The sequence below is a fragment of the Oryx dammah genome, unplaced genomic scaffold, assembly GCF_014754425.2.
Source record: "Oryx dammah isolate SB20612 unplaced genomic scaffold, SCBI_Odam_1.1 HiC_scaffold_29, whole genome shotgun sequence".
Taxonomy (NCBI): domain Eukaryota; kingdom Metazoa; phylum Chordata; class Mammalia; order Artiodactyla; family Bovidae; genus Oryx; species Oryx dammah.
Window position 1 is genome coordinate 102,340,675 of NW_024070213.1, and position 144,179 is coordinate 102,484,853.

General features: G+C 38.2%; 1 protein-coding gene and 1 non-coding gene across 4 annotated transcripts; both read left to right on the plus strand.

Moving 5' to 3' along the window:
- Positions 1-14,891: 14,891 nt before the first annotated feature.
- On the plus strand, positions 14,892-71,985 carry SLC6A15 (solute carrier family 6 member 15). 3 transcript variants are annotated; one of them, XM_040234481.1, is made up of 12 exons: positions 14,892-15,184; positions 37,733-38,206; positions 43,439-43,596; positions 43,961-44,087; positions 45,344-45,525; positions 53,298-53,408; positions 56,349-56,590; positions 56,693-56,885; positions 57,728-57,920; positions 60,786-60,945; positions 66,188-66,350; positions 69,831-71,207. In XM_040234481.1, exons 2-12 carry the CDS (start codon positions 37,918-37,920, stop codon positions 70,200-70,202), a joined length of 2,190 nt encoding a protein of 729 aa, XP_040090415.1. In that variant the 5' UTR covers positions 14,892-15,184; positions 37,733-37,917; the 3' UTR covers positions 70,203-71,207. The 3 variants fall into 3 exon arrangements, with proteins under 3 accessions (XP_040090415.1, XP_040090416.1, XP_040090414.1); XM_040234480.1 differs by lacking the exon at positions 14,892-15,184 and adding an exon at positions 15,643-15,852 and having other exon boundaries at positions 69,831-71,985; XM_040234482.1 differs by lacking the exons at positions 14,892-15,184; positions 53,298-53,408; positions 56,349-56,590; ... (3 more) ...; positions 66,188-66,350; positions 69,831-71,207 and adding an exon at positions 15,434-15,852 and having other exon boundaries at positions 45,344-46,633.
- Positions 71,986-113,042: 41,057 nt separating this feature from the next.
- TRNAS-GGA lies at positions 113,043-113,115 on the plus strand. Its single transcript has one exon. It is a non-coding gene; the product is annotated as a tRNA-Ser (tRNA).
- The last annotated feature ends 31,064 nt before the right edge of the window (positions 113,116-144,179 follow it).

Below are 144,179 nucleotides of genomic sequence, written 5' to 3' on the forward strand. Positions count from 1 at the left end.
GCTGGTAGAGTGCTTCTAAGATTACAGATTCTCTTCTGACTCTGAATTCTCATGTGTTACACACAACCTTAAATGCTTCACTGGCATAACATTAAAGTAATTTATATTATTAAATATGATTGTACCCTGCCTTTCTGTGAAAGATATGCTATTATATTTCTCTCTACCTTTAAGTTCTGCAAATTAGTTTGGCTTAAATCCAAAAAAGCACCAATATTTATACATTATTAAATTTAAAAAGCCCTGAAATCAGTGTTAAAAATCATTAATTTTCATTAGTTTCAAAGGAAATATAAACTTCTTGGCTATATTTCCTACAACAAACAAAGCTACTGTAAGAAATTATTTGACAGAATGTATAAAAATAATTGGAATATGGTATACCAGCTTAGAATTAAAATAGTTCTATGCTTATTACAGAGCAGTTTAAGTTAGTTTTTTTTTTCTATATAAAAGTCAAGAACACTTAAATTCTGTTACATTTAGAATGCTATACTTGGTATTATGAACATCACAGAAGTACTGTATTCCCTAAAAGGTATGGCTTAGAAATCATTCTGCTTTCAGCTTTGTAGCACTAACTTGACTGTCTTTTACCTTCTCTATTGTGGTTAGAAGCAACAGAAATTTTCCAATTATTCAGGCTTTGACTGCTGTTAAGCTCTTACTCTCTTTCAGGAAGCTAAGTTCAGTTAACTAAAAAGTCCATTGGAATTGTCTTTTCAGTGTTTTTTGAAGATGTTCTTCTCTTTCCTGACATTGTGCTATCTAAACCTTTAGTACATCTTCTTAAAATACTGCAAAGACCACTGAGGTGCTTGTGAATGCTTAGTATTCAGCAAACATTTATTGTGGAGAATGAATCAATGAGTGAATGAATGATTACTACCCCCACAAAAAAAAAAAAAACAACTCCTATGAGTTTCCATCTTTTATGGCATTAATTCATAAATCCTTATTACTGTGATCAAGCAGATCTCTAGGACATGACTTAATTACCTTTCCAATTTCATCACTTAACATATCAAACACATACATCAATTCCCTCTCATGAGTAAAATTCACTTCACAGGTGTACGGTTTGATCTCTTAATCAGAAATATATTCCCTCAATTTTCTATTTGGAAAAGTCCTATTTTTCCAGCAAGGCCCATTTCAACTCTTCAGCATAGTAGTTAAGAACACAGACTTTGATGCCAGATCACTTTGGAAATTTTTATTGTTTCCTATAAAACTAAGCATATGCCTACTATGTGGCACAGGAATTCTATTCCTAAAAATTTACCCAAGAGAAATGAAAAGACATGTCAATAAAAATCAGTGTGAAAAATGATTATAGAAAATGTATTCATAATAGTCAGGACTTCCCTGGTGGCTCAGAGGTTAAAGTGTCTGTCTACAATGCAGGAGACCTAGCTTCAATCCCTGGGTTGGGAAGATCCCCTGGAGAAGGAAACGGCAATCCATTCCAGTACTATTGCCTGGAAAATCCCATGGACAGAGGAGCCTGGAAGGTATAGTTCATGGGGTTGCAAAGAGTCGGACACGACTGAGTGACTTCACATTCATAATAGTCAAAACTAGAAATAGCCCAAGTCCATCAGTAGGAGTATGGATCATCATTAGACACTTATATTCATATAATAGAATACTATTCAGTAATAAAAAGAAATAAACTACTCCAATAACATGGATGGATTTTAAAAGTATTATTCTAAGTGAAAAAAAGTCTTAGTGAAAAGAGTACTACTGTGTGACCTGGGCTTCCCAGGTGGCTCTGTGGTAAAGAATCTGCATGCCAGTACAGGAGACTCAGGAGATAGGGCTTTGATCCCTGGCTCTGGAAAATCCCTTGCAGGTGGAAATGGCAAGCCACTCCAGTATTCGTGCCTGGGCAATCCCACGGACAGAGGAGCCTGCAGGCCCCCGTCCATGGGGTCACAGAGAATTGGACACAACTGAGCAGACATGCACAATACGGTTTAATTTATATAAAGTTTTAGAGGAGTAAAAATGGATGTATGTTGGAAAAAATAAGAACAACTATTGCTTGGAGGGGTGATGTAGATATTATCTGAGAAGATGTAATTTTCTGGAGTGACGTTTTCTGCAGTGTTTTATGTCTTGGCAAGTGGTTGTGTTATAACTCATCAAATGATATATCTAATTCTTGATAATTTTCTTTTATGTAAGTTTTACGTCAAAAGAACAAAAAAGAACTATAAATGTATATTGAATCCCAATGAATTACATCTATGCTGAAGTGCTTAGGGGGAAAATGTACTGATGTATACAATTTATATTGAAATGTTTCAATAAAATAAGACAGATTTATGGACAAGTAGAATGGTAGAAATATAAATTGATCTGTGATAAAACAACTATAGTAAAATGTTAATGGTTGAATCTAAATGATGAGTATATGAACATTCACTAGAAGTTTCCTCAGACTTTTTGTATATTTGCAAGTTTTTATAACAAGTACTGGAAAAAATTTAACTACTTCTAAGTTTTAGAAATCATCTTACTCTAATTAATTATTACTCTGCTGTTTGCAGATGGTAATTTTCCAAGTCCCTATTCCATGTACATTCAGTATTTGGCCTTTTACTGTAAGAAAGAACTGTTTTTTCTTTCATATTATTGCTTTATTATAAGTATGCATTCATATATTCTTATTATACCACACATGACTGTCATTATTAATTTTCAAGTTTGAAATTCCTCATATTGAACAAGTTGGAAGTCTTTTAAGATAGCTATTTCCTTTTGCTAGGTCCCCATCTCTTTTTGATCACTTATGACACAACATACTTCCAAGCTCATCTTGTATTTTCTTTGTCTCAGACTTAGATTTAGCCATTTCAGAAACACTGATTCTTTTGAGTGCAGAATGATGCTTAGAAACTGAGACCTGTGTCTTTGCTTCTAGGCCCTTTTAGTAGAATTGCATGAATGTACTATATTTAAATTATGTACTTAAAGATGAGTTAATTCTGATACTACCAATTTCACTGCAACATTAGGGTGCTGTCTTTGCATTTTTTGGTGTTCTTTGACTTCCAACACTGCATATTTGTATCACCTTCCTTCACCAGTGAAGACTGTGCCTCGAAAAAACATTAATATATTACGCATAGCTCAAGCCTGCCACATACTATACATGTATAATATCTTCAAGGAAGGATTCCTGGGTAGACAATGATGTTGTCAACTGCAAATTGGCACTTGCCTGTCAACTATAAATTGGTGGGTGCCTGTCAACTACTAATTGGCATTTGCCTGTCAACTGCTAATTGGCACTTGCCAAGAGCATTTGCCAGCGTCTGAACAACAACAAGGGCATGTGCCACCTGCCTCTGCTGCCACAGCTGCTGACCTCCGACGCTCCTGGAAGGAATTCGGGGTGGAGAGTGAGGCACTCTGTGCCCCAGGGAAACTGGTAGAGTAGGTCTTTAGATAGTTAGGTATTTTCAGAAACTGACTTAAAGATCCCAATCCTTGTGTCTCTTCATATCTAGAAAAGCACTAAATCCCTTCCTGGTGACATCAGCTCCTCAGGACTGGCAAGAAACTTTGTAAAATGAGTGCTTGATTGCATTGAACTCTCCGTTCACCAAAATCTTATATATTGACCTTCCATAACTGACTCTTTGGAGCAGTCTCTCAGAGCTACCTGAGGTGCTATCTCCCAGGCTGCAGTCCTCATTTTACTCCATATAAAACCTCACTCGCAGTTCTCACATTGTGCATCTTTTTGGTCAACAATGTGAACACAGGTAACTATTCCTTTTTGAATCTGACTGCAATTATCAAAGGGAATCTCAAAGAAGGAGTTTCTGAATATGAGTTGAAAACTAAAGAAAGACACTTTTTAAAAACTCAAGAATTTTAACTGGAGGAAGATACAAATGATACTCTTTTTCTCCTTAAAAATGTTGCATCACTTCAAAATAATAAAGCTATACCCTTCAGAACTTCCTAAACACACACTAATTTGCAGAGCAAGGAGTGAAGTCCTCAATGAACAGAGATAGAGCTTATCACTTTCTTTTTTTTTTTAACACTGTGAAACAGTATAAATGTGAAAACAGCTGGATTGGAAGTCATACAGAAAACAGCAACTTCAGAAAGCAGAAGAGCAACTGGGAAAAATCTCTAACACTGAGGAGCAACACTAAGAAAGAGGTTGAAGACAGCATCACTTTGTAACTAGTGAGATCCTTTTCTTATTCAAAAAAGGGAAGAATATTAATTGGGCATTAATTTAAAAATGAGAAATAGAAAAACAAAACAGATCAATAAATACAAGAAAATATAATGAAAGTATTAAAGCCAAAATTAGCAAGTTAAGAAATTGAAAAAAAAATCAATAGAATCTGTCAATGAAAAACACCACCACCAACAAAAAACTTGTTAACATACTGGTTTGGTTGGGATCAGATGGTGGATGAACAGTAGAACATTAGTAGAGATTGGAAAATGGCAACTGACAGTCTACAGTGGTGAAAAATTTAACAAAACTGTCACATGCCATCATTTAATAAAGAAATAATATGGTGAACCTGGTTTCTGGGGAAGGGTTTCTAAAAATAGAATGTTATTGGTATGAGTTTGTTGGTTTAGTTGCATTTTATAAGTTGTCTGCCAAAGAAGAGTTGAGTTAGGAGAGAACTGGCTTATTTTCAAGAAGAGACAAAAAAAAAAAAAAAAAAGAAAGAAAGAAAAGCTCAGGAATTCCAGAACTTGCAGGGCTGAGAGATATAGCACAATTGCACTTTCCCTTCTCTAACTGGTAAATGGAATAACAAAACAAAGAACGTTTTGAGCAACTTCAGTGAAAAAGGTGAGAGAATGGTCACCATACCTTTTGTTTTAAACTAGCGCATGCTGGGTTGCTCAGTCATGTCCGATTCTTCATGACCCTTTGGACTGTAGCCTGCCAGGCTCCTCTGTCCATGGGATTTTTTAGGTAAGAATATTGGAGACGGTTGCCATTTTCCTCCTCCAGGGGATCTTCCCGACCCAGGGATGGAACCCATCTCCTGAGTCTCCCACACTGCAGGTGGATTCTTTACCTGCTGAGCCAACTCGGATATACTTAATTTGCCTTTCACCCATCAGATCCTCTAAGTTGGACAAAATATCTCTGGGAGAAGAGCCCAAAGGCTTAATCCAACAGGTATCCGATAAACTCAAAGTACCTATGATTAAATCTAAAGAGAAAGGTATGTCTTGAAAAGAACTGTGTGTTTGACTATTTATACACAGAGTGGCTTAGAAGCAAATAATTTTTAAACTGTTTTGAGAACTATACTTCTAGAAGTACCACCAGTCTGATTAAGTTGACAGACTTTTTCAGGCACCAAAATTTCCATTTCATATGTGACGAGGGATGATATTGAAAAAGGAAACTTTAATTAAAGAGCGGGGCCCTCAGAAGCCATGGAGCACCAAAGGCAAGGACATTCCTTTTAAGCAGGAGAACCATGACCTCTAACTAACATTTCCTCACTGAGCCCAGGAACACCACAAAGCTATCCCAGTGAGATTTCAGAACTTCTCCGGACTACTGACTGCGCTGAAGGGCAGTGTTTATCATAGTTGTCTTGTTCCTGTTTCACCGTTATATGTTGGATTTGTGTTGAGTCACAGGGGGAAGGCTGGATTACCACTTCCCCTCCTCCGCATCTCCAGAGCAAGAAGAGCCCCACCTGATTTGTTTCAGACAATGAAAAGTGATGTGACACACACCACATCTAAACAGAAGTTCTATTTGCAATTGCACTGGCTTCTTGTCTTCCCTTTTTCTAAGAGAACAGGTGTATTCCATATAAGGTTTGCTTCTTCGGGCAAGGTCCTAGAATGAAAAGACATATGGAGCAAAACTAAACAGAGTCAAGTAGACTGGAGCAAGTTGCAATTGCTGAAGTGTAATACGAGTGAGAAATAAACACATGTTGTGTCATTACTGAATGACTGGTTGTGCAGCAGACTCTTTATCACAAACATAGCTAGAAGACAGATTTTTAAGTACTCCATAAATACTGTTTTAGTATGCACAGCTCTTGTTTAAAATTTAGTTAAAATAAAGAATAGTCTCTATTTTTTTTCCTCAAAGTAAATAAAGATGAAGAAGAAAACCTACATAAGAAGATTTTTTTAGAAGCTCTAGGAAATAATGTGAAAGAATTACCTCTAAAACATAATTGGGCCCAGATGGCTTTACAAGCTGATTCATTTCAACCTTTCAAAGAAGAGATACATTCAAGGAGATATATTCATACTAGTCAACAATTTAGCAAAACATAAAATCTTCCCAATTCATTTTGTAAAATCAGCATAGCCATAATAATAATACCTAACAAAAATATCACACATAGAGACAGAAACTCATAAAAAATTCAATTTGGATAGGAATGCTATGTGCTGGATTGGCTGTTTTCAATATGATACTACTATTGCTTCCACAAAAGGGTGAGCACTGCATTTGTAAGAATCACCTTCCTTGTACTGATAAGATTGTTATGGTTTGCCAATAATACAGAGTAAGGTGAAGTCACCACACTCAGTTCACACAGCCAATGCAGTGGCTTCTTGAAATTCTCTGTGAATTTGGGAATCTGCATGTGCTATACTGCTTGAGATGCAAGTTATTAGTAGCTTGCAACTAAAGCTGTACTTACAGAGTAAATTATAATCTTGAAGCAATCTACAAACTAAAATATAACCATAGTTGTTGAAATCCAAAAGCAAGAAAGAGACACACATAAGAAATATGTAAATAATGTGGGAAAAGAAAAATCAAAAAAAAGCAACAACAACAAAAAATACACTGCCAACAATATCAAAAGTTGACTTTTTGAAAGGACTAGCAGACAAATCTTTAGAAAAATTGATTAGAAAAAAAGAAAAAGTTGAAACAAACAATACTAAGGAGAAGTATATATATCTACAAGTATAATCTAGAATTTAAAATTAAAAAATGCTAACAAACTTATCACAACACACTAAAAATTTAAAAAAAAGAACAACTTAAAAGAAATAAGTCACCAAAGTGTACTCAGTAAGAAATAGATAACTTAGGAAAATGATGACAATGAGATGGTAACATAAGTCATTCCTGACTTCATTCACCCTAAGAAAAACAGCTAACACCTATTCAAGAATAAGACACCAATGAGAGAATCCTAGAACAAGAAGCTGAGGCAGAAGTAACCAATTATAGTGGATTACTCACAGAAAATTAAATATTTTAATATCACCATTATTTAAGTCAAAGATGAAAGAAAATATAGGCGAGTGAAATCATCCAGTGAGAGCATGGAAAGAAAAAAGATATAAGGACCAAGGACAGAGCCCTAACCATTAACATTTATAAAGAAAAAACAGTAAAGAAAATGGATAAGGGGTTGCTAAAAAGAAAACTGTAAGCATTTACTTTTTTTTTTTTATAAAAGAGAACCACTGATTTCAGCATAGGTGACCTAAGTACTTAACTGTCATCTTGCTAAGTCGTTTTCAGTCGTGTCCAACTCTTCGCAACCCTATGGGCTGTAGCCCACCAGGCTCCTCTGTGCATGGGATTCTCCAGGCAAGAATACTGGAGTGTGTTGCCATGCCCTTCTCCAGGGGATCTTCCCGACCCGGGGATCGAACCCAGGTCTCTTATGTCTCCTGCACTGGCAGGCGGGTTCTTTACCACTACAGCCACCTGGGAAGCCCTAAGTGTCATCTTAATTTAATAGAATTCCAGCACCAATCTAGTCTTCTTGAGTTTTTCTGGCTACGTTTCAATGAGAAAAGCAGTCATTTGTCAAATTTTATAAAACAACAACACTAATAAAAATAAACAAAACTATATATTTTCATATCATATGTATATATAGACATGTGTATAGGCAGAGAGAAAGAGAGGAAGAGACAGGAGAGGAGGAAAGGAAATTTTGTAAGAACACATATCAGATAGTTAACAATATTTACTACTAGCTTATAGAAATGACAGAAGGGAAAAGAAACCTAAACACAGGAGCTTTAACTTTTTAACTTCTTACCATTTACGTGTTCATATTTTGACACGTATTCAATGAGCAGGTATTGTTATTGTATTAACATAATAATATAGAATTTAGATTAGATGAGATTTGAATAAATCTGTAGTGAGATTTTGAAATGAATCAAAGAAAAAGCAGAAAAGATATGACATGCAAAATGAATACTATAAAATATTTTGTTTTTTGATCACTACATAGCTGTCAACCCAAATTAATGCCTGGGTACAGTACCCGACATATATGTCAACTGAAGAAAAATGTACAACCTAAAATTGTCAGTTATGTTTTTCCAGGGACTTCACAGAGCACTATAGACTGGGAGACAACCTTTCAGATATTGTGAAGAACTGTTTCAAAAGGATAAAATGCCAGCATATATAGGAGTTTTTGCTGAAAAAAATCTTGTAGTCAAACATCAAAAGATTACTGCTAATCACAAAAGACATACTTCTCAAGTTACTGATTTTTAGTGCTTTTCCATGTATGTGAAAGGGAGCTTCCTGGTGGTTCAGAGGGTAAAGAATCTCCCTGCAATGCAGGAGACCTGGTTTTGTTCTCTGAGTCAGAAGATTTCCTGGAAAAAGAATGGTCTTTCCAGGAGTCATGTACGTGGCCCATAAAGAACTCTGAGTGCCAAAGAATTGATGATTTTGAATTGTGATGCAGGAGACGACTCTTGAGAGTCTCCTGGGACAACAAGGAGATCAAATCAGTCCATCCTAAAGGATAAATCAACCTTGAATATTTATTGGAAGAACTGATGCTGAAGCTGAAGCTCCAATACTTTGGCCACCAGATGCGAAGAGCTGACTCATTGGAAAAGACTCTAAAGCTGGGAAAGATTGAAGGCAGGAGGAGAAGGGGACAACAGAGGATGAGATGGTTGAACAGCATCACCAACTCAATGGACATGAATTTGAGCAAACTCTGGGAGATAGTGAAGGACGGGAAAAGCCTTGTGTGTTGCAGTCCATGGAGCTACAGAAAGTCAGACAGGACCTATAGACTGAAAAACAGCAATATATAAGAAGAGTCCAGGGTCTTTGGAATTATTCCTTAGATATTCATCTCAACTATACAGAGACACGATCAAGCATAGAATGTTTCCTGATTTTCCTCCATCCTGAATTGCCCCTGGGGGCACCACTGAAGGCCTGCTGCAAAGACTGATGGATCGATGGTGGACAACATATATTGTTTATTGGATTAGCAGGTGGTATTCTCTGTTTTGGGGCTTCCTAGGTGGCATAGTGGTAAAGAATCCATCTGCCAAGCAGGAGATGTGGGTTTGATTCCTGGCTTAGGAAGATCTCCTGGAGAAGAAAATGGCAACCCACTTCAATATTCTTGCCTGGAGAATCCCTTGGATTCTGAGGAGCCTGGTGGGCTAGAGTCCATGGGATCTCAAAGAAGCAGTCATGATTTATTGACTGAGCAGGCACACATTCTTTGTTTACTAAAATGGCAGGTGACATTCTTTGTCCATACATATATATATATATATATATATATATGTATATATTATTTTAAAAGTATAATATTATGTAAAAGAAATTTATGATTAAAAAGTAACTTAAGAGACTTTCCTGGTGGTTTAGTGGTTAAGGCTCCATACTTCCACTGATATGGGATAAACCCTTGCTGGAGGAACTAAGATTCCACATTCCATAGGAAAAAAAAAATTATAAAATGACAATGTTTGTTGGTATTTTCAGGTGTCAGAGTTATTATGGCTTTATCTACAAAATGTAGAAATATTAGTAATTTGATCCTTGTCTACTGTTTAAGCAATTGTTTAAAAAATTTGATTTGTTTTCTTTTTTTAATTTTTATTTTATTTTAATTTATTTATTTTTTATTTTACTTTACAATTCTGTATTGGTTTTGCCATACATTGACATGAATCCAACACGGGTGTACATGCGTTCCCAAACATGAACCCCCCTCCCACCCAAAAAATTTGATTTGATTGCTTTGACATTTATGAATTCAGTTAGCCCCTCCTTTTCTCATACAGAGATTAGATAACCTGGTTAATTGCCTTGCTTTTTACCTCTCAGTCCCTCATCAGTCATGAATACTTAGGATCAACAGAATTTTCAATAGGCATTTTGGGATTGTGCAGACTTTATTTTATAAATATTTTGAGACTATAGACTATATATCAAATAACATTTGGTATGGAAGGTAAAGAATAAAATTTTTTATTAGAATGAAGAATAGAATTTCCACAAAATGCTAAAGAACCTAGAAAGGTAGAAAAATTTCTTCGTCCCCCAAAACAGGAGATGGATTAATATAATCTCATGATGTGAATTAATTTCAATATTTTCCTTTGAATTGTTGTTTCCTCTTATAAAGTGAAAACCTTTAATTTCTCAGACTGTCCTTGGGAATGAATGGATGAATCTTGTGAGAACTGTATCCTCTGCACTGTCTTGTGGGACACCATTTACATCCTTAGTTAAGCCATTAAAAGGCTTATTGGTTTGAGTTGCTATTAAGATTCTTCTCTTCAATGGCCCTACGGTGCATGGATCTTTGAATTACAAAAAATTTTAAATTATTAAAATTTTAATTAAACAATTGTTCCTACGGTAATTGGCATTGTGTCCTGCCAAAGGGCAGAATTTCGAAAATGAATATACTCCCATGATGTGAAATGATTTCAATATTTTCCTTTAGGATTGAGCTTTTAAAACTTCTAAAAATAATCTTTGAATTGTTTTTCTGAACTCAGGAGTTTTTGCATAATATTGTCATTTTGAGATTTGGTTTTAAAAATACTATGGTAGAAAGTTGTGGCAAGTCAAGATTCCTCTCCCCACATATACTCCACACTTTAGAGAATACTCATTTATTTTCTCTTTCAGACTGCTTATTACTTTTTAAAAGGAGAAGTATCATATTAATTGCTTAAAAGTAGGTGTCAAATTCAGAAGGTGATTTGGGTACAGGCAGGTATTTATTTACTGTATCTAGCAGATGCCTCCAGACTATGTGAATCCAGACAACCTAAGTCGCAGGTTTTCCTTCTGCAGTGTATCTATATCATAAGGTTGGTTGTAAGGGTTTAAAAAAAATAGGCATATTAATTATTCCACACCTTCCAAAGGCGCATACTCAACATCAAATCAATACTAACCAATATACAAGAATACAGAATGGTGGGCTTCCCTGGTGGTTCGGGGGTAAAGAATCCGCCTGCCAGTGCAGTGGTGTGAGTTTGATTCCCAGTCTGGGAAGATCCTACATGCCTGGGAGCAAGTTAGCCTGGGCACCACAATTCTTGAGTCTGTGTTCTAGAACCTGGGAGCCAAAACTCCTGGGCCCACGTACTGCAGCCACAGAAGCCTGCGTGCCCTAGAGCCTGTGCTCCACAGCAAGAAAAGCCAGGGCCATGAGTAGTCCAGGTTCCACAGCTAGAGAGCAGCCTCTGCTCGCTGCAGCTAGAGAAAAGCCCTTGGAGCATCAAGGACCCAGGACAGCCAGCAATAAATAAATAAATAAATAGAATGACTAAAAGCACACAGTGTGGCCGTAAAAACGAGTCTCCCTTTACCTGTAGGTTGAAATCTTCTTCCATATTCTGCTCATCCCCGTTTGTGTGCTGCCTCTTCCTCTCACACCAATCCTATGGGGGAGTCATATTCCTACTGTATGACAAGAGAAAGCACTCAGTAACTGTTAGTGAAAAGATATTAGCAATCGAACAGCAAATTTTTGAAGGTTTTTGTTGTTAAAAATTTTTTTAATGATACTGTTCACCTCCATGACTGCAGTTCCCAGGATCTCCTTCTGGAATCTTTACACCCCTGCTCCACTTGTTCTTACTAAGGTGCCTAACCCTGTGGTAATTCTACACTTTCCTTCTCTTAAAATCTGTACATTCACTAAAGGCTTACATAAATGAATGAAAAAAAAAGAAGCGCTACCTCAGTTCAGTTCAGTCGCTCAGTCGTGTCCCACTCTTTGCCACCCCATGGACTGCAGAATGCCAGGCCTCCCTGTTCATCACCAACTCCCAGAGTTTACCCAAACTCATGTCCATTGAGTTGGTGATGCCATCCAACCATCTCATCCTCTGTCATCCCCTTCTCCTCCCTCCTTCAGTCTTTCCCAGCATCAGGGTCTTTTCAAATGAGTCAGATTTTCGCATGAGGTGGCCAAAGTATTGGAGTTTCAGCTTCAACATCAGTACTTCCAATGTATACTCAGGACTGATTTTAAGGACTGACTGGTTGGATCTCCTTGCAGTCCAAGGGATTGTCAAGAGTCTTCTCCAACACCACAGTTCAAAAGCATCAATTCTTCAGTGCTCAGATTTCTTTATAGTCCAACTCTCACATCCATACATGACTACTGGAAAACCATAGCCTTGACTCGATGGACCTTTGCTGGCAAAGTAATGTCTCTGCTTTTTAATATGCTGTCTAGCTTGGTCATAGTTTTTCTTCCAAGGAGCAAGCTTCTTTGAATTTCACGGCTGCAGTCACCATCTGCAGTGATTTTGGAGCCCCCCAAAATAGTCTCCCACTGTTTCCACTGTTTCCCCATCTATTTGCCATGAAGTGATGGGACCAGATGCCATGATCTTAGTTTTCTGAATGTTGAGCTTTAAGCCAACTTTTTCACTCTCCTTTTTCACTTTCAAGAGGCTTTTTAGTTCCTCTTCACTTTCTGCCATAAGGGTGGTGTCATCTGCATATCTGAGGTTATTGATATTTCTCCCAGCAATCTTGATTCCAGCTTGTGCTTCATCCAGCCCAGCATTTCTCATGATGTACTCTGCATAGAAGTTAAATAAGCAGGTTGACAATACTCAGCCTTAACGTACTCCTTTTCCTATTTGGAACCATTCTGCTGTTCCATGTCCAATTCTAACTGTTGCTTCCTGACCTGCATACAGAGTTCTCAGCAGGCAGGTAGGTGGTCTGGTATTCCCATCTCTAAGAATTTTCCACAATTTATTGTGATCCACACAGTCAAAGGCTTTGGCATAGTCAATAAAGCAGAAATAGATGTTTTTCTGGAACTCTCTTGCTTTTTTGATGATCCAGCAATTTGATCTCTGGTCCCTCTGCCTTTTCTAAAACCAGCTTGAACATCTGGAAGTTCATGGTTCACGTACTGTTGAAGTCTGGCTTGGAGAATTTTGAGCCTTACTTTACTAGTGTGTGAGATGAGTGCAATTGTGTGGTAGTTTGAGCATTCTTTGGCATTACCTTTCTTAGGCATTGGAATGAAAACTGACCTTTTCCAGTCCTGTGGCCACTGCTGAGTTTTCCAAATTTGCTGGCATATTGAGTGCAGCACTTTCATAGCATCATCTTTTAGGATTTGAAATAGCTCAACTGGAATTCCATTACCTCTAGCTTTATTCTTAGTGATGCTTCCTAGGGCCCACTTGACTTCACATTCCAGGATGTCTGGCTCTAGCTGAGTGATCACACCATCATGATTACCTGGGTCATGAAGATCTTTTTTGTACAGTTCTTCTGTGTATTCTTGCCACCTCTTCTTAATATCTTCTGCTTCTGTTAGGTCCCTACCATTTCTGTCCTTTATTGAGCCCATCTTTGCAAGAAATGTTCCCTTGGTATCTCTAATTTTCTCAAAGAATTCTCTCATTTTTCCCATTCTATTGTTTGGGGGAAAAAAAAGAACAAACCCAGCTAGATCTGGGTTTAAATATCTATTCTGCCATTGAACTAACTGTGTGACTTTTTGTAATATATTTTTTTCTTTGGGCATCACCTGTGTCTAATTGATAATTTAGGAAAATCACCTCATTAATTAGTTGAGAAGATTAAATAAGCTATTTTAAAGCCCCCCAGTGCTTAGTGGGAAACTCAATACCAACTTTCTCATTGGCTTCAAGACATAAATTAGTACCAATCATTTTTTTTTGCATTTGTGATAGGTGTCACACATCAGTGTAAATGTGTGAGGAGGGGAATCCTGGTAGTATAAAAAAGGTCTTCCTGGTACTACCATAAACTATCCCTGGAATCATACAGAAAACTTTGTTTCCCATAGATACGTCTAATCCTGATTATGGAAAACATAGCTCTACTTATTTTCTTAAATTCTTCTCAGTTGTTATTGGTATTATTTGTACTACATTTCAATTTATATATCATATATATATGATATATATCAACATAAATATTTGCTTGTCATCAACATGTGAAGTAAAAGCAAATTTTGCAAGATGTTTTGTAAGATTTTTATTGTAACTCTTTTTAGCTTTTCCTGTGAGGCATCTATCAGAGTGTTTATCCATGTCAGAGAAAGGGCATGCAGAAAAGCAAATCTAATTTAGTTTTTTCTTAAAAAAAAAAAATAATAAAGGTAGGTTTGGAAGAGACTGAGAAACAGCTGTCTTGGCTGCATTAAAAGCTGAGGATTAGTAGCAATGTTCTGACTTGAAATTTAGGTCTTGTGATTTCTTTCCAGGAGATTTTTCACTGCATGAGAAACCTGTCTACAATGGCCTTATTATTTAATTAATTCTTAATTGGATATAAACCGTCAAAATCTGAGGGATTGTTGGAAGGCCTAAAAGTGCACAAAGTTTTCTTTTTTTTAAAATTGTAATATCAATCACCTAGAAGAGGGAAATGTCCTTCGCCAAAACACTAAACCTTTGCAGCATAATTAACGTTCATTTTGCATTTCTTTCAAATTTTAAAGTTTCAGGGACATAAAATTTAATCTGTAGAGTATATGCCCTGACTAGGGGAAGATTCAGCCATTTTCAAAAGTAGGCTAGGCTTTTGTGCTCAGTGATGTATATTTTAGGAATTCTCCACGTGGCTTCATTAGTATGTCTTCATTGCTAGGAGAGACGATTCAGGCTTCATCTCATAAGACCCCTTGGAAAGAAACAGGATGCTAAGGAACCTACATATGGTGAACACTGGCTCCCTTAAAAAGCCGTAATTTGGCCAGAATCCCTGAGCGCTATCAAGCCACCGTCTGATGGAGAAGCAAATGCCCGGAGTGTTTTCCTGTGCGAAAGATGTAAATGACCGGCTTGGAGAGAAAGCTAGGGCAAAGGGTTCTTTGGGTCACTCACTGCTTCCAGTCTGGTCGCCGACGTTCGGAGAACATTCAAAGGGTGTGAGGTAGGACCATTTCTATTGTTATCCCGGCTGAGACAAAGGCTGGGTGGTGGGGGTGGGGGGAAGGGGGCGGGCAAGTCGTGCCCATCCTCTCGGTTGCGTGGGTTGGGCAAGGACCGGAGGGATGGCAGGGCGGGATTTGTTTTGTTTTGCTTTGCAGCCGGCTTTCCCCGAGTCCATCCCGCCCCCGCCGGGAGCGCATCGAGGACGCGGCTAGGCAGCCGCAGCGGCCTCTGCGTCAGGAGGCGGCGGGGCGGGGAGGTGCGGCGCCCGGCCGGGCGACCTGCCTCGTGTCCCCTGGCGCCCGCAGCCTCCCCCTCCCTCTCAGCCTGTCGGCGGCCGCAGCTCGGGCGGGCCGGGCACGTGGGCGCCTCCGTCACACCCTCACTCACACACACATACACACCCGCGCGCACGCACCCGCGCGCCTGCATCCCGTGCTCTCTGCCTGGCCGCCACACAGGCGCTCACGAGTCGCTCCTGGCCGCGGCCCGCAGGGCAGCGACGCCCCTCCACCCAGACTCCGGGCCCGCCCTCGGCCAGCAGCGCCTGCTCTCCAGACGGCTCCTCGCACCCGCGGGTCACAGCCACCTGGCCCGACTCTCCGGCCACTGCTGCCACTGTCGGCACTTGGAAACAGCCCAGAGGCGCCCGGCCAAGGCACCCTGAGGGTGAGGACACACTCCTACCACTGAGGGCACGGTTTAGGGTGGGGCTCACCACTAGGCACCCTGGATCCCGGGACCCGGGAAGCAAGCGGAATTGATGCCTGGATGCTGGGAAGGATTCAGGAGGTGTCCGGGGGTGAGGGGAGGCAGGGCGGCTCCAAAGCCCCAGGAGAGCGAAGCTAGGCTCGGCGGGCGGGCGACCCTTCGGGCTCTGCGTCCTGCACCTGTGCACAGTCAGGGTGGAGAGTGGGGGCTAGGAGCGGCGCGTAACGGGGAAGCACATGGGTCGAAACGTGCCGCCATCCTTCCTTCCTTCTTGTGACCGCAGCATCCCCGAGAGACTAGTTGTTACCAAGTCAAATTAGGGCTGGCAGAAGGGTGGGGTCCGACTGGGCCAGTCGGAAAGTTGCGAGGGTCGGGCAGGAGCAGGGCGCTTCCAAGGTTCTAGGTGAGTTGGAAGCCGATCCTCGTGCGGGTGGGCGGGGGGCGGGGAGAGGAGCCAATCTCATTCCTCATTCGCTTTTGGGGGCTTTTGCAACTGCTGAAGGCGACTACCTAAGGCGGGGTGATTTCACGTGATCCCCGCTCCCTTTTGCCCGATGTATCCTGCGTTAAATGGTCCCAAAGTGGGGCCTTTCTCCCGCACCAGGCACGCGCGGCTCCCCAAGAAAAGCACAGCCTGTGGGTTTCTGCGCCTCCAGGAATTGGAGAGGGTGTTGGTGAGGGTGTCGGTGCTGGGATTTAAAGGAGAGGATGGGAAAGATTGGAAACCCAGACCGTTTATACGTTTCACGAACTCGGCGGGTTTGTGCGTGTCCTGGGCGAGAGGACCGTTTTGAGACTTTCCGTCGGAACGCGCCTTGCAAATATAAATGGATCAAAAACGTCCGACCTGTCCTGAGGACAGGTGTGACCCACCCGCTCTCAGAGGCCCCAGCGGCGGGAATCCTTTTCGGTTGAACAGAGAAGCGGCGTGCGTGGCGCGTTCACAGCGAGCGCGGAACCCGGGCTCGCGCTCTCTGGCGCTGAGCTCTCCGAGTTCCATTCTCTCACCTCGGGGAGAAACAGTGGAGTAGGACGAGGCGGGGTCCGCACTCGGCGCGGTGACGTCAGCAGTGTTTGGGTGCTTATGCAAATGAAGCTGCGACCATTCTCCGCGGACCTGCTGCTTCCCCTCCAGGTCTTAAAGGTACACCCAGGCTCTGGCTGCGCCGTTTGTTTGGTTCACTGCCCAGCAACAGGAGAGGACCGGAGGAGTTGCGTTCTGTGCTACGTTTAGGCTTTTTGTCTGACAGTTTTTAAAGCAATCTTATACCTGTCATGGCCTGGTTGTCGTCCCGGAACACAGGGAACAATGTGTTTGCTTTAAGAAATAGCATTTTCTGACGAATAACCCAATCGCCTAGTATCAGTTCTGCAAGAACCACACTCCAGCTTAAGTCTTCAACGCCTAGTATCGGGTTGGACTTGTAGTTGTTTAATAAATACTTGTTGATGGACTCGAGGGTGTGTGGATTTCTCTTACTAAATTTGGAGTATTCAACCAGCAAAATAGTCTTTTTTTGTATGTGAATATGAGTGACTTTTGCTTCTTACGTGATCAATGATCCATCTATATTGGTTAGCGTAAAATATATTATCAATATATTACTGAATTTTTTGACTTTGCCAACAAGTGAAAAGAGCACCATGCGTTCTTTTTTTTTTTTCCCCCAGAAAGACAGAAATTACGTGTTTTAAAAGGAAGACAACCTCATCGTTTGTTGACGTTTTCTTTTTCTGATTGCACGTTATATACTTGATTTGAGAATTACTTTGGTGACTCAGATGGTAAAGAATCTACCTACAATGCAGGAGACCCGGGTTCAATCCCTGGGTTGGCAGAGCCCTTGGAGAAGGGAATGAAAACACACTCCAGTATTCTTGCCTGGAGGATTCCATGGACAGAGGAGCCAGGTGGCTACAGTTGATGGGTGGCAAACAGTCTAACAGGACTGAGCGACTTTCACTTTATATTTCAATATATGTAACTCGTTACTGTATTTTAACAGTATTAAGAAAGGTATTTATGTTTCTAGGAAATAAGTGCTATGTCATCCAATAAATAAATCAGAAATACTGTCAGTCTAGTTCAAGTTGCTATAACAAATTACCATAAACTGAATGGCGTATAAATAAAAGAAATTTATTTATCACAGTTCTAGAGGCTAGTTCAAGATCAAGGTGCACCAGATTCCATATCTGGTGGGAGCCTGCTTCCTGGTACATAGAGGATGCTTTCTCACTGTGTTCTCACATGGTGAAGGGGCCAGTTAGTTCTCTAGAGGCTGTTATTAACCCCTAAAGGCTTCACCTCTTAATACCATCACATTGAGGTTAGAATTTCAACATATATGGGATGGAGGGAGGATTCAAACATTCAAACCATAGCAAATAGTAAAGAATTTTAAAATTGGATGATAGCTATTTGAGATACCAGTAATCAGGTGAGATGCCTTAGTTGTTATTGAAATTTTAAATTAAGTTAAAATAATTATTAAAACCTAAACTTCAAAAGCATTAGTTTACCCAGTGATCACAGTTCAAATTTTACTGGGTACATATTAGAAAATAGGCTTCCCCTGTCATAACATAAGACTTTTGTTTGAGATGACAATAAATTTGCATTCCTTTGAACTCTAGGGTTATCATACGGGTAATTAAAAAATCATTGACTTAGAATGATAGACCTGAGACTTTTGGTAATGAAAAGCACCACAAACTTTCACTTCTTAATTTACTTCTCAACTTCTTTTGAAGAGTTCTTTAACCCCTTTATTACTGCATACACATACATGATGGGCTGTGTTAATATATTCCTATGCAAAGTCGATTTTAAAATAGATTCTGAGCAGATGGCATTATTAACAAAATCCATGAGCGTAGTCGCATGTGTGGTTCAAGGTTACATAGCAGGAATCCTTAGGTTTATTTCCAGTTTTGCCTGTAACGTAAGTCCTAATTACTCTTGTGGATATATTGAGTAAATAATTTTTAATAAACAAATTTATCTGCTTATCCATTAACTTTGACCAGTAATACTTGTTTCATATTTCTTGCTGAACTGCAAGCCCTAGAGTATGGTGCAAGGTAGTTTTAAACGCACAGTACCAGCTGATCTACTGGGCTTTCCAAGTGACTCAGTGGTAAAGAATCCACCTGCCACTGCGGGAGACACAGGAGACGGAGGTTCAACCCCTGGGCTGGGAAGATCCCCTGGAGGAGGGCCTGGCAGCCCACTTCAGTCTTTTTGCCTGGAGAACCCCGTGGATAGAGGAGCTTGTCAGTCTGAAGTCTGTAAGGTAACAAAAAATTGGACACAACTTAGCGACTGAGCGCCCACACAGGCATGCTACTTGATATAGGATACAACTGTTTTCAGTTTTGAAGGTCAGTTTATTTACTTGGGGTATGATCAACCTAGATAGCATATTCAAAAGCAGAGACATTACTTTGGCGAATAAGGTCCATCTAGTCAAGGCTATGGTTTTTCCAGTGGTCATGTATGGTTGTGAGAGTTGGACTATGAAGAAGGCTGAGCGCCGAAGAATTGATGCTTTTGAACTGTGGCGTTGGAGAAGACTCTTGAAAGTCCCTTGGACTGCAAGGAGATCCAACCAGTCCATTCATGAAGGAGATCAGTCCTGGGATTTCTTTGGAAGGAATGATGCTAAAGCTGAAACTCCAGTACTTTGGCCACCTCATGAGAAGAGTTGACTCATTGGAAAAAACTCTGATGCTGGGAGGGACTGGGGGCAGGAGGAGAAGGGGACGACCGAGGATGAGATGGCTGGATGGCATCACCGACTCGATGGACGTGAGTCTGAGTGAACTCCGGGAGTTGGTGATGGACAGGGAGGCCTGGCTTGCTGTGGTTCACAGGGTCGCAGAGAGTTGGACACGACTGAGTGACTGAACTGAACTGAATGTGTCCTTATATCCTTTCACAGAAGATTAATTGATGGCCATCTTTGAATAGACTGTTTAACTTGGAAGCTTTTTCACTTGTCAGATTGGCAAAGATCAAAAAGATTACTCACTCTACTGAAGAAGACAGAGGGAACCAGGCTCTATGATACTTTGCTTTTGGTAGTGCAAGTTGAGACAGCTTTTATAAAGGGTAGATTGTTAATTTTTACTAAAATGATAAAAGCACATACCTTTTGATCAAGCAGTTCCACTTCTAGGAATTTATTCTACAGATACATAAATATCAGATACGTAAAGTGAGTTGCTTGACTATTTGAAGCAAACTTTCAGAAATAACCTGTATATGACATTCTCATCCCATGATCTATCATATAATCATTAAAAAACATACACAAAATACACAAAATAAGCTGTTGTATTGAGAGCAAAAGTTTTAAAAGATCTTTAAAGTGAAAAATCAAGATGCAGAATAATACATATAGCATATAGTAATAGTGATGTAAAAAGGAAAACATGGGTAGATGGAAAGTAAACACATAGTAGCTTGAATGTACATATTAACTTGATTATATGCCAAATATCTGTGGAGGAATTTGGTGACATAGAAAGATAGGGCTGGGGCTAGATGTGCTCTGAAAAAAGAGTGGGAAGACATTTTTCACTCTGCCTACCATTTGACTGTGTTCAGTCAGTTCACTTCAGTTCAGTCGCTTGGTCATGTTCAACTCTTTGCAGTCCCATGGACGCCAGGGTTCCCTGTCCGTCACCAACTCCTGGAGCTTGCTCAAACTTATGTCCATTGAGTTGGTGATGCCATCCAGCCACTCATCCTCTGTCTTCCCCTTCTCCTACAGAGTTCAATCATTCCCCCAGCATCAGGGTCTTTTGAAATGAGTCGGCTCTTCACATCAGGTGGTCAAAGTATTGGAGTTTCAGCTTCAGCATCAGTCTTTCCAGCGAATATTCAGGACTGATTTCCTTTAAGATGGACTGGCTGAACCTCCTTGTAGGCCAAGGGACCCTCAAGAGTCTTCTCCAACACCACAGTTCAGAAGCATCAATTCTTCGGTGCTCAGCTTTCTTTATAGTCCAACTCTCACATCCATACATGACTACTGGAAAAACCATGGTTTTGACTAGATGGACCTTTGTTGGCAAAGTAATGTCTCTGCTTTTTAATATGCTGTCTAGGTTGTCATAACTTTTCTTCCAAGGAGCAAGCGTCTTTTAATTTCATGGCTGTGGTCAACATCTGTGGTGATTTTCGAACCCCCCCCAAAATAAAGTCTCTCACTGTTTTCATTGTTTCCCCATCTATTTGCCATGAAGTGATGGGACTAGATGCCATGATCTTAGTTTTCTGAATGTTGAGTTTCAAGCCAACTTTTTTACTCTCCTCCGTCACTTTCATCAAAAGGCTCTTTAGTTCTTCTCTTTCTGCCATAAGGGTGGTGTCATCTGCATATCTGAGGTTATTGATATTTCTCCTGGCAATCTTGATTCCAGCTTGTGCTTCATCCAGCCCAGCATTTCTTATGATGTACTCTGCATATAAGTTAAATAAGCAGGGTGACAATATACAGCCTTGATGTACACCTTTCCCAAATTTGAACCAGTCTGTTGTCCCATGTCCAGTTCTGGTGCTTCTTGACCTGCATACAGATTTCTCAGAAGGCTGGTCAGGTGGTCTGTTATTCCCATCTCTTTACGAATTTTTCAGTTTGTTGTGATCCACACAGTCAGGCTTTGGCATAGTCAGTGGGATTATACCTTGGAAGTGACAAATAGATTCAAAGGATTAGATCTGATAGAGTGCCTGTAGAAGTATGGACGGAGGTTTGTGACATTGTACAGGAGACAGTGATCAAGACCATCCCCAAGAAAAAGAAATGCAAAAAAGCAAAATGGTTTACTGTGTTACTTATTCTAAATATAGATTTTAAAATATTCTTAAGTGAAGCCAGTAGAAAATAAAAGATCTTTTGGGAAAACAGTATCCAGGCATCAGATGCCATCACATGAGTAAGGTATAAAAGTCAATGGGTATTTTGACTCTGATGGACGTGAGTCTGAGTGAACTCCGGGAGTTGGTGATGGACAGGGAGGCCTGGCGTGCTGCGATTCATGGGGTCGCAAAGAGTCGGACACGACTGAGTGACTGAACTGAACTGAAATCTAAAGAAGTTTCCTATATTCAGTATCCTTAGTAATAAAATTGTATTAGGGCAGCACATGGGATTTAATGGATTCACTAAAATTAACCAGTTATATCAGCATGCTGCTAAGTCGCTTCAGTCGTGTCCAACTCTGTGTGATTCATATTTTAGGGAGTTGACAGGTATTTTTAAGGGAAAAATTGAGATGGTTGTTAAATAATTATATAAGATAATAGACATTTGTAAGAAATAATACAGAGAGTCCTTCTGTGCCCTTTATACAGTTCTATGCAAGTGTAACATTTTGCAAAACTATACTACAAATCATAATTAGAATATTGTCCTTGATAAAGCAGCATGCAGGATAATTCTATCACTGTAAGGATCCCTGTGTGGCCCTTTCATAAGCACAACCACGTCTTTCCTGTCCCCAACCTCTCCTTAAATTGTGGTAATCACTAATCTATTATTCATGTTTGTTGTCTTGTCTTTTCAAGAATGTTGTGTAAGTAGAATCATATAGTATGCAACCTTTTGGGATTGGCTTCTTCCATTCAGCATAATTGTCTGTAGATTTATCTAAGATGTTGTGTGTATTGGTAGTTTCTTTTTTATTTTTCTGACTAGTATTCTCTGGTATGGATTTACCAGTTTCTTTAATCATTCACTCTTTGAATGACATCTGAGTTGTTGCAGTTTAGGGCTGTTATGAATAAAGCTGCTATAGACAGTTGTTTATAGATTTTATGGAACCGAACTTTACCTTTCTGCAGGATAAATGCCCAGGAGGGCAACTGCTGGGATATATGGTAGTTGCATACATTGTTTTCTGGAAAGCTGCACCATGTTACATTCGCACTCCCCAGATATGAAGGATCCATTTGCTCTGTATCTTTGTCAGAATTTGGTTGTCACTCTATTTTACCCATCCCAATCTGGGCAGTGACATTGCATTGTAGTTTTAGTTACCATTTCCTAATGGTAACTGATAATGGCAAACCACATTCCTTGTGTTCATTTGCATCCATACATCATATTCAGTGAAATGTCCCTTCATACATCATGTTCAGTGACATGTTCCTTCATATCCCTTGTCTGTTTTCTGAATAATTTTTAATTGATGAGTTTTATGAGTTCTTATAGATCCTAAATACTGTTTTCTTTCCCCCTTGGGGTCATGGTTTGCAAATATTTTAGCTTTGCAAAATAAGTCTTTAGCTTATTTTTTCATCCAATTAATAGATTCTTTAACTGAGCAGATTAAAAAATTTTGAAGTCCATTTTACTAAAATTTTTGCTTTGATGGAGTCTGCTTTTGGTGTCATGTCTAAGAACTCTTTGCTTAGCTCTATACTTCAAACATCTTCTCTGATGATTTTTTTTTAAGTTTTATAGTTTGATGTTTTGCATTTAACTCCATGATTCACTTTGAGCTAGTTTTTGTATTCGGGTAATTAAGATCTGTCTTTCAAGGCTAATATTTAAATGGTGGTTAAAAGAAAATCACTGCATGGGTTTAAAAACCTAAACCACACCCTATTTACACAGGTATAACCCCATTGTGAATAGTTCCTTGGAAAATATTTTAAATTTAGTTAAGTATTTTTACTTTCAGTTAAATTCAGTGACTATTCAGTTTATCTCCCCCATTTGGCAGTTATCAATTGCTACATATGCTACATCTGGAAGTTCAGGGTTCATGTATTGCTGAAGCCTGGCTTGGAGAATTTTGAGCATTACTCTACTAGCATGTGAGATGAGTGCAATTGCGCAGTAGTTTGAGCATTCTTTGGCATTGCCTTTCTTTGGGATTGGAATGAAAACTGACTTTTTCCAGTCCTGTGGCCACTGCTGAGTTTTCCAAATTTGCTGGTATATTGAGTGCAGCACTTTCACAGCATCATCTTTCAGGATTTGAAATAGCTCAACTGGAATTCCATCACCTCCACTAGCTTTGTTCGTAGTGATGCTTTCTAAGGCCCACTTGACTTCACATTCCAGTATGTCTGGCTCTAGGTGAGTGATCACACCATTGTGATAATCTGGGCTGTGAAGATCTTTTTTGTACAGTTCTTCTGTGTATTCTTGTCACCTCTTCTTAATATCTTCTGCTTCTGTTAGGTCCAGACTATTTCTGTCCTTTATCAAGCCCATCTTTGCAAGAAATGTTCCCTTGGTATCTCTAATTTTTTTGAAGAGATATCTAGTCTTTCCCATTCTGTTCTTTTCCTCTATTTCTTTGCACTGATATCTGAGGAAGGCTTTCTTATCTCTCCTTGCTATTCTTTGGAACTCTGCATTCAGATGCTTATATCTTTCCTTTTCTCCTTTGCTTTTCACTTCTCTTCTTTTCACAGCTATTTGTAAGGCCTCCTCCTTTTGCATTTCTTTTCCACAGGGATGGTTTTAATCTGTCTCCTGTACAATGTCACGAACCTCTGTCCATAGTTCATCAGGCACTCTATCTATCAGATCTAGTCCCTTAAATCTATTTCTCACTTCCACTGTATAATCATAAGGGATTTGATTGAGGTCATACCTGAATGGTCTAGTGGTTTTCCCTACTTTCTTCAGTTTAAGTCTGAATTTGGCAATAAGGAGTTCAGATGTTCAAGTGGTTTTAAAAAAGGCAGAGGAACCAGAGATCAAAATGCAATATCCGCTGGATCATGGAAAAAGCAAGAGAGGTCCAGAAAAACATCTATTTCTGCTTTATTGACTATGCCAAAGCCTTTGACTGGGTAGGTCACAATAAACTGTGGAAAATTCTGAAAGAGATGGGAGTAGCGGACCACCTGACCTGCCTCTTGAGAAATCTGTATACAGGTCAGGAAGCAACATTTAGAACTGGACATGGAACAACAGACTGGTTCCAAATCCAGAAAGGAGTATGTCAAGGCTGTGTATTGTCAGCCTGCTTATTTAACTTATATGCAGAGTACATCATGAGAAACGCCGGGCTGGATGAAGCACAGGCTGGAATCAAGATTGCCAGCAGAAATATCAATAACCTCAGATATGCAGATGACACCACCCTTATGGCAGAAAGTGAAGAGGAACTAAAAAGCCTCTTGATGAAAGTGGAAATGGAGAGCGAAAAAGTTGGCTTAAAGCTCAACATTCAGAAAACAAAGATCATGGCATCTGGTCCCATCACTTCATGGGAAATAGATGGGGAAACAGTGGGAACAGTGTCAGACTTTATTTTTTTGGGCTCCAAAATCACTGCAGATGGTGACTGCAGCCATGAGATTAAAAGACGCCTACTCCTTGGAAGGAAAGTTATGACCAACCTAGATAGTATATTAAAAAGCAGAGACATTACTTTGCCAACAAAGGTCCATTGGACTTTTGTTGGACTTCACAGTTGGACTGTGAAGAAAGTTGAGCGAAAGTTGAGCGCCGAAGAATTGATACTTTTGAACTGTGGTGTTGGAGAGACTCTTGAGAGTCCCTTGGACTGCAAAGAGATCCAACCAGTCCATTCTAAAGGAGATCAGTCCTGGGTGTTCATTGGAAGGACTGATGTTGAAGATGAAACTCCAATACTTTGGCGACCTCATGGGAAGAATTGACTCATTGGAAAAGACCCTGATGCTGGGAGGAATTGGGGGCAGGAAGAGAAGTGCTGGACAGAGGATGAGATGGCTGGATGGCATCACTGACTAAATGGACATGAGTTTGGGTAAACGCCTGGAGTTGGTGATGGACAGGGAGGCCTGGTGTGCTGCGATTCATGGGGTCATAAATCGTTGGACATGTCTGAGCAACTGAACTGAATTGAACATATGCTACATAGCTAACTATCCTTTGTTATTTTTATTTTTTTAAGTAGGTTTGATTCAATATTTTATGGAAGCTTTCACCTTCTGTTACCTTCCTGGGATTGTAGTGACTTGAAACAATAATGTTTTATCTTTTCTCATTATTCTCTATGTTTGTTGGGCTCAGCTAGCTGCTTCATCTGTTCTAGTTGATATTAACTGGCAATTTAACTTTGACTAGAATGCCAGAATCTTGGTTCTCCTGCCTGTGGGTTTAGCTCAGATGGCTGATACAATCCGTGACTGATTGAATTAATCTTTCTCTCTCTCTCCATGTGGGATTTCTAACAGGGCAGATGGACTTTTTAGTATTGAGTCTGGCTTCCAAGAAGTCAAAGCAGAAATTGCCAGGTTTCTTTAGGCCTAGCTTTGTAACTAGCATAGGGTCACTGCTGCATTCTAATGGTCAAAGTAAGTTCAAGCGCAGCCCAGAATTAAAAGAAGGAAATAGACTCCATCTTTTAACAAAATGAGCAACAGGGATAATACAGCATTTGAGAAATTCTTAATGTTTGTTTTTGTTTTCTGTTATAGGAAATATCTAAGATCATACTTGACATTCTAGGATGATGACAATAAAACATGTTAAATGCTTTCAAATTCATTTTTTCCATAAAGCACAAAAATGCAAATATATAAATAAATGTAGTACAATAATATGCCTCTTGTTTTTTTCAGTTGCTAAGTCATGTCTGACTCTTTGCAACCCCTCTTTACAGCATGCCAGTTTCCCCTGTGCTTCACTATTTCCCAGAGTTCACTCAGATTCATGTCCATTGAGTCAGTGATGCTATTTAACCGTCTCATCCTCTCCTGCCCCTTTATCCTATTGCCTTCAATCTTTCCCCCCATCAGGGTCTTCCAGTGAGTCAACTCTTTGCATCAGGTAGTCAGATTATTGGAGCTACAGCTTCAGCATCAGTCCTTCCAGTGAACACTCAGGGTTGATTTCCTTTAGGATTGACTGTGTGAAAGTCGCCCAGTCGTGTCCAACTTTTTATGACCCCATGGACTGTAGCCCGCCAGGCTCCTCTGTCCCTGGGATTCTCCAGGCAAGAACACTGGAGTGGGTTGCCATTTCCTTCTCCAGTTAGGATTGACTGCTTTGTGCCTATAGTAGGCTACTAATAACTCCTAAAAATATGTCTACCTCTTAATTCCTGGTGCTTGTGAATGTTACCGTAACTGGAAAAAGAGTCATTGCAGAAATTATCTTTAGATGAAAAGATTATCCCCAAATGTCTAGATGGGCCCTGCATGCCTTGCCATTACCAATGTCCTTATCTGAAAGAAGCAGAAGGAGATTAGACACACACAGAAGAGGAGGAGACACTCTGAGCATGAAGCTGTACATTGGAGTGGTATGGCTGTGAGTGAAGTGACAAAGGCTGCCCCAGAAGTTAGAAGAGGCCAGGGACAGATTTTCCCCCTAGAGCCTCCTGAGGGAGCGCAGGCCTGCCAACACCTTGATTTTGGCTCATTGAAGCTGATTTTGAATCTCTGGCTTCCAAAAGCTTTGAATTAGATTTCTGTTGTTTCAAGCCATGACATTTGAATTTGTTACAGAAGCCGCAGGAAATGAATACAGTGTCTAAATCTGAGGTGTCCTGACTATATTAATAAAAGTTTACATGTTCAAAAGACTTTTGCATATTTTTAAAATGTTTAAAAGACTTTTTGAAAGAGTTAAGTAAGATATACGATCTGTGCTTGGTTCATGGAAGTCAACAGAAATACATTTCAGTTTCTAGAAATCACTTTACAATTAACTTTGAAGTAATTGTAGGCTCACGGGAAGGTGCAAAGGGGAGTCCTGTGTATCCTTCTCCTGGCCTCCCCACTTTATAATCTTATATAAAAGAAGAGTATAATATCAAAACAGCATATTGACACTGGTATAATTCACAGAGCTTTTCCAGATTACACAGCCCTTTTTTTCTATATGTGTGTGTATGTATGTGTAGTTCTTTGAAGTTTTATCTCATGTATATCTTCATGTGACCCTTATCACAGTGAAGACACTAAATGGTACCATCTCACAAGATTCCCTTGTGCTACTCTTTTATAGCACATCCACCTGTCCTTTCCCTACCGTAATTCCTGGGAACCCCTGTGGTTCATCTCTGTCATTATTTAATTTTACAAATGCTTTATAAATTGAATCATGAAATATGCATCCTTTTCATGTTTGCTCCCCCCACCATTTTACCCACTCTGGTATTCTTGCCTGGAGAATTCATGGACAGAAGAGCCTGGCAGGCTACAGTCCGTGGGGTCACAAAGAGCCGACATGACTGAGAGAATAATACTTTCACCACACCCCTCATTAAGCATCATTTGCTGGAAGTTCATCCAGGGTTTTGCATGTACCAATAGTTCTTTCCTTTTTATGGCTGATAGTTCATGATGTGGATGTACTCTGGTTTGTTTAACCATTCATCCATTGAAGGACACTGGGGTAGTTTTCTGTTTGGGGCCATTAGAAGGAAAGATTCTTATGAACATTTATATATAAGTTTCGGCTTGAAAATTTTTATTTATCTGGGATATACGCCTAAGAATACAAAATGGTAGTCACCGTGGTAATGCTATTATTAGTGCTAAAAGAAACTGGCAGCTTTTTTTTTTTAAGAGTAGCTATACTATTTTACATTTCTATTAGCAATGTATGATTGATCTAGTTTCTTTACATACTCACCAATTGTTGATGTCATCATGTATTTATTTATTTATGCCATTCTGATAGATATGTAATAGCCCACCTTTTGTGGTAAAACATATATTAACAAGTTTGTATTTCACTTGTAAAAATAGTCTCCTCCTTTTGATTGGTTCTGTGATTTTTGGTCATCTTCTTGTTTAATGCATATCTCAGATGCAAGTGCCTTCCTCTGACTTTAGGATTTTGCATGTTTTCACTGGAAATATTATTTAGTGTCTACTATAATTTCAAAAGATTTTGTAACAACAGTAGTTAAAAAGTCTTAAAAGATGGAGCAAGAATTTTGTTCTTTGTATAGTGAATTATATCTATTTTGAGTTAATTCTACAGTGAAATTTTTAGCAAGACTAATAAAGACAAAGGCAGAGAAAATACCTATTACCTATAACAGGGATGCAAATGATATAAGACTACAAATCCTATAGATGTTAAATAATTCTAGGGAATATTTTGAATCACTCTGTGTTGCCAGTAAATTTGACAATTTAGATAATATAGATTCTTTGAAAAACACAGCTAACTGAAACTAAAACAGTGACAAAAGAAAAGAAAACCTAAGTACGTGTATATCAATAAAATATATTGAATTTTTGATTTCAAATATTGCAAAAAAGAAAACTCCAGGTCTAGATGGTTTTATTGGTGAGTGCTGCAAATGTTTTAGGAAGAAGTGAAACTAATCCTACATATATTCTCTTAGAAAATATAAACTATTTCAAAACTCTTCTTTAGGGGTCCACGAAAAACAGAGAAGGAAAATATATTGCATAAGAAAAAATTTTTTACAGATCCTTTTTCCCATGAATATAGTTGAAAAATATCCTTACCAAAACATTAGCAATTTAATTCAATAATATATTAAAAAGGGTAATAAATCTAGACCAAGTTTGGTTTATCCTATAATGAAAGGTTTTAAATCAATTAATATAATACTTTACATGAACAGATTAAGAAGTTACGTGATTATCTTAATAAAAGCAGGAAAAAACAAAAACAGGAAAAAACAAAAAAATAAAAGCAGGAAAAAACAAAGTCAACAGTTATGCATGATTAAAAAAAAATCACTGAACTATGAATAAAAGAAACTTCTAAACAGTTAAAGGACCAAATGGAAAAAAAAGAAAATCCATCACTAACAGTGTAACTAACAGTAAAATATGAGTACTTCCCCACTAACATCAGGGCATAGATGAAGAAGTCTGCTCTTAACACTTCTGTTCAAAATTGTGGTAGATGTCCTAGCCAGAAAATAAGTCAAGACAAATTAAGATAAGCAATGAGAGAAAAACTATATTTACCAATGACATGTTTATAAAAATCCTAAATGATCTTTAAAAAATAAAAACTTGATTAGCATTATTGCAGGAAAGAAAGGGCTTCCCCAGTGACTCAGCAGCAAAGAACTTGCCTGCAATGCAGAAGCTGCAGGAAATGTGGGTTCCCTCCCTGGGTGGGCAGATCCCCTGGAGGAGGGCATGGCAACCCACTCCAGTATTCTTGCCCAGAGAATCCCACGGACAGAGGAGCCTGGTGGGCTGCAGAATCAAACACTACTGAAATGACTTAGCAGCAGCAGCAGCAGCAGCAGGATAGAAACCTTGTATTAAAAAAATCTTTTTTTTCTTTTTTCGTGGATAGAAATTAAAGCAGATACAAATAAATGGAATGCTATACTAGGATCATAGATTGGAAAGCTCAGTTTTTTAAGATGTCAGTTCAGTTCAGTTCAGTCGCTCAGTCATGTCCGACTCTTTGCGACCCCATGAATCACAGCACGCCAGGTCTCCCTGTCCATCACCATCTCCCGGAGTTCACTCAGACCCACGTCCATCGAGTCAGTGATGCCATCCAGCCATCTCTTCCTCGGTCGTCCCCTTCTCCTGCCCCCAATCTCTCCCAGCATCACAGTCTTTTCCAATGAGTCAACTCTTCCCATGAGGTGTCCAAAGTACTGGAGTTTCAGCTTTAGCATCATTCCTTCCAAAGAAACCCCAGGGTTGATCTCCTTCAGAATGGACTGGTTGGATCTCCTTGCAGTCCAAGGGACCCTCAAGAGTCTTCTCCAACACCACAGTTCAAAAGCATCAATTCTTTGACGCTAAGATGTCACTGTTCCCCAAATGGATCTGTAGACTCAGTCAATGTAAACCCATTCAAAATTCCAGCAGACTGTTTTTTGGAGTAGAAATTGACAGGCTGATTTCAGAATTTATGTGAAGGGGAAATGAAACAATCCTAAAAAAGGGAAAACATATTTAAAATTGTTAGGGCTGAGGACCACAAATTAAACACTTACTGTGTTGATTTTAAAAGGTTTTGCATCTTGTTTTAAGTGTTTAAAATAGATTTTTTTTCTGCAAAGTTACACATGAGGATATTAAACAATACAAAAACAGGAGAATGAGAAAAATGTAAAGATAAGTCCAAATTAAATACTGTAGCATTTCAAACGTTTTAATGTATAAGTCTTTACATAGAATAGATAAATGGTAATGATACACCCATTACATTTATAATGGGTGTATTATTTTAATAGGTATATTGTTTACATTTAAAATAGGTGATTTATAATAGTGTCTAATGAGATTTTGTGTTTGTTTGCAAGCTTCAGAAACTGATACTGGCTAAGAAAGAAAAAAAGAAATATTGCCAGAGTCATAGGGGCTCAAAGAAACAATGGGGTGCTTGGCAATAAGAAAGGAAAGGGCAAGAATGAAAACAGTTCTGAAAACCAGGAAGCAGGATCCATGACTACTGTAGTAGTTACAGCCTGGGCATAATGCCTTAGGAATTAAGTGAGATGCCAACTTTTTGATCTCTTTGTTCTTGTCCTCAAAATTCAAAATCCAGGGAAGGGAAATTTAAGTGGATAAATGTGGATTATTTTCCAAGTGATAGCAGTACTTCTGTCTTCCCTATACTCATACCTACTTTAGCGAATTCACTTTATTGCTCCTTTCATCAAAACCTGGAGTTTATTTACGCTCAAGTCATCCAGACTTAGCTGTGTAACTTGCTTTGGGCAGTGAGACATCAGCAATCATGACTCAAACAGGCTTTACTAGTGCTTGTGTGCTGAGCTTACCCCTTTTGGCTAGAGTGGGAACTCTGAGCTTGTCATGGGAACAGGTTGGAGCTCCACTTTTCGGAGAGGCCCTGTGTAGGAGGACCAGAGTGCACTGACTTATAGGTTTAGTAGCTCAGTCATGTCTGACTCGTTGTGACCCTATGGACTGTAGCCCGCCAGGCTCCTCTGTCCATAGGATTCTCCAGTCAAGAATGCTGGAGTGGGTTGCGATGCCCTCTTCCAGGGGATCTTCCCAACCCAGGGATCAAACCTAGGTCTCCCGCATTGCAGGCGGATTCTTTACCATCTGAGTCACCAGGGAAGCTGGACTTAGAGGCTACTTCCTGCCTCCTGCAGAATGTGATTTCGAACCTCTTAGATCACCCTCCTCCACTTGAGTTGAGAGGTGTCTACAGTGCAGAAGTGACACAAGTCAAGTGAAGCAAAGCAACTGACCATCTAAGCCTAGTGTAAATTGCTAACCCACAAAATCATGAGCAAATACAGTTTTTGTTTGTTAAGCTATTAAATTTTGAGGTAATTTACTATGCAGAGAGAGAAAACTGGTTTTTTTCCTTAAAAAAAAGTGGGTATAAAAATACCCGAAACATGTTGCATTTGCTTTGAACTCACATTAGCCTTAATAGAATAAACTTGTAATATAATACAAACATAAGAGGGACTATTATCATGGCAATAAAAGAAAACATACTGAGTACTCTCAATGTGTTGGCATTTATCCAAGCTCTTTATTATTAGCTAACTCAGTATTTCATCTAAGGTCATAAAACCATTAGTGATAGAGTTTGGATTTAAACTCAGTCTATTTCTATATCCTAGATGTAAATCTTTGGCACCAATACATGTTTTTTCATACCAGTAAAATTAATTCCTACATGATCCCATTAAAAGAAGTAAATAAGAAGGATTATATGGAACCATGAAGAGGTGCGGTCATTACTCACTTTTGGACCATGAATTTCATATTTACATTTTCTTTTTTTCTGGCCATGCCACACAGCATATGGGATCTTAGTTCCTTGACCGGGGATGGAACCGGTGTCCCCTGCATTGGAAGTGCAGAATCTTAACCACTGGACCACCAGTGAAATCCCTCATATTTAGACAGTATCCTAACTTGCTTTCTGCCATGAAAGTTGTAGACATTTCCAAACCTTTCTTTCTTTCTTTCTCCCATTTAAATTCCTGATTTTGTTAGATTATTTTTGGATTTTAATTTTTATCATATTTACATTTTTCTCCCTATATAATTCCAACGTTTGAACCTTATTTCCTTGTTTAAATTAATGTTTACTACTATTATTTAACATGGGTCTCTGTCCTGGTTGGCTAAGCTTCACGATCATGTAGCCTGTTCCTCTCCCTCCCCGGAGGGCTCATCAGATCTCTCATGGATTAGACTATTTGCCTGTGACATTTATAATTGAAATATAAAATACTTGAGTATGAAAACTGGAGAGGAAGTATTTTTTTCTCTTCACTTTTATAGAAGTGACTGAATATCCTGAGAAGTTTATTTCTCCTTTCTACTTCTGCTTGAAATCCCTAGGAGTTTTTATCTCAGTAACTTTTCAGTGTTGACACTTCTGCATTACTTTTTGAAATTATTATTATCTAAGCATCTGTTATTTCATCTTTTACTTTGTGTTTCATTAATTTTGTTTCCTGATATACTACATTTATTTTTTGCTTTTGTTTCCCTCTCAACTATTACCCCTGTATCCTCAACTATATCACTCTGTTTCTCTGTGAAACTCATTCATTCTTAGCAACTAATCTCATAATTACTTAGTAAATAATCTTACCTTTGAATAGGGAGATTTCTATCTTGTCATACTATGTGATAAAAAACTTAGTGTCGTGAAAGTGAAAATGGAGCATATATGGAGTGACTTGGAGCACTCTGCATCTTCAATTCAGATTTAATCTCTGGAAGAGTGGTTGTCAGGCTTCCCAAGTGGCGCTAGTGGTAAAGAGCCAGTGCAGGAGATGCAAGGGACTTGGGTTCCATCTCCCTGGGTTGGGAAGATCCCCTGGAGGAGGACATGGGAACCCACTCCAGTAATATTGCCTGGAAATTTCCATGGACAGAGGAGCCTGGTGGGCTACAGTCCATGGGGCTGCAAAGAATCGGACAGGACTGAGCATACACAGTGGTTGTTAAATTTTTTCAATAGTAAATATTTCAAGCTTTGCAATGCATTCAAAGTGATTCAGCTGTTGTAGCACAAAATTAGCCATAGGAGATATATAAATTTGTGGGCATGACTGTGCCAATAAAATTCTCTTTATGAAATCAGACAGTGGGCTGTATTGGACCCACAGGCAGTATTTTTGACCCAACTCTTTGACTATCTGTTGCTCCATTGTAGATAGCAGGCTCTATCTACAGGTAATGATGACAGCTAATACAGCTGCTTGGTACAGACAAAGAGCAGTCATGACAACTTGTTGCCCAGGTGACTCTCACAGCAGTGAGTGATGCTAATGTGGTAGAGTCTGTGCAGTTACTTGATTCTGGTTATCCTACTGCTCATGATACCAGTAGGATAGTGAGTGATACCTCTACTTTAGTAGTCGGATACCACTACTTTATCACTCACTACTTCATGTCCTTCCTGGACATTCCTGTTTTGAAGCAACAGTAATACACTTTTGGAGACAGTCAATTATATTTTCAAACCTTCATCTATGCCATACTTTTATGGACTAAGTTCTTCAGGCAAGCTTTTGGCATCCATAAAAGTTTTCTCTTTCAAAAAAGTTGGGTCTTAAAATTTTGAAATTTATTTGACTTACGAATTGTTGTCTCATATACTAAGTTTTTATAACTCCACTCAGAAATCCAATTTACTTGGGGCGAAAGGCAAAAAAAAAAAAAAAAAAAAAAAAGAAAAGAAAAAGAAAAGAAAAAAGAAACCAAATGTGTAATAATGCAAAATACTTGTAGTTATTATACAATGTAATTTGCCATACTTTCAGTTCATATAGTTGACAGATTAAACATTGAGAATGTGAGATTGGTAAGATTAAGTCATTCTCCAAGGATAGATTATGGCCTATTGAAGAAGAGATATACTTTCCCCCCAAAAAAACTCACTTGTTATTGTGGAAGTTTCAATGTTAACTGCAACCCCACCCCATATTATCCTCTAGTGATCCCTGTCCCATATTATCCTGTAGCAGTCCTTAAGAGGAGGAGGTAGGTAAGAAACAGTGAGAAAAGAGAGTATAAGTTATTTCACATGTGACGTTATTAATGTACTATCACTTTTGTTTTTGGTTATAATAGAAAAGGAACTGTAAATGCTTGCAAATAGATATATAATATTCCTTTTTAAGTTTTAAATTTTATAAAGTTTGCCTAAGATTATTGCATTATAAATCTGTATATGTAGTTAAGTATATTTTAGAAATTTAAAATATAAAATTGCATTTAAATTCTGTTTCCATTAGACACTGATTTTTTTCATAGAAAATATGAATTTTGGGTTGTTGTATAGGAATTTTGAAGTTAAACTTTGCCAAAAGATATACTATGTATAGCTGGTATGATTATCTGTTGGGCCATTCCCTTCTCCAGGGGATCTTCCTGACCCAGGGATCGAACCCAGGTCTCCTGCATTGCAGGCAGACGCTTTTACCCTTTGAGCCACCAGGGAAGCCCATATAAAAATCATGCAACAGTGTCTAAATATGTTATTTTTCTTTTTTTCTGCAAAGATGAGAAATATATAGAAGAAATACAGTTCTGAGATAACTAATTTGGGGGAGACTCATGAGTAACACTTTTTAAATATTTTTTCTTTATGAAGAAGAGTTTTAGTGTAATAGTACTTTAGACTTCAATACATTCCTTTCCTTTCTATTTTATGGAAAAAAAGCAAAAGGAATAATAGATAAATGTTTACTGAGGAAACTAAGTTGAGTCATATAACTGTGAGAAGTTATATAACTAAGTAAAAAGGTTAGGACACAACTGCAAACTTGTCAAATTAAAACAAATGCCCTTATCCTTGTATCAGTAAAGTTATTATGCCAACCATTTATCATTAGGTGATCCAAAAAATGTAGACCGTTAGACAATCTGTGTCTCACAGATTGCACTTTCTTATGTCAGGTTGTCTTTTTCCAGCAAAAATTACTTGGAAACAGCTTTTTTCAGCTTTCAATGATTGTATGTTTTCATTTATTGAACTAATACTTACTGAACTTTCAGTTCAGTTCAGTTCAGTCACTCAGTTGTGTCCGACTCTTTGGGACCCCATGAATTGCAGCGCGCCAGGCCTCCCTGTCCATCACCGTCTCCCAGAGTTTGCTCAAACTCACGTCCATTGAGTCAGTGATGCCATCCAGCCATCTCATCCTCTGTCGTCCCCTTTTTCTCCTGCCTCCTAACCCCTCCCAGCATCAGAGTCTTTTCCAATGAGTCAGCTCTTTGCATGAGGTGGCCAACGTACTGAAGTTTCAGCTTTAGCTTCATTCCTTCCAAAGAACACCCAGGGCTGATCTCCTTTAGAATGGACTTGTTGGATCTGAACTTTAGAGGGAAATAATGCAAATTAAACAGACATAATCCCTATCTTCATGAAACTCTTTCCTTGTTCAAACCTTGTTGGCCTTTTAAAAATAGTTAGCTTTAGAAGTTTTTCACTTATTCTAGAGATGTTTCTATTATTCAGAATATTTTGGGAATGCTTCTTCTTCAAGAATTTTCTTCACAGTCTTTCTCTTAATATTCACCAAGTCCTAAATTAGTGTTTTTTCCTTGAGGTGCACATTTTAATTTTGTAATCAGTGAAACACCTCCAAATCTTAAAATGACAAATAGATGATCAAGTTAAAAAAATTTTTTTTTCTATTGGTTACCCAGTACTCTTTTTATTAAGGTTATAAGATAAAGTATGACAGAATGTTTCTCTGACTTTTTTAGTGTAAACCTAACATCAGTTTCATTAAAGAATTCCATTCTTTTTTCTAGCAGTGAATGGCAGAATTCTTTTGGATATCATTTTTCAAGCTTCCTGATCTAGTTTTGACAAGAAGCTCTCATACGTTTAGTTACTTTTGAAAACAGATAATTTCACATTGGTCAGAATGGCTACCATCAAATAAGTTCTGGAAGGGGTGTGGAAAAATGGGAACCCACTGTTGGTGGGAATTTGTACAGCCACTATGGAAAACAGTATCAACATTCCTTTAAAAAACTAAAAAAGAACTACCATATGATCCAGCAGTTCCACTTGTAGGTATATATTTGGAAAAATGGAAAACTCTACTTCAAAAGGATGCATAAACCCCACTGTTCAATGCAGTACTGTCTACAATAGCTAAGACAGGGAGGCAGCCCATCAGCAGGCAGTTGGCTTATGAAGATGTGGTGTATACACACATGCACACGAGGGAATATTACTCAGCCATAAAAAGAATGAAATATTGCCATTTGTAGCAAGATGGATGGACCTAGAGAATATTATGCTTAGTGAAGTAAGACAAAGAAAGAGAAATACCAAATGATATCACTTAGGTGTGGAATCTGAAAAATAACACGAATATAGAACAGAAACAGGCTCACAAACATAGAAAACAAACTTATTTGCTACCAAAGGGTGTAAGAGAGGAAAGGAGAAATTTCCCTTCCTGAAATACATCCTGTAATGACTTTTCCCTTAATAGCAAATGATTGAGTAGATGAATATGCTAACAGAAGAAATTCTGTATAAGACAAATTTACAGGGATGCCATGCAATTGTTTATGTAATTTTATAAATGATAAAATTAGAATGTACTTTATTCAGAGAGAGAAGAAGGAATTAAGAAAAGTTTTTAAAATTCTACTTACAAATGAACTGAATATACATTATACAGTGGGGTATATCTGAGGCTGAAGTAGATTTTTGCAAGAAGGAAGAAGTTAAGTTAGCTAAAATAAAATGTGTGTGAAGCTCTTGTGTACTTTACAATTCTTATACTTCTGTATGAAGCTCTGAAAGGTCAAGAACAAGCATATATTTTATACTATGCAGAAAGAGTTTGCATCACAAAAATTAAGAAATCAGAGTCTTTGGTATTTTAAATATTTTTCCTCATTAATATTATTGTTTTTCAACTTAAAATTTTACAGGTACCTACAGAATATTGAACAAACAGATCCAAGATCCATAAGATTTTATCACCTTGAATCAAAGATTTCTTTGATATCCTCCTCCATCTTTTATTCATATCAACTAACATATTTTTAAAAAGAATTAAGAAGTTTGCCAAAAGGAAAGTAAAAACAACAAAAACTACTACTACCCACACTTTCCAATGCCGAAGAATAGCAAGGTGGTAAAAAGAGAATTAGACGATGAGGTTATTGAATCTGTCAAAGACCTTCTTTCCAATGAAGACTCAGCTGATGATGCTTTTAAGAAGAGTGAACTAATTGTTGATGTCCCAGAAGAGAAAGACACAGATGTTGTAGAAAGATCTGAAGTCAAAGATGAAAGACCAGCTTGGAACAGCAAGCTACAATACATCCTGGCCCAGGTTGGATTTTCTGTAGGATTAGGGAATGTGTGGCGGTTCCCATACCTCTGTCAGAAGAATGGGGGCGGTAAGTCTCTGTTTTCTGCTGTGTGTGTGTGTGTGTGTGTGTGTGTGATACGTTGCTGAGTAAATTGCAGTTGATTATGTCAAATAGCAATCATTGTTGCTGCAGTCTCAGTATTTTAGAAACTATGAATTCCATTGTAAAACCAGGGAAACGCCTTTGTTGAAAGTGAGTTAAGCTTTGTTTTCAGATTAGGTTTCCATAGGAGCCGATGACTTGCTGTGAACACACAAGGATTGTTTAAGGTCATAGTCTCAAATTCTTTCTGTGGATCCTGTTAACATCTCTAAATTACTGCCTTTCCTAACGGGTGTTCCACTCCTTGTTCCTGTCAGTCATTCACTTTGGAGAAAATCCTCAAGTTTCTGATACAAAAGATACTGGTGAACAAGAGAGAGAATGTTCTATCCACAGTGTATTAACTCTGAATTTTAAGTTGTTTCATTCTTCAATGAAACAAAAGTTACATATAATTTACAATGATTATAGTCTTCAGTTGCCAACCAGAACTTTGTAGATCCCAGTAGAAGGAACTTAACCAGATAATTAATATAATACCAGATAGTCTTCATCCGTAGATATCAACACCCTTAAGATGCTGTAAAGAAATTAGCATTTTTGATTTCAAACAAATTATCTCCATCAGCATATTTAGCTATTTGTATTTGTGCATATAATTGCAAGGGTTATTTAGTGAAAACTGTCTTAAAATCAAGAAAATAAAAACATATACAAAAGAATAGTTCCTATAGGATACAGGCTCAATAGTACACTTGAGTAAAACTGAACATTACCTAACATTAGGATTATTAAATTAAAATAACTTTAATATTTGCTTTACTTTCTTTACATATATATATATATGGAAGCTGTTAAAACAAGTGTGTTTAAATACTGAATGTTCTGTTATGTGGCATTTCAGCACATAAAGGAAGGTATGACTATTTTGGTATTTGATTCCAGTGTGTGATAGGTTTGGTGACAGGACAAAAACATGGTTTTGTTTTATTTTTTATTTAATTACCAACCTATAAATCAGTTGAAGTAATAAAACCATTCACATGTGAAATGGTTTCTTTTAGTCACTACGATAAAAAGCCAAGGTGTCAGGTGACAAAATACATTTAATGTCTTGCTCAGTTAATTCAGCCAGGGGAAGACCAACAGGTTTGAGGAAAAGTAGCATGTGTGATGGGCTTCCCAGGTGGCGCTAGGGGTAAAGAGCCTGCCTGCCAATGCAGGACACATGAGATGTGGGTTCAATCCCTGGCTTGGGAAGATCCCTGGAGGAGGAAATGGCAATCTACTCCAGTATTCTTGCTTGGAGAATCCTATGGACAGGAGTGTGGCGGGTTATAGTCCATGCCAAGAGTAGAACATGACTGAAGTGACTTAGCCCAGCATACACAGCCTATGTGATAAGTCTGCCTGAGAGGTAAGAATCAGTACATGGAGTTGGTGGTACACTGCCCATCACTCCACTGAACCTGCAAGCTCCTTAGCTAGTCTTTAATATCACAGATTAATTATTTACCAAATCAGCCGCAAGCAGCTAAGTACTACCCTGCTTTATATTTCACAACAAATTATCCCATTCGCAAGATGTGCAGAAGATGAATTCTGATTTTCAGACCTTTTGCCTTATGCACTTTATTGACCATACTATTAAGGAAGAGGCTATCTTGGCTGAAAACTCAGATTGCTTTCTGTTTAATACAGTATTAGTCTTGGTGGAAAACTCTAAAGGATTTCATAGTTAGTTATCAGTTAGCAAAAATGGCTCTTGCTCCTTACTTTTATATGTAAAGAAAATCAAGATGCCTTTCCGAGAATTGTCCCCTTTCTTCTAATTACAAGTGCTAGAGAGTAATATTATAAAACACCAATGGACTTCATCATTTTGAGATGGCTGTTGGAGTTTAAAAGATGGTACTATGCATGCAATATAGCTTTGAGCATCTAGGTATTTGACTAAACAGTCTCAACTTGTGTAAATCTTATACATCATTTGAGGTACTTTATGAATAACAGAATAAAAAATAATAGACCAATATAAGTTGATCTGTCTGAGGATATTACTTAAAGCACAATGGTTAAGGTTGAGAGTGAAAGGGAGAATGTTAGTTGCTCAGTCATGTCTGATTCTTTGCTGCCCAGTGGACTGTAGCCTGCCAGGCTCCTCTGTCCAAAGGATTTCCCAGGCAAGAATTCTGAAGTGGGTAGCCATTCCCTTCTCCAGGGGATCTTCCTGACCCAGAGATCAGACCCAGCTCTCTCGCATTGTAGGCAGATTCTTTACCATCTGAGTGACCAGGGTAGCTCTGATTAAGTTTAGTAAGTGTTATAATATAGAGGTTCTTACCTGGTGGCTCAGACAGTAAAGCATCTGCCTGCAGTGCGGGAGACCCGGGTTCGATCCCTGGGTTGGGAAGATCCTCTAGAGAAGGCAATGGCAACCCACTCCAGTACTCTTGCCTGGAAAATTCCATGGACTGAGGAGCCTGGTGGGCTACAGTCCGTGGGGTCGCAAAGAGTACTTTCACTTTCATAATATAGAAACGACCAACTCAGGTTTTGAAGCCAATTTGACTATGAAGCCTGGCTCTTTCCCTCACTATACAGGTGATCTTTCACAAGTTAACTTACTATTTCTGGCTTCATTTCCACACCTGTAAAATGAGGGTAATAATTGTGTTTGCTGCTGCTAAGTCACTTCAGTTGTGTCTGACTCTGTGCGACCCCATAGACGGCAGCCCACCAGGCTCTGCCGTCCCTGGGATTCTCCAGGCAAGAACACTGGAGTGGGTTGCCATTTCTTTCTCCAATGCATGAAAGTGAAAAGTGAAGTCGCTCAGTCGTGTCCGACCCTCAGCAACCCCATGGACTGCAGTCTTCCAGGCTCCTCTGTCTATGGGATTTTCCAGGCAAGAGTACTGGAGTGGGGTGCCATTGCCTTCTCCAATAATTGTGCTTACCACACCGGATTCTTGTAAGGAATAAATGAGTGACTACATATAACATGGACAGAAGTGTGCCCCGCAAGTAGTAAATGCTCAGTTGTATTTTAACTAGGACTATTTTAATTTCCAGGACTGTAGAGTAATTTGAGTCAGAAGAAATGGAGAGGTATCTAATAACATATCATGTGCACACAACTGAGAAAATGTTCCCAATGAGTCCAGTCTTCATTCATTCTCTTTTTTTTCTCCTACTCGTTCACACACACATAAACCTATTCACACCCCAGGATTTCATCCAGGTGTTAAAGTGCATTTTCAGTCCTTCAGGAAACATTCTCAGGTCATTAGTGCCTGAATGCTGTTAGTCATCTTAGGGTTTGAATTTTGATAATTCTGTTTTATAATCTCATGCATTGATGCTTTATATTACATACTTCTTTGTTGAATCAACTCATGTCTCAAAGTGTGAAAATCAGCTGTAAGAGAGTAGAGATTTTCTACCAACCACCATATTAAAGGAAATTCTGATACATGGAAATTAATTAAGAGGTATATAGACACTGAGATAAATGACTTGAAAAAAAATCATTAATATTTACTTCTCCGACAGAAAAGGTACCAAAACAATTTGAACAACTTCCAAAATCTATTCAATACCATTAACATTTTCTTTTTAATAAGAGAAATATAATGAGTGGCCTCCTCTTTAAAAAGGGCATTAGTCCCCACTTGGTAGTATCTGGTTGGAAAAAACTCCAGATATGAAATTTAAATGTAGCAAGTCCATTTTAAAGGTTATCAATGAATAATTTGCTTATGTATTCTCATTTAGATATGAGTTCAGTTTTCATATTAGACTTTATCAATAATAGAGTCTAATATTAACATTGTCAATTGATTTAGTACATTTTTAAGTCACTAGGCATATGTCTTAAGTTGAGATTTAGCTGTAAAATAATATGTATATATATTTAAGTATGAAAACTTTACTATGAAAAAATAGCACATATATTTTATAATAGCTATTGATTATCTTTTTTAAAAAGTTAGTGTTCAGTCAGTTCAGTTCAGTCGCTCAGTTGTGTCTGACTCTTTGCGACCCCATGAATCGCAGCATGCCAGGCCTCCCTGTCCATCACCAATACTCAGAGTTTACTTAAACTTATGTCCATCGAGTCAGTGATGCCATCCAGCCATCTCATCCTCTGTCGTCCCCTTCTCCTCCTGCCCCCAATCCCTTGCAGCATCAGAGTCTTTTCCAATGAGTCAGCTCTTCCACGAGGTGGCCAAAGTATTGGAGTTTCAGCTTTAGCATCAGTCCCTCCAATGAACACCCAGGACTGATCTCCCTTAGAATGGACTGGTTGGATTTCCTTGCAGTCCAAGGGACTCTCAAGGGTCTTCTCCAACAGCACAGTTCAAAAGCATCAATTCTTCGGCACTCAGCTTTCTTTACAGTCCAACTCTCACATCCATACCTGACCACTGGAAAAACCATAGCCTTGACTAAATGGACCTTTGTTGGCAAAGTAATGTCTCTGCTTTTTAATATGCTATCTAGGTTGGTCATAACTTTCTTTCCAAGGGGCAAGTGTCTTTTAATTTCATGGCTGCAATTTCCATCTGCAGTGATTTTGTTGTTACCTACCCCTTAACAGAATTTTGGAAAACCAAAAATTACTCATTTCCTGAAGTGAACTTTTTTCTATAACATATATATGGAGAAAAAAGGCCATTTGTCTGTGGTAGATGTTCTTTTTCTTTTTTCTTCTCTTTCAGTCTAAGCAGGCATTTCTTCTTCCCTGTTGTTACAAAAAAGTCAGTTTAATATAACATCTCATTTATTTTGATTTATCAGATTTGAAATGCATGATTTAGATGAGTTTGAGTAAAATTTAATAAATGACTTCATTAACATTTTGTGAATAAGACTTCCGGGAGCCTTTGAAACCTATTTAAGAAAATGTTTTAAGGAATCAATTATTTTTACGAAAAGTAAAGTTGTTTTACCTTTTCAATAAATGAAACTAAAGCTATTCATTGATGTCCTTACTTTTTTCATAATTATTTTTTATCAGAAACTCTTGGTAGCAGTCAAATTCAGGTTTCAAATACCAGAAAGCTTAAAGTAATGAAATTGCATTTTCTTTAAAGTCTTTTATAATTATACTTATGGAAGTTAAAATGTCATCTTTCATGAGATAATCAGAATTAGTGTATTCTCTACTGTGGCTGTTGAAAATATAATCTATTTTATTTGTTCTTCTCTCTATAGGTGCCTATCTTTTGCCATATTTAATACTACTTCTAGTAATAGGTATTCCTCTCTTCTTCCTGGAACTTTCTGTGGGTCAGAGAATTCGGCGAGGAAGCATTGGCGTGTGGAATTACATAAGTCCTCAACTGGGAGGGATTGGATTTGCAAGTTGTGTTGTAAGTTTTCTGGTATTGTATATGCCATATAACTTTTTACAGGGTTTGTAATTATATAGTCTGAAGTTAAACGCAACCTTGGAGTGTGTATTCTCTATTCAACTCTTTAATCATGTATTAAAAAAAAACACTACTGGAGCTTGCACTAATACCCAAAATATGCTGTAATGTGAATGTAGTACAATCTTGTTAATGCATTTTCTTAAGGCCTATGAGAGTCATCATTTTAGAAAAGATAATGTGTTTCAATTAAAATTTAAAAAGTTTTTTTTTAATATTAAGTGGGCTTTGATGCATTTCATCTCATTGTTTCAAAGTCAGGGGCAGGAGAATTTTAATGTAATCACACTATTTTATTTTGCAGGTATGCTTTTTTGTGGCTCTCTACTACAATGTCATCATTGGCTGGAGTCTGTTTTATTTTTCTCAATCTTTTCAGCAGCCTCTGCCTTGGGATCAGTGTCCTTTGGTGAAAAATGCTTCACACACTTGTAAGATATCTGCAATGTAGAGTTTTTGTATCTAAAGATCATAAAGTTAGTAAAGCCAGGAGCTTTCAAGATATTTTTTCTAAAATCTTTTGAAGTTATTATAACAAACTTTCCTTGACACACTCAGAAAGATAGATGTTTGACATCATTTATTTAGCTCTTTATTTTATTGTGTTATTTTATAAGTTATTTTATTGTGCCCCAGGATGTTAGGATAAAAAATTATCAGCCTTCAGTTACAAACTTAGACAATATTTTGTTTTATTCATCTTTACTGATGTCTTACATTTGCATTAAAATAAAAAAGAGGCGAAAAAGAATAGTTTAGATTGAAGAAATTGTTTTTATGTCTTGGGTTCTGTTGTTCTATGTTTTCTTATCTTTTAATTTTATATCCTAGAATATAAAGAATATTTCTGTAGCACTGTCTGGTAAATATCAAATGTAACATACATATGTAGTCTAAAATGTCCTTAGTAGGCATATTTACAAAAAGTAAAAAAGGACAGGTGAAATATTTTATTTAATCCAATATATCTAATATATTAATATTCTGACAAAAATTAATGTAAAATAGTAATTTAATAATTTACATTGTTTTTCTTATACTAAGTCTCCAAAAACCCCTTTTTATTTTATGTTTACAGCACAAGTCACTTGAGACTAGCTCCATTTCTAAGGTCACATATGTGAAGCAGCTAGCATTTTTGATGGCTCTGCCCCCAGAAGTCAATCAGATAATTTTGGGGGCAAAGGGGGCTATAAAACTGATATGTTTTGATCACCTTGATAAAAGCTTGTTCTTTCACACTCAGTCTGTTTGACTCTTTGTGACACTTTGGACTATATAGCCCTCCAGGCTCCTGTCCGTGGGATCTTCTAGGCAAGAATACTGGGGTGGGTTGCCATTTCCTCCTCCAGGGATCTAACCCAGGGGAACCCCATCTCCTGTGTCTCCTGCATTGCAGGCAGGTTCTTTACTTGCTGAACCATCAGGAAAGCCCTTGATAAAATGCTCACACATTCCTATTTTAGATGTGTGTAACAAGATAATCATCAACGAGGATTCATGTTTGTTGATTTTTTTTCCCCCATATTTTTGCATAGGGGATTTCGTTGTGGATTTAAATGCTTCTGTAGAATAGTAGTACTTTTCTAGGAAATGTTAAGAATTGATTTACAGGCTTACTGGGGGAAAAAAATAGTCTTGTTACTCTTTCTTGTCTGAAATGATTGTGTTACCTTTCTTTCTACAGTTGTAGAGCCAGAATGTGAAAAAAGTTCTGCCACTACCTATTATTGGTACAGAGAAGCACTGAATATTTCCAGTTCCATTTCTGAAAGTGGTGGCTTAAACTGGAAGATGACCATCTGCTTGCTGGCTGCCTGGGTTGTGGTGTGCTTGGCTATGATCAAAGGCATTCAGTCTTCTGGAAAAGTTAGTATGTCAGAGCCCCTCCTGCTTCTGCTAAACATCTAATCGCCATTCCTGGGAACTGTTCCCACCCCCGAGCCCTCTCAACCCCATATAAATAAATCTGTCTGAGCAAGCGGACACTTCAATCTAAGCAGTTAATTCAAGACTGGTAAAAAGTGGTGTTTTTTAAAAAAATGTGTTTAGACCAAGGAAAGGACACAAATAAAGATGTAAGGTTTTTTTAATAATGAAATCTAAAGTTGTTTATAATCTTCCCCTCTTCTATCAAGATCTGTTTTGAACTTTTTTGTCAACACTTAACAGTCCTTTCTTTTTGCTGGTATTCAGCTGAACCTAATGTTTTAGTTGTCTGATTAGTTCCAATCATGGAAATTGGGAAATGTAGTAGAATAAAGAACTTGTTTATGTTATTTGTGTTATATCATTTTTTTCTCTGCTATAGGTGCTCTAGTGAATAGTTGCTTACAAGATTTTAAAAGTTCATTATGGAGTGTTCCTTAAAAATCTGAACATTAGGTAGTTATAATAATCTCAACAAGAAACTTAGAGTAATATAAAAGACTAAAGGGCATGTGGCCATGGCAAAATGGAAAATTTTATGAGACTGGTTGAGAAAGACGTTAAGTGAGTTCTAGATACCCTAGGAAGTCAATCAGATAATTTTTTAAAAGGATGTATTAGGAAAGTAATTGTTATTCACTATTTTGCTTTCCTAGTACATTCCCCCCTCCCCATTGCCATTGTTTTAAAGCTCTCTTTTTGTCTGGATCACAGCAGGAATTAATTTCGGTTCTTCTCTCTGCCCTGTAACAATCCATCTCTGTTGTTTTTGCTCTCCCAAGTATAGATCTGATCATGTATCTTTCCAGGTTAATATATTGCCACTTACCGTCATATACAGATAAGAGTGGGAATAATTGTATTAATATAGCAGCAGTAGTAAAAGCAGCAGCAGCAGCAGCAGCAGTAATAGTGGTAATAAATGACAATGAAGATGATTCTGACAATGATCAGAGCAAGAACAATAACAGAAACCAATATTTATTACATATTTACTTTGTAGTAGGCACTATGAAAAGTGCTTTCATATACTTTATCCCATTTAAATCTTAAAAAAAAAAAAAAAAAAAACCTCTAAGAAGTAATTGCTACTCTCAGACCTGCTTTACAGATGAAAAACAAGTTTGTGGAAACAGGTAACTAGCCCAAAGAATAATGTTTAGTAGATGTTGGTACCTGGAGTCAAAACTAGCTCTGTCTAAAGCTAACGCCCATGTTATTGAATTGCAATGCTATACGTTCTCTCGCTGTGACAGCTTTCCCCCACTAAATAGTGAACTCTTTTAGGCAAAGTGTGTGTACTTCATCTTGGCTTCCTGTTGGTCCATATTTAATTAGAAATGTTTGACAGTTTTTACAGCTTGTAAATCACAGCTGATTTTATATTTCACTTCCTAATGGAACTTCTTTACCATTTTCCTTTGCAGAAATGAACATGGTAGATAACACACCTGAGTATTTTTTGGTCTCTTATAAATGTTAGTGTATTCTGTGATTAAATAAGTTCAATTAGTTGGTTCCACTTGGTGTGTCTTCTATAATGTCACAGACCTAATATAGTCAGGTTTTAAAGAAAATAATAGATTCCTAAGCCAAATCTAACCACATTTATAGGCTTCCTAAGATAATGTCATTTGATAGAATAAGAACCAACTGTGGCCAGCCAGGGAAGTCCAAACATCCCTCTGCTCAAGTCTTAATACCACATTTTATTTTTTCTTTGTCTGAGTATGTGTCTTATCATTTAAAGAAAATACCCATACTTTTCTCATCACATATTTGGGATGTTTTTCTTATTAAAATAACTTCTCTAGAGAATCTAATACAGTTTCTAGACTATATGTGATTTATTATTTCAATGAGAAGGCTTAGGGAAAGGCTAGCGTTTCAGGAGATTTTGAAGAAAAAAATTAGTAGGCACAGATAAGTAATATGAACAAAGTTATGAAAGTCTAAATGTATATTTCTCTCCTGAACCAATGAGCTGAATAAAATAAGAAATTTATTAGGAATATATGTAAAGCTCTATTTGTCTGCCAAACAAAAAAGCCTCTGAATAAACACACCAATGCAGTATAGAGAAATATGGTTTAAGGATAATGAAGTTTAAGGTTAGTATGTGGGGAAAAAAACAACTAAGAGTATTTAGCAGCTAAAAGTCTTTGCCAACACACACACACAGATAAACAGAATGCTAATTTCAAACTGCATGAATTAAGACAGGAATATGACAGTCTCATTCTCCTTTAGGTCAAGTAGGCACAAGTCAATTGAATTACACCTGTAATACTGGATTTTTACCAAAATCCTTATTTTCTCCTTTGTTATGGAAAAGACTTATCTTAGCTTCTTAATCACAATCTTCAAGTAGTTGAAGAAAAAGGAATAAGCCTTACTTATCCCGTGTCATCACATGATCAAATCCTGGGGATTATGGAGAGTGGTGGGGTGGTGGTGACTCTTCAAGGAAAGGAAGATCTTTCGGGAATCAAGCCTGCTAACAATGAAATTAGTTGTCTGCATTGGTAGAAACTCGGCACTAGCGGAGGGGGTCCACTGGAGGTTGTAGGGCTGCATGTCCTTTGTTGGGTCCTCTGTGACAGGGATGCCTGCCTCCAGGGAGATGGATAGAAATGAGAAGCTCCAGGCTTTCTTTATCTCTAAAGGTAATGTTTCCTATTGGTACTGCTTTGCTATCAGGATTACTATCAGAATTTAAACTATTTTTAAGTAAACACTCTGCATACATTAGCTTGTTTAATCTTTCTATCAACCAGATGAGTTACATGTTCATATCCCCATCTGACTGCGAGGTTAAGCTTAGGAAGAATAAATAGAATTAAACAACTGGTAAGTAGCAGACCTAGAACTGGGCTATGAAATCCTCAGAGAGAATGACTGTCTGAAGGTGTGTTTAAACATCTTAACATAAAAAAAGAGAAAAACAACTAAATGATTTCATATGTTTACTGTTTTTTCATAGTTGAGTAGCACCTCACTCCAGTATTCTTGCCTGGAAAATCCCATGGATGGAGGAGCCTGGTAGGCTGCAGTCCATGGGGTCGCTAAGAGTCGGGCTCGACTGAGCTACTTCACTTTCACTTTTCATTTTCATGCATTGGAGAGGGAAATGGCAACCCATTCCATTGTTCTTGCCTGGAGAATCTCAGAGACGGGGGAGCCTGGTGGGCTGCCGTCTATGGGGTCGCACAGAGTCAGACACGACTGAAGTGACTTAGCAGCAGCAGAATGAAAGTATTTTCATGTAATATTTTTATTTGTAAACTTATCTCTTTTATTGAATGTCCTTGCTGTGAAAGGCAGTTCAGTTTTGATATTCTCCAGGCTGGTACTCTTGCCTGGAAAACCCCATGGATGGAGGAGCCTGGTAGGCTGCAGTCCATGGGGTCACTAAGAGTCGGACACAACTGAGCGACTTCACTTTCATACATTGGAGAAAGAAATGGCAACCCACACCAGTGCTCTTGTCTGGAGAATCCTAGGGACGGGGGAGCCTGGGCTGCTGTCTATGGGGTCGCACAGAGTCAGACATGACTGAAGCAACTTAGCAGCAGCAGCAGCAGGCCAGAATCCTGGAGTGGGTAGCCTTTCCCTTCTCCAGGGGATCTTCCCAACCCAGTGATCAAACCCATGTCTCCCACATTGCAGGCGGATTCCTGAGCCACAAGGGAAGCACTTTTAAGGCCCAGGGAGTGTTAAAACCAGCCAAACATATTTCATTGTTTTAGTTCCCAGTTCTTAAGAAAAATACTTAAGAGTTATTCATGTACTCACTGAACTCATATTTATTGAGCACCTACTATGTGCTGGGCACTGATCTAACTCTAGAAGTGCAGCGGTGAACAAGGCAGACAAAATACCTGTCCTCATGGAATCTCCATTCTAGTGGAAGAGGCAGGCAATAAATCATAAAATATTAACAGGTAACAATGCAAAAAATAAGGAGAAAGTGCTTGAGGGGTAGCATTTTCCATATAGTCAATTAGATAGAATTTAAACTATTTTTAATAATATTAGGCAACTGGCAATTTTAGTATTCCGAGACTCATTAAATGAGAAGAATTTGTGTTTAAAAACACAAAATGGATACCTCTGTAAAATATTGACATAAGATGCATCTTTAAATCTCATAATAAGTAAATATTTAGTAAGTAAATATTCACTAAGTAAATATTTAATAAGTAATAAGTAAATGTGTATTAAGTAAATATTAATAAGTAAATAATAAATATTTAATAAGTAAATATTTTATTCTTTAATAAAATAAATATAATAAGTAAATATTTAATAAGTATAGCTTTTATTTAATAAAATAATAATTTAATAAGTGAATATTTAATAAGTAAATATTTTATTCTTTTACCTGCTCACAGAAGAAGAAAATTCAGGTGTGACCTACCTAATACTGCTTAAATGTTTTCATGTTTAAAATCTTGACTGTCACTTTTCTTTATGTTATATCCAACATGAAAGCTTCATGTTCGTTTTTGGATGAAACTAAGCTAGAATCTTATCACTGAAACCAGATGAGTGTCTTTAAGAACTCAAATACTTGCTGAATTAATAAATGAAGCTTGAATTGTCTGATCATATAATTAGCACATCATTTTTTTTAAGTACTATAGAATAAAGGTGAGGGTTTTTTTTTTTTTTTAGAGAATGTGTACAGAAAGAAAAATTTGCTATGAATTGGCTGTTAATGTACAATATATTTGAGTATCAAAGAATGTGCAAAGGATAATAGGTCACCCCACCTTTATTCACATAGAACTTATAACTTAATGGGTGAGACAAGATAATTACAGCAGAATCCATGCAGTGAAAAGTTGCCAATAATAAGTGCATGATAGCATAGAGGCAGCCACTGAAGTTAACCTGGATTTGGGGGAGGGCTTCACCGAGGAGGTAGATTTGGGACTAGAGTTTGATGGCTGAAGAAGAGTTCACCAGAAAGTTCAGAGAGAAGACACCAGAGGCATGGAAAACAGCATGTACGAAGCCCAAAGACTGCTCAGTAACCCTGTGTGACTCACATACAGTTTGTGCAGTTTGTGGGAGGTGAGGCTTGAAAGGTTTAGTTGACTGCAGGTATTAAAGTATGGACACTGGTAAAATGACTGGCTGTTATTTAACAAACAGTGTGAAGTATTTGAGGGTTTTTTAGCAGTTCATTAACACCATCTGATCTTTAGAAAGATCATTCTGGTAGTAGTGTGGGTGATGAATTTCCGAGATGGAGAGGAGAGCCGGCAGGGAAAATCTAGAGGCAAAATGAGCAGGAAGCTGATAGTGAAGGGACACGTCATTGAGGATGAAAGCAAAGGGGCTTGCGTGAAATTCGGAGTCAGTTTGGAATCAGTTGGTTATGGGATGTGGAAAAAGAACCATATTCTGGTGATTTAGAGTTGTTTAGTATGGGCAAATATAGCTCCAGGAAGAATCATTTACTTTGTTAGCTTCTAATTTGAAATTATGTTAAAAATATACTAAGGTATATCATATCAATTGGAAAAAAATCATTACCAAACTATCCAGATTATTTTAGTGTGCAGCCTTCATTTTCACTTTTAAAATAAATGGGTTAATAGAAGTCCTGTTGTCGCTTTGTTGTTGTTTAGTCACTCATTCAGGTCTGACTCTTTTGTGACCCCATGTAGCCCACCAGACTCCTCTGTCCATAGGATTTCCCAGGCAAGAATACTGGAGTGGGTTGCCAAAGATACCAAGTTTGAGTTCTGTTAAAAAAAAAAAAGACAACAACGAAAAGATAAACTATTGTGCAGAAGTGAATCCACCCTTCTAGTTAGCTTCAGTATTTGAAAGAAAACCCATAAAACCAATAGCTGCAATTCAAGTGAGACCAAGGCTACTTGAATAGAGATTGCAGACCCACAGATTTAAAGGATGCTAAAAGCAGGCAGAAAGAATGAAAAGTACTCCATCTTAGAGCATTCTGATTTTTAAAAAACAAGAAATGTGGATGAATGTATGCAATTTAAAATTTAGACCATTCTGAATTGATTGCAAATTATATTTCTTTATAATTAGAATATAATTACTTTTAGAGAAATATAGGTTCCTAATTATGCAGAGATTTTATTTGTAACATTTTTAATAATATTGAAATACAGTTACAAAGTATACAGAATAGAAGTGCAAATGATTGTGCTGACTTCTCTGTTGTCGGTCTATAGTTATTATAGGATTCAGTATCTCTGACCTGCCTGAGTTACCCTCTGCTATGGCAGTTTTTAAGTTTTTTCCTCCATTCTTCTCACCTTCCCTCTATTCCTTCTCCCACAGATACATATCATATACCTAATATGTGTTAACAACTCTGTTAGATGTTTGGAATTTGGTAGTGAGCAAGAGAGAAAAGGTCCTTGCCTTCACAGAGCTGATATTTCAGTAAGGGAGACTGAAAATTAACAAGTAAACACAGATGACAATTTCAGCAGTGTTAAGTGCTGTCAAATCAAATCAAAGTAATATCATTGAAGGTTCATGGGACATTGGGACGGGCATTTGGGGACCTATTGGATGGGAAAAAAAAGTCTTATTCTGAGTGTTCTATGAAGATTTGCAAAGATGAAGATGAGAGCTTGGCTTCCTTCAGGGCTGGAACTCAGGGGGAAGTGGGAGGGCAGGTAGGTAGGCAGCCTAGTGTAAGGCTTTGGAGGACAGAGCCATTTGCATTTTGTTCCTACTGTATTAGATTTCTGGAGAGCATGTAAGCAGGGAATGAAACAGGCCTGGTGGTAGTCTGGAAGCCAGGAAATTAGAAACCGTGCAGAACTACTTCTGGATGATTGACTTTAACGACTGTTGGGTGGTGGGGACAGCTTTGGGGGAAACCCAGGATTTTAGGAACCACATGGAGATGTCAAGGAAGCGGCACATGTCTGGTTAGGACAGTCGCTTTTCTATGATAACATTTATTTAATGATGAAGACTTCTGAGGTGGAAAGTAAAACCTTTACTCCCATTATTCAAGTTCTGTAGGAGCCTTAACAGGGACCACTGTCTAGAAGGTTTACAGAATTACAACGGAACTTTGCTTAATTTTTTTTAAAGGACTTTTGCTATCTAAAACTATAAAGTAGGTACTGGTTAAGGAGTTAGTGTCCTTTTGTTTCTCTTAAATACTGCCTGTTTGTGAACTGTGTGAACTATGAGGAATCAACACTATTCAAGTTGCATCACACCTATGGACTCTTTTAAAGGAAATTAAATAAGGAAGATTTCCCATTTTTCATTATATCCCAAATAGATCTTAATGAGTCACACCACATCAAAGCTAATAAGCCATTCTGCTATGATGACTAAACAATGTACTAACAGTATTAATTATTATAAAAGGGTCATTTTCACAGTATGAAGATAAGAAGTGAAAGTGTTAGTCTCTCAGTTGTGTTGAATTCTTTGCAACTCCATGGACTGCAGCCCACCAGACTCCTGTCCATGGAATTTTCCAGGCAAGAATACTGGAGTGGGTAGCCATTCCCTTCTCCAGGGAATCTTTCTGACCCAGAGATCAAATCCAGGTCTCCTGCATTGCAGGCAGATTCCTTACCATCTGAGCCACCAGGCAAGTCCAGTATAGAGCAGCACAAATAGCAGCACAAATAATCTTTAAGTATGAGAAAATATAGTTGTTAGTGTGTCTCACCTATTTTCATTTTCCTTTGCAGATCATGTATTTTAGCTCTCTGTTCCCGTATGTGGTACTTATATGCTTCCTAATCAGAGCACTCCTTTTAAATGGTTCAGTTGATGGCATCCGTCACATGTTTACCCCTGAGGTATGTACTGTATTTCCAGTTAAAGCTTATGATCACAAAAGTTTTATGTTGTCAAAATATTCCCACAGTTAAAATTAAGGGATAATTGTTCGAACCTACGTACAACAATGTGCACTAAACTATTAAATTATAACTGTTATGTTAACCAGCCTAGTAAAACCAAGACTTTTAGACATCTACAATTATATCCAACTCTCTCCAATTTTAACTGTCCCACTTTATCCAGAGTAAGTTTCACTATTTAAACTTCAGAAATTCTTTTACAATAAATTAACTTCCCATTTTTATGCGAGTACAGTTTTGAACTTATTAATCTTTACCCTTCCTCTTCTATTCCAGTCGTTTTTAACCTTTTGTGACATGGACTCCTTTGGGAAAAAAAAAAAAAAAACAACCTGATAATAGGATCTTCTTACCAGAAAAAATAATGAACATATTAATTTGCTTAGTGTCTTAGGAGGTTGACAAAGTCCATGGACCCAGATTAAGAATGCTGTTGCACTCGAAATCCTGTCTTAGAAAAAATTCAAGGTTTCTTGTTCTGTTTTGAGGTTTTGTATTTTCTCGAATAGTATTTATATTAGTGTTTTGGGAAGTTCTGTACTGTTTATAAATGCATATTCATTTCAGGAAAATTCCATTAGGTTTCCTAAAAGGCTCAGAACTTAAACTGTCATTCAACTTAGAGCTGACCTCGATGTAGGGCTCATTGAGACTTGTCATATTGGTTTGATAGGAAACAGTCAGAAACATATTTGAGGTGCATATAGATTTTGGATATTCACTGAAATGAAATCATACTTCAGTTAGCGTGCTAACAGTATCATAATCAGACAATGAGTTATAAAGACACAATCTCAGTTTGGTTCAGAATTTGGAAGTTGTCTGAGGGATGACTGCACCAAGCATCATGCTGAGAGATGGAGAAGATTTTAGTCTCCCTGAAACTGGCACTCCTGGCAGCTGCTGTGGTACTGTGAAAAAGAGGCTGTGTTTTTTGAGTATCTGGTTCCAAGTGGGGTTCTGTTCATTCTCAAGTAGCAAAAATGTTGACATTGTGATATGCTTGTCTTCTATTGTTCAAAAGTCCTGTAGGGTTGTTGAAATTTCTCAGTGAATAATTAGTTCGCATTTATGAATTTCAGCTATATTATCATTTAAATGAGTACAAATGGGCCATACTTAGTGACCACAAATATTTATTTTTTACAATATAGAAAAAAAAAAGTTTTCTGAGTTTAAAACAACTAGCTTTGGTGTGGATTCCTGGAATATCACGTTTCTCTAAGTTGGTAATTGTGACATGACTCTAAATATTTGATTTAAATAGATATTTTAGAATCTAGATACTTGAATATGACACTTTTACATGGTCCCCATGTTTAAAACCGCAATACTTGGTTAACATTTTGAACCAGAACTGGAAATAACTATTAAAATACAGTGAATTACTTCTTCAGCTCACTTTGGACTATTGATAAGATTGGTATTAGGCCATTGTAGGATGTGATAATTAATATAATAACAATAAAAAGTTGTCAATTTCCTTTAAATTTAAGTTGTTTATGTTAGGGAGAAAGTACCTAAGTACACAAAATATTCTCAGTGAACGGAGATTCAGTTTCTGAATTGGAAATAATTAGAATATCTTTAGTAAATAGGTATTGTCTGCCATCTAGTGGGAAAAATAGAGATAGACAGTTGAATGAATTCGGTTTTCATTTGCTGATTGTGTCCAATTCTTTGAGACCTCGTGGATTGCAGCATGCCAGGCTTCCCTGTCCTTCACTATCTCCTGGAGTTTGCTCATGACCGTTGAGTCAGTAATGCCGTTCAACCATTTCATCCTCTGTCACCTCCTTTTCCTCCTGTCCTCAGTCTTTCCCAGCATCAGGGTCTTTTCCAATGCTTACTATAGTCCATATGTTAGCAGTTATTGAGGACTCAGTGTGGTAGGCAATGTGATGAGCAGTATTTACATGCTTTGTTACTCTCATCTTTCAGTTGAGAATAATTAAACTCAGAGTGGACAGGCCACTTACCCTAGGATGCAGTATTTTTAGATTATTAAATGACTGTCTATGGAAGTCATGTTCTTAACCACATCTGGCTTTGTTTCCAATAAAGGCAATTTTATTGCAAAGGTGAAAAGAGATAAAATACCAATTTAAGTACTACTATTACTGAAATCAAATTTAACTGTTTATTGAGGTCTTTGCCCAATATGGCTAATATTAATTGTTCCATTTAAAAGGTTTAGTTACATACAGTGATAATTGTTTAAGAAGTAAAGCAGAGTTACTTGAAAAATATGTTCAGCACAGATTCCAAACTTAAGAACTTTGGATCTGAAACCTTCTTTAGAGATTATATGGTTGAATTACTTCAATTTTCAAAGGAAAAGCTTTCAGGAAACTATTAAATGAAAGAATAATACCTATGTGAATATGCAAAGTACAAATAGTTCAACTCTACCCAGCTTATAATTATTACCTGCTTTGGCTGTTAGACTTCACCAGAAAACACAAAACTCAGGGCATTACTTAAATAAAATTTATAACTTTCATGGCTAACTGGTTTATGTTGCTTTGGAAAGAAAACAAAGACATAAATAGAAATAAGTGAAGAAAGTTCATTTCTCCCTCAAATAGTCTTTGCTTTGTCCTAAAGACATTTAAAATTTCCCATATGATTTTTTTCTCCATGTAAGTAACATCTCCATCTAAAGGTTCTATAGTCTATGGCCATTCTTATTCATTTTCCTTGTATAATTCCTCAATGAAAAATTTGTTCTTTCTCCTTAAGAACAGATAATCCTCTGTTTTGAATTATCTTTGGGTGTGTGTCATTATGATATATTTAAACAACAGAATCGATTCCTTTAGATTATTGAGAAATAATATTTTGCAGCTGACTTCTGTTCTGTTTAATTTTAAACAGCTTGAAATCATGCTGGAGCCGAAGGTGTGGAGAGAAGCTGCAGCTCAGGTGTTCTTTGCCTTAGGTCTGGGATTTGGTGGCGTCATCGCCTTTTCAAGCTACAACAAGAGAGACAACAACTGCCACTTTGATGCTGTCCTGGTGTCTTTCATCAATTTTTTTACTTCTATCCTGGCAACACTGGTGGTGTTTGCAGTTCTGGGCTTCAAAGCAAATGTCATAAATGAGAAATGCATTGCAGAGTATGGTTGTTAATTTCCTTTACACTTTATGGCATAATTGTATTTGAAAAAAGTCTCCTTCCCAAACCCACAACTGTTTATTAATGCTGTTTTACTTTTCAGAAATTCGGAAATGATCATAAAACTTGTGAAAATGGGAAACATTAGTCAAGATATTATTCCCCATCATATCAACTTTTCAGCTATTACTGCAGAAGATTATGACTTAGTTTATGACATCATTCAAAAAGTGAAAGAAGAAGAGTTTCCTGCGCTTCATCTCAATGCCTGTCAAATTGAAGATGAGCTCAATAAAGTTAGTAGTCTATGTTTAAGCACTAAAACAATTCTCATTAACTTAAAATATGCCTTACCCAGAAGACTTCTTTTAGGAAAAGGACCTTTAAAATGCCCGTGGAAGAGCATGCTGTTTCAAAATTCATCTTTATTTCAGAGAGTGTATTTTCTTAAATCAGAAAGGTTTGCTTTACTTTAAAAAGTAGTTTCACTGATGAAGCCACACTAATTTAAAATATGAATATAAATAAGGTGATTTTCACATAGAAAATGAAATTAGATACATTATGATGACCATTTACATATTGTATAACTGTTTGGTCACATGAATGATATCTCCCATCTTACTAGCTGTGTTTGTTAAGTCATGATTAAGTCCTTTTTCTAGCCACTGTCATATACTTGAATAAACATGATATAGGGGAATGTGAATAAATAGCTTTGCATAAATTGTCACCCTCTCTTTACTTTGTCAAAAAGGAAAATATAATGAAGAAATTGGCCATTAATCACTTCTTTAAGATAGCTAAATGTACCCGAGACTAAACATAAAGAATCGTGTGCAGGAAGTTACAGATGAAGCCATCATTAACACAACAATCTTAAATTCCATAAGGAAAGATTTATATACTAACTTACTCTTCAATTTTTAAATTTTGGCTCTCTCCGTGGTCTTTGTGAGATAACATCATCACCCTGAATTTTGTTTAGAGGCACATTTCTCAGGAGACAACATCATGATGTTAGTGTGCTTATTTCCAGTAACTGCCCCGCATTATTCAGAGTTTCCCTGCCTTTTCATATACATAGCCAGCGCTGCACGTGGTTCTGACTAACGTGGCTATTCTATATATCTTACAGGCTGTTCAGGGGACTGGTTTAGCTTTTATTGCCTTTACAGAAGCGATGACACATTTCCCTGCGTCTCCCTTCTGGTCAGTGATGTTCTTCCTCATGCTGGTAAATCTAGGGCTTGGCAGCATGTTTGGAACCATTGAAGGGATCATCACACCCGTTGTGGACACTTTCAAAGTGAGGAAAGAAATCCTCACTGGTGAGTTTTTATGTATTTGACTTTTCATTGAACTGACAGCAGGCCATTTTACTCTTGGTGGCTGATCAGAGATGGAAATAGGAAAAAGGTTTGTTTTTAAAGTCCACTTATTAATATGTTTCAGAAGTATTTGTTATTTAGGGATTTATGTAATAGGCAAATGAAACAATGTAGATCATATTAATTATTATTAATTACTTATTAGTTATCATTTATTATATTGCTCTTTATTTGTAGTAATGTCATTATGAATTGCTGGTACTAGAACAAAGTCAAAGAATGTTCATGTATAATTTTGTATTCAAGTCAAGTAATTCTATAAAAAAATAGTTCAGATCATTGGATTTTTCAAAAGTGTATAGCTGACATTGACAAGCCTAAATTTAGTTTCCATTTGAAATAGCAATTGTAGTCTGATAGAAGCTAATATATCTAGGAAGGAAAGATAATAACGTGATTTATCAATATTGACGGTTGTTAATAAGTCCAATCTGCAAACAGTTATTAAAGTACTGGCTGTGTATTGCATCGTCCTTGCATTTGAAGGATACCAAGGATATAAGAGAAATTACAGCAGAGATGCAGACATATAGGATAACCTCTCCTCTAATTATCAGAATAGGACTGATAATTAAAATCAACATGGGTAGATAAAACTTGTATCATGTAATATACTGACAGCATGATAAAGACTTTACATGTTCTGCGAATTAAGAAGCAGCAAAGATCATCTAAATATATGAGGGAACTATCAGCAGAAGGCATGCAAATTGAATGAGAAAAGGCAAGGGTCTTCTCAGGGGTCAGAGGATAGTTTTAGTTAGTAAGCACACCCAAACAGAGAGAAAGGAAGCAGCAAGGAAGCTGCCAGACCAGAGTGCAGCAACAGTGTTGGTAAGTGATGCAAAAATTAATTGGGAAAAAATATACAGATGATCTCGCATGCTGGCCAGTGGTGCACAAGCTCCTCCCCAGGCTGTGTTTTTAGCTCTGAAAGATTCGGTAGTCATTTACGTGTCAATAATGTTCCAATGCATATGTAACCTTATCACTCAGTGCTCTGCTTAGTGTGAGTCTAAATAATTTCAGCAGTTTGTCAAATACTTACATCTAGATTTCTTTAATTCAGTTGGATATAAATGAGAAATATCTCTTCCTTTTCCCGAAAGGCACGCTCTGCTTCTGCAGTTTCTATTTATTTTAAGGCTATCAATATCCTCTGACATGCAGACTAAATAACTGTCATCTTTGCTGCTTTCCTCATCTTGCCCTGTATCTCAACACTCCTGATATAAGAGGGCTTGCAAAATTAAGGGAACAGCAACAGTGTGTGTGTGGGGGGGTGGCGGGGGGCGGGAGAGGGGGTGGCGGACACACACGGGAGTATTTGCCAACTCCTAGTGGAAGACTTAGTAGATCAGAGTAAAGAGGAATATACTCTCTAGTCCCTTTACCTGTATTTTGGGATCATACTTTTACTTCAAGTCACTTACTTTGAGGAAATGTTCCCCCATCGCATTTGTCAAATGTTTTTGTCTCCTTTGATAGGACAGTAGGACTTAGATCTAAGTTCCGTATTATCTGTTCCTCTCACCTCGTCAGTGAAGCTCTCGGTGTCTGTACCACCTAGAGTACACTTTCTTCCTGCTTATACTATGATGCAATTAGGCAAGAGTAAGTGTGATACAGGCCATGGTTCAAATCTAAGCTCTGCTACTTCCATCCTGAGACTTTGAGTATGATTTGCTGTGACAAGCATTTAAATATTTCAATATGTGTTAGACTCCAAGTGAATGCTCTTAATGCTTTTCCTTTTCTACCTGATGTGTTTATATATAATATTTACTTATGGATGATGTAAGTCATACCGCTAGCCTAGCACTCACAAGATGAATGAAATGGCTTAATTTAACCCATACGTATTGAGATTGCTCGGGAGCCTCCATTGGATGGGACCCAGGGATGCCTGTTTTCTCTCCTTCTGAACTGCCTTCCCCTGCCCCACTTTTGTCATTTTTACTCACGTCTCCTAATAGGGAGTTGAGAAAGACAGCCCAGTCATCTCTTATTTTTGAGGGCTTCTCTACTAACATGCATGAGAGAATAGAGTCTAACAAAAATATGTGAATAGTATATGGATTCCAGAATTTTCTCTAAATTTCTATGGTAATGGTATCTGGTTGGAAGTTTCTGTATCTTTCTGCACTCCGACAGAAACTCCTTTTAGACTGTTCTTAATTAATTGGAGAATTTGGTTGGCCAACCCTGTCATAACTGTATTTCCAACTCATCTGCCCAGGCAATATCAAGGTAGAGTATGGGTTACTGCTAAGGGGTCAAACTTTTTTTTTCAGTTATGCTTTAACAATAATCATATTTCAATCAAATATAAACATATATTTTATCATAATCTTATAAGGCACATTCATCTCATGATTAATTTTAAATTTCAATATTGCTTCCAAAACTAGAAAACATTATTAAAAGTAGAAATGACCTATGAACATTTGCTGCCTGAAAAGATCACTTTTCTGTTAATAATGAGACATGGATATGGAGATTTATACTATTATTATCTACTCTGTTTTGCCTCACTTGTTATTTGGGCTTGGTACATACATTTCCACAGACTCAAGGAGATGAATTGAGTTACTCTCCCACAGTGAATTCCTATTAAATCCAGGGCTAAATTCAGGTAACTAATTCCCAATATATTCCATGGTATCAGGAAAAGTATCCTATTCATATTAATGACAACTTATAAAAAGTAGAAACAAAGTGCATATAATAATTTATAATGCAGTTTAAAAGACTTGATTCTGACAAGGTCTTATTAATTTTATTTTATTTATTCCTTTTGTTCAGTTATCTGCTGTCTTCTGGCATTTTGTATTGGCCTGATATTTGTGCAGCGCTCTGGAAACTACTTTGTTACAATGTTTGATGACTATTCTGCAACCCTGCCTCTGCTAATTGTCGTCATTTTGGAGAATATTGCAGTATCCTTTGTTTATGGCATAGATAAGTAAGTATATTCTCTTATGCTTCCATTTTACATCTCTGCTTTGGAAAGACTAATTGTCAATATGTATCTCACTTAGAAGAGGAGAAAAATGACTGGAGGGAAAAATTCCTTGCTACAAAAATCAAATCTTATGCAGGCTCTTCTCCATTCAACAGTTTTAACAAAGTACATCTCCTTATTAGGTGATGAGATAGAATAGTGTAGATGGTAATGAGGTTTAGGATTCTGGAGCTTTGATTTAATTCTGTTTATCAAATTGGAACTTCCAAGAGCTTGTGTATATTGACTAAGTTCCAAGAATCTTGTTGTTTTGAACCATTGTTCTCTCCATTTCACACATAAGAAAATGCAGGCTTAGTGAGACACCAAGTGACTTGCTCATCACACATCTGAACGGAGGCAGAGCTGGGATTTATAGCCGTTTTTGTGCTGTGCTGTGTTTAGTCACTCAGTTGTGTCCAACTCTTTGTGACCCCATGGACTGTAGCCCACCAAGCTCCTCTGTCCATGGGGATTCTCCAGGCAAGAATACTGGAGTGGGTTGCCATACTTTCCTCCAGAGGGTCTTCCCAACCCAGGGACTGAACCCAGGTCCCTGCGTTGCAGGCAGATCCTTTACCATGTAAGCCACCACAAAAGCCCATTTTTACTTAACTCTAAAGTCTGTACTTCTAATTATGTTGCCAAACTGTTTTACAAGAGGGATTTTATTTTGTTATGCTATAAAATGCCTTATTTTATCATGTTACACAATGTTTTGTGTAGCAGGACCATTTTGGGAAGATATATATATACATATATCTCACTGGTTCAAGATATATATAGCATTCACTATATATAACATATTTATGGAGTCATGACTTGAATTCATTAGATTCCTAAATCTTTTAATTATATACCTGCTTGGTCTGAAAAGTATATAAACTTGTATGCAATGAAGCATTAGAGTAATCTCAAAAGAAAAAGATTTCTGGAGACCTTGTCCAATATTGTTTAAGTTTGTTGTCTCCAGTTAGCATGTATGGATTAAGGCAGTAAGACCATCAAGCTTATTAGAGGTTTCTCTGATGCAGGAATAAGTTCACTGAATGAGGACCAGAGTCCTCTTCAACAACATAAAGAACATTATTATACTGAGTGAGCTTTGTGACAAAACTTAGAGAATATTTTATTGCTCTAAAGAGCTCCAGGCAAGGAAAGGTAGGAAAACTTACATGTAATGATCATGTACTAAATAGCAATAGTAGTAATAGCTGTATATTCTTTAGTTGCTAAGCCATCTCCAACTCTCGTGACTCCATGGAGTATTACTACATCAAAATAAAATGGCTGCACAGCCAAAGATCAAGAAAATAAAAACGCAACCTATTGAATGAGAAAAATATTTGCAAATCAAATATCCAATAAGGGGTTAATATCCACAATGTATAAGGACTTATAACTCAGTAGCAAAAAAATAAAATAAACAGGTCAATTAAACAATGGACAAAGGACCTGAATTTTTCCAAAGAATACATACAGATGATCAACAGATACGTGAAAAGTTGTCGACATCCCTAATCATCAGGGGAGTGCCGTATGCATTGTCTTAATCCTCGTAACAGTACTCTGTGGTAACTAATATTGCTCATATCACAGATGTGAAATTGGCCCGCCTTGTATAGGAGGACACAGTATCTTAGTTGTAGAGCCAGGACATTTAACTTTAATTTCAAAACCAGATATTTCTACAGTCTACTGAGCTACCCCCAGCTCCTCACCCGCACTGTGCTGGAATTTGATATTGTTATTGGACTGATCTGTGGATCAGTAGGATCATAATTTAGTTTTCCATTTAGACTGTTCATCATTTACAATAGGCATAGTGGTAAATATTTCTTTTTAGTAGTTCCTAAATAATAATCATTGTAACAACAAGAGGAATAATACTACTAATAATACTTGAATCTATAAATTTCTGCTGTTTGTAAGATAGTGTGCTTTGCATATGTTGTCTATGAGCCTATAACAATAACTCTCCAAGATGGGTATTATCTTTCTTGAGAATGCCAAAAATGAAGCTCAAAAGGACTAAGATATACATTTAGAAATTATGGAGGTATGATTTGAAACCAGATGTTGGTCTCTAAAGCTCATATCTTGTCCAAGAAGCACAATTGGAATTCTATTGTTTAAAATGCTCTTAATTACTTTTCCCTCCTCTAAGTGTCTGCAGGAATATTATGTTCCTCCTGTTCACCTTCAGTGGTGTCCTGAGCTCAGTTCTGCTCTGTCATCTGCCATGTTTACCTAAATTTCCAGAGACAGGGTTGAGAGAAAGAAGCGTTCCAAAACCTAAAGGTTTGAGATAGCAAATTCAAATGCAGAAAAAGAAACATTGTATGGGCTTCCCTGTAGCTCAGTTGGTAAAGAATCTGTCTGCACTACAGGAAACCTGGGTTTGATCCCTGGGTTAAGAGATTAGGAAGAAATATGACTGAGAGAAAATGAGAAGGAAGCTATGATGCTGAAAGTGATGGCTGCATAGATTGCATTTCCCCAAGTTTCCTTTTTAAAATGAAGGAGAAAAAGAATGACTAGAAGGCAAAACAAAATACCCATGGACACTGGAAAGAAGATATTCCTGTGAACCCTCAAATGTGAAAGGTTGGGACAAACCACTGGCAGCCACAGAACCTGTGTGGTGTCACATCCGTGCGGGTGATGGATACACAGCTGGGCCTCGGACAGTGGTCTACTCACCCCGAGGTCCTCCCTGCAATGTGTGGTAGGCTGATTAACCTGAAGATAGTGAGCTAAACTGGGAGAAGTAGTATCTTTGGCCTCATTTAGCAGATTGCAGAGGGATCCAAACGCAACAAGAACATCAGTTGCTGGAACAATATGGTCTCTCAAATCTTGAAGTGAACAACCCAAAGTTCTCTTCCAAGATAAAGTTCTGCACTGAGAGCAGAGTGGTGGGAGCAAAACCTGAGCTGAGCAGGAGATAGGTAGTAGAGGTGTTGGAAAAGGAAGTCCAAGTAAATATGAGAAAGAGAGCAGAGGTTAAAAAAAAAAAAAACTGAGAAACTATGAGGCCACCTTTTTTGATTACTTTGCAAAAATAGAGAGGAGGGGCTCGGCACTGAAGACCCAAATGCAGCCAAAAATAAATAAATACATTTTTTTAAAATAAAGAAGCAATGCCCATGCACACACTGCAACTAGTAGTCTCCGCTTGCCACAACTGGAGAAAGTCTGTGTGGCACTGAAGACCCAAATGCAGCCAAAAATAAATGAATAATTTAAAAAAAAATAAAGAAGCAATGCCCATGTATCTTTCCCTCTCCAAAATTCAGGAAATGTTATTTCACTTAAGTGTGGTTAAATCATAAACAAAAGTCATTAAAAAGAAGCAGAGAGGAGCAGAATAATATCCCTTCAGATAACAAATCCACACAAGCAAAACAGATGAAAAACTAATAATATTTCAAAATGAAGTTGAAATAATGTTGAAAAATGATAGAAGCTACAAAAGAATAGCATATAGCAGTTATTTTAAAATTGAGAAATATAATAATTAGAGACAAGGGAGATTTGAAAACAGAGGTGATAGAATTCAGGAAATAATCGCATATAACAGAAAAATCAATAAATGAAGTCAAATTAAAAAAAAAACAATAAGTGCTATATATATCTCCTCAAGAATTAGAAGCTAGAAAGGAGGAATAATTTTTAAAATCAAAAATAAATCACCAAGGATAAGAAAATGAATAGAAACAGCAGTCAAGCAAAGATGATTCAACATTTGTACAATGAGGACCTCTAAATGCAGTGGCTGGAAAATAACTCTAAAAACTATAATTAAAGAAACATACTGAAGCAAATAACTTGAGTGTTGAAAGGGCAATGATATAGCTGGAGAAAACAGACATAAAGGCTGACACCAAGACAAGCCTAGGATGTTAGTTGGAGACAAAAGAAAAAAAAAAAGCATGCATGCAGGTAAAAAACAGAATCAAACAAATTATTTACAATAGAAAAATCTGATAGCAAAATTTTTGTAACAATCTTACATAGACATATTTATGATTTCGAAGAAAGAAAATATAAACTACAGATTTTAAATTCAGCTGACCTGACATTCAAATATAGTGATCACAGATAATTTTAAACATGCAAGAAAATTAGGGAATATAGTCACTGTGATCCCTTTTTGAAAAATCTAGTGGAGAACTAGCTTTAGACAACCAAAAAGTCTACAGAAACATTAGTACAAGACTGGTGGATGGGCAGTACATATTTTATCTCGAGTTAAATATTAAGGGATATAAACCAGTATGTAACAGTGACATGCTCCTGACAGTGTTAACATCATACAGCTGTCAAGTGTGAATGTGTGGAAGTCCTTGGTGGTTCCGTGGTTGGGACTTAGTGCTGTCACTTCTGGGGCCCTGTGTTTGATCCCTGTTCTGAGAACTAAGATCCCACAAGCCATGCAGCCAAAAAAGAAAAAGAAAAAAAAAAGCAAGTCTTATTTCAGGTAAATAATGTATCAATAACTTGACTTTAAAAAACAGACACATAAGTCTAATCATTACTCAGTCTAAGAGCTAATTCACAGGAAATAGGAGGATGAGATGCCCTTGCAAAGCCAACAGTGTGGGGATGCAGTTATGAACAGCAAAATCTAAACTGTGGGAAACCATGGGACAGAGTGCCCAATTCATTTAAAAAGAGAATGACAGAAATGACACAGAGATTAGGAGGCACTTAGCAGAGGTGAAAAAAGGACTTCAGAAAAAAATAAAAAATCAAAGAATCATAAAGTGTGGACCCTCTTTCAATCAAATGACACCAGACTGAAAACAGAAATGAGAGTTTGGATCAGTTGGATTGGATGATGTGAGTTAATTATCTCTAAATAATAGAGAGAGAGAGAGAAACAAGGAAATTTTAATGTATATTGTGTTCATAGCCTGGAAGGTTATCAGTTGGAGGAGACTTTCCAATAATTGGCTTAAGGGGACTTCCTCCAAATAAAAAGTACAGTACACTGGTTCCATTTTACATTATTAATGTTCTTAATTGATAAGTCATCTTCAGTATGACTTTTAGATTCAGTATAAATTGTCATAGGGTATCATGTTTAACCCTGGTCAAACCATTGATATAAGGCACATTTTAAAGGACATTTAATTTATCATATTTTGATATAGCTACCTTAACTTGAGGAATAATTAAATTATTTCTTTCTATTTAGGTTTATGGAAGACCTAAAGGATATGCTGGGCTTTGCTCCCAATAGATATTACTACTATATGTGGAAATATATATCTCCTCTAATGCTGTTATCACTGCTAATCGCTAGCATCGTGAATATGGGATTAAGTCCTCCTGGCTATAATGCATGGATGGAAGATAAGGTAAAATAAAAGGAAGAAAGTCAGATAAAAGAATACACAAAATATCATTTTAGAGGTTTTTGGCTTTCACTTTTTTCAGTATAGTTTGCTGTTTAAAGGGGGGGTACTGCTTTTATGCAGGAATCTTTAAGATTTATGTTTTGTTTGACCCCAAATATGTATGTTTTTCATTTTTAGTGAATATTTTTAGTACATAAGAAACATTGACTTGGACCTCATTAAAGTAATTTTATCCACATCACCATAGATGGACTAATAATTATTTAGGCTTTTGACACTAGAGAACATACTGATCAAATTACCAGAAATAATTTTTCCTGCATAAATTTGTGAAATCATATCTGAGACATTATACCAATGAAAATATGCATCAACCATGTAAATGTAATTTAAATAAATATTGAAGTAGATTTTTGCTATAACTACCTTCTATTAGCCGTGAATATTCAGTTTCTGTTCTCAAGCTGCCATATATCTTGTAATGCAGCCATAGGTGAAGGTGATGTCACTCAGTCATGTCCAACTCTTTGCGACCCCATGGACTGTAACCTACTAGGCTTCTCCATCCATGGGATTCTCCAGGCAAGAATACTGGAGTGGATTGCGATTTCCTTCTCCAGGGGATCTTCCCGATCCAGGGATCAAACCCGGGTCTCCCATATTGGAGGCAGATGCTTTAACCTCTGAGTGACCAAGATATATATTATCTATTAGAAAATCAGAATGCTTAATTTTTAGAGCTACCCCTGATCTTTATTCTATGGTCACAAATTTGATATAACAACAACTAAATTCATGACTATTCTAAAAAAATACATCTGCTATCCTTTATCAAAACCCTTGGGGACAAATGTAGTTCAAAATTTAATTTCAGATTCTAGAAAGGTAATATGGAAAAGGAAATGGCACCCCACTCCAGTATTCTTGCCTAGAGAATCCTGTGGACAGAGGAGCCTGGTGGGCTGCTGTCCATGGTGTCTCACAGGGTCAGACACGACTGAAGCAACTTAGCATGCATGCATGCATTGGAGAAGGAAATGGCAACCCACTCCAGTGTTCTTGCCTGGAGAATCCCAGGGACAGGGGAGCCTGGTGGGCTGCCGTCCATGGGGTCGCACAGAGTCGGACTGAAGCGACTTAGCAGCAGCAGCAGAAAGGTGATGTGCCACATATAACAGGTATCCATTGCTTAGTAACAATGACCCAAAACTTAACGACTGAAACCAGTGCTGACTTATTATTTCTTAGGGTTCTGTGGATAAGCTGGATGATTCTTCTCTGGGCCTTGTTTGAGTCAACTCATGCAGTTGACTGAACTTGGAGAGCTGGGCTCTCTCTGTGAGCTTTCGTTCTGGACTTCTTCCAGGCATTATAGGCTCAGGGCAGCATCTAAGACAGAGGCAGAAATCATCAGGCTTTTAAGGCTTTTGGGGAGGACTTACAAATAGCTGTGAAAAGAAGAGAGGCAAAAAGCAAAGGAGAAAAGAAAAGATATAAGCATCTGAATGCAGAGTTCCAAAGAATAGCAAGAAGAGATAAGAAAGCCTTCTTCAGCGATCAATGCAAAGAAATAGAGGAAAACAACAGAATGGGAAAGACTAGAGATCTCTTCAAGAAAATTAGAGATACCAAGGGAATATTTCATGCAAAGATGGGCTTGATAAAGGACAGAAATGGTATGGACCTAACAGAAGCAGAAGATATTAAGAAGAGGTGGCAAGAATACACAGAAGAACTGTACAAAAAAGATCTTCATGACCCAGATAATCATGATGATGTGATCACTAATCTAGAGCCAAACATCTTGGAATGTGAAGTCAAGTGGGCCTTAGAAAGCACTACAAATAAAGCTAGTGGAGGTGATGGAATTCCAGTTGAGCTGTTTCAAATCCTGAAAGATGATGCTGTGAAAGTGCTGTACTCAATATGCCAGCAAGTTTGGAAAACTCAGCAGTGTCCACAGGACTAGAAAAGGTCAGTTTTCATTCCAATTCCAAAGAAAGGCAATGCCAAAGAATGCTCAAACTACTGCACAATTGCACTCATCTCACATGCTAATAAAGTAATGCTCAAAATTCTCCAAGCCAGGCTTCAGCAATACGTGAACCGCGAACTTCCTGATGTTCAAGCTGGTTTTAGAAAAGGCAGAGGAACCAGAGGTCAAATTGCCAACATCCACTGGATCATGGAAAAAGCAAGAAAGTTCCAGAAAAACATCTATTTCTGCTTTATTGACTATGCCAAAGCCTTTGACTGCGTGGATCACAATAAACTGTGGAAAATTCTTCAAGAGATGGGAATACCAGACCACCTGACCTGCCTCTTGAGAAACCTATATGCAGGTCAGGAAACAACAGTTAGAACTGGACATGGAACAACAGACTGGTTCCAAATAGGAAAAGGAGTACGTCAAGGCTGTATATTGTCACCCTGCTTATTTAACTTCTATGCAGAGTACATCATGAGAAACTCTGGACTGGAAGAAACAAGCTGGAATCAAGATTGCTGGGAGAAATATCAATAACCTCAGATATGCAGATGACACCACCCTTATGGCAGAAAGTGAAGAGGAACTAAAAAGCCTCTTGATGAAAGTGAAAGAGGAGAGTGAAAAAGTTGGCTTAAAGCTCAACATTCAAAAAACTAAGATCATGGCATCTGGTCCCATCACTTCATGGGAAATAGATGGAGAAACAGTGGAAACAGTGTCAGACTTTATTTTTTGGGGCTCGAAAATCACTGCAGATGGTGATTGCAGCCATGAAATTAAAAGACGCTTACTCCTTGGAAGGAAAGTTATGACCAACCTAGAGAGCATATTCAAAAGCAGAGACATTACTTTTCCGACTAAGGTCCATCTAGTCAAGGCTATGGTTTTCCCTGTGGTCATATATGAATGTGAGAGTTGGACTGTGAAGAAGGCAGAGCACCGAAGAATTGATGCTTTTGAACTATGGTGTTGGAGAAGACTCTTGAGAGTCCCTTGGACTGCAAGGAGATCCAACCTGTCCATTCTAAAGGAGATCAGTCCTGGGATTTCTTTGGAAGGAATGATGCTAAAGCGGAAGCTCCAGTACTTTGGCCACCTCATGCAAAGAGTTGACTCATTGGAAAAGACTCTGATGCTGGGAGGATTGGGGGCAGGAGGAGAAGGGGACGACCGAGGATGAGATGGCTGGATGGCATCACCGACTCAATGGACATGAGTCTGAGTGAACTCCGGGAGGTGGTGATGGACAGGGAGGCCTGGCGTGCTGCGATTCATGGGGTCGCAAAGAGTCGGACACGACTGAGCGACTGAACGGAACTGAACTTTAAGGCTTTGCCTTGGAAGTTGCTTACTGTCACTTTCACAGCAATTTATTAATCAGTCACAAGACTAGCCCAGGTTCTTTGCTTATAAACCTGAGATAAATATAATTTTTTCATTTCCCTGCAGAGAATGCTAGATGATTAATAATTATTTTTTGACTTTAACAGGCATCTGAGACATTTCTGAGCTACCCAACGTGGGGGATGGTCATCTGTATCTCTCTGATGGTCCTGGCAGTATTGCCCATCCCGGTTGTCTTCATCACCCGCCGCTGCAACCTGATAGATGATAGTTCTGGTAATTTAGCATCTGTGACCTATAAGAGAGGAAGGGTCCTGAAGGAGCCCATAAACTTAGAGGGAGATGATGCAAGCCTCATTCATGGCAAGATATCAAGCGAGATGTCCTCTCCAAATTTCGGTAAAAATATTTATCGAAAACAGAGTGGATCGCCAACTCTGGATACAGCTCCCAACGGACGCTATGGGATAGGGTACTTGATGGCCGACATGCCAGACATGCCGGAATCTGACTTGTAGCTGGAGGTGGGGGGCAGGGGGTGCAGAAATCAGTGAGGGTTATTTGGTTCATTTTTATTAATGAACATCGGCTCTACTAAGAGAAGCGTCAGACTTCGCTTATCAGAGGGTGATCTCAGGTGTTCCGCGGCTGTGATCTTTAATCCTAATGGTCAGGGTAAATCTAGCTTGACCATTCCTTTGGATTCTTTGGTTTACATCTGAGCAGAAAGAGTCACAGACAAAGCGTACAATAACTGACTGAGGTCCACACTGGTCGGAAGTTTTAAAAATACTTCTGGCATTTGTCTTTTCCAGGGATTCCTATCTCTATAAAAACAGGTGTTACCTCAGTTTCTAACAATTTCTGGCTATCATGCTATGGGCAACTCAAAAATGGTACACTTCAAAATGCAGTAAGTTTGCCTTCATGGTAACCCCCAGGATTAAAATGAACAGTTCTGTAAGCTGGTGCCGCTCAGCACTTCCATGAACATATCGTGTAGATAGGCTGCACTTATTTTGGTAGCATTGATACCTTCTTAGGCTATTAGTTGAAGAAAACTGCAAAGTATTTTCTTATGTAATAGCTGTATAGAGCAATAGTATCAAAGAATAAGAAGGCACTGATGCTGGGATGAAAGGTGAAATTCAGAAGTGACTGGGGATCATGTGTGTGATGGCTATATATTTTGTGTAAAATACATGTGTCTGAAAGTGATCTAAGAATGAGTCACTCAGCACGCTCAAGGATTATGCTGATTCCGCATTTTTCTATGCCATGTGCCTAAAAACCTACTTGATATTTATTGTGGTTTCAAGATTACTCGTAGTATATTTCTATAATATACTTGCAGTGTATATAGCTGTATATTAGTACTCGAAGTACTGATTTGAAAACTTGAAGCAAGATGGCATTTTATTTCATATCTTTCTGTTTTGCTTCTGTTTTATGCAAATATAAATCCTTTTTTAAGTGATTGTTAAAATTGTATGGCATTACATTTTAAGCAACAAATAAAGTTCAAAAATGATGTTTGTTTCCCTCACTGATTTTTCTTGTGCTACCTGAATGGGATTGTCTCGCCCCTCTGTCAGTGCTCAGGCTTTTCATAATAATTAATCATCACATTCCAAGAGGGATTAATAGATTGACTAACAGAGTTACCACCACTTTAGGGACAAAAGAAAAGGAGAGTATTATGGTGTTCTAATGAAGTTTCATGGGCTTCCCAGGCGGCCCAGTGGTAAAGAATTCACCTGCAGTTCAGGAGATGTAGGTTCAGTCCCTGGATCAGGAAGATCCCTGGAATGGGGACGCACTCCAGTATTCATGTCTGGGAAATCTCAAGGACAGAGGAGTCCGGTGGGCTACAGTCCATGAAATCACGAAAGAGTCAGACGAAACCAAGCAACTAAACAGCAACATTAACAACGTAGTCTCACAATTCTTGCAAAAATACTTATAGGCTCCCAGGAAATCACATGCAGAGGTGACTGCTTGCTGGATCGGTATTGTCTCTGAAGTGTAAAAAAGTCATGAAACTGTTGTATATATGAGGTTGGATGAAGCAGAACTCCACTGAGTGTCATCTAGTTAAAAGGATTTTATTTAACTGTCCTACCACTATATTGGTCATATTTTAAAAATAATGATGGATAAAGCAGCAAAAGAGGAGAGGTAGTATATGCACTGTATCCGTTGATTTATTTTGGCCAAATATTCTTCATCTGCTATGGAATATACTAACAGACTATATCACTGCATTTAAAATAAAACCCCACGGGTGATAAAAATTAAAAAGTTTTTTTTTTTTTTTTTTGCATCTTCATGAATACAGTATTTTGTTTCACTTCTATAATATTTTATAGATAGGCAATATATGCACATTATACAGACTCAAAAATTGTCATAATTCAGTGTAAATTAAATTCCCCCTTCAGAATTTCTCCTTGTCACCCATTTCCCATCCTTGAAGGTGACCACCATTACCAGTTTCTTAGGTGTCTTTATGGAGGCGCTCACCATATACTCTTTATATAATGACAGCATTCTGCATTCTTCCCTATGAATCTTACTTATTTCAAGAAATAATTTACTTTCTACAGTGTTTCATATGAAGGCACATAAATCTGCCTCTTTATTTCAGAAGTTGAGGTAATATAAATTCTGTTTGTTTTCGTGTTAAAACAGTGTTTTCTTCCATAAGCTATCCCAATGTTAGAACGGCTATAGCAAATGCTTACTTTACCTGCCAACTTTTAGCTTAACATGATAGTATACAGCCAAGTAGCACACATCCCTCTACACTCCCTCTCTTGCCAACAGGGCTGCTGATTTATAATTTGGGTACATGCCTTGCACTAGGGAGTAGTGTCTTCTATTCTCAGAGTAATAGGGAAAATTGCGGGAATCCTTTCAGATGGAAGAGAATCTGAATGCCTTCTAATGCCTTCATATGACAGATGAGGAAACTAAGGCCGTGGAAACAAAAGTAAAATGAATTCCGCTTTTTTCATTCAGTTAATTCTTCAGCTGTTAATTAATTTCTTCACCTTTTATTTCATCATCTACTCACTAAGAATCTGCCTTATTCTTAGTACTAAGCTGAGAATCCATTGTAATTAAGATGTAAACAATTCATCTTTTCCCAGCTTTCTCACTTTTACCTGGGAGCTCCCCTCCCTGCTTTTTTTTCTCAGCCAGTGTAGTATTTAATCAATAAATAGTAGTATGAAGTGTCCCCAAATTTGTTTTTGCATTACTTTCCACTCTTTCTATAAACTCTAGCCTTAAACTCACACCTAGGTGTGACAGAACCAAAGGATATTCAAATAAAAAGCAGTCTGGGGAGTTTGACAAGAGGGCTAGTAGAGTGTTCAGTTCAGTCAGTTCAGTCGCTCAGTCATGTCCGACTCTTTGTGACGCCATGAATCATAGCACACCAGGCCTCCCTGTCCATCACCAACTCCCGGAGTTCATTCAGACTCATGTCCATCGAGTCAGTGATGCCATCCAGCCATCTCATCCTCTGCCGTCCCCTTCTCCTCCTGTCCCCAGTCCCTCCCAGCATCAGAGTCTTTTCCAATGAGTCAACTCTTCGCATGAAGTGGCCAAAGTACTGGAGTTTCAGCTTCAGCATCAGTCCTTCCGAAGAAATCCCAGGGCTGATCTCCTTCAGAATGGACTGGTTGGATCTCCTTGCAGTTCAAGGGACTAGAGTGTTCAGAGTGGGTCAAAGGAGATGGAGAAAATGTATTCACTTTTAGGTGTTAGAGTCATAATGAGGAAGCCTAACACCTTGGTGAAAGGACATCTTATGGTATAATTTTATGAAAGTATATTTGCATTTTACATGTGTTTATGTGCATTGTTAGGTAGATGTTATTTTTTAAAATTGAATCTTCAAATGTGTGTGTGATTCCAGAATATTTCAGATAAGACATAATACTTCTTAACTACAATTTTGATTTTGAGTCACTTGTGACCTTTCAAAAGACATAGTTCTAACTTACTGAATTTGAATCCTTTTGGGATTGGATACAGGATATGAGAATTTTTTAAAACATATTCTAATATGCATTCTTGGTTAGGAACCAGAGGTATGAAGAAGATGAAAAAGAAAAGCAAGTAGAATATGAATTCTATCTTCAATTAAACAAAATAAAAATGAAGATACAGTGACTGTAATATTTCAGGAGAACAATAATTCAGGTAGATAGAATTTGGAATTCATAATTAAAAAGTACTTGAAAAGTAAAACATCTTTCTCTTTTTGCCTTTTTTTCTGGTCACTGTATTTTCTGGTTAATCCTCAAAGATATACATGTCTATGCCAATTGAATATGAATAAAATCATTATTAATTACAGCAATTACATAAATTTTCCCATAACTTTTAGTTGTAGATTTTTTGAGTCAAAAAGGGAAAAGACATAAAACTCTAGGTAATTACTAGAACTACTGAAGTTGACATTTCATATAAACTATCCATTGATGCTCTGGTTATAGCAAACACCCTCTTCCAACAACATACAGACGACTCTACACATGGACATCACCAGATGGTCAATATCGAAATCATGTTGATTAAATTTTTTGCATCTGAAGATGGAGAAGCTATATAGAGTCAGCAAAAACAAGACATGGTGCTGATAGTGGCTCAAATCCTTAAAATTCAGGCTTAAATTGAAGAAAGTAGGGAAACCACTAGACCATTTCAATTCACTTCAGTCAGTTCAATCGCTCAGTCGTGTCCAACTCTTTGCGACCCCAAGAATCACAGCATGCCAGGCCTCCCTGTCCATCACCAACTCCCAGAGTTCACTCAAACTCATGTCCATCGAGTCGGTGATGCCATCCAGCCATCTCATCCTCTGTCGTCCCCTTCTCCTCCTGCCCCCAATCCCTCCCAGCATCACTCTTTTCCAATGAGTCAACTCTTCTCATGAGGTGGCCAAAGTACTGGAGTTTCAGCTTCAGCATCAGTCCTTCCAATGAACACCCAGGACTGATCTCCTTTAGAATGGACTGGTTGGATCTCCTTGCAGTCGAAGGGACTCTGAAGACTCCTCCAACACCACAGTTCAAAAGCATCTATTCTTTGGCGCTCAGCTTTCTTCACAGTCTAACTCTCACATCTATACATGACTACTGGAGAAAGCATAGCCTTAACTAGACAGACCTTTGTTGGCAAAGTAATATCTCTGCTTTGCAATATACTGTCTAGGTTGGTCATAACTTTCCTTCCAAGGAGTAAGCGTCTTTTAATTTCATGGCTGCAGTCACCATCTGCGGTGATTTTGGAGCCCCCCGAAATAAACACTGTTTCCACTGTCTCCCCATCTATTTGCCATGAAGTGATGGGACCAGATGCCATGATCGTTTTCTGAATGTTGAGCTTTAAGCCAACTTTTTCACTCTCCTCTTTCACTTTCATCAAGAGGCTTTTTAGTTCCTCTTCACTTTCTCCCGTAAGGGTGGTGTCATCTGCATATCTGAGGTTATTGATATCCCAGCAATGTTGATTCCAGTTTGTGCTTCTTCCAGCCCAGCGTTTTTCATGATGTACTCTGCATATAAGTTAAATAAGCAGGCTGACAATATACAACCTTGATGTACTCCTTTTCCTATTTGGAACCAGTCTGTTGTTCCATGTCCAGTTCTAACCGTTGCTTCCTGACCTGCATATAGGTTTCTCAAGAGGCAGGTCAGGTGGTTTGGTATTCCCATCTCTTTCAGAATTTTCCACAGTTTATTGTGATCCATATGGTCAAAGGCTTTGGCATAGTCAATAAAGCAGAAATAGATGTTTTCCTGGAACTCTCTTGCTTTTTCCACGATCCAGTGGATGTTGGCAATTTGATCTCTGGTTCCTGTGCCTTTTCTAAAACCAGCTTGAACATCAGGAAGTTCATGGTTCACATATTGTTGAAGCCTGGCTTGGAGAATTTTGAGCATTACTTTACTAGCATGTTAGATGATTTAGGTATGATCAAATCATTTATGATTACATAATGGAGGTGACCAATGTATTCAAGGGATTAAACCTGGTAGACAGAGTGCCTGAAGAAATATGGAAGGAACTTCATAACATTGCACAGGTTGTGGTTATCTAAACTATCCCCCCAAAAGAGAAATATGAAAATTAAAATGGTTGTCTAAGGAGGCCTTACAAATAGCTGAGGAAAGAAGAGAAGTGAAAGGCAAAGGAGAAAGGGAAATATATACCCACTGAATGCAGAGTTCCAGAGAATAGCAAGGAGACATAAGAAAACCTTCTTAAGGGATCAGTGCAGAGAAATAGAGGTAAACAATAGAGTGGGAAAGAATAGTCAGTTCAGTCACTCAGTTGTGTCTGACTCTTTGTGATCCCATGGACTGCAGCATGCCAGGCTTCCCTGTCCATCACCAACTCCCAAACCTTGCTCAAACTCATGTCCATTGAGTTGGTGGTGCCATCCAACCATCTCATCTTCTGTTGACTCTTTCTCCTCCTGCCTTCAATCTTTCCTAGGATCAGGGCCTTTTCAAATGAGTCAGTTCTTTGCATCAGGTGGTCAAACTATTGGAGTTTCAGCTTCAGCATCAGTCCGTCCAATGAATATTCAGGACTGATTTCCTTTAGGATAGACTGGTTGGATCTCCTTGCAGTCCAAGGGACTCTCAAGAGTCTTCTCCAACACCACAGTTCAAAAGCATCAATTCTTCAGTGCTCAGCTTTCTTCATAGTCCACTTCTTACATCCATACATGACTACTGAAAAAACCATAGCTTTGACTAGATAGACCTTTGTTGGCAAAGTAATGTCTCTGCTTTTTAATATGCTGTCTAGATTGGTCATAGGTTTTCTTCCAAGGAGCCGGTCTCTTTTAATTTTATGGCTGCAGTCACCATGTGCAGTGATTTTGGAGCCCCCCCAATAAAGTCTCTCACCATTCCACTGTTTCCCCATCTATTTGCCTTGAAGTGATGGGACCGGATGCCATGATCTTAGTTTTCTGAATGTTGAGTTTTAAGCCAACTTTTTCACTCTCCTCTTTCACTTTCATCAAGAGACTCTTTAGTTCTTCTTCACTTTCTGCCATAAGGGTGGTATCATGCATATCTGAGGTTATTGATATTTCTCCCGGCAATCTTGGTTCCAAAAATAGATGTCAATAAAGTAGAAGTAAGGCAAGACAAGAGACCGCTTCAAGAAAATCAGAGATACCAAGGCATTATTTTGGAGAAGGCAATGGCAACCCACTCCAGTCCTCTTGCCTGGAAAATCCCATGGACGGAGGAGCCTGGTAGGCTTCAGTCCATGGGGTCGCAAAGAGTCAGACATGACTGAGCGACTTCACTTTTACTTTTCGCTTTCATGCATTGTAGAAGGAAATGGCAACCCACTCCAGTGTTCTTGCCTGGAGAATCCCAGGGACAGCAGAGCCTGGTGGGCTGCTGTCTCTGGGGTCGCACAGAGTCGGACACGACTGACGCGAATTAGCAGCAGCAGCAAGGCAATATTTAATGCAAAGATGAACACAATAAAGGACAGAAACAGTAAGAACCTAACAGAAGCAGACTATATTAAGAAGAGGTAGCAAGATTACAAAGAACTGTACAGAAAAGGTTTTAATGATCCAGATAACCATGATGGTGTGATTACTCACCTAGAGCCAGACATCTGGAGTGTGAAGTCAAGTGGACCTTAGGAAGCATCACTATAAATAAAGCTAGTGTAGGTAATGGAATTCCAGTTGAGTTATTTCAAATCCTCAAAGATGATGCTGTTAGACTGCTGTACTCACTATGCCAGCAAATTTGGAAAATGAACAGCAGCCATAGGACTATAAAAGGTCAGTTTTCATTCCAAGCCAAAGAAGGGCAATGCCAACGAATCTTCAAACTACCTCACAGTTGCATTAGTTTCACCTGCTAGCTAGGTAATGCTCAAAATCTAGCGAGCTAGGCTTCAACAATACGTGAACTGAGAACTTCTGGATGTAAAAGCTGGATTTAGCAAAGTTATGGGAACCAGAGATCACATTGCCAACATCCGTTGGATCACAAAAACAAGCAGATTACAACTAACATACACTTCATTGACTACCCTAAAGCCTTTGACTGTGTGAAGCACAACAAACTGTGGAAAATTCTTAAAGAGATGGAAATACCAGACTACATTATCTGTCTCTTGAGCAACCTGTATGCAGGACAGGAGGCAACAGTTAGACCTGAACATGGAGCAACAGGCTGTTTCAAAATTGGGAAAGGAGTACATAAAGGCTCTATACTGTCACCCTGCATGTTTAACATATGCAGAATGTACAGCATGTGAAATGCTGTACTGGATGAATCACAAGCTGGAATCAAGATTGCTGGGAGAAATATCAACAGCCTCAGATATGCAGATGATACCACCCTAATGGTGGAAAGTGAAGAGGACCTAAAGAGCCTCTTGATGAAAGCAAAAGAGGGGAGTGAAAAAAAAAAACATTAAAAAAATGAGGATCATGGCATCTGGTCTCATCACTTCATTGAAAATAGATGGGGAGAAATTGGAAGCAGCGACAAATTTTATTTTCTTGGACTCCAAAATCACTGTGGACAGTGGCTGCCCCAGGAAATTAAAAGACACTTGCTCCTCGGAAGAAAAGCTATGACCAACCTAGACAGCATATTAAAAAGCAGAGATGTCACTTTGCCAACAAAAGTCCATATAGTGAAAGCTATGGTTTTTCTAATAGTCATGTATGTATGTGAAAACTGGCCCATAAAGAAAGCTGAGAGTTGAAGAATTGATGTTTTCAAATTGTGGTGCTGGAGAAGGCTCTTGAGAGTCCCTTAGACTGCAAGGAGATCCAACCAGTCAATCCTAAAGGAAACCAACCCTGATTCCTTGGAAGGACTGATGCTGAAGTTGAAGCTCCAATACTTCGGCCACCTGATGAGAAGAACTGAATCATTTGAAAAGACCCTGATGTTGAGAAAGATTGAGGGCAAGAGGAGGAGGCGACAGAGGATGAGATGGTTGAATGGCATCACCGACTCAATGGACATGAGCTTGAGCAAACTCCAGGAGATAGTGAACGACAAGGAAGCCTGGCATGCTGCAGTTCATGGGGTCGCAAATGGTCAGACATGACATAGTGACTGAATAACAACAATAAAATATCCTTTACTGAGTATAGCATATTGTTTCCTTCATAACTTACGATTGATGTAAAATGTTTCATATGTTAATTTACCTCAATTGACTAACTCCAAAACTGACTGATCTAGTTATCCTACTATAATTCTCATCTCAATCATTAAGAAAGCCCATCGAAGGAGGTTAAAATAGAAAAGGAACCAGGACAGTACCCTGTCCTAAGTTCAAAGCCTTTTGGATTCTACCATTACTTTAACATATCACAGTCCTCCCAGCACCACCATCAAAACACACACATACAGACACACACACCACCATCACCATCACCACCACCACCACCACCACCACCATCACCAAAACACCTGATCTATATGAACAACAAAGAAAAACCCTGTGGTGCCTATGTAATTCTATATTTGGTTTCATGTAAATAGAAGAAGCCATACCTTGCAGACTAATGATAATATCTCAGCTGCTATTCCTTTTCTAATTTATTAACTTTTCACCGGATAGTCAGCTGCATAGAGGCTATTTAGAAGAGATAGACATTTATATTTCTTAGAATACACTTTTATCAGGAAAAAGCCATTAAAAGAGTTGCAACAATATATCATTTCACTGTTCTTTAAATAAATGTTTACAAAAAGCAAAAAAAACAAAAAAAAAAACAAAAAAAACAAAAAAACCGTTCTACAGCTGCTGCTGCTGCTGCTGCTGCTAAGTCGCTTCAGTCGTGTTCAATTCTCTGCAACCCCATAGACAACAGCCCACCAGGCTCCACCGTCCCTGGGATTCTCCAGGCAAGAACACTGGAGCAGGTTGCCATTTCCTTCTCCAATTCTTGAAAGTGAAAAGTGAAAGTGAAGTCGCTCAGTCGTGTCTGACTCTTAGCGACCCCATGGACTGCAGCCTACCAGGCTCCTCAGTCCATGGGATTTTCCAGGCAAGAGTACTGGAGTGGGGTGCCATTGCCTTCTCCTATTACTGATGAGGTCAGCAGAATTCATAGATGCAGATACCTGGCTTATATTCACTCATCTAGAACGCTGTATGTCTCATGACTTTTTCCCTTTTGTTTTGAAGCTTCGCTTTAATTTGAGTAAATATTGAAAGGATCAGTATCAGATCATTTGAAATCAGTTATATCATTATCTGGTAGGATTGAATGAACAAGATATCTTCTCTGAGCAAGAGGAGGTCTGGATGCCCAATTGCTCTGCCAAACAGAACAAACAGAAGTTTATTTGCTATAAACTTTTTAAATACATTTTTGAGTAGAATTATTTCCATTCAGTCCTTTTGTAAACAATTTTATGAGATTTGATATCTCAATACTTTTTTTCCTAGTTACTCTATGAAGTAATACAAGGTCGGTGAAAACAGCTAAATGAACAGCCAACCAGGTATTCTAAATAGAAATATCAACCCCTGATTTCTTCAGCCAAGTGAGGTCACTGATAAACTGGTTCTAGGACTTAGCTTCAGTGGAATAATTATTTGCATAGTATGCATTTTATTATCATTATATAAAATACATTACCTATTTTATTTTTACTTTTTCAACTCATACTCAGAGCTCATATCCATTACACAGAGAGCATTTTTTCATTCAAAGCTTCTTTAACTTTCATTTTTTTTGCCACCTCTTCATAAAATATTTATATTCAACCAAACAAGTAAATTGAGCTACATTTCCCATTGAAATTTACAGATGATTTTCAATAGAAAAAGCAACATGCACTTTCTGGCATCCCTTTTGTGGTATTCTTTTAGAATATCTTTCCGTGTTCTTTAAAAATACCATAGTTCATATCCTAACCTTGAGATTTTCAATTTCACATTTTCAACTTTTCAAATAAGACCTTTAAGGGGACTTCCCTGGCGGTTCAGTGGTTAAGAATGTGCTTTGCAGTGCAAGGAATGTGGGTTCGATTCCTGGTCAGGGAATTAAGATCCCACATGCTGCAGAGCAACTAAGCCCACATGTCACAGCTGCTGAGTGTGAGAGCCACAACCAGAGAGTCTGTGTACAAGGAAAGATCCTGCATGATGCAACAAAGATCCCACACGCTGCAACTAAACCCCTAAGCAGAAAAAAAAAAAAAAAAAAAGTGCTCAGAGGCACATTTCTTGTCGAAAACAAACAAACAAACAAACAAACTCCCAACAAATTATGCTGTTAAAACTGGTTCTCTATTTCAGGCAGGTGAGTGAATGTAACATCTTTAGAATGGGGGTGACTGATGGAAGCATCACTTTTTTGGTATTCTTACTGTAAAACTAAACTTTATAATGCACATAGTGATGGCAAGCACTAGTTCAGACATTACTTTGCTTTTGTCATGATTAAATGGAAAAGTACCTGAAATTTCTCAAGCTGTTTGTTTCATAGGAATTTAACCGTTGTATATGATTAAGGCATACATGTTCCTTTACTATGGTCAAATAATTTGGGGTAATGTCAAGGCCGTTAACAATGCTCTGGGTATAGAAAGATATTTTTGTCATTGAATGATCCTATTTCTGAATAGAATGGTGATGATAATTATTTGATAATAATCTGAGGAAAATTATAAATCTCTGTTTTTTATGTCATTGTCTTAGTCATCAGAAAGGGAAGTAATTTATCTGTGAATGTGTCTTTATCTTTTAATAGAAAAAAATAAAGCAGTGCCTGAGCAATATAACTGAAGAAACACAAAGCTGTTCTGGTCTGTTCAGAAAAAAATACATAAATGCTTCTGGCAAAAGTACTTACCAGTGTGTACTAGACAGAGGCGTGGACTGTGGGACCTTGTGTTCCTTTGCCAGGGTGTGATAGCCTTCCCTGATCAGCCAGGTAATGGCAGCCTCATCTGCTCTTATTGATTACCTCTCAGGGCTGGCCTGGACCCTTGTGCTGTCCAGGTTTCAGAGTCGTCTAGTTGGTTTCACACAAAGGAAATACTAGGAGCTGTCACCTTGAATGCAGCCATAAAAGCAGCCACATCTTAAAAAGCAAGAAGGAATAATTGGGAGAGGATATTGTTTAGCATAACCCATGCTAATTTTAGGAAAGTTAGCTTTCACACATTACTCCTGTTTTAAGAAGGACTATACTTTAGATAATTTGGAAACTCTGTTACTGAAAATTAGACTGTAAACTTTTGAAACAGTGAAATGTGATCATTTCTGTTAAGAGATGATCTTAATACTGAGGTCTGGGAGGCTAGGTATAGAGGAGTTATCTATTGCATCCCTACTCTTTATCAATACTTTTTAAGCTGGATATAGATAGGGTTTACCTGGGGATTCCTAAGCTTGGTGTCAACCACGTTTCTCTCAACTTTTCCCCCCTTCCTTGTCCATTTCTGGCTGCAGTGTTCTGCTCTTTTCCTTGCCCTTCTTCTTAATTCATATCCATTAGTCAAGGAATGCATGTGTGTGTGCCCTAGGAACTCCTAGTCAAGGAATAAATGACTAGTAAAAGTTTTAGGGTTTAGCTTCACTCTCTGTGGCAGCTACTATTTAATACAGAGTACAGACTTAAATGTATTCCACTTTTAATCCACAGAGCTCTAGTCTTCAGGGAGGCAGTGGATGAGGTTTTTATACTGACTCTACCTTCCTTTTTATTCAACTAAAGCAGCATCATTTTTTTTCTGTTTTCAGGTTGAGTAACAGTTCAGTAAAAAAAATTAATTCTAAATTTATAAGAAACAGTATGCAAAATTCACACACACGTGCGTGCACACACACACACACATAATAAAACTTTTGTCCTGGGATGCAATTTAATTTTTTCTTCATATGAGCTCTACCATGTAATATTATGTGACTCTAGATAATTTACCAAGCTAATCTGAATCTCAGTTTTCCAATCTGTACACAAAGTGGTGTTAATAACAGTATCTACCAGTTAGAGCTATTATGAGAATTAGAGAAGATAATGGGATAAAATGCTCAGCAAAATTGCTGGTCCATATAAAGTGGCCATTATATTCAGGAATTTCCCAAAAGCTGAAGATGCTTCTTTACAAACTTGAGGCTTTCCAGATCCCATAAAAGTCAAACCACATACAAGTACTTCCTATTTTTCATAAGTGTAAGACTAGCCTTGAGATGCCAAGATAAATTAGTCTCTGGATTTAGAAATGGCCAAGACATTATGTTTTTGTTCTATTTAAACAATATTTACTGAATCTATGCCACATGCAGATTCCAGTCAAATTAGCAAAGACAAATATAAGATCCATCCAGTGAATGCAGGGCTGAAGATTAGACACTGTAGCCCCAAAGCCCAAAGAATTAGGAACCCAGGGAAGAAATGGGAACTAAGAAGCATAGGAAAGAATGAAACCTGAGAGGCCAGGACTTTGACTGTGACTCAAATCTCCTTCATATGAGGGTAACAATAGTTCGTCCCATTGGCTTAGAGAAACCAGATCAGTGTAGACCCCACCATTGACCTCTATAAGCATAATGTAGCCAGATAACAGTACATATATTCAAAGCAAAGTGAACAGTGTATAGTGACAAACTCTGATCTTTCAAGTTAAATAAATGTGAAAGTCAAAAGAGCTGGAGAGAAAGTTGGAAACTGGACTCCATATCTAAGTTCATTCAAAATGATTACTAAAAAAATTAGGAAATACATATTATGATGAAACAACACACTCTGGGGCCCAGATTCTGCCAACAGTTTATCACATTCATACGCAATATCTCATTTGCTCTTACTACCATCATGGCATCCATATAAAATCTTGAGAATTACCTGGCTAGGAAGTAATTCTTCATGCACTATTATCTTGGTGGGCTAAAGAGAAGACACTAGGCTTAGGAAGCTTCTTGGGTACTCAGACTATTGCATTTACCTAAACACATATCCATATAGAAAATTCAGAGAGAGGAAAATATGGAAAAATATCTCAGCAAATATAACGATGGCCTTTTCTCATGAGCCAACTGACTACCTATCACTTGTTGAATTCTGTAGTGGTCTGTAGTGACCTGCTATGAAGGTCTAAGGGCAGAACTAGGCAGGATGTTGTATTAGTTTTCTAGGACTGCCGTAACAGTGCATCACACTGGGTGGCTTAAAACATTAGAAACCTATTTTCTCACAGTTCTGAAGCTACGAGTCTGAAATGAAGCCGTGCTCTCTCTGAAGGTTCTAGAGGAGTGTCTTTTTCATGCCTTTTTTTTTTAGTGCCAGTGGTACTGGGCAATCCATGCTGTTGACATAAAGATGCTTCACTCCAATCTCTAGTGTTATCATCATATGGTCTTCTCCCTTCATCTGTGTCTCTTCTCTTTTTGTAAGGACAATTGTGTTATTGGACTGGGGCCCATATTGATCCAGTATGACCTCATCTTAGCTTAACTTGACCTGCAGTGGCCTATTTCCAGCAGATGTCACATTCACAGGTATCTGGGGTTAGGACTTCAACATACCCTTTTAGAGACACACTTGAGCCCACGAACAGAGGAGCCTGAAACTGTGTTCATGTTTATTTGTCTTCCCTGGGTCTAGTCAAGGCTATGATTTGTCCAGTGGTCATGTGTGGATGTGAGAGTTGGACTGTGAAGAAAGCTGAGTGCTGAAGAATTGATGCTTTTGAACTGTGGTGTTGGAGAAGACTCTTGAGAGTCCTTTGCACTGCAAGGAGATCCAACCAGTCCATTGTGAAGGAGATCAGCCCTGGAATTTCTTTGGAAGGAATGATGCTAAAGCTGAAACTCCAGTACTTTGGCCACCTCATGCGAAGAGTTGACTCATTGGAAAAGACTCTGATGCTGGGAGGGATTGGGGGCAAGAGGAGAAGGGGACGACAGAGGACGAGATGGCTGGATGGCATCACCGACTCGATGGACATGAGTTTGAGTGAACTCTGGGAGTTGGTGATGGACAGGGAGGCCTGGCGTGCTGCAATTCATGGGGTTGCAAAGAGTCGGACACGACTGAGCGACTGAACTGAACTGGAACTGGTAGATATAAATCTTATGCTGTTAAAAGTAAAGAAAAAAATACAGACTTCCCTATTATCCTTCATTTCTAGAGAGTAAAGCAGATAAGTGGAGCACTCAAAAGTGTACTTCCACTCCAATTCGTCCCTTAAAAATCCCTTAGGATAAAGCTAAAACTGCTTCTGATGGTAGACAGACTTGGCTGTTCTTAACAATCTCTGCATCACCTCTGGTTCATCTCTTTCCTAGCACATTCTACATCCCAGCCACATGCTATATTTGTATTTTGAATGTTCTGAATTCCTTCTAATCCATTTCTTTCCACATGCTGTTCTTTGTGTCCAGATTGCTCTCCACCCTTCCCATTTCCCCCTTAATCTTTGGCTAGAATCAACACATCTTTCAGTTTAGAAGATATTTTCCTTTGTGGAATTGTTTGCCCTGCTATGTACTCTGTCTTTGGAACTGCATAATCACACTATACTCAAATTCTGTTTTCTGCTTTAGCTTATATACTTCCAAATGTTAGATGTGTGTTTTATTCAGAAATGTATTTCCCAGACTTTAAACACACTGCTTGGTACAGAACAGACATGCAATTTTTCCTTTTTTCTTTTTCTTTTTTTTAAAGGAAGTAGGAATAGGTGAGAAGGAGAAAATGAAGGTGGAAGTATCATTAGAGAAGAATAAACAAGGACATTTCTAAACATCCACATGCTTATTCTAGACCAAACTAATCTACCCACCTGTTAGCTAAAATGATCCAATTTATAATGAGCTGACAGTGTCTGGGATTTTTCAGGGGTTTTAGACAGATATATCAAATATTTTACGAAATTATCTGATCATAGAGAAACAGAATTTTGTAGTTAAAAACAGGAAACCAATTTGCCTGTTTCAAATGTCAGCTCTGCTACTTTGTATCCAAGTGACTAGTTCACATCCTTCTCTATGCCTCCTTTGCCTCATCTGTAAATAAGGGATGGTTTTGAACGGTGGTGTTGGAGAAGACTCTTGAGAGTCCCTTGGACTGCAAGGAGATCCAACCAGTCCATTCTAAAGGAGATCAGTCCTGGGTGTTCATTGGAAGGACTGATGCTGAAGCTGAAACTTCAGTACTTTGGCCACCTCATGCGAAGAGTTGACTTATTGGAAAAGACTCTGATGCTGGGAAGGATTGGGGGCAGGAGGAGAAGGGGACAACAGAGGATGAGATGGCTGGATGGCATCACCGACTCAACGGACATGAGTTTGAGAAGACTCCAGGAGTTGGTGATGGACAGGGAGGCCTGGCATGCTGCAGTACGTGGGGTCGCAAAGAGTCGGACACGACTGAGCGACTGAACTGAACTGAACTGAACTGAACAATACCTAACTCATAAGGTTGATGTGAGAATACAATGAGTTAACATATGTAGAATGCTTTGTACCTAGAATAATGCATATCAAATACTTTGTAACATATAGTTAGCTATTATTTTCAACATTTTCTTATTTTATCCAGTTCTATCTAGATTAATCAGACATATTAACCACTAATAGCTTAATATTAAAATGAATATTCTTACCCACCCTCAAAATTAAATGGTCACTTGTTATATTTCCATTTTCCATTAGATATATTACTGTCATTTTGACACAAATTCAAAGGATACTATGTGAGAAGGGAATTTGTAGAAATTCTGAATTGATATGATTAAGGGGAAAATAACACAAATAAAAAAATTAAGTGTTGTTTTGTTGTTTTTAAAATATAGTTAATATTTCTCTCCACTTCGAAAGAGACATATAAAACCACTGAGTGTCATTAAAGTATTCTCCATAAGGGGGCGCTATTTCATTTCCATATCAATGGAAAGTTTTCAAACTTTTTATTCACATTATATACAAGTAAATTGACAGTAATAATTGGTACTTTCGAAGGTGTATATTTATGTTAAAATTTTGTTTTTGTGGCTTAAGGCTTTCTTTTTTACATCTCTATTGCCATGTAAATTTTAAAATTTTGATAGAATTAAAACTTTTATAAAAATATTAAAAAAAAAACCCAACATAATTGATTCTTCCAAACAAAATACACATAAACAACCACAAAAAATCTTGTTTTCCTAAAACAATTATCAAGAAAATTATAAATATATATTGATATTGCAGTAACAATTTTGGACATTAGTAAAATATTTTTCTTTTATTAAAATAAAACTTGCTAAAATATATTAGTCAATATTTCCATCATTGTTTAGGCATTTTTTATGTGTGTGTGTAGTAGTATGTGTAGAAATACATGAATTATTATATTTTACATGAACTATGAAGAAAATAAATAGAACATTTTAAATATATTCTGGTAAAATGAATTTACCACTTTATCTTCTATAATCTACTCACAAGTATGCAATACTTTTCATTGCTGTAAGTTTACAATGTCTTTAAAAAATTGTTAAAATTGAGGGATACACAAATTCTTAAGAAACATAAGTCTGAAGAGTGCTAAAGATAATATTAACAGGAGTGTTAAAGTATATTTCTATAAAATACTTCAATTATCGTTAATAAATATATTTAGTAGCTAACTCTGCAGTGAAGAAAGCTTGTACCATCTTAACCAAATGATGAAAGTTAGTATCACCAGTAATATGGCAATTATCCATGGTATACTTTCTAATACAGTGTATTGAGCAGAACACAATCAATGTAAAACACTCTTTGAAGTAACTGTCCTCTACTCTTTAAACCTATTGAAGACAAGAAGAATCGAGGGACTGTTTTAGATTTTAAAAAAAGACTGGTGCATCAAAAGTTCTGTGTTGGATCTCAGCACCTTACAGGAAATTATTAGGTCAATCAGTGAAATCCAGTTGAGGTTTATGGATTAGATAGTAATATTTAATCAATATTTGATCAATGGGAATTTCCTGACTGTCATCGTTTAACTGTGGTCATGACAGCAAATATTCTAGTTTGGAAAAAGGGTACATGAGAGCTCTTAATACTATTCAACAACTTTTATGTATATTTGAAATTATTTTAAAATCAAAAGTTAAAAAGGAATGAAAGAATTAGGGGAGAGGGGAGAGGTTACTAGGGAGAGAAGACAAACAAAGGCTGAGGCACTAAAACAGAAAACAGTCTTTTGGACTCTGGGAGAGGGTGGGATAATTTGGGAGAATAGCATTGAAAGATGTATAATATCATATATGAAACGAATCGCCAGTCCAGGTTCAATGCATGATATTGGATGCTTGGGGCTGGTGCACTGAGACGACCCAGAGGGATGGTACGGGGAGGGAGGAGGGAGAGGGGTTCAGGACGGGGAACACATATATACCTGTGGTGGATTCATGTTGTGTGGCAAAAACGATACAATATTGTAAAGTAATTAACCTCCAATTAAAATAAATAAAATTATATTAAAAATAAATAAATAAAACAGAGAAGGCAGGCGGAGAGAGAAGGCCTAGGTGGCTGAGCACAACCAGGAAAGGGGCATGATAGGCACCAGGTGAGGTTTGAGAAGGATGCAGGAACTGTTACTTTGTAAGCTTCAGTGTCCAGAGGCCTTTGGAAGTTGTGCAACAGGTAATTGGCATGTCCTGATTTATGCTTTAAAACTACTCTGTGTGTGCTGAGTGTAGATTGGATTGTGGTGTGGAGCAGGAGGGGAGGAAATGAAGAAGCAGGATAGAGGAGGTAGTTTCCTGGAAGATCATGATTGCTTAGCCAGTGTGACTATAATACAGATGAAAAGGAATATACAGATAGATGTATTTTTGAGTTTGAACATATAGCTACAGGCTGATGGATTGAATGAAGGGATTAAGGGTGACTCAGGTGCTCTGTAAAATCAGGAAGCACATAAATGATAACTTGGATATGTCCCAAAGTACTGCTTAGCATAAGGCTTTGCATATAAGAAATATTCACTGTATATATGTTCATTGATAAATTTAATCTCAGTTGAGAATAATTATAAAGGTGGCATAATTATGGAATAAACTTTCAGTAGTGAATGTTTTATGAGGAAATTATACAGGTTTGTAACTTGAAGCATTTTTAAGTGATACCATCAGGTATCAGTGTGATTACTGCTAATATTCGATCACATTTTAGATAATATGGTAACAATTCCATAATAATTCAGAACTCCCATTGGTTGCTACCTCATGGCTCATAGAATTACAACATTGTAACATTTAAAGTAATTTTAAAAGTGACTTCTAAAGCAATACTGTATTTCAGTGTTTTCCAACAAACATTCATCTAATCCATCTCTAAGGATGCCTGGGCCTAGGGAATCTTTGTGTTAGTTTCGAAGACAAAGCAACAAACATTTATTTATCTCTGCTGCCTTCTTTTTTTCTGCTTCTTTCTGCTTCATCCATCTCCATCACGTCATTAGTAAGGGAAAAAGCGTGGGATAGGACTGTATTATTCAGAGGTGATTCTACATTAGTGTGATAATAGGAAAGGTATTTACATGGGTAACTAGAGGCTTTCCATGAAGAAGGCAATGACACCCCACTCCAGTACTTTTGCCTGGAAAATCCCATGGACGGAGGAGCCTGGTAGTCTGCAGTCCATGGGGTCACTAAGAGTTGACACGACTGAGCGACTTGACTTTCACTTTTCACTTTCATGCATTGGAGAAGGAAATGGCAACCCACTCCAGTGTTCTTGCCTGGAGAATCCCAGGGATGGGGAAGCCTGGTGGGCTGCCATCTATGGGGTCGCACAGAGTCGGACAAGACTGAAGTGACTTAGCAGCAGCAGAGGCTTTCCAAACCATTGCAAAGGCAGAAGATGTGACCACTAGGAAAGACACTTTCAGGATATGGGAAAATGAAGGTAGAACTGGGAAATCAACACAGTGAACTTAGCTGCCTGAAGTACCAGTGGTTTCTTTTCAGAATGGCTTAGGAAAGCCTTGGGAAGCTTCCAGTATGATCTTAAAGGCATAGAGCAATGAAATGGATACACTCAGGAGAAATTCCTGTGGCCTCCGACAATACTCTTCATTTGCTGCTTACCTGCTCATGCACACATACCTTTCTGCAGCTGCAGTAAGATACTCCTCCTCTCCTTCTTTACTTCTCAGCTGTGAAGGGGGGCCTGGGGAAAATGAGTTTTCATTTTCTTCCCCCGCATTCTTTGAGAGAAGTCTGAAGGTCAGGGATGGTACTGAGAACCAGCAAATGATATAGATCACAGGTGTGAGGTTTTCCTTTCTTTGAGCTCAGTATCCAAGTTAATGGTTTGTTATTTCTCTGTACCCACTACTAAAGTCAGCTGAAGGAGCATATTTTGTCTCTACTTCTCCAGAATTTTTCTTATGTATGTCAATACGAAGCAAAGTGAGGAATCTGGGAATCTCTAATCAGGATGACCCAGAAGATTTTTATTAGGATGGCAGATTTCATTTGGTCAATTTTGTTATACTTCAGCACACATTTATGGGGAACAAGCAATAGAGTTTCAGACCCAAAGTCATTCGTATATTTGATAATTTAGTTAGTAGCAGAAACAACACTTGGTTTAAAGACAATTTGCATAATTAACCAGGTACCAGTGGTGGTGGTGGTTTAGTCACCAAGTTGTGTCCGATTCTTGTGATCCAATGGACTATAGCCTGCCAGTCTCCTCTGTCCATGAGATTTTCCAGGCAAGAATACTGGAGTGAGTTGATCATTTCCTCCAGGAGATCTTCCCAACCCAGGGATCAAATTCAGGTCTCTTGCATTGCAGGCAGATTCTTTACCAACGGAGCCGTTAGGGAAGCCCAACCAGATATCAGTAGGTAAGTTTTACTCAGTTGTCAAATATATGTGGAGCACATAAATGTGTCAGAAACTCTCTTAGCTTTGGAGGAATTAATAGCTAATGATCTTGATTGATTGCACATTCCATCTATCCTTTACTTACTGTCAAGACATGAGCTGGCTGACATTCTTCACCTGGTAGTGATCGAAAGCTTTGTTGAAGGGTCTGAGTCATTAGTGAACCTACCTTATCTGTTTGCTGACTTGTTTGTTCATATGTTTGTTTTGCTGTAATTATTCATTACTATTACTGCTTGGGATGGAAGTGTTCAGAAAAGCTCTAGGAAAATTCTAGAGGTTCCTGACAGTTTTTCTTTCCTTGCCATGTAGCAACAACCACAGTTTCTCCTTGTTTATGAGGATCCATCCCCCCCACCCCCAGCCAGGATACTATATACTCTTAGCCTTTTGTTTGAATGACATGAGGAATGCAAAATGGCCAGGTGCCAACTAGCAAGGGACAGTTTCAACTTCCGGTACTATGAAAAGAGGAATGTGCAGGAGCAGGTACATATGGGCCCCTGAGAACTGACTATGAGCTACATTTCTCAGCTCCGCATCTGTGACATCACTTTGGAAGCTGGAAATCAGCCTTTGGAAGTAGGTACAGCACAAAAAGCAGCAAATGCTACAAGTCAGGCCCTGACGTCGACTGTGGCTTCATGACTTATAGACATAAGTGCTGTAGCAACTACGCATGCTTTCCTAAGCATCGTGTGTGTGTGTCTACCAGTTATTCTTTATCACTTCTAAAATAGACTCCAGGCTTCCCTGGTGGCTCAGCTGGTAAAGAACCCACCTGCCAATGCAGGAGATACAAGAGATGTGAGTTTGATCCCTGGGTTGGGAAGATCCCCTGGAGAAGGAAATGGCAATCCACTCAAGTATTCCTGTCTGAAAAATCCCAGGACAGAGGAGCCTGGCTGAATACAGTCCAAGGGGTCGCAAAGAGTCAGACACAGCTGAGCGAGCATGCGCACCACTTACTGAAACTTCTGATTACAGCCTAACATCAGACCATTTCCTGTCCATGATAATGCTACAGTATTTTCAAAAGAAAAGTTGATATGCAAAAGGTCAAACTTTACTGTGCTGTATCTTTGTATTACATGTCAAAGGCTATAAGTTTATATGGCTTTATTGAGAAATTGAGGTCAAATAGGGAATTTAAGTCCAAAAGCATAGAAGAAAAATATAGAACTACACACTGAATATAGCTGATTCTAGTTCAATGTGGAAAAATTAGAGAGGGTGCCATTTTCTGGGCTAAAATACAATTTTTATCATACAATTTTAAAACATACACACAAAAGAGAGAAGGAGATAATAAATCCTGGTGTATTTCATTGACCTAACTTGAATAATTTTAAAGGATTGGCCAATCTTGTTTCATCTACTTCACAACTATTTTTTTAATACAGTATTTTAAAGCAAATCTCAGACAGCATATAATTTTAATTTTGTCCTTTTAAAATAAACAAAGTTTAAATGAAGGTAGAGACCAATCCACTGTGCCTCTTATTATTTACCCTCAAAGAGTATTAAACACATTCAGGTTCTATCCTCACAGGTTTCATCCCTTAGTCTTAATTAAAATGAGGCTTTCTCTTCACACTCCTTTTCTAAAACTCTGAGCAGAGCTGAACTTCCCCAGAACGTTTAGTTTACAATGAGTCACTTGCAAAGTGGAGAGGGATTTTGGCCATTTTTATTACTTCTTCTTGGGAATAAACAATGGGTTGTGATAAAAGGCAATTATAATTATTGAGATGGATTCAGTGAACAGGTGGTCCCTCTCCATTCTCTAAGAACAACATCAAAATAGCAAGGAATCATTGTATGTTGCTTGCATTTTGTTTAATTTGTCTTTTTTATTGAAGTTCATGCCTATATTAAACTCAATTGTTAACAATTAGATGTTCCTAATCACATATCTACCCTGTGAGAATAAGGAAAAAATGTCTTTTTATGATGCGTGTTAGGAAAACATTCATGCTATTATAAGCTATTTAAACAAAAGATTTTCAGAAGAATTCAGTTTCACATGGGCAGACTCCCAGAAACTAGTCATACTCCCTTATATTAAAACCTGTTCCTTTTTCCATATTCTGGATACTGCCCTTTAGGCTGCATTTCCACACCTCTCTCTTAGAAAACGCACTCCGAAATGAGTCTATCACAGGTGCAGAGAACATACCTGCAGTTGCCAAGTGGGAGGCCGGTGGGGGAAGGATAGATTGGGAGTTTGCAGTTAGCAGATGCAAATTTTTATATGCAGAATGGGTAAACGAGGTCCTACTATGTAGTGCAGGGAACTGTGGTCAATATATTGTAATAAACCAAATAGAAGAGAACATAAAAATAAAATGTCTATATATGTATAAATGAATCACTTTGCTGTACAGCAGAAATTTACACGTGGTAAGTCAACTATACTTTAAAAAAAAAACACAAAAAAATCCTCCATAAAATCTAGTATAGTTCTAGAATCAGTTCTACCTCTCCACTAGTGCAATCAAGGGAATTCAATACAAGGATCTGAGTAAATAACACAGGTCTGTTTTTCTGTTTAAAACAAAGTGCAGATAGGGAGGGGAGAAGAAGCTTTAACAGAACTGCTGTGGATGAGACATGGGGATTTAGGTGTAGCTCAGAGGTCTGGCTCAGATTTGGGTACTCCAATTTTCAGTATCCTAAGGACTCATCACTAGGATGGAATGGAAATGGGTGGTTGTTAGTGGAAAATTTGTGTTAAATGTTTATATGCACATATGCGATGACAAATGATAATTCAGGGTGACTGTGGTCCAGATTCATACTAAATACACTCTATTTTCTCGAAGCTAATTTGCCAACCATGTAGATACCAGCATTTTCAGTCACACCTGTGATCCTCCTCCCAATTCCTAAACCATATCAGGGGGCTGTGGGCCAATGAGAAAGAATGTCCATTGTTGTGCATTTTCCAAGCATCTATCTTTGTGGGTGTCTTCTTCCACAAAAAAGTCTTTCTGGAAGAAAAAATACATTCACTTGCCTTAGATTAGACAGAGGCAAATGGATGCCAGTGAACATGGTAAACTAAGGACTTAATAACCTCCTGTCCATTGCAGTCAATGCTCTGATGGGTCAGGGATGTGGAAAGGGAGGAGCACGGTACTTCACTTACATATCCACTGCTTGATTCTCATTGGCCCATCTCGCTGTGGACCAAAGGAGACTTTCTCTTTGGGGAAAATATGAGAGATTTGTCCCAGGGTTAAAATTAATATGTGTAATGATATGATAAATGCTAATTTCTAAATATAGAAGTCTTTAATGAATATTCATTTATGCCTTTATAATGATAGTATTCAAACTTTATGGTGATTAAAATGACTGGGGAAGCTTATTTAAATGACTGCTTTCTACTCAGAAATTCTGATTCAGTAAATCTGGGAAGGACTCAGTGATTGACATTATCTCTAATGGATATCTTGGGGATCTGACTACAAAAGACATGTGCCATTTACTGTGAGAGATATACTTCCACGGAGTGTAACTATATGAAGCAAGCAGTTTAGTGAATATATGTCATATTCCACTCAGATGCACAAATTAGTCCAAACTTTACCAAATGCCCTTAGCTTTAGCCTACTGTGAAACACCTGTGTAAAGAATCAGGCTTCCTTGAATCCACCACACAGCCTTTCTTTTATTCTCTTTCATTGCAAAGACATTTTCTTAACCTCCTCCTTCCTCCCTCAAGTCCTCAGTCATTATAAACTAAAATATTCACTATAATACTCAAATTTTTTATGAGGCAAGGGTAGGATAGGAGGGCTGCAAAGAAGTTTTTGTTTGCTTCTGAGGAAAAGGAGCCCAAAGTCATGACTTAATAAAAGGAAACTAACAAGAGTGAAAAGGTACAAATTAGCAATACAATATATTATCATGCCTCTGAGTAAACCTACTATCCTTTTTTTTTTTTCTTTTGGTACTATTATTCTTGATCACTGGGGCTTCCCATGTATCACTAGTGGTAAAGACCCCACCTGCCAATGCCAGGGGTGTCAGTAAGAGACACAGGTTCAATCCCTGGGTCGGGAAGATCCCCTGGAGTAGAACATGGCAACCCACTCCTGTATCCCTGGAGAATCTCATGGACAGAGGAGCCTGGTGGGCTATGGTCCATAGGGTTGCAGAGTCAGACACGACTGAAATGACTTAGCACGTGGGCATTCTTGATCATTATAATATTCATTCCACTTACAATACCCATTTGGTGTATTTTTGAAATATCTTTCTTTTTAAATTTTGAAAGTAATTCATATATACTTACAGAAACTTGGAAAATACTAAAAAAATAATATACAAGTAAATAAAATCACCCATAATACCATAAAGTCATCTGGAAAAGTTTTTAATAAACTTTTTTAAACAGTCCTAAAATCTCTATAGCATTTACTTTGTTCCTTTATTACTCAAACAATCACATAGGAAAGACCAGTAAGAATAAATATGACATAATGAAGTGTGGGATGTAATAATAGCAGAGAGGTTTTCTTCTTGCCTGAGATCATTCTGTTTACCTCAGGACACTGGCAAGGATGCCCAGTTGCACTTAGTGGTCAGTATGGTTGATCTCTGAGATAATAAAAGGCTTAAAGCAAATTTGATTTAATAGTTTATAGAAAAAAAAACAGTGTAATTTATCTAAATCTTTGACTAGTAACAGCACTTAAATAAAATATTGGTAAATTTTTAGCCAACCCTTACTTATTACCTGCTTTTGTTTTTATAATGCAGCTAATTGTTTTACAATAACACTTTTATCACTGTGGACCATGACTATAGCCATGAAATTAAAAGATACTTGCTCCTTGGAAGGAAAGTCATGACAAACCTAGACAGCATATTAAAAAGAAGAGACATCACTTTGCCAACACATGGCCGGATAGTCAAAGCTGTAGTTTTTTGTATGGATGTGAGACTTGGACCATAAAGAAGGCTATCAAAGAATTGATGCTTTTGAACTGTGGTGTTGGAAAAGACTCTTGACAGCCGGAGATCAAGCCAGTCAATCCTACAGGAAATTAACCCTGAATATTGTTTGGAAGGGACTTCCCAGGTGGCGCTAGTGGTAAAGAACCTGCCAGCTGATGCAGGAGACCTGGGTTTGATCCCTGGGTTGGGAAGATCCCCTGGAGAAGGGAATGGCAACCCACTCCAGTATTCTTGCCTGGAAAATCCTATGGACAGAGGAGCCTGGCGGGCTACAGTTCTTGCGGTCACAAAGAGTCGGGCATGACTGAAGCAACTTAGCACAACACAGCACAGCATTCATTGGAAGGACTGATGCTGAAGCTGAAGCTCCAGTGCTTTGGCCACCTGATGAAAAGAGCCAACTCATTGGAAAAGACCTTGATGCTGGGAAAGACTGAGGGCAAGAGGAGAAGGGGTTGGAAGATGATGAGGTGGTTAGATATCATCCCTGACTCAATGGACATGAGTTTGAGCAAGCTCCAGGAGAGAGTGAAGGACTGATGCCTGGCGTGCTGCAGTTCCTGTGGTCCCAAACAGTCAGATACAACTTAGCAACTGAACAACACTTTTATCTGTGGTATATTTTATCTGACAAAGTTTTAGGTCAAGTTTAGCTTTAAAAGATACAAGCCAGCTGTTAAAACTTGTAACAGTGTTTTGAAGTTCCTTGCTTTCCTGAATGACTTATTTTTGCTGATCTGTGGCTCAGTAAATGATCTTTCATCATGATGATGACCCTACTAAAGAGTGATATTCACACAGAATTGGATTACATTTCATTTAGCAAATCAGCCTTGTCCTTTTGCTTTTCTTTTAAAAAATATGTATTTATTAATTTATTTGGCTGGGCCAGGTCTTAGTTGGAGCATGTGGGATCTTCAGTCTTTAGCTGCAGCATGTGAACTCTTGATTGCAGTATGTGCAATATAGTTCCCAGACCAGGGATTGAACCCAGGCTCCCTGCATTGGGAGCAGGGAGTTTTAGTACTGGACCACCAGGGAATTCTAGACTTGCCTGTTTTCAAATGAATTTTTTCCATGTCATAAAGCATGGACTCTTAATGATGAAGCAACACCCCTACCTTCAAAAGTATATATTAAATGGATTATCCACTTTTTTGACTGGCTGCCTGTACAGGGAAAAAAGAAAAAAAGAAAAACTATGAGTCATTGGGAATGGCTTTAATTCATTGTCAACCATAGCTAATATCACAGGTTCTATTTCTGCAATATATTCACTTTCAGCTGTGATGATTGAATTATAAATCTTCTTTGTCATGAACCTAAAGAGAAAAATATCCTCTGATACATTTATTTGTTCTTTGTTGGTAGTTTTGGAGTTTGTGAGATTATTACTCTGGCAGCTGTGGGAATTATATGGACATAATTATATATGTTTTTGAAGTTTATTATTTCTGTTAGATATGTTACTGCATTTAACATAGATATATGTATGCAGATGTATATGAAGAAGGGATCTTAAAAACTTTCCTTTCCATTTTTTGATTAAAAATATTTTATTTCAATTATAGGCTAGTATTTATTCTTAAAAACTTACATGAAGAAATTCTGAGCCCATAACTGTAAATATTCATGTCTACTGATTAAAAACGAAGAGGGAAAAGAAAACAAAATGTAAAAGAAAACTTACGTTGTTTACCAGACCCTGAAAATGCACCCCCTAAATTTTTTGGTATGAATTTGATCATTTTTTAAATTTTAAACATTCAGAAGAGCCTACTCATCCTTTTAAGCTGAGAGAAAAAAGTTTTCAATTTCAAGAATGCTTCAGAAAAAACTTCATAAAAACTGTTTCACCAATGAATTAATGAATAATTATATTATTATGATATCAAATAACATAGAATTAGCATGATGGATTTCTGACCACATACACTTTTTTACAAATTGTTTCCAGGTTATAAAAATATGGTGAGAAAGCAGAACAGATTTACACTGGAAGTCCCAGGAAGAATTTCTCTTGGGGGGAAAGATTATTTATTTCTTTGGCCTATACATATTTCCCTCTAAGAAAAAGATTTGAAGTGCTTGGGTATATCTACACAGATTAAGTGTAAAAGAGTAGAGAAGTAGGGCAATGATGTAGAGATGTATAACTCAATCTTGAACATGCTATACACCTCTCTTGAGTTTGTTAGAACATAGAGTCTGATTCACAGTTCTCTGATGAGGTCTGAGATTCTATGTTACTAACAAACTCCCAGATAACATTGGTTCAGACCACACTGAATAGATTCAGAGCAGTGGATTCTATAACTGACTGCCTATCAAAGCAACCTTGGGGAGATTTTCAACCAAAAGAGAGGCTTATGTCATAATCCAGATCTGAATCTGGGTCACCAAGTGGGCCTGTGACATGTATGTAGTTAAAGAAGCTGTACTGGTGATTCTGAGTCTCAGGCAGGGTTGTGAACCATGGGCTTAGACTAGCATTTCTCTCTACCAAGATGGGACTTGGGGGTCAAGAGTTTTACAGATCAAGAAAGAGAAGGAGAGTTTATTCTGAGCAGGTATACCTCCTAATCTCAAAACTTCTTTCCTCTCAAATAGAGAAACACCCATTGGTGAGATAAAACGCTGACTCATAGTTACAGCCTCATTATTTAGAACTAAACCCAGAAACCTCTGAAATCATTTGCTAATTATCTTCCCCTCCCCAGCTCTGCTCTGGTTGTAACTGGCTTTTTTGTTTTTTCTGAAAATCCCTAAGCAAACCACCCCCAAATTTTAAGTAGATATTTCTTCAGCCTGGATTACTCTTACCCCAAATAATGCTTAGCAGGTATCTTCACCTTTTCAAATATTTGATCAAATACTGCCTCCTCAACAAGCTTCCTGACCACCTATTCAAAGGACAACTTGCCATCAGCTCTTTCAAGCTTCCTTTCTCTGCATTATTTTTTCCCTAAGCACATGTCATGTTCTATCACATTATTTATTATGTTAATTAATCAATTTTTGTTCTCACTCCCTCTTTACCATCACCTGGAAGGTAGTGATGTAGGGGATTTTTGTTCACAGATATTGCCAAACTGATAGAAAATTCCTGTACCATAGCACATATTTTATCAATGTAAAGATATAAACTCAGAAGTCATTTCAGAGAGGTCCTCTATGACAGTAAAAGAAGAACCCATCTTCAAACTTCCTATCTTCATTTCTCTGTGTCACACTAGACTATTATACTAGCTTATTCTATATTCCCTATATTCTCTCTCCTTCTCTTTCTCTCTTTCCACACATACATAATTTTCATTTGTTTGTGAATTTATTATTAGAACATAAATTAAGGATAGTGATAGTATTTCAGAGGTATGTACTAAACAAACATAACACCTCACACAAACTGTGTAGGTAATAAATGTTTGTTGACTCTTTTAAAAAAGGGGGTACTATAAAGATATGTTAGCCTCTCTGCATTGCTATAAGGTAATGAATAAGTACTGTTTTACATTTCTCTGGATTGAGAAACACTATCTGGTGTTGATGGCTGATTTAGTGCCCTATTATTCAAGAGAGCAAGGGCAGACAAATCAGTGAGACATTTATTCCCAACATTTATTCTATGATCTTTTCATCTAGCAAAGTATACATTATGATTGCATCCAGTTAGTTTGCTTGCCCCAAAGCACCCAGGTACTCAGATCCTCCGCCACTCCCACCACGGTCTCATTTTCTTGACTCCAAAAGGTGCATACCCAGAGTTTTCCTGTTGAGGAATCAGCAAAAGTCTGGTTCAGCCCAAGGCAAATTTACACAGCTGGCTAAAGTCATGGCATGGTGGGATGCTGTTCTTTAATACACTTGTGGTTATCAAGAGCTCCCTATTTCATAGCTGTTTACTTTTGATCCAACAGGGTCTACACTTTCCATTATACAGCACTTCAGCAACCTTGCTGTTGCAGAGGCTTCCTGCACTGACAGGGCGTATGAGGCATGTTGGCTAAAGAGCCTTGAAGCTGGCGTCTGAGTGTTCTTTCCTGACCTAAGCCATCCAGTTGTGTCAGTTTACTCATAGCTTGTGGCACAGGAGGCCACATTCAAAAGATGCAAATATGGCTGTGCATTTGTCGCTCTTGGTACAACTGCAGACATAAGTGGGTCTAGGAAAGAAAAAGGGGCTCTAATCTCAGTTTCAAAATCCAATATTTTCTAAAATTACAAGAATGGTTAAAATGAAAGTCATCATTTTAGAGTTGACAAGGTAGAAGCTAAATGCAGGCCATCTGAGGTCTCTGGCTAAACCTCTGGCCTAATAATTAGTTATTCAGTCATTCACTTATTAATTCACTCAAGAAATTTTACTTAATCTTATACACAGTATTGTGCAAAGCACTTGGGGGCAATCTCAACAATTCTAATTATGCAAAATATTGAAAAAAACAGAAAAAGGGTGATGCATGTAGTGATTGTAATGAATTTAAATCCAATTCAACAAATATTTATTAAGGTAGTTTTTTGTGCTCCAAAGATAACACCCGCACATACACACAGTTGGTTTGACCAATTATTAGCTGCACACTGTATAACATAAATTTGAAAGCTATAAACAATTGTCTAAAAATTAGGTCCTAGAGAACAGGAAGGAGTGAGTTTTTCAAACACTTTCCCATCACTAAGAAATATTTTCATTATATCTTGGATAGTGATGGTGTTGGGTACCTCTTTCTGAGGAAAATTCATCTTAAATAGGGTATTTTAAAATTCACATTAACTTCTGAGAGCTGAGTAGGATTGGAACTTTGTGGAGCAGGTTTTTGGTTACCACTATCCTTTTGCACTGCAAACATTCAGGGCTCTTACTTACATCATAGTGCTAGAAATCATAGAATGTGGGGAGAGTCCCACATACAACATAATTTTACTGTGTCCTAAAGACTTCTAAATATTTCAGTGTTGCAAATGGGAAAACTCCCTTATAATTACTTGAGAACAGATCCTTCTTTTATTTTACATATAGACACAAAGGATATTTTTGCATAATTTTAATGGACACAATTTTGTAGGCATGTACTATTAAATAAATCAAGGGAAAATTATCTGTTATTCTGTTTGAGAATTTACTAACAGTATTTCATATTGTAGGAAATAAAATAAATGACAATAATCTCAGTGATAATATTTAAGACAATAATTGTATACAGTTTGGATTAGGTTCTATGGTTATGAACCTACTCTTATTCTACATAAAGCCATGACCCTCTGGCCACTTCATCTCAATTAGTGCAGACCTGCTTGAGTATTGACAGAGGAAAGGAAAGCTGTGACTTATTACATTTTATTTAATATTGCAAATGCCAATTGGAGAAATTATTTTTAACTCTATATAAGTAAGTAATTTTATCTGTAAATTTAATTTCAGGAAGTTAATGGGGAGTTTGAAAATTATTTTAAAAATGAATGAAGATTTATATATCTGAAGAATTTGAAAACCATAGTATGATTTGACAAAAATGTTTTTGAACGTTCAGTTGCTCAGTCATGTCCAACTCTCTGTGACCCCATGGAGTGCAGCATGCCAGGCTTCCCTGTCCATCACCAACTCCTGAAGCTTGCTCAGACTCACATCCATCGAGTCGGTGATGCCATCCAACCATCTCATCCTCTGTTGTCCCCTTCTCCTCCTGCCTTCAATCTTTCCCAGCATCAAGGTCTTTTCCAAGGAGTCTGTTCTTCACATCAGGTGTCCAAAGTATTGGAGTTTCAGCTTCAGCACCAGTCCTTCCAATGAACATTCAGAACTGATTTCCTTTAGGATTGACTGCAAGGGACTCTCAAGAGTCTTCTCCAACACCACAGTTCAAAAGCATCAATTCTTTGGCGCTCAGCCTTCTTTATAGTCCAACTCTCACATCCATACATGACTACTGGAAAAACCATAGCTTTGACTAGATGGACTTTTGTTGGCAAAGTAATGTCTCTGCTTTTTAATATGCTATCTAGGTTGGTCGTAGCTTTTCTTCCAATGAGCAAGCATCTTTTAATTTCATGGCTGCAGTCACCATCTGCAGTGATTTTGGAGTTATTTTAATTAAAAATTTTTTAAATGAGTGATTTAAAAAGTTATATCTCTATTGAACTCATTTCAAAGCTCATATTCTTCTAAGCATAAAATCTGGTAGAGAATATATAAAAATGAATGAGGCATTATAAAGAAGGAACACAGGGCTAGTGAGAGGACAGAGGAAGGAGAAACAGGCTTTTAAGGATGCATAGGGAAAATCCCATGGACGGAGGAGCCTGGAAGGCTGCAGTCCATGGGGTCGCTGAGGGTCGGACATGACTGAATGACTTCACTTTCACTTTTCACTTTCCCGCATTGGAGAAGGAAATGGCAACCCACTCCAGGGTTCTTGCCTGGAGAATCCCAGGGACGGGAGAGCCTGGTGGGCTGCCGTCTATGGGGTCGCACAGAGCTGGACACGACTGGAGCAACTTAGCAGCAGCAGCAGCAGCAGGGTCAACCTGTGGGCTTCCCTGGTGGCTCAGATGGTAAAGAACCCACCTTCAATGCAGGTGACCTGGGTTTGATATCTGGGTTGAGAAGATCCCCTGGAGAAGGGCATGACAAACCACTCCGTTATTCTTGCCTGGAGAATCCTCATGAAGAGAGGAGCCTGGTGGGCTATAGTCCTTGGGGTTGTAAAGAGTCAGACATGACTGAGCAACTGAGCACAGCACACAAGTTATCCTGTAGGGCTGGCGAGAAATGAAGAGAGAGAAAGATATAGCCACACATTAGATCACGTATAGGAGGCATTTAGAAAAATGGTAAATGGTTCCATTTTGGGAAGTAAATGAGCTTGGCAGGAATAGTATCTGAAGCTTCTCATGTAGAATGAGAGTGAATGAATGCAGGGAAAAGACTGAGAAGAAGCTACTGGAAACATGGTAGACCAATGTTAACAGGATTATGAAGTAAGTGGAAAGTGAGTAAATTATTAGGTTCTTTTAAATTAAGAATATTTGTGCATTTTACAACATAGAGATAATGAAACATTTCTTTATCTTCCTCTTTGCTCTGTTGAGATTCTCTTGACTGTTGCTTCTAAGATCTCCAAGAACCTGGGGAAAACATTCTCTCACAATGTTGGGCTTCTCCTCCAGTGACCTCTATTCATCTTAGATCTTAACCTGAAAGCCAGTTCCTAAGTAAACCTTTAAGGAAGTATAGCTGGAGAGTTGCCTTCTATTCTCTTTGAAAGCTTAGACTTTCTGCCCAGTGATTTTTAGGCTTTCTTCCCAGATTATTGGGAAGTTAGGAGCTGTACTTTCTTTTTTCGTTGTTTTGCCAGGTACATAATGGACTTAAAGACTATTTTGTTAATTGAAAAATAACCATACAAATACAGAGAACCCAGAACAGTCATCAACTTAACAAAATTATTGGAACTAACCTTTCAGAAAGTATTATATATGTTTACAGAACAGTCCAATGCTGTCATAGTTACAGTCAGTTCCAGGGAATGGCATTTGCTATAGGTTGGGAAAATCATAAATTGCCTCTAAATAATGAGGGTTTTTATTTAGTGGGCAGAACAGCAATTGGATACTAAATGGACTGTCTGGATCCCTAGTTAAGTTTAAAAGTTCCATTCAATAAGACTTCTGAATGCAAAGTAACCTGTTATATTTAATACATATACATACACAAATATATATATATACCTTATATATGCAATAAAATGTTAGTCTACTTACTGATTTAACTGTGAACACTTATTATTTTATTATTTTAATTTTCTTATTATTTTCTATATAGTGCTAACTTCAGTTACTATAAGAATAAAAACACTTGGGGTAAATACAACTTTCATTTCTTTCTCTGAACATTTCTACCTTACCATCTTTCTTTGCTACATTTTTCTTATCTAAAAAAGCATACTGAAAATGAAGCTAGATTATTTATTACACAGTTTATCTGCTTTAGAAAATGGAATCTGAGGCAGGTCCATGAATCAGATGTAGACAGTGGTAACTTGGAAATTTTAGAATATAAATGCCAATCATTTCTTTTGTGTGAGAACCAAAACCTCTCTAAAGTTCTTTCAAAATGGAACACATTTTGTTTTATTGTTTTTATCATTTGGCAATTCATTTCTACAAATTCAAGACAGAAATTTTCATTCAATTCTCTTAGGATTGGGAAGGAAAACTTTAACATCACAGGCTAAAAAATCATAACTCCATTCCAAATATATCTGAACCACAAGTTCTCACAGAGAATAAGAAAGTGAATATTTAAATAAAAAACACATTCATTTAAATTTTATACATGAAACTGGGGAAATAAATATGTTGCAATAGGATGAACTTTGGAAAGCAACGAATGTCAAAGTTGTATTCTTTCATCTGTCTAGTGAAAACATATTTTTACATTGTCAGATTCTGAATTGTATTGTTTGGAAGTGATATGTTTCAAGCATCATCTATTACAATTTGTTATAGATCCTTTACCTTTTATTTTATTTGATGAGTATCTTTCAAAGTTACATTCTAATGAAACTTAACCTTAATCATTTTTTTCAATTGTTACTACAGTTATCTGCCTACTAGGCCCTTATGTCAGCTGGATTCCACAGCCCTATGATGAGGTTTCAGTTTGTTATAAACATGTTCCTTAATATTCCTCCTATTTCTAACTTGTATGTCACTCTGGCAAAGCTGGTTCTGATTTGGATTTAATTATGTTTACCTTTTAAACTTTTTAATCTCATAACTTCCTATTTTCTATTTCTAATTCTTTCCAAATGCCAGTCTTAATCTTTTTTTAAATAATGCCATTTGTGTTTTTCTTTCTTATGGCTATGCTCTGTTTCTTTGTGTGTATCATTCTTAAATTTTTTTTTATAGGCCTGTATAGGTAGATACACAAAAAATACTGACTGCTGGATGGAATTGTTACAAAAACTAATCTGAAAAACTTTTATATGTTAAAATCATTCATAAACTTAGATAATATGGATTATTTTTGGTAAATTATTGGCAACTGATATATTTACATATATTCCAATGTTTTCATACAAGGTATTAAAATCAGTAATGGTGGGGTAATTGGGGAGATGTTAAATGACTTCCCTGGTGGCTTAGGCGGCAAAGCGTCTGGCTACAATGTGAGAGACCTGGGTTCGATCCCTGGGTGGGGGAGATCCCCTGGAGAAAGAAATGGCAACCTACTCCAGTGTTCTTGCCTGGAAAATCTCACAGATGGAGGAGCCTAGTAGACCACAGTCCATGGGGTCCCAAAGAGTTGGACATGACTGAGTGACTTCACTTTCACTTTCACTTTACAGAGTACAAGAATATGAGTAACCTCTGAAGATCTAATACATAGCATAGCGACTATGGTCAACAGTACTGTATTATATACTTCAAAAATGCTAAGAGGCTAGATCTGAAAATCAATAGTGCCATATTAGCAGGTTTTGTATTATTTATTGATTTCATTATCATAGTTCAGTTCAGTTCAGTGACTCAGTCATGTCCGAGTCTTTGCAACCCCATGAATCGCAGCACGCCAGGCCTCCCTGTCCATCACCATCTCCCGGAGTTCACTTAGACTCACGTCCATCGAGTCAGCGATGCCATCCAGCCATCTCATCCTCTGTTGTCCCCTTTTCCACCTGCCCCCAATCTCTCCCAGCATCAGAGTCTTTTCCAATGAGTCGACTATTCGCATGAGGTGGCCAAAGTACAGGAGTTCAACTTTAGCATCATTCCTTCCAAAGAATTCCCAGGGTTGATCTCCTTCAGAATGGACTGGTTGGATCTCCTTGCAGTCCAAGGGACTCTCAAGAGTCTTCTCCAACACCACAGTTCAAAAGCATCAATTCTTTGGCATTCTGCCTTCTTCACAGTCCAACTCTCACATCCATACAAGACCACTGGGAAAACCATAGCCTTGACTAGATGGACTTTTGTTGGCAAAGTAATGTCTCTGCTTTTGAATATGCTATCTAGGTTGGTCATAACTTTTCTTCCAAGGAGTAAACATCTTTTAATTTCATGGCTGCAGTCACCATCTGCAGTGATTTTGGAGCCCCTCAAAATAGTGTCTGACACTGTTTCCACTGTTTCCCCATCTATTTCCCATGAAGTGATGGGACCGGATTCCATGATCTTTGTTTTCTGAATGTTGAGCTTTAAGCCAACTTTTTCACTCTCCTCTTTCACTTTCATCAAGAGGCTTTTTAGTTCCTCTTCACTTTCTGCCATAAGGGTGGTGTCATCTGCATATCTGAGGTTATTGATATTTCTCCTGGCAATCTTGATTCCAGCTTGTGTTTCTTCCAGTCCAGCGTTTCTCATGATGTACTCTGCATAGAAGTTAAATAAGCAGGGTGACAATATACAGCCTTGATGTACTCCTTTTCCTATTTGGAACCAGTCTGTTGTTCCATGTCCAGTTCTAACTGTTGCTTCCTGACCTGCATACTGATTTCTCAAGAGGCAGGTCAGGTGGCCTGGTATTCCCATCTCTTTCAGAATTTTCCACAGTTTATTGTGATCCACATGGTCAAAGGCTTTGGTATAGTCAATAAATTAAAAATAGATATTTTTCTGGAACTCTCTTGCTTTTTCCATAATCCAGCGGATGTTGGCAATTTGATCTCTGGTTCCTCTGCCTTTTCTAAAACCAGTTGAACATCAGGAAGTTCACTGTTCATGTATTGCTGAGGCCTGGCTTGGAGAATTTTGAGCATTACTTTACTAGCGTGTGAAATGAGTGCAGTTGTGCGGTAGTTTGAGCATTCTTAGGCATTGCCTTTCTTTGGGATTGGAATGAAAACTGACCTTTTCCAGTCGTGTGGCTACTGCTGAGTTTTCCAAATTTGCTGGCATATTTAGTGCAGCACTTTCACAGCATCATCTTTCAGGATTTGAAATAGCTCCACTGGAATTCCATCACCTCCACTAGCTTTGTTCATCGTGATGCTTTCTAAGGCCCACTTGACTTCACATTCCAGGATGTCTGGCTCCAGATGAGTGATCACACCATCGTGATTATCCGGGTCATGAAGATCCTTTTTGTACAGTTCTTCTGTGTATTCTTGCCACCTCTTCTTAATATCTTCTGCTTCTGTTAGGTCTATACCATTTCTGTCATTTATTGAGCCCATCTTTGCATGAAATGTTCCCTTCAGTTCAGTTGAATTCAGTCGCTCAGTCGTGTCTGACTTTTTGCGACCCCATGAATCGCAGCACGCCAGGCCTCCCTGTTCAACACCATCTCCTGGAGTTCATTCAGACTCGTGTCCATCGAGTCCGTGATGCCATCCAGCCATCTCATCCTCTGTCGTCCCTTTCTCCTCCTGCCCTCATTCCCTCCCAGCATCAGAGTCTTTTCCAATGAGTCAACTCTTCGCATGAGGTGGCCAAAGTACTGGAGTTTCAGCTTCAGCATCATTCCTTCCAAAGAAATCCAGGGGTGATCTCCTTCAGAATGGACTGGTTGGATCTCTTTGCAGTCCAAGGGACTCTCAAGAGTCTTCTCCAACACCACAGTTCAAAAGCATCAATTCTTCAGCGCTCAGCCTTCTTCAGTCCAACTCTCACATCCATACATGACCACAGGAAAAACCATAGACTTGCCTAGACGGACCTTAGTCGGCAAAGTAATGTCTCTGCTTTTGAATATGCTATCTAGGTTGGTCATAACTTTTCTTCCAAGGAATAAGCGTATTTTAATTTCATGGTTGCAATCACCATCTGCAGTGATTTTGGAGCCCAAAAAAGTAAAGTCTGCCACTGTTTCTACTGTTTCCCCATCTATTTCCCATGAAGTGATGGGACTGGATGCCATGATCTTTGTTTTCTGAATGTTGAGCTTTAAGCCAACTTTTTCACTCTCCTCTTTCACTTTCATCAAGAGGCTTTTTAGTTCCTCTTCACTTTCTGCCATAATCTTCTTGAAGAGATCTCTAGTCCTTCCCATTCTGTTGTTTTCCTCTATTTCTTTGCATTGATCACTGAAGAGGCTTTCTTATCTCTTCTTGCTATTCTTTGGAACTCTGCATTCAGATGCTTATATCTTTCCTTTTCTCCTTTGCTTTTCACTTCTCTTCTTTTCACAGCTATTTGTAAGGCCTCCCCAGACAGCCATTTTGCTTTTTTGCATTTCTTTTCCATGGGAATGGTCTTGATCCCTGTCTCCTGTACAATGTCACGAACCTCATTCCATAGTTCATCAGGCACTCTATCTATCAGATCTAGGCCCTTAAATCTATTTCTCACGTCCACTGTATAATCATAAGGGATTTGATTGAGGTCATACCTAAATGGTCTAGTGGTTTTCCCTGCTTTCTTCAATTTGAGTCTGAATTTGGTAATAAGGAGTTCATGATCTGAGCCACAGTCAGCTCCTGGTCTTGTTTTTGTTGACTGTATAGAGCTTCTCCATCTTTGGCTGCAAAAAATATAATCAATCTGATTTTGGTGTTGACCATCTGGTGATGTCCATGTGTAGCGTCTTCTCTTGTGTTGTTGGAAGAGGGTGTTTGCTATGACCAGTGCATTTTCTTGGCAAATCTCTATTAGTCTTTGCCCTGCTTCATTCCGTATTCCAAGGCCAAATTTGCCTGTTACTCCAGGTGTTTCTTGACTTCCTACTTTTGCATTCCAGTCCCCTACAATGAAAAGGACATCTTTTTTGGGTGTTAGTTCTAAAAGGTCTTGAGGGTCTTCATAGAACCGTTCAACTTCAGCTTCTTCAGCATTACTGGTTGGGGCATAGACTTGGATTACCATGATATTGAATGGTTTGCCTTTGAGACAAACAGAGATCATTCTGTCATTTTTGAGACTGCATCCAAGTACTGCATTTCTGACTCTTTTGTTGACCATGATGGCTACTCCATTTCTTCTGAGGGATTCTTGCCTGCAGTAGTAGATATAATGGTCATCTGAGTTAAATTTACCCATTCCAGTCCATTTTAGTTCACTGATTCCTAGAATGTCGACGTTCACTCTTGCCATCTCTTGTTTGACCACTTCCAATTTGCCTTGATTCATGGACCTGACATTCCAGGTTCCTATGCAATATTACTCTTTACAGCATCAGACCTTGCTTGTATCACCAGTCACACCCACAGCTGGTTATTGTTTTTGCTTTGGCTCCGTCCCTTCATTCTTTCTAAAGTTATTTCTCCACTGATCTCCAGTAGCATATTGGGCACCTACTGACCTGGGGAGTTCCTCTTTCAGTATCCTATCATTTTGCCTTTTCCTACTGTTCATGGGGTTCTCAAGGGAAGAATACTGAAGTGGCTTGCCATTCCCTTCTCCAGTGGACCATGTTCTGTCAGACCTCCCCACCCTGACCCACCCATCTTGGGTTGCCCCACAGGCATGGCTTAGTTTCATTGAGTTAGACAAGGCTGTGGTCCTAGTGTGATTAGATTGACTAGTTTTCTGTGAGTATGGTTTCAGTGTGTCTGCCCTCTGATGCCCTCTTGCAACACCTACCATCTTACTTGGGGTTCTCTTACCTTGGGCGTGGGGTATCTCTTCATGGCTGCTCCAGCAAAGTGCAGCTGCTGTTCCTTACTTTGGATGAGGGGTATCTCCATACACTAAGAAACTCAAATTTGTGAATCAACTTGCTGTCCTATGAAGGGAAGTCTCTTGGACACAACTGTTGGTAGTGCCCATAATGAGCTCAACTGTTACAAATAATTAACATATTATAAACAAATAACTAAATTTTTTACCTGTGCTACTGGTAAGTCACTTCAGTCGTGTCCAACTCTGTACGACCCCATAGACGGCAGCCCACCAGGCTACTCGTCCCTGGGATTGTCCAGGCAAGGACACTGGAGTGGGTTGCCATTTCCTTCTCCAATGCATGAAAGTGAAAAGTGAAAGTGAAGTCACTCAGTCATGTCCGACTCTTCGTGACCCCATGAACTGCAGCCTACCAGGCTCCTCCATCCATGAGATTTTCCAGGCAAGAGTACTGGAGTGGGGTGCCATTATAAATTAGGTAAAATAAAAAAACTCCAGCAACGCATATGAAAACCTGAGTCAGTTTGTTGAATCTGCTGATTTATGCCAAGCACGACAATGTCATCTATAGACTTGATGTGTGGTGACATTGCTTGGGTTTTGGATGGAACAGTGATAGAAATGTATTTCCTCGAGCTGTTGAACTTGAGATCCATTGTTCTTATTTTGCCGCATTCAGTGCTACCAAAGTTATCTTTGTTGGTTTTCTCTTCTTTGTTCAGTCCTCCTTCTGCCTGCTGAGCCAAGCCCTAAATACGTTTGAATGTAGAAGAAACAAAAAAGTTAGCAACTATTTTCCATACGTTTTGTCCTGGGTGTAGAGCACCATTCAAATAAATCTGTTCTTGTGTAGGTTTTTAAACTCCTCTCCCTTCCTCTTGCATCTCCTCCTCGCCCACTCCGGCACTTGCCAACCTCAGCTGCCACCGCCGCCACCGCCTCCTCTCCAGGTGCTGGCATCCTCGGCAACCGCGCGCCAGTTCCGCTTATCATTGTCATAATATACTATTATTTTCATATTTTTCTATTACCTTTACAGAGAGTTACACACTTATGTATAAAGGACTTAAAGGTATCTTCATTTGAACTGTAAATTTATTCTTGGTTAAAAAAGAAGGTTTGGAGGAATATGAAAGTTAGAACTTCTATATCATTTCATTTATAATGTTCAAGACACAATCTGAGAATATTTACCATATTATGAATCACAAAAAACATGAAGAGGGAGACATTCTTCACAACTTGTGGGTAAGCTAGGTTTGCTAAGATATTAAAAAGAAATGACCATTAAAAAATGATAAATTAGACCTCATCAAGTAAAACTTTGGTTATTTAAAGATGTCATCAAGGAAATACAAATATAATATACAGATGTTATAAAAACCTATATCTGACAAAGAACTGGTAACCAGGAAATACTGCAAATCTTCTACAACACAAAAAATAAAAAGATAGAGGCAGAGCCAAGATGGCAGAGAGGGAGGACATGGAGTCCCTGTCTCTCCACTCCTAGGACACTCAGCAAATGCTGATGGGGCTCCTCTGACAACCAGGCAGACTGCAGGAACCCCCAAGTGACCAGGATGGCTAAAATGAAAAAGTCTGAATTCTGCAGCTAAACTTGTAGTTCATCAAAAGTAATACAGGTTGGTGGACAAATAAAGAAATGAATTGATGGTATATATGTGATAAAGCACGGAGAAGGCAATGGCAACCCACTCCAGTACTCTTGCCTGGAAAATCCCATGGATGGAGGAGCCTGATAGGCTGCAGTCCATGGGGTCGCTAGGAGTAGGACATGACTGAACAACTTCACTTTCACTTTCCTGCATTGGAGAAGGAAATGGCAACCCACTCCAGTGTTCTTGCCTGGAGAATCCCAGGGATGGGGGAGTCTGATGAGCTGCCGTCTATGGGGTCATACAGAGTTGGACACGACTGAAGTGACTTAGCAGCAGCAGCATGTGATAAAGCAAGTATAACAAAGTATTAATTGTATCACCTATGAACTATGTCTATGGATATTTACTGCAAAAACCTTTCAAGTTTCTCGTTGGAAAGTTTTTGTTATAATATGCTAGAAAAAAAAGGGTATAAATTTTCTTTTTGTTATTTACTCATTTTTAATATAGTTCAGCCTAAAGCATGCACTATCTTGATTATTCTTACGGATGATAAAACAAGACAACTGTAAACTATTGACATTTTCATCAGTAAAGTACTTAAGTTCATTTAGGTACAGTTGAAGTGGAAAATGAGTCTTTGGTGTATTAAGATCAAAGAAGCCCAATATAAAAGCATGCCAGAACTTTGAAATAAAATTCTGAACAATTGTTGAGAACCTTTTAATTAAATACTGCATCAGCGATGTTGACAATGACACAGAGGCTGACATGTGGAAAAAACAGGTATCAATCGATCTGAGTTGAAAAAGATTCTGAAATTCAGACTCAGGAAGTTTCAGGACTATGTGATAAAGCCTATTAGGAATTATAAAATAAAAACCCTATTGCTAAAGCAGTTATGTTCTTTCTTATTAGTATATACTGTGACAATGCATCTTACATCTTCAATGCATGACATTTTAGATTTAATGAAGTATGGTATTTATGAGTCCCTCCTATGTTCTAGACACCGTGTTACAGTAGGTGCTAGAAAGAGACACAAATAAAACATGATCCTTGTCACTGAAAATTGCCAATTTGGGTAAAGAAATATACCAGGTACACAAATATAATTAACAATGTAATTGCATCATATGACCCCACTCTGTTCAGTTCAGTTCAGTCACTCAGTCCTATCCGACTCTTTGCGACCCCATGAAACGCAGCACGCCAGGCCTCCCTGTCCATCGCCATCTCCCGGAGTTCACTCAGACTCACGTCCATCGAGTCCGTGATGCCATCCAGCCATCTCATCTTCTGTTGTCCCCTTCTCCTCCTGCCCCCAATCCCTCTCAGCATCAGAGTCTTTTCCAATGAGTCAACTCTTAGCATGAGGTGGCCAAAGTACTGGAGTTTCAGCTTACTATCATTCCTTCCAAAGAAATCCCAGGGTTGGTCTCCTTCAGGATGGACTGGTTGGATATCTTTGCAGTCCAAGGGACTCTCAAAAGTCTTCTCCAACACTGCAGTTCAAAAGCATCAATTCTTTGGCGCTCAGACTTCTTCACAGTCTGACTCTCACATCCATACATGACTACAGGAAAAATTTCCCAAGAAGTGATATATATTTAGTGACGATGTTGTTGTTGTTTAGTCATTCAGTTGTGTCCGACTCTTGTGATCCCATGGATTGTAGACCCCCAAGTTCCTCTGATCATGGGATTTTTCAGGCAGAATACTGGAGTGGGTTGCCATTCCCTTTTCCAGGGGATTTTCCCGACTCAGGGATTGAAGCCATGCCTCTTGTATCTCCTGCCTTGGCAGGCGGGTTCTTTACCACTAGTGCCACCTGGGAAACCCCATAGTTATGAAAGATGATGATCAATTTATCTGGTTAAGAAGACGGGTAGACAGGAAAGAGCAGTCTTAAAAAAAAAAAAAAAGCAGAAAGCACAAAAACATAAAAGAATGAAGGAATAGAGCATTTCAAAAGTGATGACACATTTCATATGTAAGAATGAGAGAGCTGTGGGAGGCAGCAGTGAACGTAAGTTAGATTAGCTTTTGTGGTATGCTGTATGTCATGGCAAATGTTTCAGTACTACAGGCCAGATGTTACCAAACTGTGGAGCTGGAGTATCTGCCTTATGGGGGAAGAACTGATAAAAATAAAATTATTTCCTTAATTAGTTCTTATAGTCAAATGATATATTATCCCATTACCTTTTATTTTTAGATATAAGCTATATATATATATATATATATATATATATATATTTATTTATTTATTTATTTATTTATTAAGGCTTCCCTGGTGGCTTAGCGGTTAAAGCATCCGCCTGGAATGCAGGAGACCCAGGTTCGATTCCTGGGTCAGGAAGATCCCCTGGAGAAGGAAAATGGCAACCCACTCCAGTACTCTTGCCTGGAGAATCCCATGGAGAGAGGAACCTGGTAGGCTACAGTCCATGGGGTCGCAAAGAGTCGGACATGACTGAGCGATTTCACTATCACTTCTAATATTTTTTTACTAGCAATCAGCTGAGTTATTAAGAGTTACACACACTGTTTCAGACAATGAAGTTATAATACTGTTACAGTTTTGGAGGAAAAAAAAATCCAATATAGGTGTACATATAAGGTGGGTTGTAATTCCTACAAATTAAAGAAGGGCTGCATATATATGCATATTAGATATCTCATTTTTACCATTATTTTTATTTTTTTTTTTTACCTTTTAGGTAAATAACTTCCCATTTTTCCACAGGAAATGAAACACATCTCAAGATCAGTCTATGATGACTTGGTTGTTCTAGCTCAGATTCTAGGTCCGGAATAGATATGTATATTAGGCCAAGCAGAACTTCACATCGTCTGGTCACATTGATTGATTCAGGATGGTTTTATGATTCAGCAGAGATACAGGCTAGCACATCTGTGGAAGTATATCTCTTCCTTTTCTCTCTTTCCTTTCCCCTTTGGAATTTAACTTGGCAGATGTGGACTTATAACTGCTGAGAACCATCTTGATACCAAATGAAACCTAAATATAGAAGCCATGGAAAATCTAACTGCAAATGGAGAGAGAGGGCATTGTGCATGCCCTTGAATCAAGCTGCTCTTGAAGTGATTTATACTCTTGGGCCTCTCAGATCTATTAACCCATAAATTTGCCTCATGCCCATCCAGTTTGGATTTTTTCTGATACTCACTATAGAAAGAATTATAATACAGATGATTGGTTTTCAGTGTATTTGTAGTATATGCTCTAGAAATCTTAGTTTCCAATTTCTTCTGTGTTGACCTTGGTGTCAAACTGCCTGGTTTAAGTCCAGATTCTGACACTCCATTGTGTAATCCGGTCACCAGCTGCAAAACTTCTTGCTGCCTCATTTTCCTTAGTAGTAAACTGGCAATAAAAATGCACCCTACTGATAGTGGTTTTGTGAGGAGTAAATGAGATGATCAATGTAAACTGCTTACTAAGGTGGTTTCTCATGTTAAATAAATGTTAGCTATTTTTACTGCCTAACGACATATTGTTTGCTTTTATTTTCTGTTTGGAATGCTGAGACACATTTCATTTCTTCTGCACTTTATTTTATAACTTTCATATTCACATATTTTTGTGTAAACCATAAATCATTCTTTCATTTTTGTTTTAACAGATTCCAAAGGATGAAGATAAATATGTTCCATTTCCATTATTATGATTGTGAGTTTTAGCCACTGCAGATAACATCTGGTGGGATCTGGATTGCTCCTTGCAAGAGAATGTTCTTAGAGTCAGGGTCAAGGGGATTGCATTTTCCTACATTCCTCAGTCATCTAATTTGTGTCATATTTAGATTATTGTTTTCTGGACTCTTTTTATTTGTGAAGTTTCTATTTGCCAGCTTTTTTCCCCCTCTCCCTCATCTTTCTATTCATTCTCTTTCTTTCTTGTTCTCTTCCTTTTTTTTTTTTTTCTTTCTTTATCTGGAAGGTGGAACATGGTATTCTTATTAAACAACTAATATACTTCGGCTTATTCATTTTATTGGTCAAGAAAAAAAATTTGGAAGACTTTGAAATGGGCAAAAAAGATGCCTAGAAGTCTTGTTTAACTCAGCCTGCTGGGTTATCTGTGACTTTCTCTGTCAAACTTTTACAGCTCCAAGGTGTAGGGAATTGATAGAAAAGTAAATAACTCATATCCATGGAAATATATGAATTGTTTCAAGTGGAATACAATAATTATTGCCCTGTGGACATTGAGTAGTTTTGAATTTTGAAAAAAAAAATCATTTTAGAATTTCTGATTACCTATCTAATAATCTGTATTCTCGCTTACCATTGCATACAGCTTCTCCTTGACAGGCAAAGGCGAAGAGTAGAACTGAGAAAAATGGTGAGTTTGCCTTAAATATTTCAATTAAACAACAGTTTTGTTTCACAAGTATATTTGTTCAAATGAGTCACAAAGGAAGCTCTCTACTTTCCCTAACTGCTTGATTTAACTATACTTGGTATCTTGAAAAATGTACCCTAGATATTAATGTCTACAACCCAATCAAATAAAAAAACAAGAGTCAAGGTAGTTGTGCATTCCATGGCTGGAATGATCTGATGGCAAGCAGCTAAACCATTTATCTGATAGCAGATTGTTCCCTAAGGAAAGTTATAGTGAAAAATCATTCAGTGGTATATTCTAAAATGAATGCATACTTGCCCCCCATTGATTCATTTTAAGACCAAAATGAAAAGATTCCTAGCTAACTCTAACGAGATGCCCGGATGGCATCACTGACTCGATGGACATGAGTCTGAGTGAACTCTTGGAGTTGGTGATGGACAGGGAGGCCTGGTGTGCTGCGATTCATGGGGTCACAAAGAGTTATGTGGGGCCCTAAATGGGAAACATTAAAAAAGAAGGGCTAGCTTTGCAGTTTAGAGCTAAGATGGCACCTGGTGGAAGAGATGAGGGCATGGCCTAAGTTGTCTGTCAAAACTTTTGATTGGCTCTCTTGATTTCCATGCATGTGGACAGTGCGTGATCACCATAGACTCCTGTTATAATGATGGCACATGACGATTTGACCTTTAATGTGATTAGTGCAACTATGGAAAGTCCCTCGCAAACCCCTCCCTGCTTGCCTTTAAACCAAGAGCTTACAACAACAAAGCGGAACTGCTTAGATGGAACCCCTGTCGCGTCTGGTTGTCTCTCACTCGAAGAGGGGCTGGGTTGGTGGACAGCAGGCTCACCTCTCCTCGGGACCCCTCGGCTTTGCTGAGGGAAGTTCCACTGCCTCTCTCTTTCTGCAGAGCGCCCCCTGCAGAAACTGGCGCCCAACATGGGGCGTGAAGTGGACGGACGGAGGTGGTGTCACCGTGCGGCTCTGAAAGAAGGAGCGACGAAGGACCCTAGGCTGGTCACAGTGCGGAGCTCCCCTTTAGAGGAGTATCGCCCGAGGTAATCCGGATTTCAAGGTGGGCCCCCCTCTGCTTTGAGGGAAGTGGCAAAAAACTCTCCTGACTTACTTTCTTTCTTTTCTTCTTTTCTGATCTGTCCTTAATTCCTTTTTCCGGAGTTTCAGTGAACAGGCAAACGGTTGTGGAGGCAATTGATGAGTCCCAGCTAGGGCTACACTCTGGCGGACTTTAAAGGCCCCTCAACAGGTAAGCCTCAGGTACTAGAGCCCGACCGGGTGAAACTCTCCTTTAATCATTCTTAACTGAGGATGTGGCCTAAAATCTTCCCTGTGGGCACGGGTCAGGCGTTTAAAGGCCATTAGGGCGCCTGCCACTTAAAGACTCCCGTGACAGGATAAGGGGGTCACGGAACGGGCTAGAAACCTCTAGGGTGCCCGCCCCCAGCAAGAAAACTTCCGTGCAATGACGCAGGCACATAAAGAGTTCCAAAAGCATACCACAAGCCCAACTTTCTGGCCGCCACCACTCCCGGCAGGATCTTTGGTGGTCGTCCTCAGTGACTTTTCTTTCTATTCTCTCTCGGTAGTATGGGAAATAACATTGGGAAGTCTGATGAGCCTGCGCTAAAGGCACTGAGATATATGCTCATAAGCAGGGGACTTGGATTTGTGATGCTCAGGCCATTAAGGTCTGGGGGACCATTGTATGGTTGGCCCACCTGGGTTGCTTCGGCCAATCTGTTCTCTTGTGACACTTGGGATAGAGTACAAACCCTTGCTAGGCAGCAAGAGGTTCAATACAGGGATGAGCCCCCCTTAGGGTTCTGTCTGATCATTTCAGCCCTCAAGCTCTGCTTTTCATGGAGCGAGGAGCATGTCACTGATACGGGTGCCCCCAATTCAAAATCAGAAAAACAATGGGAAATTCCCTGGGCGATAGAGCGGCCTCCCTTACAATCCAAGCTTGTAACTTACAAGATGCCTATGATCTTCACGATCTTACTCATATAAATTGAAAAGGGCTACATAAAAGGTTTCCACAGATCCCTATTAGAGAATTAAAGAAAATTATACATACTTGTAAATCCTGTCTTCCTTATTTACAAGTACCGCCTTTACAGACCCCAAGAGTAAACCCTCGAGGGCTAAAACCCAATGTGCTGTGGCAAACTGATGTGACCCATTATTCTCCTTTTGGAAAACTTAAGTATGTTTTTGTGTCTATTGACACTTACTCTCATGCCTATTGGGCTACTGCCCACACAGGAGAAAAAGCAAAACATGCTCAAAGCCATTTTTTACAATGTTTTGTGACGTTGGGCCTTCCCCATCAAATAAAAACAGATAATGGCCCTTGCTTCATCAGCCAGAGCTCACAGAAATTCTTCCAACAATGGCACATTCGTCATAACACCGGAATCCCACATAACCCCCAGGGACAAGCCATATTGAGTGCCACCTTCAAAATTTAAAGGCTCAGTTACAAAAACAAAAAGGGGGAATAAGCCCTCACCAGCAACTTGGAATGGCACTCTTTAAACATTTTAAATTTTTCAAAAAATGAACCGATACCATGTTTTCAAAAACATTGGTCTAACCAAGAAATAAAACCTGAAATACAAGTGAGATGGAAAGACCCCATCACTGGCCAGTGGAAGGGGCCCGATCCACTCCTTACAATGGGAAGAGGATTCGGATGCATATTCCCCATTGGGGACCCCAGCCCTATATGGGTGCCAGCAAGGAATCTTAAATTTACACCACAAGAGAGAGGTCAAATCTCAAAATCTGACACAGATTAAAGAGACACTCACATATTGACCCCAAGAACAAAAAGTTCCTGAGGTGATCTTTTTCCCTTTCAGATCATCTATGCGGCGACCCTGGTGGACACTGCTCCTGGTGATCATTGGATTACCCATCCTCTCCTTGCTGACCTTCGTCATTGCCATGGCTGTGCAACAGTTTTTAGAATCTTTGAAATCTGGGTTTAACGACACACAAGGCCATCAATCATGAGGGTACAACAGTGTCAGCATCCATGCTGGGAGTTCAACAAGCTCAGACCATCGAGGTTATAAACAACATATCCACTGCCTCTGCTCAAGGATTTCAAACCAGCTCGAACACCTGAGATCCGCCATAATAGGACTCCAACAACAGCTTGATCTCCATGCCAGAGCAATCGAGACGTTGAGTGTTCTGGCACGCATAGACTGCGATGTGAGATACCCCAGCTTTTGTCTGACAGCTTTTCCAGTGTTAAATGAGACTCTAACAGGTGAAAAAGGGAGCAATCGATCTATGGGACTGGATACAAAGTCCATTTGCCTGGTTTAAAAATGCCTTCTATTTGCTTGTTTTTGTTATTCTGCTTGTTGTAGTGTTAAAGGTAAAAAAAAAATCTCACAGCCCGCAATAGGTGCTTACAGAAAAAAATAGTTATGCTTGTCCAGGTCATGGAAAAGGAGCCCCACGTTGGGCACCCACAAAACCCCTGGATTAATTTAACCCTTCAAGAGATTAACCAAGACAGATAAATAAAAGAGTTCTAGATGCCCGTCATCTAGAGAGATTCCGCCTAGCCCCCAAGAGGTGGTTGGATAGCCAATGACGGGTAAGACCCTCAGAGGAGGGCAACCTAAGACAGGCACAGCCGGGAGAGGGGCTGGCGAGGCTGGAGGTTGGCCACCTACAGCTTTACGCCTTGCTCTACAGAACATCAATTCAAATGTCTCAAGGGCTTAAATAAAATAAAAAAGGGGGAGATGTGGGGCCCTAAATGGGAAACCTTACAAAAGAAGGGCTAGCTTTGCAGTTTAGAGCTAAGATGGCGCCTGGCGGAAGAGATGAGGGCACAGCCTAAGTTGTCTGTCAAAACTTTTGATTGGCTCTCTTGATTTCCATGCACGTGGACAGTGCGTGATCACCATAGACTCCTGTTATAATGATGGCACATGACGATTTGACCTTTAATGAGATTAGTGCAACTATGGAAAGTCCCTCGCAAACCCCTCCCTGCTTGCCTTTATAAACCAAGAGCTTGTGGCAATAAAGTGGAACTGCTTAGACAGAACCCCTGTTGCGTCTGATTGTCTCTCGCTCGCCAAGGGGCTGGGTTGGTGGACAGCAGGCTCACCTCTCCTCGGGACCCCTCGGCTTTGCTGAGGGAAGTTCCACTGCCTCTCTCTTTCTGCAGAGCGCCCCCCGCAGAGTTGGACACTACTGAGTGACTGAACTGAACTGAACTGAACTCTAACTTGGGAAAGAAAGGAGGAAAATTTGGTACCTTGCCATGAAATAAATATGTAAATGGTTGGCATTTAGTTTATCTCAGTATATTGAGGGAGACAAAGAAACTTTATATTAACTTTTATATAAGTTTGGATTTCTTATTAAGAAATAATAAAACTTTAAGTTTTTTTAGATTTATTATTAACTCAAAACAATGAGTAATAAAAATAAAATCTGTTTTTCTAAAATAAATGTTCTGGGTGCTAGAGGGAAAAAAATAATACTATATAACCCAATAATAAAATAAACTTTCTATAGAGAGCAATTGATTTCTAAATGATAGACAAATAAATCAAATAAGAAAACTTCTTAGGCTTTTGAAGGTACTGACTTTTGGCATGAAGATATCTCTTGGGGAAACATATCATTCAGTTAACCAAGTTATCAAGGGAAATAAAATGAATTAATTTTCAAATATTCTTGTGAAATAAAGGAGAAAACTAATTAACTATCAGCTCTGCACCATCCTTAGAAACTGAACTATTACATTGTAAAACTGCTTCTGCTTTACTGACTTAGAATACATGTTTGTATAATTATATGTAGCTCAAGTTATTGCAAATTAATGCTCCAGGTTCATGTGCAATTTATATGACTGAGTCTTATTTTATACTGTGCAATAACATTTTCATTTTATTCATCACCAAGTTTAAAGATGTTCTAGCTTAGAGCGAATATAAGAATCACATTGTCAGAAGCTGAGCCCATCTGTCACCACTGGAGGTCATATGGTTTCATTATTTATTCTCCTGGAATATGTGGGCAAAAATGTAAGTTTTCAAGACTTAAAATATTTCCATATAATTTATGTTTGAATCCATATTTAGTTTTCATTTTTAAAAATTAAAACACAACCCTAATGCTGGTAACCAAAGGGTTTCTTCTTTCTGAAGTACAGATGTACATTTTTAATATTTCCCCAAAAAGGAATTAAAGCAGAGAGGTATCAAGAGGAATGTGATATATGGTTTTTGTTTTCTTCTTTTATTTTTATTTCTTTAAAGAGGCTTTGTCTTGAAGTAAAACATTCCTTTCTGTCCACTCTATTCATTTTTCTTAAATTCATGTAATAACTTTGTAAGAAATGCTCTAGTTTTTAGGATAGGTTTCAGTAAATGGATGGTTATAGTTTTACATATTCATTAGTTGATGAATAGTCATAATGACATTATCCCAAGTCATATATAGGTATATGATGGCATTTCTGCAGTGACCTTTTATGATTTCATTGATATCATTTAACCTTATAAGTTCAGTATCCTTGTTGGGTCAGCATTTACAAGCAGGTCTAAGATCCTTATGAAAGGATATTAAACTTAATGCACAAATCCAAGTGTAAAAGAAATATTACTTTGTACATACTATTAAATAAATTCAGATTGGTCTCCAAGTTGTACTTTTCCTATGCTGCATGAGAATTTCATCTCAATCATTATAGGAGCACCCTTCCTCTTTCAGAAATCAGGAGATCTGGAAACTCTCCCACCAAATGAGATAATGACTTCTAAGCTCTTGTTTACTATTTAATGCTGCTGCTGCTAAGTCGCTTCAGTCGTGTCCGACTCTGTGCGACCCCATAGATGGCAGCCCACTAGGCTCCTCTGTCCCTGGGATTCTCCAGGCAAGAATACTGAAGTGGGTTGCCATTTCCTTCTCCAATGCATGGAAGTGAAAAGTGAAAGTGAAGTCACTCAGTCGTGCCTGACTCTTAGCGACCCCAGGGACTGCAGCCTACCAGGCTTCTCCGTCCATGGGATTTTCCAGGCAAGAGTACTGGAGTGGGGTGCCATTGCCTTCTCCGACTATTTAATGCTAGTTTTATTAATTTATGTTGTTGAAGCCTGCAGTGTTCCCTTGGTGTTCTGCAGTTCTGTGCTTTCAAGCTAGATGTTGAATATAGAAATCTTGTTTATTCTATTTTTGGAAACCATTTTGTCTTTGAAAACTGTCTTTTTTTTTTTTTTCAATCTCATCCTGTGTGGTTTGGGTAAAACGGTTTTTAACCTCAAGACCTAGAAGTATGCATATTATGTTAGCCTGGCCAATTAGCACACTATATTCCTCTGGCTACAGTGATTGGTTCATAGATGAATGTGTGTGACACGTTCAGGGCTAATGAAATGAATGATACCTTACCTCAGGGAGAGCATCCTGGATAACATAATCTCATTTTTCCTTTAAAATATGAAGCTCAAATTATGTAAATCTGAGCTACTTAAGCTGTCTTAAAACCAAGAGAGGAGAGTTTGCTGGATAATAGCACTGTTGATGTAGTGAATAGAACTGAAAGATAGAGAATAGGAAACTGTTTCCTGGGGTATCATTTCAATAGTGATCAAATAATTCCTGAACTTTTCAATTATGTAAGCCAATAAACTGCCTTTCTTCAAGCTTTTGGATCTGTTTTTCTGTCTTTTTGTAACAGATATAGCATCTCCCTAGGTACACCATGGGGCTTCCCAGGTGGTGCTAGTGGTAAAGAACCCACCTGCCAATGCAGGAGACTCGGGCTCAATCCTTGGGTCAGGAAAATCGCTGGAGTAGAAAATGACAACCTACTCCAGTATTCTTGCCTAGAGAATCCCACAGACAGAGGAGCCTGGCAGGCTATAGTCCATGGGTTCACAAAGAGTCAGATAGGAATGAAGCAAATTAGCATGCACAGATAGTTCATACAACCACTTTCTAAAAGACTGAGCTCTCTTTCCTGGTTTAGCACTTCCCTGGAGAAGTATTTAGATGTCCATTACTGTAGAACTTAGAATTCTATCTTCCTTTCCATAATCTACTTTTTTTGCCTCCTTGATTCTTAAAGATACTGCCTCATGTAAATTCTGCCTATAAACCTAACATAACCTTTTCTTTTTTTTGTTGTTGGTTTTCAGTTCAGTTCAGTTCAATTCAGTCGCTGAGTCATGTCCAACTCTTTGCGACCTCATGAATCGCAGCACGCCAGGCCTCCCTGTCCATCACCATCTCCCGGAGTTCACTCAGACTCACCTCCATCGAGTCAGTGATGCCATCCAGCCATCTCATCCTCTGTCATCCCCTTCTCTTCCTGCCCCCAATCCCTCCCAGCATCAGAGTCTTCTCCAATGAGTCAACTCTTTGCATGAGGTGGCCAAAGTATTGGAGTTTCAGCTTTAGCATCAGTCCTTCCAAAGTACACCCAGGACTGATCTCCTTTAGGCTAGACTGGTTGGATCTCCTTGCAGTCCAAAGAACTCTCAAGAGTCTTCTCCAACACTTTGGTTAGGGCTCATGAATTTTGAGCTGACTTGTCTCCTAGAAACAGAACTAAACATATTAGGGAATGGTGAGGCTTGTTGTGAACTTCATATTGTGAATGTCAACATTCCAGCCAGTCAGTTTCAGTTCCCAATTAAACATTTTCTTTCTCAAAAAATGAAAATAATTTATTGTATCACTTACTTATGAAGTTTTATACACCATCAAAATCCTTGGACTTCCAAAGGCTGGCTCCCTTTTGGTAGAAGATAATAAGAGTGGCAGAGAAGCAAAAAAAGAAAAAAAGAAGAAAAGAAAAACAAGCAAACATTAATATTTCAATAAGTTATCTTGTTTTATTAATGTTCTTGGATTCTATTGAGTTAATTTACAACTGAAAATTTTTAATAATACATACACTTGAATATCTAGTGTTTAATCATAATAGTATATATTTGAGAAGGTCAAGCTATGTGTTGATTTAAGAAGGTCAATCTACATGTCAACCCCCGTGACTTCTTTTGCCAACACTCAACTGGTCAAAGGCTTCTTCCTTTGAATGAGGATTATTACAGAAAAATTGTCAAGAAATAGGAAGAGAGTTAATGATTAGTTCCAATATAATGTACAAAAAATTTAAATAAGGACCACCAAGGAGATAAAGAAAATGTTTATACCTCAAAATACCCTCTTGAAGATCTAGGTTCCTAGAGATTGGGTAATGATCACTTTGGAAGGATGGGGATGATGGTGGCATGATATGACTTTGGAGGAAATGGAATATCGGCCTTCCCCAAGCTGGCCCTCTTCTTCTTCTCTCTTTATTAGTTTGATAGGACTGCCATAACAAAGCACAGAATGGAGTGACTTAAACATTTATTTTCTCCTTATTCTGAAGGCTAGAAGTCTGAGACCAAGACATCTGTGTATACAGGGTTGGTTTCTCTGGAAGCCTCTCTCCTTAGTTTACAGATAGCCACTTTATCTATCTTTACATCATCTTTCATCTGTGAGTGTGCAAGTCTGTGTTCAGATTTGCTCTTACTAGAACTTAAGTCATATTAGGATGGACCGTAAAGACCTTAATATGTAATTAACTCAATTCTTAATTGAATTACCCCTTTAAAGACCTTTCTCCAAATCTGTTTATGTTCTGATGTGCTGGGGGTTAGGACTTCCAATGTAAGAATTTTTTGGGGGGGTGGGGTGGGGGAAAGCACAATTCAGCCTGTAACACTCTCTTACTCTGCTTTTTAGCTTCATTTGTTATGATAAAAACGCCCCACCTCAGTCTCTGTGGGGCTTTCCCATTATATTTTCTATTACTAGCTATAGCAATTTAAAAAGCTGACCAATGAATGAGCACCGCTTTCTTGTGACCTTCCTTTACTTCTATCATTTTGCTGACTAATCAGTTCCCAGATTTCCCTACTGTCACTCAGTTCCATACATTTAGATTGACATCTTCATGTTCATTTTCAAGCCTCATGTTAACCTTGCAATTGGATAAACTCAAGATCCTTACATACTTCAGAGTTTTCTTTGACTTCTAATATGTGAATGGAAGAAATTGTTGTTATATTTATTTAATCAATGTAGCTTCTTGAATAAATAAAGCTACAATTTATAAAGCAAGTATAAAACCAAATAAGGACTCAGTTGAATCTTTCTGGAGTAAACCTATTTGTTGAACATGTGCTCTACTAATCTTTCCATTTAACTGGTGGCTGCTGATCGGTTTGAATTTCCAGTGTTACCAGACATAAATGGTCAACCACCAGGTGAATTGCTGTTAAAATAGCACTCATTCTTTGATGACACATATCATCTTAATATTATGCTGCTGAATCCATTTCTCTTCTTGGAATTCACTAGGTACACATTAAGAAAAGACAATGAATGGGATGCTTACTATCTGTGAATTAGAGGAAAATGTGTAAGAAAGTAAAACATAGAAAAGAGTCTTTTTCATGGGGCACTTTGAGCAGGTCTTCACAAATAATAAGAAAATTATCTGATCATGAGTCAGTTAATAGTATAGTGTTATAAATCAGACCATATTCTTTAGAATAAAAGAAATAATTCTATACAGTGATTAAAGTGCTCTCTGCAATACATTAACTGTGCTCCTATCCCTTACTTCTGCCTTGTTGTACTCATGTTCTAATAAAAGCTGTAACAATATGTACTTTATAACCCCCTTGGAGGAGGAAATGGCAACCCACTCCAGTATTCTTGCTGGGAAAATCCCATGGACAAAGGAGCCTGGTGGGCTACAGTCCAAGGGTTCACAAAGGGTTGGATGCGAATGAGCACACTCACACTTTATAAAATATTTTATATACATTATTTAATAAAATCTCCCTATAAGTATGGTATAGTAGGTATTATTATTTTACTAATGTTAAAGGTAAAAAAACTGATGCTTCAGGGGTTTAATAGTCTGGAAAAAGTCACATGCCAGCAAGTGAATTTGAAACCAGTCTGCTTGTCTTTAGCGCCTGAGCAATGTTTGATGCCTTAGCATAGCTGTATTTAAAAATAAATTGGCTACTGTATAAGGCAATGGTTTCTAAATAAAATGACACCTTAATTCTTCCCAGCGTTCCTGATAATGTAACCCATTCCAAAATTGACACACCTTATTAAACGCCCCATTGTAATGTGGAACAGTTTTCTAGTACATATACTTTGTGCTTTACTTTGCTTTAAACTGTTTCACTTGAATGAAGAACAATAGATGGCTTTAAAGAGAGAGAGAGCTATTTATTGACAAGATGTTGTGATGATTAAGGCTCCAAAATATTCTTACTATTTTTCCAGTTAAAAACTTCAAACAAGTTATATGCAATTCTGTATAGGCCAATAAATAGTCTGTTATCTTAAGATGTAATGCTTGAGAATCTTAACAGTTCACATACAGTGCTCAAAGTTTTGGTTGTTTATTAATAATGGAAAAAGGAAAAAAAATCTTTAGTTGGTTGGAAGCATATATAATGGATATAGTAAAAGAGCACTGATAAAATTTTATAGACAGCTCATTGTTTAATAATCTCCCTGAAACAGTTTTAAAAATTAGGAAAAGTTTTTCTTTAAATTTTAGGAAAACACATCAAAATGAGAGCAACTATTAATTAGCAAACTTAACAAAAGTCAAGTGTGTACTCTCCTTGTTCAATGATCACCCAGCTTACTACATCCTATGTCCATTCTTAATACATATTCAAGTATGGGAAATAACTTTTGTATTGATCACTGGTGACTGTTTTGTGGTTCAGATAGCTGGTGCTCCAATATCAACTGCCCTTAAATTCCCTGTTAATAAAAATATATATATATATATTTTGCTTTATTCACTCAAAATCTATTTATTACCTGCTGTTGATTGCAGGAATCTCATAAATCCTACTTCAAATATCATAATTAATTTTTCAACCTGGGCTAATCCCACATGTAACTTTGTTGAGGTTAGTTTTGGACAGTGAAAAGGGTAACAATCTGGGCTAAGTTCCTCATTACACTAGCCACACAAGTAGGTGTCACTGCATCCAAGCTTGTGGAGTGCCTGCGTACATGCATGCTTAGTTGTGTCAGACTCCTTGTGACCCATGGACTATAGCCCACCACTGCCTCTATCCATGGGATTTCCCAGGCAAAAATACTGAAGTGGGTTGCCATTTTCTTCTCCAGGGGATCTTCCTGACCCAGGGATCAAACCCACGTCTCTCTCGTCTCCTGCATTGACAGATGGATTCTTTACCACTGGTGCCAGATGGGAAGCCCGTCTAGTACATGACTTACTTTTATCTAAAACAAATTTCCATTACCCTTCAAGGACCTGCAGTCATTGGTTCTTTCTCATTGAAGTTCAGAGTTTTTGCTTTTGCTCTCTCACTCTGTCACTGACTCATTTGCAACTGATAAAGTGAAAGTGAAGGTGAAGTCGCTCAGTCGTGTCTGACTCTTTGCGACCCCGTGAACTGGGGCCCACCAGGCTCCTCCGTCCTTGGGATTCTCCAGGCAAGAATACTGGAGTGGGTTGCCATTTCCTTCTCCAGGGGATCTTCCTGACCCAGGGATCGAACCCAGGTCTCCCGCATTGCAGGCAAACGCTTTAACCTCTGAGCCACCAGGGAAGCGAAGTGTGCTCTACACCCCTATTTCATCATCAAAAAACTTCAAAACTTCACAACTTTCAGCAGAATACAACTTTCATCTTCTTTTTGAAAGCTTTATGGGGTATCCACTTGATGATCCATTTCAGACAAATTAAGATTTGATCTCTACCTGGATACCCCACACAGATTTCAAAATTCATTTTATCCTAAATGATCTGATGATTGGATGGCATCACCAATTCAGTAGACGTGAGTCTGAGCAAATTCTGGGAGATAGTGAAGGACAGGGAAGCCTGGCATGCTACAGTTCATTGCACTGCAGAGAGTTGGACATAACTTAGCGACTGAACAACAATTGAACAACAACTTCAAATATAGTTGCTCCCTTTTTATCTACTTTCAGTGAATGACTACATTATCTTTTATTCTATTAGACCAGAAGCCATTAACCAAAGCCCAGTGGACTTTCCTCTATACAGTTTCTCAAAATCTGTTGATTACAGAATTCCATAGATTTCAATTAAAAGGTTAAATTCTTCTGCCGTAATGCCCCAGATTTTGGTGTTTTAGACTTCCATTGGTGGAGAAGTACCCCACTCCAGTACTTTTGCCTGGAAAATCCCATGGATGGAGGAGCCTGGTAGGCTGCAGTCCATGGGGTCGCTAAGAGATGGACACGACTGAGCGACTTCACTTTCACTTTTCACTCTCATGCATTGGAGGAGGAAATGGCAACCCACTCCAGTGTTCTTGCCTGGAGAATCCCAGGGATGGCGGAGCCTGGTGGAATGCCGTCTATGGGGTCGCACAGAGTCGGACACGACTGAAGCGACTTAGCAGCAGCAGCAGCAGCAGCAGCAGCAGCAGCAGACTTCCACTGGACTGCTATAGTAACCAGCTACGTTCTTCTGGCTAACAACTGTGATTCATATATTCTTGGCTCTTTAAGCCTGGCTTTGGTATTTGCTTCTGGCCTAATTATTTCTTCAGAGTTTTAAATTAAGTTCCCAAATAGCCTCAAGGATTTGTTCAGTCCTTTGACTTTCCTGTTGTCTGAATCTTTCCTCTTTTCTCTCATTCTTGGTCTGAAGAAAACCCCTTCAGAACCTTAAAATTCATCACTCAGTGACAGATTCTGATATTAAAATCCATACCCTATTTATTCATATAATATTACTGCAAACTTCTTGCCTTTACATAACCTAATTATAGCTAAAGACTAGGTTCTTTATATTATGCTTACTTCTATGGCTAGAGTTTCATATTTGTTGATCACTCTTTGGATAGCATCAACTCTGAAAATTTCTTCTCACTAAGGTTTCAGATAAACATTATCTTATATGAAGACTCCCCTGAACCACCCTAATTAGATCTTATCCCTTCTTCTGGGTTCTCACAACTACAGGAAAGCAGTGGTGAATAAGAAAAAAGGGGTTTTTGTCCTGAGAAGCTTATATTATTGTGGGATTGTATTAATTAAGGGAAAGATAATTTTTCTAAGCAACACATTCCAAATTTCACAGTTGAGTAAAGATAATTGATTTTTCACTTATGATAAATCCAAAACAGGTATTACTGTATAGCTCGTGTTGGAGTCCACGAAGTGGTATAGAAATATAGTTTTCCTATGTCAAAAGAAAATGCACCAGAAAAAGTTAAACTGGCAAGGAAGAGACTGAATCGTGGTCTATGGCAATAAGGTCAAGACTAATATAATAGGAAGGAGAGATTGGATTCAAGGTGACTGAAACAAAAGGTGGGGGACTAGGTCGGCTAGTGGAGAAGTATTGGACTGCAAACATTCTAAAGTAAATGCTGTAAGAAAAGGAAGGTCAGATGTCTATAGTCAAGAAGAAACATGTTTAAATTTTAGTCAAGCTGAACTTCCCAGGTGGTACAGTGGATAAGGATCTGCCTGTCAATGCAGGGGACATGGGTTCAATCCCTAGTCCAGGAAGATTCCACATGTCATGGAGCAGCTAAGCCTGTGCACCACAGCTACTAAGCCTGCTTTCTTGAACCTATAAACCACAACTACTGAGCCCATGTGGTACAACTACTGAAGCCCATGCTGTGCAATGGAGAGTAGTCCCTGCTTGCAGCAACTAGAGAAAGCCCATGTGTAGCAATGAAAGCCCAGCATAACCAAAAATAAAAATGAATAAATAAAAATTTAAAAAAATCTTAAAATTGTTCCCAGTCAAGCTAAGGGAAAACATTAAGATAACCTTGGTCACTTCCTGGGTTTTACATCATCTTCACATACCTTTGAAGGTTTCATTGTTTTTCTGTGTGTGGGGGATGTCACGAATAGTGTCTTAGGAAGTCCATGGTCTAGTCCTGAAAGTGGCACATTCCACTGTCACTATTATTGCCCTGACTAAAACTCAGACACAACACCACATTTAACTGCAAATGGAACTGACAAAAATGCGGATTATTGTAGATCCAAAAAGAACATGCAGCTATTTTGACAAAGAGTAGTCTTCCCTGGTGTCTCAGATGGTAAAGAATCTGCCTGCAATGAAGGAGACCCAGGTTCAATCCCTGGATTGGAAACATCCCCCAGGAAATGGCAACCCACTCCGGTATCCTTGTCTGCAGAATTCCATGGGCAGAGGGGCTGGGCAGGCTACAGTCCATGGGATTGCAGAGCTGGAAACGACTGTGCAACACAACACAACAACAGCAACAGCAAACTAGCCCCTACCATAGGACGAAGATTGAAAATGCGATTATACAATTAAATTGCATGATTACTTTATAGAAATTCATCATGTTGCTTTATTTCAAGACCTTTAAGGACCATGCTTGTATCTCTTCCATTTTTGTCTCCTTAGATCTAAAAAAATGTCACACACTTAAAAACTATTATACCCAGTAAATATTTCTTAAATGAATCACTGTTGGTGAAGGATATTTTTAGATAACTGTGAAAACTGCTGCCTTTAATCACACTCCACTGTATTGCTTATATTCCCCCAAATCTTTAAAGTTTGTATTGCTTGTATAAATTTTTTTTTTAGTTGACAAAAGTGACAGAATATGTAATCTCCTCATTTTAGAATGATTTGTACTTACTTTTTAGGTAGAAAAATAAATCACTTTATAGCTCATCAAAATTACTTTTAAAATTATAATTGTTTGAATTTTATTTTTAAATAATATTAATTCTTTTCCTTCTATTGCTCACTAAAATAATGGCATTAATTAATGAACTATATATATAGTCTTCAGTTTGTTTTCTTAGGCAAGCACACCCATATTGCTCCATGATCCTACTCTCTGAGTTTCTTAGTTAAATAATGTTTGTTATTTTTTCTGCATATGAATCATTAGAAAACATCTTTAGTGACAGCTAAAACTAAATAGGGTTATCATCAGGATTCATAGGCAAAGAAAAAAGCCAAATATGATATGTGATATGCTTAAATAATTAGGATATTTGGAGGGGGTAAATTTGGTCATTATTTCATGCTTTCTATGTGATACGATCAAATCTAACTGAGATTCAAATTCCAATACTACTGAATCCAGATTGCTGGGAGAAATATCAATAACCTCAGATATGCAGATGACACCACCCTTATGGCAGAACGTGAAGAGGAACTAAAAAGCCTCTTGATGAAGGTGAAAGACAAGAGCGGAAAAGTTGACTTATAAAGTTCAACATTCAGAAAACGAAGATCATGGCATCTGGTCCCATCACTTCATGGCAAATAGATGGGGAAACAGTGGAAACAGTGTCAGACTTTATTTTTGGGGGCTCTAAAATTACTGCAGATGGTGATTGCAGCCATGCCAATCTAGGTTCAATGCAGGATACAGGATTCTTTGGGCTGGTGCACTGGAATGACCCAGAGAGATGGTAAAGGGAGGGAGGTGGGAGGGGGGTTCAGGATTGGGAACACATGTACACCCATGGTGGATTCATGCTGATGTATGGCATGGACAGAGGAACCTGGTGGATTGCAGTCCATGGGGTTGCAAAGAGTCGGGCATGACTGAGCGACTAACACACACACACGGTAAAACCAATACAGTATTGTAAAGTAAAATAAAGTTAAAAAAAAAAAAAAGACGCTTGCTCCTTGGAAGGAAAGTTATGACCAACCTAGATAGCATATTTAAAAGCAGAGATGTTACTTTGCCAACAAAGGTCTGTCTAGTCAAGGCTATGGTTTTTCCAGTGGTTATGTATGGATGTGAGAGTTGGACTGTGAAGAAAGCTGAGCACTGAAGAATTGATGCTTTTGAACTGTGGTGTTGGAGAAGACTCTTGAGAGTCCCTTGGACTGCAAGGAGATCCAACCAGTCCAGCCTAAAGGAGATCAGTCCTGGGTATTCATTGGAAGGACTGATACTAAAGCTGAAACTCCAGTACTTTGGCCACCTCATGCGAAGAGTTGACTCATTGGAGAAGACCCTGATGCTGGGAGGGATTGGAGGCAGGGGGAGAAGGGGATGACAGAGGATGAGATGGCTGGATGGCATCACTGACAAGATGGACATGAGTTTGAGTGAACTCTAGGAGTTGGTGATGGACAGGGAGGCCTGGTGTGCTGCGGTTCATGGGGTTGCAAAGAGTTGGACACAACTGAGCAACTGAACTGAACTGACTGATATTCACTAGTAATGTTGGTATTATTTTAAACTTTTATCTAATTGATCGTTTAACATAGTACATATTAAAAAGTATTTTAGTTTTACTGATGAAGACAACTGAAGCACAGAAAATGTATATACATAAGCACCAAGTATTTCATTAGAAAAATTAAAATTTAAATCTCTCAATATTTTGACAATTGCACTGCACATTGAACCATTACATTATCATAAATAAAGCATTTTAAGTCTTATGACAATTCGTTTTCAAGTTTGTACTTGTACAGAATTTTGGGAATTAGCTTTATAGGGCTTGAGTTTTTGTTTTAATATTGACTTGATAGCATATCTTTGTATGGGCAATTCATTGCCAAGCTAGAAGTAATTCTAGACAATTAGTTGGAATCTAACACTTCTGTTCTCTCCTCCTCGTCACATAAGTTAAAGAATATTTATAACCCAGTAACATCTTTCAGTTATTGTGCTTGAAAGTTTATTTTATCTTTTCTTATACATCCTAATATCTGAATTTCATAATCCCACATAGAATAAGTCAAGCAGTTTCCATTTTATAGAAGGAAGAAAGGAAGCACAGAGGGATTCAGAAACTTGATTTAGATAGTATAGCTAGTATGCACAGTTCATTCTCCAGGATGGCGGGAACAACCTGTCCAGTCCCAGATGCTCTTCTTGCACTGACATTGACATTCTTCCCACTGAGCTTCGAGTGTCCATGCTCACTCGCCCAGCTGGGCAGGCCCTTGACTAGACTGGAATTAAAGCTATGTGACTTCTGAAGTTAGGTTGTAAAAACTACCATGCTGTGAGGCAGCTCAAGCCCTGTGAAAAGGCCTCCTGTGGACATTATGGCCCCCAGCTAGCATCAGTCAACAGACATGTGAAGTGAAGAAGCATTTGAGAGGACTCCATTCTCAGCTACAATCTGAGAGCAACTGTGTAAGAAATTCTCAAAGAGGATTCCATCAACCCTCAGAAACTGGAGTGATAGTATTACAAGAATTGCTCTTGTTTTAAGTCACTGAGCATCAGGATGATAGGTTCTGTTGCAACAGTAAGTGGAAGAGCTAGTGATTGTAGCTGAGGCGATCAAAAGTCTGATTATCTGTCCTCACCCATTGTGCTCATTCTAGTTCACTACACCGGGTAGCACACCAAAATCTGCATAGAGAGTCATGTAAAAAGTGAAAATTCAGTTCTGTAACTATGTACAGTGATGGGTTTTAACTAGACAGATCGTGGTGTTTAGTCTGCAATTTATAAACAAATACTGAGTTATTATATTTGTACACCAAAAACTAATGTTGTATGTTAATTATATCTCATTTAAAACAGAGGAAGACTCACTTACCTAACAGGAAGCCTTGTTATGCTTTCCAGCATAAAATTTCCAACAAAAAGTGATATAAATAATTGATGCTGTGAGTGATGTAAAGGGCTGGATTTTTTCTCTGTTCTTATAGTGACAATTGATGACCTTGGGTAAATCAAATAACTTCTTTTTAGCATTAGAATCAAATATTATGGCACACCTCTAAATACCCCCTCAGGAAAGACCCTTATAAGAAAGTTAACTGAAAGCTACTTTGGTTTACTTCTGAACTATTCAGATTTTGAAGCAACTGCAGAGGGACCACAGTGGCTCAGAGAAAAATCCTTCATTTTTGTGTCCCAGTTGCTTGCTAATTAGCAAGAAAAAACAAAGTATAGTTAAAGGGTTATAGAGATTTAATAAAATCCTTATGAGTTTATTATTTCTATCTTTATTCTAATTGCTTCAATCTGTTATTAATTCAACCTTAAAAGTCACACTCTGTAATGGTATAAATATCTACTGTTTGCTAATAAAAAATGTCTCAAGTGTAATTTTCACATTTACTACACTTGTTACAGTTTAAAATCATTAAGACTAAACCATGTTTGGTTACAATTTTAAACAAAAGGAAAAGAAAATAGTTCAGGAAGAGAATAAATTCAAGGTTTAATAATAAGTTTGAGTGGCCACTGAAGACCTAAAGATATGCAGATGTATTTTATATTATGTTGGACCCTTAGATCTGTTTCAATAAGAGGCTTCCTTTCAACACTTAAAATAGACAGCAAACATGATTCCATGTACTGGTTTGCATTTCTGTCACAGGAAGATATGCCTGGTGACCTCCATGAATGGATGACACAAAATATTCTTTTATCAAATGGAATCTCAGCTTAAAGACATTCAATGGCTTTCTATTTTACCTATTAATAGAATAAACTCTAAATTCCTTAGCCTGGCACACAAATCCTGAGCTGGGTCTCTGTCTTCTAGAACCTCATCTTCTTCCTCTCTCACCTTTGCTCACTATCCACTATCCGCAATAGACTCCTTGTTTTTGTGCTTTGAACAGACCACCGTTCCCTTCACTTAGGCCAAAGCTTTTGTTGTTCCTTTTTAGTTTCTCAAGTCTTAATTAATACAAATGATGTTTATTCAGAGAGGCTTTGTTTGGTGCAGTCTCCAAAATAGCATGTTCTGATCTCTCTATGTCATTACTCTTGTAAGGAAAGAAACACTTTTCCTCTACCTTTTTAGGTTAAGTCACTGGGACCTGCAAATTAAACTGACGGATGACAAGCTGACAGCTTATGCATGATTTTAAACAGAGAGTGCTAACTTGTAGAGAAGCGACTAGACAGAAAAAAAGGTATTTGGGCTTTTAGAGCCAATAAACTGTGGGAAAGTGACTAGGAAGTACATGGAGGGAACTAATGGAAGATAAGTGTTATTTGAGAAATGTTTGCTTATGCAGAATCAACTTGACATTGATTCTTTGTCTCCAGTGATAAGAGTGCTCTCTTCTCTTGATAACAGGAAGGGCACCTTTTTCATAGGAAATTTATGTCCTGCTTTTAGGCAGAGAGGGGAAAGATGGAGAGATTTTCCTATATCTGCTGTTTCTCAACTGCTTTTAGCTCAAAATAATCAATATACCAAAGTGGCATATTTTGGGGTGGCATATCTTGGTTCCCCTTCTGCTGGTTTGTCTTCTTCTTATTACTTATTTAACTTGTATTGATTCTTTAATTTTGTCATTATTTCATTATAAGACTTCTCTGGAATCAATGCAAACTCCACACAGGCAAAGAACTTCTCAGTGTCAGCTTTCCTTTTTTTTTCTTTCATTCCTGTATTCACAGTTCCTAGAACAATACAGGTGCTCACTGCAGTGGTTTATGTACCTCTTCGTTCTTTACTCCTGTCTCTCTCACCAATATGATTTTCCCTTGATTCTTTCAGGCACTCTTGCTTTCTTTCTCTGTCTTCATGCAAAGATAAAGATGTTGAAAGAAGACTGCTATAGGCAGTAATTTTTATAGGATCCAATTTTAGACAGAAAAAAAAATCGGAAATCATGTAATTCAGAGGTAAGTTAATATAATAATTAAGACTGCAGGTTCTGAAGCGCTAATACTTTGAGTTCTGATTTCATCATTTACTAGATACACATCTTGGGCAGCCTCTAAACTGTTTGAAGCTTTACTTTTATATCTCTAAAGTGAGTCTGATGATAGTTTCTGCTTCGTGGGGTGGCTATAATGATCAAATCAATCAATGCATTATTTCTAAGAGTAAAGCTGTTAAAAGATTTTCTGGAAGTAAATAAGCTTCAGTTTCATTTTCCTTTTAGAGAAATTAGTATTAACAGTAATCCCAGAGCAGTTCAAATGACGTGGATGGACCATTTACCTAAATTGAAGAGAAATTTAGCAACTAAACTGATAAAAATAACAATAACTTACACTTAGGTATCATGTATGATATTGTTTCTGGTATTATTGCTCTGACAGCCTATGGAGAAGGCAATGGCCCCCCACTCCAGTACTCTTGCCTGGAAAATCCCATGGACGGAGGAGCCTGGTGGGCTGCAGTCCATGGGGTCGCTAAGAGTCGGACATGACTGAGTGACTTCACTTTGACTTTTCACTTTCATGCATTGGAGAAGGAAATGGCAACCCACTCCAGTGTTCTTGCCTAGAGAGTCCCAGGGATGGGGGAGCCTGGTGGGCTGCCGCCTATGGGGTCTCACAGAGTCGGACACGACTGAAGCGACTTCGCAGCAGCAGCAGCCCATGTGTGTTACCTTATTTAATGCTCATATCAATGCTCTGAAAAAGCCTTTAATATTGTCTCCATTTTAACACTGTGGGATCAGAGACATAGATCATACAGTTATGAAGTGACAGAGTGAGTATTTGAACTTTGGCAGGTTGATCTCTAACGTTCTTGCTCTTAACCTAATTTTTCATAGAACTGTTTCAAGTAAACAAACAAACATACACAAAACCTCCCTTCAATCAGCATAGATCACAGAAATATTATATAACTTATTTACTTACTTATTTTATTTATATTTATTCAATATTTTATACATGAAGATTTCTAATTTGTATTCAGTGAAAACATGTTTCATGTGTTTCCTCCCTTGTATTACAGGGGTATCATTTAACAAGTATATATAGTTTAATAGTAATTTATAAAGATAAAAATAGTAAAATTTAATGTTACTTTTTCAAGAAATAGAAAATATAAAATCATAGAAAACTTTAAAACTCGTGGGAACTTTTAGTATTTATTTATTAGATGGGCTACTTATTAGATAGGCTTCCCTGGGGACTCAGTGGTAAAGAATGTGCCTGCCAATGCAGGAGACATGGGTTCAATCCCTGGTTTGGGCTGATCCCTTGGAGAAGGAAATGGCAACCTACTCCAGTATTCTTGCATGGACAATCTCATGAACAGAAGGAACTTAATGGCCTACAGTCCATGGGGTTGCAAAAGAGTCAGACATGACTTAGCAACTAAACAATAACTTGTTAGATACATAATATTTCATATTAACATGTTCTCAGATTGAGATAGGTTTAGGTGCAATTTAGAATATCAAAATTATAAGTGCTGTGCCTTCCATATAATAGATATTCTTAGTATTAAATTTGCTGGAAAATTTCCTTTCTAGTGTAGTCCCTCTTTACATCTATTTCTTTAGAATAAGACCATCTCCTTTTATTTGCCAATTTTCATTAAATTATTTTAAGATTGTAAAACTAACTGAAATAAAGTGAAAGTCGCTCAGTTGTGTCTGACTTTGAGACCCCATGGACTCTACAGTCCATGGAATTCTCCAGGCCAGAATACTTCTCCAGGGAATCTTCCCAACCCAGGGATCAAACCCAAGTCTCCCACATTGCAGGCAGCTTCTTTACCAGCTGAGCCACAAGGGAAGCCCAACTAAAATAAAAGCAGGCATATATAACTTGCTTATAAAATGACTGTCTAGATTTTATAAAGGCTATACTTAACAAGTAGTTATTAAATTTTATAACAATGTGAAATAACCTGGTGGGCTAGGTGCACTTGAAAAATTTAATCTCTGTGTCATAGAGATAGTTTTCAATTACCCAATTATCTCAATAAGAGGAAGATGCCAATGGCTATCTATCATCTATCTCTCTACCTATCCATTTATCATCTATTTTTCACCTCTGCGAGGCAGCAACACTCTTCATTATGTAATGTTTCTGTTAGGCCTGCTGATACTTGTTGAGTCATCTGATTCCTCAATGATGTTCACTCTTCCACCAGCCTGCAGCATACGCTGTCATTATCTGCTTCTCCGTAACAATTCCCAAACTTAGTGACTTACAGTAACAACTTGGTCCATGTTTCTACAGTCAGAAATTGAGCAGGGAACAGTGCAAACTGCCCGTCTTATTCCATGATGTTGGGATCTCAGGTGGGCTGCCTCGAACAAACTGAGGTTTACTGATTGATTGAGTTCAGGCTGATGCCAGATGTCTGGAGATTCAGTTGTCTAGATTAACTGGGTTCTTCAGTTCTCCCCCATATGACTTCTCCACATAGCTAGCTTGTGCTTTCCAGTAAAACGGTGGTCTCAAGAGTCCAAAGAGGATGTGCTGTATGGGCACTAAACCAATGTGTTGGTGCCTATCAAATATCATTCTGATGTTCCATTGGCCAAAGAAAGTTGCACAGCTGATTCTAGAGTCAGCTAGAATGGGAGGAGATGATATAAGGGTGTGAATATTGAAAAGCATGGGCTTGTGGCAGGAACTGATGTAACTGTTTACCTCAGTCCAACTTTTGATAGCTAATAATTCATAGCTGTTCCATATGCAAAGAACACTTTGCTCCTCCCAAGATTCTCAATATTGTATTTCCTTAAGCTATCAGATTTAGATAGGTTTTTGTCATCTGAATTAGGTTTAAGTGCAAATAGGGATCCTTATACACAGTTCTTTGGATGCAGCTGCTCAGGTATGACTCTGCCTAATTCAGATATCTATAAATTAAAAAGAGAAGTTTTCTGCCTATATATACTTGTTATTTAATGATGAGATAGTAATAGGAAAACTCAAGCACATATTGATATTAAAAAAAGTATAGCACATAGCAATCACTTAGACAGCAGGGAAATCAAGCCAGTCAATCCTAAAGGAAATCAACCTTGAACATTCATTGGAAGGGCTGATGCTGAAGCTGAAGTTCCAATACTTTGGCCACCTGATGCAAAGACCCGGCCCACTGGAAAAGACCCTGATGCTGGGAAGGATTGAAGGCAGGAGGAGAAGGGGGCCACAGAGGATGAGATGGTTGGATAGCATCATTGACTCAATGGGCATGAGTCTGAGCAAACTCTGGAGACCGTGAAGAACAGGAAAACCCGGTGTGCTGCAGTCCATGGGGTCGCAAAGAGTCGGACACGACTGAGCGACTGGAGTAAACTGAACTGCACTGAGTCTGTCTTTGTTTTCCGTAAGAAATGCCATCCTTATGTAAACTTTTGCCTGCTTTCAAGAGTCAAGGCCAAATTGGATCTAGTTTTTTTTGTTACAGCAGCAACTAGTCTTCAGGTATTTCTCTTACAGTTATCTATTGGTACATAGCATACCATCCCAAACTTAAAACAAGAAACAATTTGTTCATAATTCTGTGGGTCAGAATTTCAGGCAAGGAAAGTGAAGACAGCTGATATTAGTTCCATAATATCCCTAGCCTAAACTGTTGTAGTTTGAGTGGCTGGAGTTGAATAAAGTAGGTTGACTGGGACCATATATCTGGGATCTGGGATCTGGATATCCATTCCATTTCTTGATTCTTATCTGCTGGCTTTTCCATGTGGCAAGCTTGAGTTTTCTCATAGATTGTGATCTCTGAGGTGCAATAGCTACTATTCCAAGAATACAAACTGCCTGTGCAAGCAGTTATCAATCTTCTGCTTGCCTCACACCCACTAATGTTCCACTGGTAGGCAAATTACATGGCCAAACAGAGAGTCAGCAGTGAAGAGGAACACAGGAGTATAAATAACACTAAGTGCAGTTTATTGGAAAACACCAATGCAATAGTTGACTCCACCTACCTGGGAAACCATTGAAAACTTCACTGAATTACCTTGTAGATAAATAACACGCTCTCAACTTACTTTGTGTACCAAAAGTTTAGTTGCTAACTGAACTCAAATAGTGCTCAATTAATATATGTTGAGTGAGATGGATGATAAAATCTTTATATGTTAGTATTTCTGAGACATGAATTACAAATTCAATCTTGAAAGATATTATGTAAAAAAAAAAAAAGGATTCTGTGGTCAAACTCTATGGTAGATTGGTTACAGTATGATTCTCCATACTCCAATTTTGTTTTTGTACACATCCTTTGTAGTATAACTTGTAAGAGGTGTTTTTATCAAAAGGTGGAATCTAGTTTGCTACCCCCTTACATTTGTGCTGCACCTGTGGCTTGCCATGGCCCAGAGGATACAGTGAAAGTGATGTTTGTCATTTTAAAGTGTAGGCTCAGGAGGTTGGCATGCTTCCCTTCTCTCTTTGTACTCTGCTTCTGGTAGGAGAATGAGCTCAGGCTAGCCTGCTGGAGGGTAAAAGACCATGTGAAGCAGAGCCAAGTTGCTCCAGCTAAGGACAGTAGACTATCTGGGCCCTACCTAACCTGCTTACTGATGAGAGAAGCAAGAGTGAATCCAGAGGTCAGTGGAGCCTGGCCCAGTGAGCAGAGCTGCTCAAAACTTCACAGATTAAACATTTGGGGATGGCTTGTTATACATCACGAAATAACTGATACAAATATCCTAAGAATTTACAGTACCCATGGCATATTGGGTAATATACTCAGTACTCTAAGAAAATAAACTATAGAACGAAAGCAACTGAAGTTGTAACATTCTGTATGTGTGCACGTGTGCTAAGTCACTCAGTCGTGTTAGACTCTTTGCAACCCTGTGGACGGTAGCCCACCAGGCTCCTTGTTCCATGGGGATTCTCCAGTCAAGGACACTGGAGTGGGCTACCCTGCTCTCCTTCAGGGGATTTTTCCCACCCAGGGATCGAACCCCCATCTCCTGCGCCTCCTGCTCTGCAGTTGGATTCTTTACCACTGAGCCACAGGAGAAGCCCCAACATTCTGTATATTTCCCCCAAGTTATTTGGCTACAGAACTTCAACAGTCTCTCCTTTGTTTTTCTTTTACTGTATTAACCACTACACCTCTGCTTTAATAGTCCATAGAGCACACTTGGGAAACTTGTGTAGAATTCAAAGTTATAACAACATTCGATGGATACTTTACCAGAAATACAAAGTAGTGATGCTTTTATTGTTTCTATTGTCTTTGAAATAATTATTTAATTTGACTGAATTTTGGTTCAGGTTTATTATGTATTTTTCTTAAAGTCCTTATTTTTTCCTTTTCTTTCCTTGCTACAATGTCCTCAGTTCTCACGGTTTCAATATTAAAAAATTGATAAGGTCATTCTATGCCAGACATTTGTGAGAACTAATAATTTACACCGAGTCAGGTACATGTCTGATAAAAGTGTTCAATGGTAGATGACTTATGGGTCAGTATTAAATTATTCATATAAGTAGTTCTCAAAATGCTCCACACAACTGAAGAGATAAGAAACCAGGCAAATGGAATAGAAAATAATACTTTAGATATCAGTTGAGTGTTACAAAACAGACTTTAATTTTCCTGTCATGCAAAAAAATCTCTGCTCGCTGCTCCAAGTGTAAAAACTTGTGCCTAGAATGCATACAATATTTCCTAAGATGAAATCTTGTCTGATTTTATCATGATTTCATGTAAAAATGTGAATACAATTGTTGCTTTTAAATTTAAAGAATGTGAAGACATTAATATTCAGTTGAATTTTACATGAGAATTTATAAATGGGTTTATTCTTAAAGGTTCTCTGTAAAATTGTCATCTCTGCCATCTATATGGGAAGCTATTTGGTTTTACGTAAATTTGTGAGGTAAGATATCCTGATTTTTGCAAGCTTGTTCAGTTGTAAAATTTGATTTTGGATCAAAAATCATGCCTAACTTATTTTAACAGTATAAATTTAAATGTAAACAAGCAGTTATGTGAGAGAATTTAAACCTCTTAGTCGGAGAAGGCAATGGCACCCCACTCCAGTACTCTTGCCTGGAAAATCGGATGGACAGAGGAGCCTGGTAGGCTGCAGTCCATGGGGTCGCTAAGAGTCGGGCACGACTGAGCAACTTCACTTTCACTTTTCACTTTCATGCACTGGAGAAGGAAATGGCAACCCACTCCAGTCCTCTTGCCTGGAAAATCCCATGGACAGAGGAGCCTGGTGGGCTGCCGTCTATGGGGTCGCACAGAGTCGGACACAACTGAAGCAACTTAGCAGCAGCAGCGGAGGTTTATTACTCTTAATAGAATAATAATATTTGATCATCATCAACTTCTATTTACTTAAGTTTTATAAGTATTAATGCCTGTTACTCTAGGTTGTACCAATAGAGCCTGTAATTATTTTACTGATTAAAGGAAAACATATTAAATTAGAGAACATTTGAGAGAAGTGGGCAATTTTATTAATACATGACATTGAAACCTATGTTTAATGATTAGTGAATTGATAGTCATTTCAACTGAAAAATAATGATAGATTTCAAATCTATGTATTTATTCTTTTTAAAATAATGATCTAATTTTATTTAAAACACTTCGATAAATCAATAGTTTCTTAATTTTAAGCATGCATAGATAAAGATAATAAATATATGAAAGCCTTTCACATAATTGCTATTTAATTTTCTATCTTATGATAAGAAATTTGCTTGATCCATAGTAGATGTCTCTATAAATACCAAATAATGGCAGAAATAAAGCACAGAAATTATACCTGATGATATTTATATAAAATAATGCAATTCACTCTTAATAGATAAATATCATTCACACATCTTTCTGTATTATAATTTAACATTCTTAAAGCTCTAACAATGAAATCATCTCTAACCTCTTAAACCTAAGCTTTCCTAATTCACTGTTAAACATAATTAGAAATGTGCTCAAGTATTTCATGTAAGATGTCTATACAGTACTACTTAAAAAAATCAGCAAAATGAAATACTGGAAATCACAAAAGTCAGATTTATTGTGATATATTCAGAGAATGGAATGATGTGGATCCCTAAAACTAAAGTTTTCAAATAATATTTAATGGTATGGGGAAATTCTAATAGTACATTCTTAACAGAAGAAAGAAGATAATAAAACAATATACATAGTGCAAGTTTTAAAATTGAAATTGAATAACATCATAGAGTGGATATTAGATATTCAAACCCTGCATGTTTAGCAGTGGTTATTTCTGGATGATACATTATAAATTTTTTTTCAATTTTGTTTTTATTCTTTTTTATCCTTCAAAAATGTGTATCAGTTCAGTTCAGCCGCTCAGTCATGTCTGACTCTATGCGACCCGATGAATCACAGCATGCCAGGCCTTCCTGTCCATCACCAACTCCTGGAGTTCACTCAAACTCACGTCCATTGAGTCAGTGATGCCATCCAGCCATCTCATCCTCTGTCGTCCCCTTCTCCTCCTGCCCCCAATCCCTCCCAGCATCAGGGTCTTTTTCAATGAGTCAACTCTTTGCATGAGGTGGCCAAAGTACTGGAGTTTCAGCTTTAGCATCATTCCTTCCAAAGAACACCCAGAACTGATCTCCTTTAGGATGGACTGGTTGGATCTCCTTGCAGTCCAAGGTACTCTCAAGAGTCTTCTCCAACACCATAGTTCAAAAGCATCAATTCTTTGGTGCTCAGCTTTCTTCAAAGTCCAACTCTCACATCCATACATAACCACTGGAAAAACCATAGCCTTGACTAGACGGACCTTTGTTGGCAAAGTAATATCTCTCTGCTTTTCAATATGCTGTCTAGGTTGATCATAACTTTCCTTTTAAGGAGTAAGCATCTTTTAATTTCATGGCTGAAATCACCCCCCAAAACAAAGTCTGACACTGTTTCCATTGTTTCCCTACCTATTTCCCATGAAGTGATGGGACCAGATGCCATGGTCTTAGTTTTCTGAATGTTGAGCTTTAAGCCAACTTTTTCACTCTCCACTTTCACTTTCATCAAGAGGCTTTTTAGTTCCTCTTCACTTTCTGGGATAAGGGTGGTATAATTTGCATATCTGAGGTTATTGATATTTCTCCTGGCAATCTTGATTCCAGCTTGTGCTTCTTACAGGCAGCGTTTCTCATGATGTGCTCTGCATGGAAGTTAAATACGCAGGGTGACAATATACGGCCTTGACGTACACATTTTCCTATTTGTGTATATTATAACAAAGTTATTTTAAAAGAAGAGTAGGAAATCAAGCCCCCATATTAAAATTATAAATTATAGTCTTTCATTAGTTTTGGGGTATATGGCAAATAAATTGTATTAATTTTTTCTAATCACTTGATAATATTAACAAATTTTCTACAGTAATGTCTTAAAAAAACCTTGTGTTTGCCAATATATGTTCTTCAATTAAATATTGTCCCATATTTTAGACCATGATGGCTTAATTAATTTTTTTAGTCATTTGTTAACTTAAAGACATTTTTAAAGTGCTAGTGATTTAGTTCCAGGTGCTGTGAACACAACATCATTATAGGCAAAAATCTCTGTCTTTATTGACCTTACATTCACGTGACAGAATAAAATGATATATACTTCTTGCTCACCTCTCTTTAGGTTTACCAATGTGGATTCATAAAAGGATTAAGTCTTTTCATTTATGGTAAAGTTTTTATTAGAAATATGTATGATGCTGCTACATGGAACACAGCAAAGTATATCAAAAGGCTAGGAGTGACCATAAATCCATCGCAGCAGATTGCAACATGTATTTGAATGTACTCTACCAATCTTTAAAAGGTGTTTACTATTGTATAAATTCTGTCCAAAATTTGATTCCTGTCTTTACTTCAGTTATTTATCCATAAAATAGAAGCAATGATAGTATTTATCTCATAGGATTGTAGTGAGTATTAAATAAGTCAACACATGTAAAGTGCTTAGAATGGTGGCTAGCAAGTATTAAATGAAAATTAGTTGTTGGAAAAAAAAAAGGTTGACTACTATTGTATTCAATTGACCTCTAACTTCTTTCTTAACCACAGAAATGCTTTTAGCCTGAGCTCTCTTTTCAATATCCTTGTCGTGCATTACTATAAGACCAAAATGTTATTCGTTAGGAACACTATAATAGCTTCCTAACAACTGATGGTCAGGCCAAAAACATCTCTTTGTGGTTTACAAAAAGTCAGATTTTGTGAGTGTAACTACATAGTTATATTCTCTATGAATTACTATAAGTCCGGGAAGTGCTTAGATGATTTGTTATATATTTCTGACTTTGCATGTGTTGAGAAATA

Coding starts and splice junctions, on each gene's coding strand:
- SLC6A15 (XM_040234481.1), top strand. CDS start 37,918: ATGCCGAAGAATAGCAAGGTGGTAAAAAGAGAATTAGACGATGAGGTT. Junction 45,526..53,297: donor GCATTCAGTCTTCTGGAAAA/GTTAGTATGTCA, acceptor TTTCCTTTGCAG/ATCATGTATTTTAGCTCTCT. Junction 53,409..56,348: donor GTCACATGTTTACCCCTGAG/GTATGTACTGTA, acceptor AATTTTAAACAG/CTTGAAATCATGCTGGAGCC.